Consider the following 105,000-nt stretch of genomic DNA (forward strand, 5'->3'; position numbering starts at 1 on the left):
TGGCAACAATTAGCATGCTAGCGAGAACATGTCAAAGAACAAAATATACGACTCTTTGGTGTGGAATAGCAAAATGATGAAAAAAAAAAGGCTTACGTGCTAATGTTTGCGGGCTTGAACGTACTTTTATACGCCGAGGCATAATTCTGCTAAAATAGCTGAAGAGATACAGTAGCATGCTCAAAGTTGACTCTGAGGTTTATACCAGCGAAATTAGCTCAAAAGCTAGAATGCTAACATTAGCATGCTAACGTGCTAACAGTAAGCATGCGTAACTTAGACAAATATTTGATTCTGAGCTGTATTCCTGCAAAATTAGATACAAATGATAATTCTAATATTATCCTTCTAACATGCTAACAATAAACGTGCGTCATGTACAATATTTTGACTCCAAGCTGCATATACCTGCAAAACTGTATAAAAAGATAGAATGCTATTTTTAGCATCAATCAATGAAAAACATTTTATTTATATAGTCCTTAATGACGAGTGCCGCCAAGGAGCTCACATTCACATCCCCTGATCCAAACCCACGTCCAAGCAAGGACATTTCACAAAAACCCAGATGGGGAAAAATATGCTAACATGATAACAGTACACATGGTCAGGTAAAAACAATATTTCATTTTAAGGTGTAAACGTGCAAAATTTGAGAAAAATCTGGAATGCTGACATTAACATTCTGACATGCTAGCAGTAAGCATGCGTCACCTAACATTATTTTGACTATAAGGTATGTATAAATGCAACATTAGAAACAAGGTAGAATGCTAACATTAACATGCTAACATGCTAACATTAAGCAGGAGTCACATAACAAAATATTTGATTCTGAGGTGAATATCTGCAAAATTAAATAAAAAGCTAGAATGCTACAAGTACCCTGCTAACCGTAATTATCTGTGAAGTAAAAACTTATTTGACTGAGGTGTATTCTAGCAAAAATTTGAGAAAAAGCAAGAATGCTAACAATAGCCTGCTAATGTAAGCATGCATCAAGTAACAAAATATTTGACTTTGAGGTTTATACTAGCAAGAATTTGAGAAAAAATGCTAATAATAGCCCGCTAAGGTGTTAACAGTAAGCATGCGTCAAGCAACACAGTTTTGACTCTTAAGTTTATATCTATCATGACCAGCAAAAATTTGATAAAAAGTTACAATGCTAACAATAGCCTGCTAACATGTTAACAATAAGCATGCATCAAGTAACAAAATATTTGACTCTGAGGTGTGTACCAGCAAAAAATTTGAAAAAAAGCTACAATGCTAACACTAGCCTGCTAAGGTGCTAACAGTGAGCATGCCTCAAGCAACACAATTTGAACTCTTAACTTTATACCTATAATGTTAGATAAAAACCAATATTTCTAAGATTAGCATGCTACATGCTGACAGTAAGCATGTGTCAAGTAACAAAATATTTGACTATGAGGTGTGTAGCTGTAAAATGAGATAAAAAGCTAGCATTCTAACATTAGCTTGCTACATGCTAACAGGAAGCATGTGTCAAGTAGCAATATTTTATACCCAATGGTGTACACCTGTAAAATTTGATTTGAAAAAAGCTAGTATACTAACCTTAGCATGCTACATGCTAGCAGTAAGCATGTGTCAACCAAGAAAATATTTGATTATGAGGTGTAATACCTGTAAAATGAGATAAAAAGCTAGCATTCTAACATTAGCTTGCTACATGCTAACAGTAAGCATGTGTCAACAAACAAAATATTTGATTATGAGGTGTAATACCTGTAAAATGAGATAAAAAGCTAGCATTCTAACATTAGCTTGCTACATGCTAACAGTAAGCATGTGTCAACAAACAAAATATTTGATTATGAGGTGTAATACCTGTAAAATGAGATAAAAAGCTAGTATGCTAACATTGCAACACATGCCAATACGGCCGCTTTAGTTTACTAAATTACAATTTTAAATTTCCCGGGAGTTTCGTCTTGGAAACGTCGTGCAATGATGACGTGTACGCAAGATGTCACAGGTTTTTAGGAAGTATGAGCGCTGCACACACACACAGCTAAAAGTCGTCTGCTTTAACGACATAATTACACAGTATTTTGGACATCTGTGTTGCTGAATCTTTTGCAATTTTTTCAATTAATATTGGAGAAGTCACAGTAGAAAGATGGAGGTGGGAAGCTTTAGCCTTTAGCCACACAAACACACGGTGATTCCTTGTTTAAAATTCCTGGGGGTGAAACTTTCCTATGGATCAGAGCGCGGTCAAGCAAACATGGATCCCAACCGAATGTCAACAAGCAGGTTTCGGTGAGAAAATTGTGGTTAAAAAGTCAGTTCTTACCGGAGAAAAGCTGAGCTTGTGTCGTCAGTACAGCTGCCGTCGACTTCCCCGAGACACTGCGCGTCAACACCCGGCCGTGGACGTACACTTCCGACTATCAGGTACTATTTAACTCACTAAAACACTAGCAACACAATAGAAAGATAAGAGAATTATCTTAGTAAATGTGTCTTAAAACATGAGAATCCATCCCAATCCAGTCACGTTTTTTTTTTATTTTTAGTCCGTCGCTATCAATATCCTCAAACACAAATCTTTCATCCTCGCTCAAATTAATGGGGAAATTGTCGTTTTCTCGGTCAGAATAGCACTTTTTGTTGGAGGCTCCCAAAAAAAAACAATGTGAATATGTGAGGAGCCATCAAACATGTGATGTCATCGTCTGCGACTTCCGGTACAGGCGGGGCTTTTTCAGGAAGTACCAAAAGTGGCCAACTTTATCGTGGATGTTCTCTACTAAATCCTTTCAGCAAAAATTTTGGCAATATGGGGAAATGATGAAGTATGACACATAGAATGTAGCTGCTATCCCCCTTTAAATAAGAACATCTCATTTCAGTAGGCCTTTAAACACTGTTACAAATATGTGCCAGACTGTGAACCCACACCAAACAAGTATGACAAACACATTTTGGGAGAATTTACGCACCCTAACACAACTTGAACACAGAAAAAAAAATAACTTGGATTTATATCGCGCTTTTCTAAACACTCAAAGCGCTCACAGAGAAGTGGGAACTCATCATTCATTCACACTTGGTGGTGGTAAGCTACTTAGTTACTTACATACTTACTTATTTACTGACATACTTACTTTCTAACTTACTTATTTACCTACTTACTTACTTACTTACTTATGTACTTACTTACTTACTTACATACTTACCTTTTTACTGACTTACTTACTTACTTATGTACATACTTTTTGACGTCCTTACATTACTCACTTACTTAATTACTTATACTTACCTATTTTACTTACATATTTCCTGACTTACTTACAGACAATCATTTACTTATGTACTTAGTTACTTATGTATTTACTTCCCTGTTTACTTACCTACTTACATACTTACCTATATACATACCTATTTAATTACCTGTTTACTTACTTGCTTACTGTAGAGGTTGCCCTCTAGTGGGTTCCTCAGACCACTACACACTGCCACGAGAGCCGGGGTTTCAGGGTACAACACTGTTTTATTTGCATAAATAGTGCAAGTCTTTTGCTTTCCGGCAAAATATATTTTCAGAGTCCGTGTCCCTCTCTCTCTCTGGCTCCCACTCCAACTCTCTTGTCTCGTACCCGCTGCTGCTAATAAAGGTGGTGATTAGTTAACAAGGCCCACCTGGGCCATCTGCTCACCTGTCACTGTCTTCCAGGCCGGTCCTTGCATACCATGTTATGCGGCAGGCCCGCAGGCCACGCCGCCCTCCACACTTACCTATTTACTTACTTACTTACTAACTTAGTTACTTAGTTACTTTCTTACTTAGTTACTTACTTACCTATTTGTCAACCTACTTACTTTCTTATTTACTTACCTATTTACTTACTTACTTACTAACTTAGTTACTTAGTTACTTTCTTACTTAGTTACTTACTTACCTATTTGTCTACCTACTTACTTTCTTATTTTGTGGGTTCTTCTGAGGATGTTGTAGTCGTAATGATTTGTGCAGTCCTTTGAGACATTTGTGATTTGGGGCTATATAAATAAACATTGATTGATTGATTGATTGATTATTTACTTACCAATTTACACACTGACATACTTACTTATTTACTTACATACTTACTTCCTAATTACCTAGTTACAGTTTCGACATAGTAGACTATCTTAAAGGTCAATCGTGTTGTTTGTTGTGTGGAGCGAGTGATTCTTTTTTTCACTGAAGTGTAAATAAATTGTATGATTTGCTACTGCCCCCTGCTGGTTAAATCGTATATTGCACCACAGAGAGCAGACAGCTAAAAATATTTAATAATGCTGAAAATAAACACTAAGCAGAGCAAATAAGTGTATTGCTGCATCTTGTTTGTTTTTTGGCGACATCTAGTGGCCACAATTGAAATTTGTATCAATTAGTCACTATAATAAATAGTGGGAAGAAAATGATGAGTCGGGAAGTTGACCACAGCAACTTTAGCAGTGAATGAGCACATAAATCAACTTTAGCAGTGAATGAGCACATAAATCAACTTTAGCAGTGAATGAGCACATAAATCAACTTTAGCAGTGAATGAGCACATAAATCAACTTTAGCAGTGAATGAACACATTAATCAACTTTAGCAGTGAATGAGCACATAAATCAACTTTAGCAGTGAATGAACACATAAATCAACTTTAGCAGTGAATGAGCACATAAATCAACTTTAGCAGTGAATGAGCACATAAATCAACTTTAGCAGTGAATGAGCACATAAATCAACTTTAGCAGTGAATGAGCACATAAATCAACTTTAGCAGTGAATGAGCACATAAATCAACTTTAGCAGTGAATGAGCACATAAATCAACTTTAGCAGTGAATGAGCACATAAATCAACTTTAGCAGTGAATGAGCACATAAATCAACTTTAGCAGTGAATGAGCACATAAATCAACTTTAGCAGTGAATGAGCACATAAATCAACTTTAGCAGTGAATGAACACATTAATCAACTTTAGCAGTGAATGAGCACATAAATCAACTTTAGCAGTGAATGAACACATTAATCAACTTTAGCAGTGAATGAGCACATTAATCAACTTTAGCAGTGAATGAGCACATAAATCAACTTTAGCAGTGAATGAGCACATAAATCAACTTTAGCAGTGAATGAGCACATAAATCAACTTAAGCAGTGAATGAGCACATAAATCAACTTTAGCAGTGAATGAGCACATAAATCAACTTTAGCAGTGAATGAACACATTAATCAACTTTAGCAGTGAATGAGCACATTAATCAACTTTAGCAGTGAATGAGCACATAAATCAACTTTAGCAGTGAATGAGCACATAAATCAACTTTAGCAGTGAATGAGCACATAAATCAACTTAAGCAGTGAATGAGCACATAAATCAACTTTAGCAGTGAATGAGCACATAAATCAACTTTAGCAGTGAATGAACACATAAATCAACTTTAGCAGTGAATGAGCACATAAATCAACTTTAGCAGTGAATGAGCACATAAATCAACTTAAGCAGTGAATGAGCACATAAATCAACTTTAGCAGTGAATGAGCACATAAATCAACTTTAGCAGTGAATGAACACATAAATCAACTTTAGCAGTGAATGAACACATTAATCAACTTTAGCAGTGAATGAGCACATAAATCAACTTTAGCAGTGAATGAGCACATAAATCAACTTTAGCAGTGAATGAGCACATAAATCAACTTTAGCAGTGAATGAGCACATAAATCAACTTAAGCAGTGAATGAGCACATAAATCAACTTTAGCAGTGAATGAGCACATAAATCAACTTTAGCAGTGAATGAACACATTAATCAACTTTAGCAGTGAATGAGCATATTAATCAACTTTAGCAGTGAATGAGCACATAAATCAACTTTAGCAGTGAATGAGCACATAAATCAACTTTAGCAGTGAATGAGCACATAAATCAACTTTAGCAGTGAATGAGCACATAAATCAACTTTAGCAGTGAATGAGCACATAAATCAACTTTAGCAGTGAATGAGCACATAAACCAACTTTAGCAGTGAATGAACACATTAATCAACTTTAGCAGTGAATGAGCACATAAATCAACTTTAGCAGTGAATGAACACATTAATCAACTTTAGCAGTGAATGAGCACATTAATCAACTTTAGCAGTGAATGAGCACATAAATCAACTTTAGCAGTGAATGAGCACATAAATCAACTTTAGCAGTGAATGAGCACATAAATCAACTTAAGCAGTGAATGAGCACATAAATCAACTTTAGCAGTGAATGAGCACATAAATCAACTTTAGCAGTGAATGAACACATTAATCAACTTTAGCAGTGAATGAGCACATTAATCAACTTTAGCAGTGAATGAGCACATAAATCAACTTTAGCAGTGAATGAGCACATAAATCAACTTTAGCAGTGAATGAGCACATAAATCAACTTAAGCAGTGAATGAGCACATAAATCAACTTTAGCAGTGAATGAGCACATAAATCAACTTTAGCAGTGAATGAACACATAAATCAACTTTAGCAGTGAATGAGCACATAAATCAACTTTAGCAGTGAATGAGCACATAAATCAACTTAAGCAGTGAATGAGCACATAAATCAACTTTAGCAGTGAATGAGCACATAAATCAACTTTAGCAGTGAATGAACACATAAATCAACTTTAGCAGTGAATGAACACATTAATCAACTTTAGCAGTGAATGAACACATTAATCAACTTTAGCAGTGAATGAGCACATTAATCAACTTTAGCAGTGAATGAGCACATAAATCAACTTTAGCAGTGAATGAGCACATAAATCAACTTTAGCAGTGAATGAGCACATAAATCAACTTAAGCAGTGAATGAGCACATAAATCAACTTTAGCAGTGAATGAGCACATAAATCAACTTTAGCAGTGAATGAACACATTAATCAACTTTAGCAGTGAATGAGCACATTAATCAACTTTAGCAGTGAATGAGCACATAAATCAACTTTAGCAGTGAATGAGCACATAAATCAACTTTAGCAGTGAATGAGCACATAAATCAACTTAAGCAGTGAATGAGCACATAAATCAACTTTAGCAGTGAATGAGCACATAAATCAACTTTAGCAGTGAATGAACACATAAATCAACTTTAGCAGTGAATGAGCACATAAATCAACTTTAGCAGTGAATGAGCACATAAATCAACTTAAGCAGTGAATGAGCACATAAATCAACTTTAGCAGTGAATGAGCACATAAATCAACTTTAGCAGTGAATGAACACATAAATCAACTTTAGCAGTGAATGAACACATTAATCAACTTTAGCAGTGAATGAGCACATAAATCAACTTTAGCAGTGAATGAGCACATAAATCAACTTTAGCAGTGAATGAGCACATAAATCAACTTTAGCAGTGAATGAGCACATAAATCAACTTAAGCAGTGAATGAGCACATAAATCAACTTTAGCAGTGAATGAGCACATAAATCAACTTTAGCAGTGAATGAACACATTAATCAACTTTAGCAGTGAATGAGCATATTAATCAACTTTAGCAGTGAATGAGCACATAAATCAACTTTAGCAGTGAATGAGCACATAAATCAACTTTAGCAGTGAATGAGCACATAAATCAACTTAAGCAGTGAATGAGCACATAAATCAACTTTAGCAGTGAATGAGCACATAAATCAACTTTAGCAGTGAATGAACACATAAATCAACTTAAGCAGTGAATGAGCACATAAATAAACTTTAGCATTGAATGAGCACATAAATCAACTTTAGCAGTGAATGAGCACATAAATCAACTTTAGCAGTGAATGAACACATTAATCAACTTTAGCAGTGAATGAACACATAAATCAACTTTAGCAGTGAATGAGCACATAAATCAACTTTAGCAGTGAATGAGCACATAAATCAACTTTAGCAGTGAATGAGCACATAAATCAACTTTAGCAGTGAATGAACACATTAATCAACTTTAGCAGTGAATGAGCACATAAATCAACTTTAGCAGTGAATGAGCACATAAATCAACTTTAGCAGTGAATGAGCACATAAATCAACTTTAGCAGTGAATGAGCACATTAATCAACTTTAGCAGTGAATGAGCACATAAATCAACTTTAGCAGTGAATGAGCACATAAATCAACTTAAGCAGTGAATGAGCACATAAATCAACTTTAGCAGTGAATGAGCACATAAATCAACTTTAGCAGTGAATGAACACATAAATCAACTTTAGCAGTGAATGAGCACATAAATCAACTTTAGCAGTGAATGAGCACATAAATCAACTTAAGCAGTGAATGAGCACATAAATCAACTTTAGCAGTGAATGAGCACATAAATCAACTTTAGCAGTGAATGAACACATAAATCAACTTTAGCAGTGAATGAACACATTAATCAACTTTAGCAGTGAATCAGCACATAAATCAACTTTAGCAGTGAATGAGCACATAAATCAACTTTAGCAGTGAATGAGCACATAAATCAACTTTAGCAGTGAATGAGCACATAAATCAACTTAAGCAGTGAATGAGCACATAAATCAACTTTAGCAGTGAATGAGCACATAAATCAACTTTAGCAGTGAATGAACACATTAATCAACTTTAGCAGTGAATGAGCATATTAATCAACTTTAGCAGTGAATGAGCACATAAATCAACTTTAGCAGTGAATGAGCACATAAATCAACTTTAGCAGTGAATGAGCACATAAATCAACTTAAGCAGTGAATGAGCACATAAACCAACTTTAGCAGTGAATGAGCACATAAATCAACTTTAGCAGTGAATGAACACATAAATCAACTTAAGCAGTGAATGAGCACATAAATAAACTTTAGCAGTGAATGAGCACATAAATAAACTTTAGCATTGAATGAGCACATAAATCAACTTTAGCAGTGAATGAGCACATAAATCAACTTTAGCAGTGAATGAACACATTAATCAACTTTAGCAGTGAATGAACACATAAATCAACTTTAGCAGTGAATGAGCACATAAATCAACTTTAGCAGTGAATGAACACATAAATCAACTTATGCAGTGAATGAGCACATAAATCAACTTTAGCAGTGAATGAGCACATAAATCAACTTTAGCAGTGAATGAACACATTAATCAACTTTAGCAGTGAATGAGCACATAAATCAACTTTAGCAGTGAATGAGCACATAAATCAACTTAAGCAGTGAATGAGCACATAAATCAACTTTAGCAGTGAATGAGCACATAAATCAACTTTAGCAGTGAATGAACACATAAATCAACTTAAGCAGTGAATGAGCACATAAATAAACTTTAGCAGTGAATGAGCACATAAATAAACTTTAGCATTGAATGAGCACATAAATCAACTTTAGCAGTGAATGAGCACATAAATCAACTTTAGCAGTGAATGAACACATTAATCAACTTTAGCAGTGAATGAGCACATAAATCAACTTTAGCAGTGAATGAGCACATAAATCAACTTTAGCAGTGAATGAGCACATAAATCAACTTTAGCAGTGAATGAGCACATAAATCAACTTAAGCAGTGAATGAGCACATAAATCGACTTTAGCAGTGAATGAGCACATAAATCAACTTTAGCAGTGAATGAACACATAAATCAACTTAAGCAGTGAATGAACACATAAATCAACTTTAGCAGTGAATGAGCACATAAATAAACTTTAGCAGTGAACGAGCACATATATCAACTGAAGCAGTGAATGAGCACATAAATCAACTTTAGCAGTGAATGAGCACATAAATCAACTTTAGCAGTGAATGAGCACATAAATCAACTTAAGCAGTGAATGAGCACATAAATCAACTTTAGCAGTGAATGAGCACATAAATCAACTTTAGCAGTGAATGAACACATAAATCAACTTTAGCAGTGAATGAGCACATAAATAAACTTTAGCAGTGAATGAGCATATAAATAAACTTTAGCAGTGAATGAGCACATAAATCAACTTTAGCAGTGAATGAGCACATAAATCAACTTTAGCAGTGAATGAGCACATAAATCAACTTTAGCAGTGAATGAGCACATAAATCAACTTTAGCAGTGAATGAGCACATAAATCAACTTTAGCAGTGAATGAGCACATAAATCAACTTTAGCAGTGAATGAGCACATAAATCAACTTAAGCAGTGAATGAGCACATAAATCAACTTTAGCAGTGAATGAGCACATAAATGAACTTTATCAGTGAATGAACACATAAATCAACTTTAGCAGTGAATGAGCACATAAATCAACTTCAGCAGTGAATGAGCACATAAATCAACTTTAGCAGTGAATGAGCACATAAATCAACTTAAGCAGTGAATGAGCACCTAAATCAACTTTAGCAGTGAATGAGCACATAAATCAACTTTAGCAGTGAATGAACACATAAATCAACTTAAGCAGTGAATGAGCACATAAATAAACTTTAGCAGTGAATGAGCACATAAATAAACTTTGGCAGTGAATGAACTCATTAATCAACTTTAGCAGTGAATGAGCACATAAATCAACTTTAGCAGTGAATGAGCACATAAATCAACTTTAGCAGTGAATGAACACATAAATCAACTTAAGCAGTGAATGAGCACATAAATAAACTTTAGCAGTGAATTAACACATAAATCAACTTAAGCAGTGAATGAGCACATAAATAAACTTTAGCAGTGAATGAGCACATAAATCAACTTTAGCAGTGAATGTGCACATAAATCAACTTTAGCAGTGAATGAACAAATTAATCAACTTTAGCAGTGAATGAGCACATAAATCAACTTTAGCAGTGAATGAGCACATAAATCAACTTAAGCAGTGAATGAGCACATAAATCAACTTTGGCAGTGAATGAGCACATAAATCAACTTTAGCAGTGAATGAACACATAAATCAACTTAAGCAGTGAATGAACACATAAATCAACTTATGCAGTGAATGAGCACATAAATCAACTTTAGCAGTGAATGAGCACATAAATCAACTTTAGCAGTGAATGAACACATTAATCAACTTTAGCAGTGAATGAACACATTAATCAACTTTAGCAGTGAATGAGCACATAAATCAACTTTAGCAGTGAATGAGCACATAAATCAACTTTAGCAGTGAATGAGCACATAAATCAACTTTAGCAGTGAATGAGCACATAAATCAACTTAAGCAGTGAATGAGCACATAAATCAACTTTAGCAGTGAATGAGCACATAAATCAACTTTAGCAGTGAATGAACACATAAATCAACTTTAGCAGTGAATGAGCACATTAATCAACTTTAGCAGTGAATGAGCACATAAATCAACTTTAGCAGTGAATGAGCACATTAATCAACTTTAGCAGTGAATGAGCACATAAATCAACTTTAGCAGTGAATGAGCACATAAATCAACTTTAGCAGTGAATGAACACATAAATCAACTTTAGCAGTGAATGAACACATAAATCAACTTAAGCAGTGAATGAGCACATAAATAAACTTTAGCAGTGAATGAGCACATAAATAAACTTTAGCAGTGAATGAACACATTAATCAACTTTAGCAGTGAATGAGCACATAAATCAACTTTAGCAGTGAATGAACACATTAATAAACTTTAGCAGTGAATGAGCACATAAATCAACTTTAGCAGTGAATGAACACATAAATCAACTTTAGCAGTGAATGAACACATTAATCCACTTTAGCAGTGAATGAGCACATAAATAAATGACATGCAGTTGAGAAGATGAGAGGGTGAGTAAAAGTGCATGAAAGTTCTCCTTCACTTTCCTGCTTTTCAAGCTGACCTCAGCACGGGAAAACTTACTCACTTTTTTTTGGTATTTTATAGCAAGTATGTACTTTCATTATTGACAGTTTGTACTTGACAGTTCTTCTCCTTCTTCTTGCTGTCATGTTAGCAGTCTCCTCCTTCCTTGTTGGCTTTGAGGCTGTCGCTTTGCATCAAAAAGTGTTTTTTTCCCGACAGGATGAAGGTTAGCCACTCCAGCAGCTTTAAGGACTTTTTCTCAATCCAGGCCTTTGTTCCTCGGAACACATCAGATGTTTGTTGTTGTTACAATTAAGCTCGGATACAGTCAGAGAAGTCACACCTGCTCTGTATTATATATTTGTCACCACATTTACTGTACACGTCCTTAAAGGGACACACACCACATTTACTGTACACGTCCTTAAAGGGACACACACCACATTTACTGTACATGTCCTTAAAGGGGAACATTATCACAATTTCAAAAGGGTTAAAAACAATAAAAATCAGTTCCCAGTGGCATGTTGTATTTTTTGAAGTTTTTTTCAAAATGTTACCGGTCTCCGAAAATCCCTAAATAAAGCTTTAAAGTGCTTGTTTTTCGCTATTTGCGATGAGACTATCCATTTCCCTGTGACGTCACACAGTGCTGCCAATGTAAACAAACAATGGGAATACCACAGCAAGATATAGCAACATTAGCTCGGATTCCAGCGACTTAAGCGATTCAACAGATTACGCATGTATTGAAACAGATGGTCGGAGTATGAAAGTATTGAAGAAGAAACTGAAGCTATTGAGCAAATAGCTATTGACGCTATTCATAGCCATAGCATGGCCGAATAGCTGCGTTAGCATCGCCGGTAAAATGTGCGGACCAAACCATCTGGACTTTTGCATCTTTTGACACTGGAGCAACTTTAATCCGTCGATTGGTAAGTGTTTGTTTCGCATTAAATGTGGGTGGAAGGAAACGTAATATCGTTGCAAATGCATCTGCAGGTTATCCATACATCTCTGTGCCATGTCTGCTTTAGCACCGCCGGTAAATAGCATGTTAGCATTGATTAGTGTAGCATGTTAGCATCGATTAGCTGGCAGTCAACATCAACAAAACTCACCTTTGTGATTTGGTTGACTATCGTTGCAAATGCATCTGCAGGTTATCCATACATCTCTGTGCCATGTCTGTCTTAGCACCGCCGGTCAAATGTGGAGACACTCTGGTACATTCAATGGGGGTCTGGGGGCAGACACTTTGGCATCTTGGGGCCAGTGGTGCAACTTGAATCCCTCCCTGTTAGTGTTGTTACACCCTCCGACAACACACCCACCAGGCATGATGTCTCCAAGGTTCCAAAAAATAGTCCAAAAAACGTAAAATAACAGAGCTGAGACCCGGTGTTTGTAATGTGTTGAAAATGAAAATGGTGGGTGTGTTACCTCGGTGACGTCACATTCTGACGTCATCGCCTCCAGCGCGATAAACAGAAAGGCGTTTAATTTGCCAAAATTCACCCATTTAGAGTTTGGAAATCGGTTAAAAAAATAGATGGTGATTTTTCTGCACCATCAAGGTATATATTGACGCTTACATAGGTCTGCTGATAATGTTCCCCTTCAAAGGGACACACACCCACTCAACATAATGTCACCGAGAAGACGGACAAGAAAATACTTGTACTGTAAATACTGCAAAAGAAAGTGATTTCATATTCAAAAGTTTCAAGCAGGCTGCCTGACATCCTCGCTTCTAAAAAAAATCTTCCCACAATGCAGTTCAACCTTTCTGATGTACAACTACTACTACTATTAAAGTTTTACACTTTATATTCTTACAATAGCTTTGTTTTTACAGAGAAAAAGAATATTAACAGAGCATGAAATACAATGTGTGTGTGTGTGTGTGTGTGTGTGTGTGTGTGTGTGTGTGTGTGTGTGTGTGTGTGTGTGTGTGTGTGTGTGTGTGTGTGTGTGTGTGTGTGTGTGTGTGAGTGTGTGTGTGTGGGAGTGTGTGAGTGTGTGTGTGTGTGTGTGTGTGTGTGTGTGTGTGTGTGTGTGTGTGTGTGTGTGTGTGTGTGTGTGTGTGTGTGTGTGTGTGTGTGTGTGTGTGTGTGTGTGTGTGTGTGTGTGTGTGTGTGTGTGTGTGTGTGTCCTCAGCATGCTGGTGTCTCTGCCTGCAGGCTGGACATTGGGATCTGGGAGCTGCTCTTGCTCAGGATGGACAACTGTGTCCCTCCATTCACGCCACTGCTGGCCAGCGAAGGATGTCGGTGCTTGAGGTCCACAGCAAAGTACCTGTTCACCGTCCAGCTGCGCCATTTCCTCTTCATCTCCGACTGCACCTGCAGGAACATAACTTGCATGGTCATTATTATCACCTTATAGCAGTTTGAGATCAGGGCTGTCAAAGTTCTCATTTTTCAAAATCAATACAATAAATAGATTTGTTTGTAATCTTTAGGGCTCCTTCAAGTTTGGTTCAAGGGACAGAGAAGGTTATCAGTCATAAAAATGTTAAAAATAAACAAATACAAACAATAATATATATGTGTATACATAAGTGTATATATATATAAATATTTAAGTGTTTACATATATATATATTTATATATCCATCCATCCATTTTCTTCCGCTTAGCCAAGGTCAGGTCGCGGAGGCAGCAGCCTAAGCAGAGAAGCCCAGACTTCCCTCTCCCCGGCCACTTGGTCCAGCTCCTCCCGAGGGATCCCGAGGTGTTCACAGGCCAGCCGGGAGACATAGTCTTCCCAACGTGTCCTGGGTCTTCCCTGTGGCCTCCTACTGGTCGGATGTACCCTAAACACCTCCCTAGGGCGGCAACTAAGTGGCATCCTGACCAGATGTCAGAACCACCTCATCTGGCTTCTCATAAATATATATATACTTATATATTAATATATATATATACATACATGTATATATGTCTATATATGTATATGTATATATATATATATATATATATATACAGTGGGGCAAAAAAATATTTAGTCAGCTAGCGATTGTGCAAGTTTTCCCACTTAAAATGATGACAGAGGTCTGTCATTTTCAGCTGCATTCGGGTGGAAGGTGCGTACACCCTGAACAAGTCGCCACCTCATCACAGGGCCAACACACACACACACACATATATGTATATATATATATATATATATATATATATATACCTGTGTGTGTGTATTTATAAATAAATATATATATATATATATATATATATATATATATATATATATATATATATATATATATAATATATTATTTTTGGGGGTTTTTTTTGTTTTTTTTCCTTCTTTTTCATTTCAACGTTTTAATCTCTACATTCCTGACGGAATAAATAAAGTACTATCTATCTATCTATCTATCTATCTATCTATCTATCTATCTATCTATCTATCTATTAACTTCAGGTCTCGCTGTGATATAAAGTTTTTTTTTTTTTTTTTTTTTTTCTATGCCCTTCTTGTCAAAACATTGTTTTTTAAGGCAAAAACACAAAATATGCAATATTTTCCCCCCAATAAAATCTTTAAAGTGGTATGAAGTAATTGAACTCTTAAGTATGTTAATGTTTCATTGATTTTAATTCATTATTATTTTTTAAGCAATGACAGTTTTTGGAAAATAAAAAAGTTCCACCAAACATATTGGGGGATCCCAAAGGGCCACACATTAAAGTGTTTTTTGTTTGTGTTTTGTCTGTCAGATCTGGCGCCCGACTTCATTGTACGTGTCTCGCTAACGCCTGCAAATAATGTGCGCTAACAAAGGATAGAAAACCTTTGCTGGTGTTTCTTTCTGTCATGATCATTTAATCATTACTATTAAGAGTGCTCATGATTTAAAACACTACACTCATTTAACAATGAGGCATTCTTCCTGTGTGCTTATACTGCCATCTAGTGTCTACTTATAAGCCTGTAAGCATGTGTGGTATAAACCAGTAAAACATCAATACAGTCTTAGTTTTCCAATTTTTGTTGAAATCCCGCTTTCTTTGAGCTTACAAAGATTATTGATAACACATTTAAAAAATGACAAGTTTGATTCAATGTTATTGGGGGGGAAAAAGGTCTCGGAAAACTGCAACTTTTGGCACAACTTTCTTAAAAAGCTGCTGCGATTTCAGTTGGAAATAAAAACAACAAAAGGCCGTAAAATCCTGAAGGGATTTACTGTATTATAGCAATATTTATGCAGTGCAGATATGCTGAGGACGCCACTATAACCTTGTTTATTTGATAACATATGCTGTGTATTTCATGGTAGATTATTCATGAGGAACACTGACCTGCTTTACTGTCATAAGAAACAACAAAAAGCTGAGTATAGTGTTGATGAAGAAGACTTTTACCTCTCCGTTCAGAAAGCAGTAGAGGACAGCAACCACGAAGCCCTGAAAGCAAACTCAAAATAGTTCAAAGTGAAGCCATGCAGACGTCTTCATCCTGTTTTAGTAGTGCTGGATTTTGCAGGGATTGTACACATTGCACACATTGCACACATTGTACACTTTGCACACTTTGCACACATTGCACACATTGTACACGCCATCACTTTTTCAATCCTGTAACTAAAGCAGCAGCGAGCAGTTTAATGGCCTCTGTCACTGTAAACTTTGTCATTTTAATGTCAGCTTTTTAAACAGTGAAACTAACTCTCTCACTGTTGTCATTTTAATCACAGCATTCAAATGATCAATATTGTCATTTTAATGTCAACATTCAAACAGTAAAACTTACTCTGTCACTAAAAACAAGTAACTTTTTAATTCAAATTCAAATATTTTAGTTTTGATGTCTATTAATGAGTATTTAAATTAATAAAATAACGCTGTCAATACTGGAAATTTTAATGTTAGCAAAAGTTAAACAATACAACTAATTCTGTCACTATAAATATTGTAATTTTAATACCGGCATCAAAACAAAAACATTTTTGATTATTGTCATTTTAAGGTCAGTATTTAAACAATTAAACTGCTCCTGTCACTTTAAATGTTTTTATTTTTTCATTTTCAAATGATTTCAACAAAAAAAACCTCAGTCACTGCATATAAACAACACTAACTCTGTCACTATTGTAGTTTTAATCACAGCATTCAAATGATAAATATTGTCATTTTAATGTCAACATTCAAACAGTAAAACTTACTCTCACTAAAAACAAGTAACTTTTTAATTCAAATTAAAATATTTTAGTTTTGATGTCTATTAATGAGTATTTAAATTAATAGAATAACGCTGTCAATACTGGACATTTTAATGTTAGCAAAATTAAACAATAAAACTAATTCTGTCACTATAAATATTGTAATTTTAATATCGGCATCAAAACAAAAACATTTTTGATTATTGTCATTTTAAGGTCAGTATTTAAACAATTAAACTGCTCCTGTCACTTTAAATGTTTTTATTTTTTCCCTTTCAAATGATTTCAACAAAAAAACCCTCAGTCACTGCATATAAACAACACTAACTCTGTCACTATTGTAGTTTTTAATCGCAGCATCTAAATTAAAAAAATATTGTAATTCTAATATCAGCATTTAAACAATAAAACTAACTAACTAGTAAAAATGAAAAAAATGTATATTTATAGTCATTTTAATGTCATCAATATTTAAACATTAAAAATAACTGTCAGTGTAAAAAATATATTTTTTAATTTAAGCATGAAAACCACCTCAGTCACTGGAAATATTGTAATTTCAGTGTCAACTATTAAACAATAAAGCTATTTTTTTTTACTGTAAATATTGTAGTTTTAAAGTCACCATTTAAAAAATAAAATTAACATTTTCACTATTTTATTGTTAATGCGAGCATTTAAACATTAAAATTAATTCAATCCCTTAAGTATTGTAATTTTAATGTCAGCAGCATTTAAAAAATAAAAGTAACTTTCTCACTGTAAATATTGTCATTTTATTGCCAGGATTCAAACAATAAAAGTAACTCTATTATTGTCAATATTGTCATTTTATTGGCAACTACATTTTAACAATGATACTGCACTGTCATTGTAAATATTTTCATTATAATGTCAGCATTTTAACAATAAAAATAACTTTGTCATTGTAAATATTGTCATTTTATCGTCAACACCATTTTAACCAAATGACTAACTCTGTCATTAAATATTGCAATTATATTGTCTGCATTTAAACAATAAAATACGTCTTTATAAATATTGTAGTTTGTAATCAACAGCAATTAAACAGTAAAGATAAGAATGTTAAAAAGCCTATTTATTCCAATAGCGACGTCGACGAGGCCATTCAAAAAACAGAAAAAGATTCATCATTGTTGTAGTTCATCACTGAGCGATGTTATGTTCATTGTAAAATAGCCCAAAGGTGAGAATGGCGCACCTGGAAGGATCCCAGGCCCAACTCAAACACCAGCCTCTCCTGCTTGCTGACGTTCTCGGGTAAGAAGACAAAGACAGTGTAGTGGATCCCGAAGAGAGGAATCAGCAGCAGAGTGGAACGTGCCAACCGCCTGCCCAAAAACAACAAAGGTTGCGACACCATAGAGGCTAACATTCAACATTTTCTCACTGACTTACAAGTAAATACTGGACTCATTTCCTCCGATATCTGGAGACTGCAGTTTCTGAACGAGGATGACGATGATGCCAACGAAGAGGACAAAATTGATCTGTACATAAAGAGAGAAGAAAAGATCTAAACCGTCCATATTACTTATAGTGGCTGTGAGCAGAATGGACACATTTTATTAACTATATTTTCAAACGGGGTACAACACTAATGTTAAATGTACTTTAAGTGGATGATACTTTAAAAAAATGTTTATTCTTATAGCAATACAGTCGTTAAAGTTAAGGATTTTTGTGATTTCTGATTGTTTGTGAGGGCACCAAAGGGACTTCTGTGTGTGTTTGGCAGAGCAGCCCAAACAGCAGAGTTGAGCTTGTCGTTGCTCTTTTAGTTTGTTTTTAAAGAGACAGTTCTTTCTTTTTCTCTGTTTAGCTGAACTGCACCAATTTTGTGAAGAGGAGTGGTCAGAAATTCAACCAGAAGTTTGCCAGAAGCTTGTGGATGACTACCAATATCACTTTATTGCAGTGAAACTTGCCAAGAGACGTGTAAGCAAATATTAACATTGCTGTACGTATACTTTTGACCCAGCACATTTGCTCACATTTTCAGTAGACACATAATAAACTCATACAAGAAGCAAACTTCATGAATGTTTTTAGTGAGCAACAAGTGAAGTGAAGTGAATTATATTTATATAGCGCTTTTTCTCTAGTGACTCAAAGCGCTTTACATAGTGAAACCCAATATCTAATTTACATTTAAAGCAGTGTGGGTGGCACTGGGAGCAGGTGGGTCAAGTGTCTTGCCCAAGGACACAACGGCAGGGACTAGGATGGCACAAGCGGGGATCGAACCTGCAACCCTCAAGTTGCTGGCACGGCCGCTCTACCAACCTAACTCTACCAACCTAACTCTACCAACCTAACTCTACCAACCTAACTATACCAACCTAACTCTACCAACCTAACTCTACCAACCTAACTATACCAACCTAACTCTACCAACCTAACTATACCAACCTAACTATACCAACCTAACTCTACCAACCTAACTCTACCACCCAGTATGTTTTCCAATCACTACATTACAAAAAAATAAGAGTTGTAGAAAGTATTGGAAAACATGATATTATGTCATTTACAAGCGTATATAAACTTTTGACCACCACTGTATATTAATCCCATTTTAAAAAATCCAAAAACATATTGATGTTTTTACATTTCTTATAAAATAATTAATGCAATAATTAAACGTTTTAGTGCATATAAACCAGTGTTTTTCAACCTTTTTTGAGCCAAAGCACATTTTCTGTGTTGACAAAATGTGGAGTCACACCACCAGCAGAAATCATTAAAAAAAGAAACTGGGTTGACAGTAAAAAGTTGTTGTTGCAATTGTTGGATATGACTTTAAAGCATAAGCAAGCATGCATGACTATAGCTCTTGTCTCAAAGTAGGTGTACTGTCACCACCTGTCACATCACACCCTGACTTATTTGCACTTTTTTGCTGTTTTCCTGTATATAGTGTTTTACTTCTTGTCTTGTGCTCCTATTTTGGTGGCTTTTTCTCTTTTGTTGGTATTTTCCTGTAGCAGTTTCATGTCCTCCTTTGAGCGATATTTCTACTTTGTTTTAGCAATCAAGAATATTTCAGTTGTTTTAATTCTTCTTTGTGGAGACATTGTTGATTGTCATGTTCGGATGTACTGTCACACTTGGAACGTATGATGATGCAGGATTTTGTTCTCCCAAGGATGCAAAGGACACTCCAGACAAAAACGTAAAGGTATGATGATTTAATAGAATAAAACTGACTTGGACGAAACCAAAAGAGCTAGCATGGGAGCTAGGTAACACTAAAGGGCCTTAGCATGGAAGCTAAGGCTAACACTTAGCATAGAGTCTGGAACCAGAAACATAAACGCGACTGTTGCTTACCGCAAACAAGGAACCCAGAACAAGCAATAAAAAGAGCATGCTTAAACATAGTCTCCTGATTGGACACAGGTGTGTCCCAAAAAACTGACGCAGGCGAAAATCATACGTAACTATGGTGACAAAACAAACAAGGAAGTGCAGCCAGAAACTAAATAAGTACAAAAGTAACAGAACATAATACAAAAGGAGTCAAAAATCTAAACATAATATGATCCAGGCAGCGGATTATATTATGTACTTTGTGGACGCCGACTTTGCTCCACAGTAAGTCTTTGCTGTCGTCCAGCATTCTGTTTTTGTTGACTTTGTAGCCAGTTCAGTTTTAGTTTGGTTCTGCATAGCCTTCCCTAAGCTTCAGTGCCTTTTCTTAGGGGCACTCACCTTTTTGTTTGTTTTTGATTTAAGCATTAGATACCTTTTTACCTGAACACTGCCTCCCGCTGTTTCCGACATCTACAAAGCAATGAGCTACCTGCTGCCACCTACTGATAAGGAAGAGTATTACAGGGTTACTCTGCCGATCTCTAGACAACACCCACACTCAACAACAACACAACATTTGCAGACTAGAATTACTGCTTTGCAAAAAATACCCAAATAGGCGAAATGAGATCATCTAACCACAGCACACCAGACTGTATCTCACGGCACAGTGGTTGAAAAACACATAGCAGGTGTGTGTGTGTAGGGGACGTGGGGTTTAGAGGGGTCCTCTCTGGGTCTTGTGTACGGGGGCCCAGACTTTGCTGCTTGGCCCTTGCCTTCAAGGGACTAGACAAGCATGACTTGGAGCGCAAAGTTGTATTTTTGGACATGAAAGTGTGTTTCTGTCATGACTTGTTCAGGATGCAATGAGTTAATAAAGTACCATGATGGAGGCCAGCACAGGTCCCTTGATTACCCACCAGATGGCAGCATTGTCGTTCATGTCCCAGCAGCTGAAAGTGCAACATCTCTACTGACAACACTGCATCCAGCAAGTCACATCATTCCACACAAGAAGAACTTACCCAATATCATCCAAATGAAACCTCAGCACGGCCCAGACGGTCACACACAGGGTGGGAGCTCCTGCAACACAACAACATCTCAACAATATTCTTCTGTCCACTGCAAGTGCATCGTGTGACAAGCCTCACTCACCCCAGCCCACGCCGATGTACCAGTAGAAGTATCTTCTTTCCGGGAAGAAGGTCTCCACCAGCAGAGTGAAGAGGTAGAGACCCTCGATGAAGAGCCAGAAGTAGTTGGAGAGGACGCAGTAATGGAAGAACACCAACACTGATCGACATTCCAGCTGAGAGGCCACAACACACACACACACACACCTGAGGAGATGGCCTGCTGACCTCTGCGTGTGTGTGTGTGTGTGTGTGTGTGTGTGTGTGTGTGTGTGTGTGTGTCTGCGTGTGTCTGCGTGTGTGTGCGTGCGTGCGTGTGTGTGTGTTTGTGTGTGTCTGCGTGTGTGTGTGTGTGTGTGTGTGTGTGTGTGTGTGTGTCTGCGTGTGTCTGCGTGTGTGTGCGTGCGTGCGTGTGTGTGTGTGTGTGTGTGTGTGTGTGTGTGTGTGTGTGTGTGTGTGTGTGTGTGTGTGTGTGTGTGTGTGTGTTACTCACAGTGTGTACGAAGCAGTGCTCGCTGTCCTGGGAGTATAAGACGCCATCTTTGATGAAGACAGAAATAGCTCTCAGGATGAAGGACACAAATAAGTTCATGTGGATGAAATTTCTGGTACAGTGCAGCTTCCTGTGTGGACAAAGTGGACGACTCCTAAGGACGATGGTCAAACGCTGACATGCTGGCACAGCACACAAGTCATTGTTTGATTGCCCAGGATTTTGCAAGTTTACCTCCTAGCAAAGCCAGGATTTAGTTTCATGGTCACTTTATTTGAACATAACAAAAAACTAACGAATGTTAGAAAGGTTTTACAAACCCTGTTTCCATATGAGTTGTGTTAGATGTAAATATAAACAGAATACAATGATTTGCAAATCCTTTTCAAGCCTTATTCAGTTGAATATGCTACAAAGACAACATATTTCATGTTCAAACTCATAAACATTTTTTTTGTTTGCTAATTATCATTAACTTTAGAATTTGATGCCAGCAACACGTGACAAAGAAGTTGGGAAAGGTGGCAATAAATACTGATAAAGTTGAGAAATACTCATCAAACACTTATTTGGAACATCCCACAGGTGTGCAGGCTAATTGGGAACAGGTGGGTGCCATGATTGGGTATAAAAACAGCTTCCCAAAAAATGCTCAGTCTTCCACAAGAAAGGATGGGGCGAGGTACACCCCTTTGTCCACAACTGTGTGAGCAAATAGTCAAACAGTTTAAGAACAACCTTTCTCAAAGTGACATTGCAAGAAATTTAGGGATTTCAACATCTACGCTCCATAATATCATCAAAAGGTTCAGAGAATCTGGAGAAATCACTCCACGTAAGCGGCATGGCCGGAAACCAACATTGAATGACCGTGACCTTCCATCCCTCAGACAACACTGTATCAAAAACTGACATCAATCTCTAAAGGATATCACCACATGGGCTCAGGAACACTTCAGAAAACCACTGTCACTAAATACAGTTTGTCGCTACATCTGGAAGTGCAAGTTAAAGCTCTACTATGCAAAGCGAAAGCCATTTATCAACAACATCCAGAAACGGCGCCGGCTTCTCTGGGCCCAAGATCATCTAAGATGGACTGATGCAAAGTGGAATAGTGTTATGTGGTCTGATGAGTCCACATTTCAAATTGTTTTTGGAAATATTCGACATTGTGTCATCCGGACCAAAGGGGAAGCGAACCATGCAGACTGTTATCGACGCAAAGTGTAAAAGCCAGCATGTGTGATGGTATGGGGGTGCATTAGTGCCCAAGGCATGGGTAACTTACACATCTGTGAAGGCACCATTAATCCTGAAAGGTACATACAGGTTTTGGAACAACATATGCTGCCATCTAAGCGCCGTCTTTTTCATGGACGCCCCTGCTTATTTTAGCAAGACAATGCCAAGCCACATTCAGCATGTGTTACAACAGCGTAACTTTGTAGTGAAAGAGTGCGGGTACTAGACTGGCCCGCCTGTAGTACAGACCTGTGTCCCATGGAAAATGTGTGGCACATTAATTATGTGGCGTCAAATACCACAACGGAGACTGTTGAACAACTTAAGCTGTACATCAAGCAAGAATGGGAAACTATTCCACTTCAAAAATTGTTCTCCTCAGTTCCCAACACTGGTAAAAATGCCTCTGTGCCAAGTTTTTGCAATGTGTTGCTGCCATTAAATTCTAAGGTAATGATTATATGCAACAACAACAAAATATATATATCTACCAGTTCGAACGTTAATTATCTTGTCTTTGAAGTCTATTCAATTGAATTTAAGTTGAAAAGGATTTGCAAATCATTGTATTCTGTTTTTTTTTCCCATTCAAACAATATGCCAACTTAACTGTTTTGGGGTTTTGTACTATTATCACCTTTGGTATCAGCACTGCCATTTTATGAATGGATCTGCCCTCCTCTTTTGTGTCGCGTATTGCAATGCTGACTCACCAACTGTTGTTGTTGTTGTTGTATTATCCTCGCTCTCGCTCTCATTAATCTATGTATTCATTTCCTGTTAATAACTGCTCACTTTCTACTGTTACACACTTCCTTCTCCACTTCTTCAACATGACTAAACACTTACTACTTAGTGTGGTCCAAAGCTAGCTTAGCAGTTAGCTTAGCTATTAGGATGCTTGCTACTGGCTGTGTAACATGTTTAGCATCGTCCTCCAGTGATAATATTACATGATGATGATAAGTTTTTCAACTTGTTTCAGTCGGGGTCCACCTTCATCAATTCCTGGTAAAGTGGACTGGACTACAAAAGCACCACGAAGATGCTTGGTGAGAAAGAGAGCACTACTGCTGTGATCATACTGATGATCCCCCTTGTGGGCCAAAGTCTCACCTGAACCTGCACAGGATGACCATGGCTGTGGTGAGGGACAGCAAAGACGTGCTGTAGCCAACTGTGTACAAAGCCTTCACTGACAGAAAGTGCATTTCCTGGTGAAACACAGGAAAACATCTTGGTTGACAAAGGTGGAAATAGGAAGAGAATTGTCTGCTCCTGAAAATGAACCTGGCAGCGTCTACTCGTAACATTAATACGTTTTTGAGTAACGGGTACTTGAAAGGCCCATATCCATTGCCAGAAGCGATATGCCGCATTTCCCCAGCTAGGAGCAGGTAAAATTATTATTTTACTCACCTAATTGAGTTTTTATCGTCCTGGTTTATGGTTACTTCAAAACTGATATAGTTACCATTTTGAGCAAAACAGAAACAGTAAAGTATCAGTAGAGTGGAACAACCAGTTGCCTCTACTATAGTGAAGCTAATATCATTTATTTATGATTCATGACACTTAAGGACTTCCAAAGTGTGTGGATAAATAGATATGATCAAAGTAGTATCAATCTCATGGAGATATCCGAGCCATTTTGAGAGATAACGAGGAAACCAGTCACGCGATCTGTGAAGTAACGTTACGGATCACTGCTCCCTTCCTCATCAACAACAATGCTAATCAAGCAGACTTTGAGAGGGATCAATTATGAGCCAGAACCTTATATTTTTGAGCCCGAACACAAAGAGGATGAGCAATAAGTTTTAGAAGGCAAGTGATGGATGCCGTTTTAATTAACACTGTAATCATCTGCAGCATCGCTAGTTGCTGAACATACACACTAAACATTTTAAACCATAAGAAAATAAACACTTACTGTAATATTTCCACTCTCGCTGGGATGCCGACCGACGGGACGCTCACATAATTCTGTTTGGATAAAGAATAAATCTTAATCCACAAGTAGGATTTTTTTTTTAAATTGTTCCTGGAGAAAGCGTCTTTCCGGGTCTTTTCCGCCATCTCTTAATGTGAAAGTGGACCAGCCTGTCGGACCATGGTCACCTGTGTCTACTACCAGGTGAGAGATGCATGAACTAGAATCTAGAATTTAGTATTGCAAGTTTGAGACAAAAGTAGAAGCAGACAATTGCTTATAGTGTGTCAACAATAGCATTGTTAGCTAGAATTAGATCATTGCTTCGCTAAAATAGTCCGTCTGCATTAGCGTTTAAATTAACAATATCACTCACATTTGGTGAATTTTCATGTCCAGTAAATGAAGTATTGTTGGCGCTTTCTGGATGTTTTTAAAGAGGGTGAAATGAGCGCAACAGAGGATTCTTGATCTGTTGTTAGCTATTTATTTACAATTTCGAATGCATAAAAAAAGTTTTGGTCTTACATAAGGATTGTGAGCAATTTTTACAATTTTTGCATATTTTCAGCATGAATGATCTGATAATATGATCAAAGTGCAGAAACGTTTTCTACAGTGTTGTCAATCTCTGGTAATCGCAGAAGGTATTCAGAGCGGAATATTCCAAATGGCTGACTGAAATTGTGGCATTTTGTGACGTTTAAACAGTATTTTCACACACTCTGCAGATTGTAAATACGATTGGAAATGGTTTAATGGATACAATGAAACAAAAATATGCATATAAAGTCACCTTGTTATTCCACTCCATTGGTACTTTAAAGAAAATGGCCATGTATGGACTTTTCTTCTCTTCCATAGATTACATAGCCTGTGTTTCCTCAGGCTCTTTCAGCGTTTCCCCAAGAATCTTGAGAAAAACCTCAGTAGAAGAGGACACAAAATAGCATACTAGCAATTTATGTTTTTCTGACATACATATATATATATATATATATATATATATATATATATATATATATATATATATATATATATATATATATATATACATTTCAGGCTCCAGTACTCTGGAATGCCCTCCCGGTAACAGTTCGAGATGCCACCTCAGTAGAAGCATTTAAGTCTCACCTTAAAACTCATTTGTATACTCTAACCTTTAAATAGACTCCCTTTTTAGACCAGTTGATCTGCCGTTTCTTTTATTTTTCTCCTATGTCCCACTATCCCTTGTGGAGGGGGTCCGGTCCGATCCAGTGGCCATGTACTGCTTGCCTGTGTATCGGCTGGGGACATCTCTGCGCTGCTGATCCGCCTCCACTTGGGATGGTTTCCTGCTGGCTCCGCTGTGAACAGGACTCTCGCTGCTGTGTTGGATCCGCTTTGGACTGGACTCTCGCGACTGTGTTGGATCCATTGTGGATTGAACTTTCACAGTATCATGTTAGACCCGCTCGACATCCATTGCTTTCCTCCTCTCCAAGGTTCTCATAGTCATCATTGTCACCGACGTCCCACCGGGTGTGAGTTTTCCTTGCCCTTATGTGGGCCTACCGAGGATGTCGTAGTGGTTTGTGCAGCCCTTTGAGACACTAGTGATTTAGGGCTATATAAGTAAACATTGATTGATTGATTGATATGTGTGTGTGTATATATATATATGCATACATATATACATATATTCATATGTGTGTATATATGTATGTATATATATATATATATATATATATATATATATATATATATATATATATATATATATATATATATATATATATATATATATATATATATATATATATATATATATATATATATATATATATATATATATAACTGTATATTTTGGTGGGAATTTTACCTGTGATTTTACCCTCATTTTTAGGTGCAGAAGTATGCAAGGAGTAGCAATGATGTTCTCTAGTACATTATAGAGGACCTTTGATCGCTGTAGCCCTAAACTGAACACTTTCATGTTGGTATAGTTTAAATCCATCCATCCATCCATCATCTAATCAATTGTTGTAAAGTATAATATTTTTTCAGCAGACTAATAAGCGGTTCAGTATTTACAGAGAATAATAAGATCATGTTGATGAGAAAGTCAGCTGTGTTGTTAAGTGTCATGTTGTCTTTGCCGCACACCATTGAAGGTTTGTGTGTGTACTTCATTAGTATAAACATTCTGATCAGTAATGATGTTTTCATGTCACTGAAAACATTGCCTGTATACTGAAAAAAAAAAGTTGTTTATGCTAGAATGAAGTCCCTTTGGGATGACTGCTTGTGTACAAACCGGATGAGTGTTGTTTCCTGGCTGGTCTAAACAAGCGTCGTAGTAGTGAGGGAACGTGTCCGACCATCCAAACTCAGTACAGTTTCGACTGATCGTCCCCAGTTCTGCAAACGTAACACAATCATTACTACAGATGAGTATCTTTCACATTTACACCGATACGGTACCATCTCACAATTGCTGGGAATTGATACCAGTACCCAGTACTTTGGATATTTTTGTGTGTAATAAATGTCAGTTTATTTGAGTTTTGAAAATCCACAGAAAATGTATTTAACATTTACTGAGTAAGCTGATAATGTTTTGTTCAGTTGTTGTACACTTCTGAGTCTCATTTGCAAGTATGTATTTATTTTGGTTTGTCCTTTGTGCGTTGACACAGTCAGGAAGTAGTCTTTGCCATTAAATTGAATGTACCAGACTTGTCTTTTGCTGAACCCTATAAAGTGTTTGTACTTTTACAAAAGACTTGGGAAATTGTGTTAGATGTAAATATAAACAGAATACAATGATTTGCAAATCCTTTTCAAGCCATATTCAGTTGAATATGCTACAAAGACAACATATTTCATGTTCAAACTCATAAACTTTATTTTTTGTTGTTGCAAATAATCATTAACTTTAGAATTTGATGCCAGCAACACGTGAAAAAGAAGTTGGGAAAGGTGGCAAAAAAAAATGATAAAGCTGAGGAATGCTCATCAAACACTTATTTGGAACATCCCACAGGTGTGCAGGCTAATTGGGAACAGGTGGGTGCCATGATTGGCTATAAAAACAGCTTCCCAAAAAATGCTCAGTCTTTTATAAGAATGACTGAGCAAGAAAAAAACATATGCTGCCATCTAAGTGCCATCTTTTTCATGGACGCCCCTGCTTATTTTAGCAAGACAATGCCAAGCCACATTCAGCACGTGTTACAACAGCGTGGCTTCGTAAAAAAAGAGTGTGGGTACTTTCCTGGCCCGCCTGCAGTCCAGACCTGTCTCCCATGGAAAATGTGTGGCGCATTATGAAGCGTAAAATAGGACAGCGGAGACCCCGGACTGTTGAAGGACTGAAGCTCTACATAAAACAAGAATGGGAAAGAATTCCCCTTTCAAAGCTTCCACAATTAGTTTCCTCAGTTCCCAAATGTTTATTGAGTGTTGTTGAAAGAGAAGTTGATGTAACACAGTGGTGAACATGCCCTTTCCCAACTACTTTGGCACGTGTTGCAGCCATGAAATTCTAAGTTTATGAGTTTGAACATCAAATATGTTGTCTTTGTAGCATATTCAACTGAATATGGCTTGAAAAGGATTTGCAAATCATTGTATTCTGTTTATATTTACATCTAACACAATTTCCCAACTCATATGGAAACGGGGTTTGTAAGTCTATTGTACTTATTACGCACCAGCTTTTTGAAATTCGCCATGTAAAATCGCTAAAGCAATCAGTAGCATGTATGTAAATTAGCATTAAGCTAGTGCATTTTGAAATATGGAACCTTAGCATATATGTGAATTAGCATTAAGCTAGTGCATTTTGAAATATGGAACTTTACCTTTTGAGCGTTTTCTATCAGGCGTTCTTGCTTTGTTGGCATAGAAAATTGCAACATTATTAGCTAGAGGTGGTTCACTACAAATACCAGCGTTTAAACCGGTGCTTAAAAATGTACACAAAGATATCTAAATGCTGTATTGTTGGAGTTGATGTTAACTGGTACCTGGTAGTACCAACATAGTTCAGCAGGTACCATTAAAGAAATGTAAATCATGTGCTCCTATTTCTGCCTTTTCCAATCCGCACGGGACGCAATCAAGGTTTGTTTGAATGAGAGGCAAGTACGCTGACAACCGAGCTAAAAGCCTGGATTATCAACTTGATAGCCAGCATTGCTATTGAAGTCGTCACGGATGGAACTTTACTGGCGTACTCATAGCTTAATAGTTTAGCCACAGTGGCTGGCCTCTGTTTGACCTAACCCTCATCATGACATTACTTCTAATTGTACTGTTGCCACATAAGCTACTTAAGTACATACTTAAGTACATACTCAAGTACATACTCAAGTACATACTCAAGTACATACTCAAGTACATGACATGAAAGTGATTCAGCGGCAACAAGTAGTTAGTCGTATAAACAGAAAGCCGATGTAACTCTCAAAACGTATAATAAGTACTTTAATGACTTGCACTTTGGAAAATGTTCAAAGGTCTTAAAAATGCCATAGTAGAAATGTAGACTCCTTAAAAGGAGTTGTACCTTGGTCCCTGACATAAATATCATATTTCGCTGTATTTCCTAAGAAAGGCAAAGCACTTTGAATCAGTGACTCACCAAAGTCTTCCTTGCTGGTGGCGTGAGAGAAGATGTCAGGGCAGGTGACCTGAACCACGTCCCCGATCCTGGCAGGTTGCCAACAGGTCAGGTTGTCCCACATCCACGGACACCCTGGAACACCACAAGTACGGACTCAGTACTTCTTGTTCTCACAGCGACTCAGGCTGTGTCCGGAGAGAACTGCACTACTAAGATCCCACAGAACAGCTGCAAACTACACAATTGTGTCTACTATTGCAGGTGATTTACTAATACTGCACAGTTCAGAATAACAAAAGTGTTGCGAGCCACACCATTTAAACAAGGTTGTTTGCGTGTACTACTAGATGTCACCATGGAGACACTCATTTTCCTTCACATTCATGACATCATGCTCCATCCTGCTGTGTTTTGTTATTTCGTGGAACATGCGGCACATAAGTACAATGTGCACCACCTTTTCTGCGCTATTACAAGCAGGTCCACAGACCTCAGACCTCGTCTCCCCATATTGAAGACTCTCAACACAGTGGATTGCACTTCCAACACACCTTTAGAATCCAACTTCCCTACTAAATTTAAAAATCATGGCTCAGGTCAACCTTTACCTGATCTGAACCAAAATTGATCCCCAGCAACTTTCCGCAACATCAAACAGGTTTATATGTGGTTATAGTGTATATATATATATATATATATATATATATATGTGGTTATAGTGTGTGTATATATATATATATATATATATATTTATATGTGGTTATAGTATATATATACATATATATATCTATATGTGGTTATAATGTATATATATATTTATATTTGGTTATAGTGTATGTATATATATATATTTTTTTTTTTATATGTGGTTATAGTGTATATATATATATATTTAGATGTGGTTATAATGTATATATATATTTATATGTGGTTATAAAGTATATATATATATATAAAGTATATATATATATATATAAAGTATATATATATATATGTGGTTATAGTGTACATATATTTTCTCATTCTATTTTGCACACTCTTGTAGGTCAACATGTACATAGTGTTATGTTTATAGTGTACATGCCCCCCAACCCCCATTTTTTGTATATATTGTTTTTCAAATCACCTGACAGGTATGCTGTGTATGTGTATGTACATAATTTATCAATTTTTTTACATAGTTTTTTATACATGTTACAGGTTATATATATTTTATTATTGAATGTATCGTATATGATGGATATTTAATGGACCACAATGGAAACAAGCCTTTTGGCTTTTTGTGCCATTATTTGCCTTTTCAAAGCATAAAATTGATTCAATTCTTTAAGATGTCAATAAACTTCTCAATCAATCAAAAGTCTTCTAGTGCGATCTAGATGATGGAACCCACTTTTTAGCGTGGTAGACTTACAGAAATGGTGCACTGGAATGAAATGCAGTGGTGCAAGATGTTCTTCATTATCGGAGATATCTTGATTTATTTTGGTGAGATCAGCCCCTTCAGTTATCCAGCAATTCAAAATGAAATTACTGGATAGACGATATGTTTGGTTAACAATGAATAGGATAGTGTTTTTCATTGAATAGAATAGACTAGAAGTACTTTATTGATCCCTGGGGGGAAATTCAGCACCACAGTTAGCTTACAATAGACAATAAACACTTAGGTATTTTTTACATGTGAATAATATAAATACAGTCTATTATACAGCATTATTCACATGTGAATAATATAAATACAGTCTATTATACAGCATTATTCACAGGTGAATAATATAAATACAGTCTATTATACAGCATTATTCACATGTGAATAATATAAATACAGTCTATTATACAGCATTATTCACATGTGAATACTATAAATACAGTCTATTATACAGCATTATTCACAGGTGAATAATATAAATACAGTCTATTATACAGCATTATTCACATGTGAATAATATAAATACAGTCTATTATACAGCATTATTCACATGTGAATAATATAAATACAGTCTATTATACAGCATTATTCACATGTGAATAATATAAATACAGTCTATTATACAGCATTATTCACAGGTGAATAATATAAATACAGTCTATTATACAGCATTATTCACATGTGAATAATATAAATACAGTCTATTATACAGCATTATTCACATGTGAATAATATAAATACAGTCTATTATACAGCAGCATTCACATGTGAATAATATAAATACAGTCTATTATACAGCATTATTCACATGTGAATAATATAAATACAGTCTATTATACAGCATTATTCACAGGTGAATAATATAAATACAGTCTATTATACAGCATTATTCACATGTGAATAATATAAATACAGTCTATTATACAGCATTATTCACATGTGAATATTATTAATACCGTCTATTATACAGCATTATCCACATGTGAATAATATAAATACAGTCTATTATACAGCATTATTCACATGTGAATAATATAAATACAGTCTATTATACAGCATTATTCACAGGTGAATAATATAAATACAGTCTATTATACAGCATTATTCACATGTGAATAATATAAATACAGTCTATTATACAGCATTATTCACATGTGAATAATATAAATACAGTATATTATACAGCAGCATTCACATGTGAATAATATAAATACAGTCTATTATACAGCATTATTCACATGTGAATAATATAAATACAGTCTATTATACAGCAGCATTCACATGTGAATAATATAAATACAGTCTATTATACAGCATTATTCACATGTGAATAATATAAATACAGTCTATTATACAGCATTATTCACAGGTGAATAATATAAATACAGTCTATTATACAGCATTATTCACATGTGAATAATATAAATACAGTCTATTATACAGCATTATTCACATGTGAATAATATAAATACAGTCTATTATACAGCATTATTCACATGTGAATAATATAAATACAGTCTATTATACAGCATTATTCACAGGTGAATAATATAAATACAGTCTATTATACAGCATTATTCACATGTGAATAATATAAATACAGTATAATATACAGCATTATCCACATGTGAATAATATAAATACAGTCTATTATACAGCATTATTCACATGTGAATAACATAAATACAGTCTATTATACAGCATTATTCACATGTGAATAATATAAATACAGTCTATTATACAGCATTATTCACATGTGAATAATATAAATACAGTCTATTATACAGCATTATTCACATGTGAATAATATAAATACAGTCTATTATACAGCATTATTCACATGTAAATAATATAAATACAGTCTATTATACAGCATTATTCACATGTGAATAATATAAATACAGTCTATTATACAGCATTATTCACATGTAAATAATATAAATACAGTCTATTATACAGCATTATTCACATGTGAATACTATAAATACAGTCTATTATACAGCATTATTCACATGTGAATAACATAAATACAGTCTATTATACAGCAGTATTCACATGTGAATAATATAAATACAGTCTATTATACAGCATTTTTCACATGTAAATAACATAAATACAGTCTATTATACAGCATTATTCACATGTGAATAATATAAATACAGTCTATTATACAGCATTATTCACATGTGAATAACATAAATACAGTCTATTATACAGCAGTATTCACATGTGAATAATATAAATACAGTCTATTATACAGCATTATTCACATGTAAATAACATAAATACAGTCTATTATACAGCATTATTCACATGTGAATAATATACATACATTATACATTTAAGTACAGTCAAAAAGGAGTCTGATGGCTGTCAGTATGAACATTATTATTATTTATTACATATTAACATTGTTCTCTGTTTGGATTCATTTCACTTGATCAGACTTTTTATAACTTTCCACACAACTAAACAATGTTAGTATGTATAATTTGTGCTGATATTGTGTATCTGATCAATATCAGTATCATACTCAAGGCTCCAATATTAGTACGATACTGATGTGTACCTGCTAATTGGATATTCCTTTTGGTCGATTATTTGCTTTTTAACCATTTTGAAATGAGATTAAAGAGAAATAGATAAATAAAAGTGCCACGTCCGTACTACAAAGTAAAATTCTTACCAAATTCTGAATGGTTTCCAGGGTGGTTTAAAGCCATCATTTCCAAACATTTGTCCTCCTCCCTCCTGGTGACACAGATGGAGAGGACCTGCTGACTTGGAAGCTGGAAAATAGAGAAAGCACACAAAATAGTTTCATGAAAGTGAAACTATTAAACTCCATAACATCAAGAAATAACCTCCTTGCCACCGGGTCTTGCTGTGCCAGTTGATCATTTTCAATAAACACATCACACATGAAAATACAGCCTTATAATCTCCAAATTAAAACTTTTTAACTGTATTTTTGCGCATAAGAAACTTCTCCATGTGAACTTTGCTCCAGACTTCTTAAATTGTTCAAGCTTGTCATACGTCGCTCATTCCAGCGACTGGCACATTACTGCCACAAGTGGTGGAAACGTGCATTGCTACTTCACGGCAGTTTTTTCCAAAATATAGACAAAGTATCTACTGATAACGTGAATCATTTTTTATTATTTTATTTATTTTTATTTTTTTCCCCAAGATGGCGCTGCTGTAGTGGCAGCTGTTGGCAGGAGTTCTGTGCTCTTGTGTCATCCTTTTGTGTTTCCCTCTTCTTTTCATGTCTTACTATATTTTTTTGCCTTTTGGTCCGGGACCCTTTGGGACTGTGTGACAAGGGGTGGCACTTTTGTGACCTCTGTGGTGCTTTTTTTTGTGGACTTCTGGATCTGCCTCCCGGGAGCCTTTTGGCCATGGAGACCAGCTGCTGGGTCTCTGCCACACCGGAGTCTGTTTGGAGAGACTGGAGGAGATGTGGTTGAAGAGACAGGACTGCAGAGTTTGGAGAGACTGGAGGAGATGTGGATGAAGAGACAGGACTGCAGAGTTTGGAGAGACTGGAGGAGATGTGGATGAAGAGACAGGACTGCAGAGTTTGGAGAGACTGGAGGAGATGTGGATGAAGAGACAGGACTGCAGAGTTTGGAGATACTGGAGGAGATGCGGATGAAGAGACAGGACTGCAGAATTTGGAGAGACTGGAGGAGATGTGGATGAAGAGACAGGACTGCAGAGTTTGGAGAGACTGGAGGAGATGCGGATGAAGAGACAGGACTGCAGAGTTTGGAGAGACTGGATGAGATGTGGATGAAGAGACAGGACTGCAGAGTTTGGAGAGACTGGAGGAGATGTGGATGAAGAGACAGGACTGCAGAGTTTGGAGAGACTGGAGGAGATGTGGATGAAGAGACAGGACTGGAGAGTTTGGAGAGACTGGAGGAGATGTGGATGAAGAGACAGGACTGCAGAGTTTGGAGAGACTGGAGGAGATGTGGATGAAGAGACAGGACTGGAGAGTTTGGAGAGACTGGAGGAGATGTGGATGAAGAGACAGGACTGCAGAGTTTGGAGAGACTGGAGGAGATGTGGATGAAGAGACAGGACTGCAGAGTTTGGAGAGACTGGAGGAGATGTGGATGAAGAGACAGGACTGCAGTTTGGAGAGACTGGAGGAGATGTGGATGAAGAGACAGGACTGCAGAGTTTGGAGAGACTGGAGGAGATGTGGATGAAGAGACAGGACTGCAGAGTTTGGAGAGACTGGAGGAGATGTGGATGAAGAGACAGGACTGCAGAGTTTGGAGAGACTGGAGGAGATGCGGATGAAGAGACAGGACTGCAGAGTTTGGAGAGACTGGAGGAGATGCGGATGAAGAGACAGGACTGCAGAGTTTGGAGAGACTGGAGGAGATGCGGATGAAGAGACAGGACTGCAGAGTTTGGAGAGACTGGAGGAGATGCGGATGAAGAGACAGGACTGCAGAGTTTGGAGAGACTGGAGGAGATGCGGATGAAGAGACAGGACTGCAGAGTTTGGAGGGACTGGAGGAGATGCGGATGAAGAGACAGGACTGCAGAGTTTGGAGAGACTGGAGGAGATGTGGATGAAGAGACAGGACTGCAGAGTTTGGAGAGACTGGAGGAGATGTGGATGAAGAGACAGGACTGCAGAGTTTGGAGAGACTGGAGGAGATGTGGATGAAGAGACAGGACTGCAGAGTTTGGAGAGACTGGAGGAGATGTGGATGAAGAGACAGGACTGCAGAGTTTGGAGAGACTGGAGGAGATGCGGATGAAGAGACAGGACTGCAGAGTTTGGAGAGACTGGAGGAGATGCGGATGAAGAGACAGGACTGCAGAGTTTGGAGAGACTGGAGGAGATGCGGATGAAGAGACAGGACTGCAGAGTTTGGAGAGACTGGAGGAGATGTGGATGAAGAGACAGGACTGCAGAGTTTGGAGAGACCGGAGGAGATGTGGATGAAGAGACAGGACTGCAGAGTTTGGAGAGACTGGAGGAGATGTGGATGAAGAGACATGACTGCAGAGTTTGGAGAGACTGGAGGGGATGTGGATGAAGAGACAGGACTGCAGAGTTTGGAGAGACTGGAGGAGATGTGGATGAAGAGACAGGACTGCAGAGTTTGGAGAGACTGGAGGAGATGTGGATGAAGAGACAGGACTGCAGAGTTTGGAGAGACTGGAGGAGATGTGGATGAAGAGACAGGACTGCAGAGTTCGGAGAGACTGGAGGAGATGTGGATGAAGAGACAGGACTGCAGAGTTTGGAGAGACTGGAGGAGATGTGGATGAAGAGACAGGATTGCAGAGTTTGGAGAGACCGGAGGAGATGTGGATGAAGAGACAGGACTGCAGAGTTTGGAGAGACCGGAGGAGATGTGGATGAAGAGACAGGACTGCAGAGTTTGGAGAGACTGGAGGAGATGTGGATGAAGAGACAGGACTGCAGAGTTTGGAGAGACTGGAGGAGATGTGGATGAAGAGACAGGACTGCAGAGTTTGGAGAGACTGGAGGAGATGTGGATGGAGAGACAGGATTGCAGAGTTTGGAGAGACCGGAGGAGATGTGGATGAAGAGACAGGACTGCAGAGTTTGGAGAGACCGGAGGAGATGTGGATGAAGAGACAGGACTGCAGAGTTTGGAGAGACTGGAGGAGATGTGGATGAAGAGACAGGACTGCAGAGTTTGGAGAGACTGGAGGAGATGTGGATGAAGAGACAGGACTGCAGAGTTTGGAGAGACTGGAGGAGATGTGGATGAAGAGACAGGACTGCAGAGTTTGGAGAGACTGGAGGAGATGTGGATGAAGAGACAGGACTGCAGAGTTTGGAGAGACTGGAGGAGATGTGGATGAAGAGACAGGACTGCAGAGTTTGGAGATACTGGAGGAGATGCGGATGAAGAGACAGGACTGCAGAATTTGGAGAGACTGGAGGAGATGTGGATGAAGAGACAGGACTGCAGAGTTTGGAGAGACTGGAGGAGATGCGGATGAAGAGACAGGACTGCAGAGTTTGGAGAGACTGGATGAGATGTGGATGAAGAGACAGGACTGCAGAGTTTGGAGAGACTGGAGGAGATGTGGATGAAGAGACAGGACTGCAGAGTTTGGAGAGACTGGAGGAGATGTGGATGAAGAGACAGGACTGGAGAGTTTGGAGAGACTGGAGGAGATGTGGATGAAGAGACAGGACTGCAGAGTTTGGAGAGACTGGAGGAGATGTGGATGAAGAGACAGGACTGGAGAGTTTGGAGAGACTGGAGGAGATGTGGATGAAGAGACAGGACTGCAGAGTTTGGAGAGACTGGAGGAGATGTGGATGAAGAGACAGGACTGCAGAGTTTGGAGAGACTGGAGGAGATGTGGATGAAGAGACAGGACTGCAGTTTGGAGAGACTGGAGGAGATGTGGATGAAGAGACAGGACTGCAGAGTTTGGAGAGACTGGAGGAGATGTGGATGAAGAGACAGGACTGCAGAGTTTGGAGAGACTGGAGGAGATGTGGATGAAGAGACAGGACTGCAGAGTTTGGAGAGACTGGAGGAGATGCGGATGAAGAGACAGGACTGCAGAGTTTGGAGAGACTGGAGGAGATGCGGATGAAGAGACAGGACTGCAGAGTTTGGAGAGACTGGAGGAGATGCGGATGAAGAGACAGGACTGCAGAGTTTGGAGAGACTGGAGGAGATGCGGATGAAGAGACAGGACTGCAGAGTTTGGAGAGACTGGAGGAGATGCGGATGAAGAGACAGGACTGCAGAGTTTGGAGGGACTGGAGGAGATGCGGATGAAGAGACAGGACTGCAGAGTTTGGAGAGACTGGAGGAGATGTGGATGAAGAGACAGGACTGCAGAGTTTGGAGAGACTGGAGGAGATGTGGATGAAGAGACAGGACTGCAGAGTTTGGAGAGACTGGAGGAGATGTGGATGAAGAGACAGGACTGCAGAGTTTGGAGAGACTGGAGGAGATGTGGATGAAGAGACAGGACTGCAGAGTTTGGAGAGACTGGAGGAGATGCGGATGAAGAGACAGGACTGCAGAGTTTGGAGAGACTGGAGGAGATGCGGATGAAGAGACAGGACTGCAGAGTTTGGAGAGACTGGAGGAGATGCGGATGAAGAGACAGGACTGCAGAGTTTGGAGAGACTGGAGGAGATGTGGATGAAGAGACAGGACTGCAGAGTTTGGAGAGACCGGAGGAGATGTGGATGAAGAGACAGGACTGCAGAGTTTGGAGAGACTGGAGGAGATGTGGATGAAGAGACATGACTGCAGAGTTTGGAGAGACTGGAGGGGATGTGGATGAAGAGACAGGACTGCAGAGTTTGGAGAGACTGGAGGAGATGTGGATGAAGAGACAGGACTGCAGAGTTTGGAGAGACTGGAGGAGATGTGGATGAAGAGACAGGACTGCAGAGTTTGGAGAGACTGGAGGAGATGTGGATGAAGAGACAGGACTGCAGAGTTCGGAGAGACTGGAGGAGATGTGGATGAAGAGACAGGACTGCAGAGTTTGGAGAGACTGGAGGAGATGTGGATGAAGAGACAGGATTGCAGAGTTTGGAGAGACCGGAGGAGATGTGGATGAAGAGACAGGACTGCAGAGTTTGGAGAGACCGGAGGAGATGTGGATGAAGAGACAGGACTGCAGAGTTTGGAGAGACTGGAGGAGATGTGGATGAAGAGACAGGACTGCAGAGTTTGGAGAGACTGGAGGAGATGTGGATGAAGAGACAGGACTGCAGAGTTTGGAGAGACTGGAGGAGATGTGGATGGAGAGACAGGATTGCAGAGTTTGGAGAGACCGGAGGAGATGTGGATGAAGAGACAGGACTGCAGAGTTTGGAGAGACCGGAGGAGATGTGGATGAAGAGACAGGACTGCAGAGTTTGGAGAGACTGGAGGAGATGTGGATGAAGAGACAGGACTGCAGAGTTTGGAGAGACTGGAGGAGATGTGGATGAAGAGACAGGACTGCAGAGTTTGGAGAGACTGGAGGAGATGTGGATGGAGAGACAGGATTGCAGAGTTTGGAGAGACCGGAGGAGATGTGGATGAAGAGACAGGACTGCAGAGTTTGGAGAGACCGGAGGAGATGTGGATGAAGAGACAGGACTGCAGAGTTTGGAGAGACCGGAGGAGATGTGGATGAAGAGACAGGACTGCAGAGCTGGCACTGAGCGCCGGGACGGACAAACTTTACAGTGTCTTGGCTGGGTGAGCAGGTATCGGACACCTCAGTCTCCTTGGACGTATCCTGGCTCATCCATGCAGACTGGACACTGGCCGAGAGTTGGTTGGCGGCCGAGAGAGGAGTTGGCTCTCTTAGTTGCTTTGTTGGGTCTGCTCCTGTCTCTGGCCATGCTCCCCCCACTCCAGCGGAGGATGGCGTGGAACACTGCAGAGGCTACCACAGTGGATATGTTTGTTTTACTTTTTATTCATAGCTGTATGTAGAAGTGTCTGCTTGTATCTGCTGCTTTAATGTCTTTCATGTCCTTTGTGTTCTTTGATGTCTGATGTTTCCCTTCTTACACACATGTGAGTGGGATGTGTACTATGGCTATGAGTTATTGTTTTTTCCCTTGGCCTCAGTCTGGACCCCCTCTCCAGAGGCCCATGCTTAGACCGATATTTTATTTTTATTTTATTTTAATCTTCTATTTTTTTCTCCCATCCCCCCCTTGTTTACCTGTATCTCACCTTTTTTGTAAGGGACGCTGGAAGTTGGCTGACCCGTCAGTCATCCTGTTCTGTCTCCCTGTAATGTTTGTCTGATCTTGAATGAGATTGTGCTGAACATTTTAATTTTCCTGAAGGAATAAATAAAGTACTATCTAATTTATCTAATCTAATCTAATCTAATTGACTGCTCACTGAGAACAAGAATAACTTTTATCCATCCACATTTAAGTAGTTAAAAAGCTCCTCGGTGGCAAGGCCCCGGGGGTAGATGAAATCCGCCCGGAGTTCCTTAAGGCTCTGGATGCTGTGGGGCTGTCTTGGTTGACAAGACTCTGCAGCATCGTGTGGACATCGGGGGCGGTACCTCTAGATTGGCAGACTGGGGTGGTGGTCCCTCTCTTTAAGAAGGGGGACCGGAGGGTGTGTTCCAACTATGGTGGGATCACACTCCTCAGCCTTCCCGGTAAGGTTTATTCAGGTGTACTGGAGAGGAGGCTACGTCGGATAGTCGAACCTCGGATTCAGGAGGAACAGTGTGGTTTTGGTCCTGGTCGTGGAACTGTGGACCAGCTCTATACTCTGGGCAGGGGTCTTGAGGGTGCATGGGAGTTTGCCCAACCAGTCTACATGTGCTTTGTGGACTTGGAGAAGGCATTGGACCGTGTCCCTCGGGAAGTCCTGTGGGGAGTGCTCAGAGAGTATGGGGTATCGGACTGTCTGATTGTGGCGATCCACTCCCTGTATGATCAGTGTCAGAACTTGGTCCACATTGCCGGCAGTAAGTCGGACACGTTTCCAGTGAGGGTTGGACTCCGCCAAGGCTGTCCTTTGTCACCCATTCTGTTCATAACTTTTATGGACAGAATTTCTAGGCGCAGTCAAGGCGTTGAGGGGATCCGGTTTGGTGGCTGCAGGATTAGGTCTCTGCTTTTTGCAGATGATGTGGTCCTGATGGCTTCATCTGGCCGGGATCTTCAGCTCTCACTGGATCGGTTCGCAGCTGAGTGTGAAGCGACCGGGTTGAGAATCAGCACCTCCAAGTCCGAGTCCATGGTTCTTGCCTGGAAAAGGGTGGATTGCCATCTCCATGTTGGGGAGGAGACCCTGCCCCAAGTGGAGGAGTTCAAGTACCTAGGAGTCTTGTTCACGAGTGAGGGAAGAGTGGATTGTGAGATGGACAGGCGGATCGGTGCGGCGTCTTCAGTAATGCGGACGTTGTACCGATCTGTTGTGGTGAAGAAGGAGCTGAGCCGGAAGGCAAAGCTCTCAATTTACTGTTCGATCTACGTTCCCATCCTCACCTATGGTCATGAGCTTTGGGTCATGACTGAAAGGACAAGATCACGGGTACAAGCGGCCCAAATGAGTTTCCTTTGATCATATGTTTTGTTTATTATATAATTATAATGAATACACAAAATTAAAACATTTAAAAATTAAATAAAACATAAATACAATAAAATTTAAAAAAATGCATTAATCTATCATTTTTATGACCATTTTCATGCATGTGAATCATGCACATGCACAACTTTAATTAGTCAGCTATTTCTCCGTGTCAAAATGGTGCAGGCCTTTAGAAAGTTGAAGAATGCTGAGGGAGGCAGCTGACATCTACACTGGAAACTAAACTAACTTATATTTAGACTTTGAACATTGGAGCATACCATCTGTTGTGATATGCACACACACACACACGCACACACACACACACACACACACACACACACACACACACGCACACACACACACACACACACACACACACACACACACACACACACAAAGAGCATTATTTCCCTGTGTGGGCTCAACACAATTGGGAGCAGCGGCCGCCGTGATCCCCAGGACTCCGCAGCAGGAAGTGGCATCCTGACTATCCTGACTATCCTGACTATCCTGACTATCCTGACTATCATGACTATCATGACTATCATGACTATCCTGACTATCCTGACTATCATGACTATCCTGACTATCCTGACTATCCTGACTATCATGACAATCCTGACTATCCTGACTATCATGACTATCATGACTATCATGACTATCCTGACTATCCTGACTATCATGACTATCCTGACTATCCTGACTATCATGACTATCATGACTATCATGACTATCCTGACTATCCTGACTATCATGACTATCATGACTATCCTGACTATCCTGACTATCCTGACTATCATGACAATCCTGACTATCCTGACTATCATGACTATCATGACTATCATGACTATCCTGACTATCCTGACTATCATGACTATCATGACTATCCTGACTATCCTGACTATCCTGACTATCATGACAATACTGACTATCCTGACTATCCTGACTATCATGACTATCATGACTATCCTGACTATCATGACTATCCTGACTATCCTGACTATCCTGACTATCCTGACTATCCTGACTATCCTGACTATCATGACTATCATGACTATCATGACTATCCTGACTATCCTGACTATCATGACTATCATGACTATCCTGACTATCCTGACTATCCTGACTATACTGACTATCCTGACTATCCTGACTATCCTGACTATCATGACTATCATGACTATCCTGACTATCATGACTATCCTGACTATCCTGACTATCCTGACTATCCTGACTATCATGACTATCATGACTATCCTGACTATCCTGACTATCCTGACTATCCTGACTATCATGACTATCCTGACTATCCTGACTATCCTGACTATCATGACAATACTGACTATCCTGACTATCCTGACTATCATGACTATCCTGACTATCATGACTATCATGACTATCCTGACTATCATGACTATCCTGACTATCCTGACTATCCTGACTATCCTGACTATCCTGACAGGCTCTCCCGGCCGGCGCAGCTGTGTTGTGCTATGCAGGAGTGACAAGAGTGTGAGGTGACTCCTCCATCTTTGTTGTGGCGTCACCATGGATACCTGACCACACATGACTAGTATCTACATCTGTGTTTCCCCCAGAATATCTGTTAGTTAAGGTGGTGTCTCTCCAGGTGGAAGGGGGCGTCATCCCAGACAGAACAGTGTCATGTGGCCTGTCGCCAGCATCACGTCTCCATCTCTTTGCTGCCTGGGGGGCAATAGACTACAGACTGTGGTGAAGTAGGCCGGCTTCGTCGCATGAAGAAGCCTACAATTTTTGGTTGTGTTTTGCGCTCCGTGTGCTGAATGGCAATATATGAATACACACTGCTGATTGGCTGTTAGCACTCTGCATGTAACCAATCAGATGGTTGTGTGGGTGGGACAATGCTGGGTGTTGCAGAGACCTACTGACAGAGGCAGAGGCAGAACTAAGCGGAGCAGCTTGTTAAGACTTTAGTTTAGCACCAAATGATAATATAAGTACATTTAATAAAGGCAAACACAAAAAAGGCAAGAAGAGAAGTATCCTACACTTGTGTTTTGTAAAGTAAATGTGTGGTCAAGGCGGCCTCCTTAAAAACAGAAAGCCTTGATATTGTCTGAGCTCCCTGACGTCAACAACAAACACTCGCTGGTTGAGCGTTGGAGGTTTTGCCAGGTTGGAGAACCTTGTTGATGCAGTCGTGTAAACAGAACACTGCTGGATGTTTGAGGACTAATGTTTGCTTTTGTTGGAATCCAGATGAAAAAAACCACTATAAAATCACTGAAAGTATGTCTGACTGTAAGTAAAAAGAACTTTCATGTCAGTCACTGCATGGCTTGGGCAACAAATCCTCATCCTACTGCTCAGTAGGAGATCAAATACTTATTTACCTCAATCAAAACTTGTTTGTGGACTTTGTTTCATGGGGACAGTGTGGCGCGGTTGGGAGAGTGGCCGTGCCAGCAACCTGAGGGTTCCTGGTTCAATCCCCACATTCTACCAACCTCGTCACGTCCGTTGTGTCCTTGAGCAAGTAACTTCACCCTTGCTCCTGATGGGTCGAGGTTAGGGCCTGCCATCAGTGTGTGAATGTGTGTGTGAATGGGTGAATGTGGAAGTAGTGTCAAAGCGCTTTGAGTACCTTGAAGGTAGAAAAGCGCTGTACAAGTACAACACATTCACCATTCAAATATTTTTTTTAAATGTATTTATTAATAAAAAATAAATAAAATAGGCAAAGATTATTTATGTATTTAATATTTCTATGCTTACTATGGTATATTATTTATTTATTATTTATTTTTTCACTGTTTTGTTACAGAGAAGAGGTAAATGGGATAAATTCAAGGCAGAAGATATTTATCTGTATCCTTCCCCAGGTTTGTGCCCGGAGACAATGTTGTCTCAGGAGGTCTACAGACAATTCCTTCGATGTCAATCTTGGTTTGTGCTCTGCCATGCACTGTCAAGTGTTTGGGTTAGGGTTTGGGTTTCTATACAGGACTGTCTCAGACAATTAGAATATTGTGATAAAGTCTTTTATTTTCTGTAATGCAACTATAAACATGAAAATGTCATACATTCTGGATTCATTACACATCAACTGAAATATTACAAGCCTTTTATTATTTTAATATTGCTGATTATGGCATACAGCTTAAGAAAACTGAAAAATCCTATCTCAAAAAATTGTAATATTTCCTCAGATCAAGTAAAAAACAAAGATTTATAACAGCAAAACCAAATCAAACATTTGAAAATATCAATAAATGCACTCAGTACTTGGTTTGGAATCCTTTTGCAGGGATTACTGCATCAATGCGGCGTGGCATGGAGGCAATCGGCATGTGGCATTGCTGAGGTGTTATGGATGCCCAGGATGCTTCAATAGTGGGCTTTAGCTCATTTGCATTATTGGGCCTGGTGTCTTTCAGCTTCTTCTTCACAATAACCAACACATTCTCTATGGGGTTTAGGTCAGGAGAGTCGGCAGGCCAATGGAGGACAGTAATGCCATGGTCAGTACACCAGTTACTGCTGGTTTTGGCACTGTGGGCAGGTGCCAGATCATGCTGGAAAAAGAAATCATCATCTCCATAGAGCAATACAACAGATGGAGGCATGTACACAGCTGCATTGACTCTGGACTTGATGATAAACAGTGGACCAAAACCAGCAGCTGACATGGCTCCCCAAACCATTGCTGACTGAGGGAACTTCCGTTGTCTAGAGTTCAGGAGTGGCTTGACCATGGGAATACGGCTATTGAAGCTGTATCTGGTGAAAAGCTCTATGGAGATGATGATTTCATTTTCCAACATGATCTGGCACCTGCCCACAGTGCCAAAACCAGCAGTAACTGGTGTAATGACCATGGCATTACTGTCCTCCATTGGCCTGCCAACTCCCCTGACCTAAACCCCATAGAGAATGTGTGAGTTATTGTGAAGAAGAAGCTGAAAGACACCAGACCCAATTATGCAAATGAGCTAAAGGCCGCTATTGAAGCATCCTGGGCATCCATAACACCTCAGCAATGCCACATGCCGATTGCCTCCATGCCACGCCGCATTGATGCAGTAATCCCTGCAAAAAGATTCCCAACCAAGTACTGAGTGCATTTATTGACATTTTCAAATGTTTGATTTGGTTTTGCTGTTATAAATCTTTGTTTTTTACTTGGTCTGAGGAGATATTACAATTTTTTGAGATAGGATTTTTGAGTTTTCTTAAGCTGTATGCCATAATCAGCAATATTAAAATAATAAAAGGCTTGCAATATTTCAGTTGATGTGTAATGAATCCAGAATGTATGACATTTTCATGTTTTTAGTTTCATTACAGAAAATAAAGGACTTTATCACAATATTCTAATTTTCTGAGACAGTCCTGTATCCAAACCGATGTGTGCCTTTCCAAGTCATGTCCCACCGACTGTGGACTCCAATTAGGCTGTAGGAACATCTCAAGGACTATCAGTTGAACTGACTTTTGAGCTTTACAGCAAAGGCTGTGAATACTAATGTGAATGGGATTTCTTAGTTTTTTATTTTTAATACATTTGCCAAATTTCCTCAAAACACTTTTCACATTGTCAGTATGGGGTGTTGTTGGTAGAATTTTGAGGACAAAAAGCGAATACTTTCCGGACGCGCTGCACAGTACATGTAACACCAGCACACTTGACACATATACTGTACATCTATACGTACAGTATTGACCATACACAGTCACGGTGATGTCTGTGACCTAATTAGATGTGAAACAAACGATGACAGATATGATTCAATTAGTGACAGAACATTAGACAGCAAAGGAGACTGCTTGGTGATTAGTCTCGAAACGTTCAACACTTTCCTCCTTTACACCTCAATAAAATAATCAATAAAAACAGTTGAACTACAATACACTACAAGTGCACTACTACAAGTACTACAACAACAAGATACTACAAGTACACACTCCTACAGGTACTATACAGTAAATACATAACAACAGCAGGTACACTACTGTAATTACTACAACTACAATAAACTACAAGTACACTACGACAAGAATTATGACAACAACAAACTACAAGCTCACAACTATAAGTACTACTACTACTACAATTACTACAACTATAACATTCCAACTTAAAGAGGAACACTACTACGTGAAAACTGCAAGTAAGCTACTTCAAATACTACAAGAAACTATAAGTACACCACGACAGGCGCTAAAACGACCGGAAACTACAACCCGACGACCGCAAGTACTACAAGTACACAAAATGACAAGTAGACTACTTCAAGTTCAAGAAACAACATGTACACAACTACAAGTACACAACTGCAATGAAACTACAAGAACATTACTACAAGCAAAAGCAAGTACACTACGACAATTACTACAAATGTAACGTACTAAAGGTACACTACTAATAGTGCTATAACTACAGAGAAAGTAACTACAAGTCCACTACTGCAAGTACTACAATTACAAGAAACTAATGTATGTCAATAACTATTGTCTAAATGTACACACACACACACACACACACACACACACACACATATATATATATATATATATACACACACATATATATATATATTTATATACATATATATATATATCGAACACGTATACATTTACTGTATATACACATACATACATACATATATATATATATATACTGTATATATATGTGTATATATATATATATATATATATATATATACATATATATATATATATATATATATATATATACATATATATATATATATATATATATATATATACATACATATATATATATATATATATATATATATATATATATATATATATATATATATATATATATGTTTATACCAAAATGGATACATGGATGATACAGCAGAGGATTGAGAGAATGTCATGTGATCAGATGAAACCAAAATAGAACTTTTTGGTATAAACTCAACTGGTGGTGTTTGGAGGAAGAAGAATACTGAGTTGCATCCCACGAACACCATACCTACTGTGAAGCATGGGGGTGGAAACATCATGCTTTGGGGCTGTTTTTCTGCTAAGGGGACAGGACGATTGATCCGTGTTAAGGAAAGAATGAATGGGGCCATGTATCCTGAGATTTGGAGCCAAAACCTCCTTCCATCAGTGAGAGCTTTGAATGCTTGACCAAATACTTATTTTCCACCATCATTTACAAATAAATTCTTTAAAATTCCTACAGTGTGATTTCCTGGATTTTTTTTCCACATTCTGTCTCTCACAGTTGAAGTGTACCTATGATGAAAATGACAGACCTCTGTCATCATTTTATGTGGGAGAACTTGCACAATCGCTGGCTGACTAAATACTTTTTTGCCCCACTGTATATATATATATATATATATATATATATGTATATATATATATATATATATATATATATATATATTTATGCATATATACATATATATATATATATATATATATATATATAAACATGGTTGTATTTGTTTATAACTTCCAGTTCTAATACTTCAGCTATACAACTGTTTGAGTACTGCACCCTCATAATGTAGTAAAAGTTGTAGTAATCCTGCAACTAGACATGTATAGGCGAGTATGACAATAATAACAATTCATCATCAAAATAAAAGGAATAATAAAGTTCTTACCTGTATGAAGAGGAGTAAGGAGGTGAGGAACATCAGGCTGAAGTGAGCAGGCAACATTTTGGGATTCTTTTCCGGTAGTTTCCTTCTCGGCATGACGAGGACTAAGGTCAGCTCACCTCGGGATCTGAACCAGACCGGAAATTGTGGAAGAAAGAAAAAACCTTAGGTTGAAGCTGAAAATGTTTACAGTCTATAATTTCTACTCTGACATCTTCCCAAAGTCTCATTGATTGATCGGATGACAAAAACAAGACACCAAGTCAATGAGGAACAAGAACAAAAAGACAGGATCAGAATGTGTGATGAGGAACAACAAATCCAGTTGGTATTAGCTACCAGAGCCCGAGGAACAGTTAAGCTAGTAAAAACTAGGAAGTACAATGTCAACATGAAAGCTGCAACAACAAAAAATATTAAACGCTGGAGTTGTTCCAGCAGACTAAAGTAGCAAATCAGAACCAGAACCTTGAAAACCAAACACAATAAGAACAGAGGTTAGGTGCAAATAGGAATACAAGTAAAGATAAGTTAAGATGTAAAATAGATGTAAGAACTGTAAAACATCAAAGTAGAGCAGTTCAGCTCAAATGTGGATCGGTTCACTTTGTTGCATTCCAAATAGTAACGGCATTTGGTTTTTAGGAGAACCAAAACTTTCAAGACAACTGAACCATTTAGGAGAACCATAAACTGACAGAGAACCAAAGTCTTCAGGTGAACTACATTTTTTATGCGAGCTTAACTCTTCATGAGAACTTAAACTTTCAGAAGAACCAAAGTGTCTTTTGGAAAACCAAACCCATTAGGAGAACCAAACCGTTTAAGAGAACAAACCCTTCAGAAAAAACACACACTTTAAGAGAACCAAACTCTTCAGGTCAACCAGTCTATCCCAAATAGTGGGGTGGGCCCCCCATGGGGGGAACGGTGCGATGCCGGGGGGTTCTTGTGTAGACAAATGGTACTATTTATAGTCAAGGTGGAGAGTGGGGGGGCAAAATATTTTCTTCTTCTCAGGCGGGGGCATAACAGACAATTATTGAAAAGCACTGCTTTGAAACAACCAAACATTTTAGGACAAACAAACCCTTCAAGACAGCTAAACCATTTTGGAGAACCAAACCCCTACAGAGAACCAAACTCTTCAGGAGAACTAAATTCTTTATGAGAGCCTAACTCGTCATGGGAACAAAAAACTTCAGAAGAACCAAACTCTCTTTTGGAAAACCAAACCCTTTCAAAAAACCAAACCCTTTCAGGAGAACATAAACCTTTAGGGGAACTGAGCTTTTCAAGACAACCATACATTTTAGGAGAACCAGACTCTTTGGAAAAACCAAACTCTTTAGGAGAACCAAACTCTTTAGGAAAATCAAACTTTTTAGAATAAAAAAACAACTGTTAAGGATAACAAAACTTTTTAGGAGAACAAAACTATTCAGTAGAACCAAACTTTTTAGTAGAACAAAACTATTTAGAAGAACAAAACTTTTCAGGAGAACCAAACTCTTCAGGAGAACATGAATCTTTAGGGGAACTGAGCTCTTTAGGAGAACCAAACTCTTTAGAAGAACAAAACTTTTCAGGAGATCAAAACTCTTTAGGAGAACAAAACTTTTTCGGAAAACAAAACTCTTTAGGAGAACCAAACCCTTCTGGAGAACATATACTTTTGGACAACCAAACTCTTTAAGACAACTAAACTCTTTAGGAGATCCAAACTCTTTAGGAGAACCAAACATTTTCGGATAATCAAACATTTTAGAAAAACTAAACTATTTAGGAGAACAAAACATTTATGCAAACAAAACTTTTTGGGAGAACCAAACTTTTTAGGTTAACAAAACTTTTTAGGTAAACAAAACTTTTTGGGAGAACCAAAGTCTTTTGGAGAACCATACATTTTAGGAGAATCAAACATTTTAGGAAAACGAAAGTCTTTAGGAGAACAAAACTCTTTAGAAGGACCAAACTTTTAGGAGAAAACCTCTTTTTAGGACAACCAAACTTTTTAGGACAAAAAACTCTTGAGGAATACCAAATACTTCAGGTGAACATAAACCTTTAGGAGAACTGAATCCTTTAAGACAACCATACATTTCAGGAGAACCAAACTCTTTAGGAGAACCAAACTCTTTAGGAGAATCCAACATTTTATTAAAAAAAAAACTTACTCTTTAGGAAAACAAAACTTTTTGGGGGAACAAAACTCTTTAAGACAACCAAACTTTTTAGGAGAACAAAACTTGTGTGCAAACAAAACTCTTTAGGAGAACCAAACTTTTTAGGTAAACAAAACTTTTTGGGAGAACCAAACTCTTTTGGAGAACCAAACATTTTAGGAGAACCAAAATCTTTAGGATAACAAAACTCTTTAGGAGGACCAACATTTTTAGGAGAAAAAAGTCTTCAGGAGGACCAAACTTTTTAAGAGAACAAAACTATTTAGAAGAACTTATCTCTGTAGGAGAACCATACTTTTTAGAATAACCAAACTCCTTACGAGAACCAAATGTTTGAGGAGAACAAAACTCTGTAGGAGAACCAAACTTTTTAGCAGAACCAAACGTTTTAGATAAACAAACTTTTTGGGAGTTCCAAACTCTTTTGGAGAACCATACTTTTTTAGGAGAACCAAACTCTTTAGGATAACAAAACACTTTAGGAGGACCAAACTTTTTCGAAGAAAAAAGTCTTTAGGACCACCAAACTTTTGAGGAGAACAAAACATGTATGCAAACAAAACTCTTTAGGAGAACCAAACTTTTAAGGTAAACAAAACGTTTTGGGTGAACCAAACTCTTTTGGAGAACCATACATTTTAGGAGAACAAAACTCTTTAGGAGAACAAACCTCTTTAGGAGTACCAAACTTTTTTTGGAGGACAAAACTCTTTAGGACAACCAAACTTTTGAGGAGAACAAAATAAGTATGCAAACAAAACTCTTTAGAAGAACCAAACTTTTTAGGTAAACAAATCTTTTTGGGAAGACCAAACTCTTTTGAAGAACCATGCATTTTAGTAGAACAAAACTCTTTAGGAGAAAAAACTCTTTAGGAGGACCAAACTTTTTAAGAGAACAAAACTACTTAGGAGAACTTAACTCTTTAGGAGAACCACACTTTTTAGAATAACCAAACTCCTTATAAGAACCAAACTTTTGAGGAGAACAAAACTCTGTAAGAGAACTAAACTGTTTTGGAGAACCAAACATTTTAAGAGAACAAAACTCTTTGGGAGGACTAAACTTTTTAAGAGAACAAAACTATTTAGAAGAACTTAACTCTGTAGGAGAACCATACTTATTAGAATAACCAAACTCCTTACGAGAACCAAACGTTTGAGGAGAACAAAACTCTGTAGGAGAGCCAAACTTTTTAGCAGAACCAAACATTTTAGATAAACAAAACTTTTTGGGAGTTCCAAACTCTTTTGGAGAACCATACATTTTAGAGAACAAAACTCTTTAGGAGGACTAAACTTTTTCGGAGAAAAAAACTCTTTAGGAGGACCAGACTTTTTAAGTGAACAAAACTATTTAGAAGAACCAAAATCTTTAGGAGAACAAAACTCTTAAGAAGAACAAAACTCTTTAGGAGGACTAAACTTTTTAGGAGGACCAGACTTTTTAAGTGAACAAAACTATTTAGAAGAACCAAACTCTTTAGGAGAACCATACTTTTGAGGCAAACAAAACTTTGTAGGAGAACCAAACTCTTTAGCAGAACCAAACGTTTTAGAAGAACACAACTCTTTAGGAGAACCTCACTTTTTAGGAGTACAACACATTCCAACAGCAAGAATCCCCTTTTGATCTTTTCACTTGTACTACTTCCACCATGAAGGACAAGGATTGTATCTTGGAACATGTGAAAGTATCACCTTCCTAATACTGCAGAACATAAGTACTTCATGTGTGAGTGACTTTAGTATTAGTTTGGGTAAAAGTACTGACATAACCTGGTTCGTACCCTGAGACCTGTTCACTCAAGAACGTAGCAAGACCGTCATACAGTCCCAGCTAGTACTGTAGTATCAGTCTAGTAGTGTAGTACTGCAGTACTGTGCTTTGTACTTCCTAGCCAATGTTGACGTGGCAAGACCTTCATACAGTCCCAGCTAGTACTGTAGTATCAGTCTAGTAGTGTAGTACTGCAGTACTGTGCTTTGTACTTCCTAGCCAATGTTGACGTGGCAAGACCTTCATACAGCCCCAGCTAGTACTGTAGTATCAGTCTAGTAGTGTAGTACTGCAGTACTGTGCTTTGTACTTCCTAGCCAATGTTGACCACCAGAAAAGGCCTGGAGTGTTGCGAGTAAAACCAACACAGCAAAAGTCTTCAGGCTTTGTCCCCCCAGGGAGACTTTGGCAGCTTTGGCCTGCCAAGAACAAGCTCCTCCCACATTGCCGTTGTCAACAGCAACAGCTGAGAGAACTGCTGAGTTCAGATTTGAACCTCAGGGATCCAAGTAGGCCCTTTCTGCCCCTTCAAATAGAATCTTTAAAAACCCACAAAGTACTGTACTTCTATTTACTACAGTATGATTATTGAATATGCATCAAACATAAATGTCCAGATATGGTGACTTATTGGGAAATTTAAAAAATCCCAGGATTTTCCTCCAAATCCCGACTTTTAAAGCGTGCTTGCATTTGTGTTGCTATGGCAACGGATGCCTGTATTACAATGAACGCGCTTTAATTAATGCCAGGTAACCTTGACAACGACCATTTTCATAAAACACTAAAGACAATCCAAACCACAAACTAGCAAGCAGTCACATAGTATTGCAAATTTATCCCTAGCTCCTTCCTGCTCCAGCACAGATAAAAACGTTTTGGCAAATTTCCCCAAATATTCACACTGTCTGAGTTCTTTCAGCAAGGTTAGCAAACTAATGTTTTAATTCCCTTTTGTATTTGTTATTTTGGACTTTAAAAAAAGTTTCCCATGAATCTATTTTTGTTCAAAATATTAGGAGTGTCCCAGTCCGTCTGATATCGGCACAAAACAGTATCGGATTATATTGCTTTTCATCTGGCAAGTCCGATACAAGCAGTCCTGCAGCGTGTTTGCTTGTGCAAAACTGGACATCCGGTTATGTCCTCCAATGAACGCGTAAAGTTGGTATTTTCTCCTCTTCTAGTCATTTACAAAAAGGTAAATAATGGTAGGCTATAGGCCACTGGGAGCTAGCAGCTACGCAACAGCTAAGCACACAGTAGCACACAAGCTAGACACACGCCATAATAATTGAGCAATATTGCAGTCTAAAACAGCACATCTGTCAATATAAACAAGTATCAAATAATTCTTGTTGCATGTTATTTGCATATAGCAAGTCTCTGAGGCAGACGTGTGTTGGGAAAAATCCAGTAACAAACGTGTCCGCATCATTGTTGTCACGGCTGGTCGCACCAGGCTATGTTCTTCTGTGGGTTTTTGGTGAATCAATCAATCAAAGTTTATTTATATAGCCTTAGATCACCAGTGTCTCAAAGGGCTGCACAAGCCACAACATCAACAATCCCAGTTCCTGTCTTTGGCTTTTATTTTGGTGTCTTCCTGTCGTTTTTTTGTGACCGCTTCACACGTCTTTCCCGGAGCATTTCCCCTCACCTGTTTTGGGTTTGTTAAGTTGAGTGTGAGCCACCATTCTTGGCCGGAACATAGTTTGTTGATGCTACTATTCTAGATTCTCTGGTGATCCTTATGGAGGCTTAATGCAAGTTCACTCCTACTGTGCGGACGCCATCAGCTCCACATTCCCCTGCAAGTGTTTGGCATTTTCTTTTGTTTCGTCACAGCCTGTTTAGTCGGAGCACTTCTCCGTTTTTTTTATTCGTTTTACGAATGAATTCCCCTTTGTTACCTCACTCGCCATCCTCCTCAATCTGCATCCCCAAAATCACCACAACTGTGTCGTGACCTTAATTTACCTAACTCCTTACCACTCCACTTCAACTTAAAGACAGCATAAGTGCATTCCATAGTGTAAATAACACAGAAGTTATTGTTTTTTTTCATACGCTTTGAGTACCTTGAAGGTAGAAAAGCGCTATACAAGTACAACCCATTTATTTATCATTTATTTATACTTACCATTGTTCTCTGTTTAACCAATATCCCTTGATTAAGCCTTTTCTTTGATTGATTGATTGATACTTTTATTAGTAGATTGCACAGTTCAGTAGATATTTTGTACAATTGGCCACTAAATGGTAACCCCCCAATAAGTTTTTCAACTTGTTTAAGTCGGGTCCACGTGAATCAACACATGGTAACATTGTTATGAATTCTATTCTACTATTCTAACATTCCACCTCGCAGGATAATCAAAGTATAAATGATTTGTGCTAATATATCATATCAGATCAATATCAGTATCGGCCAACACTCACAATGGTATTGTATCAAAACAAACTAATACCAAATAAAATTCTCCTTAGGGCCCCAATTTAGCAAGAGGGGTCCCTGTGCATGTACATTTATTAACATGCCTCAGTAAGCATCATAAGTACTTATCCCAGTGACGTGCAGGGAACTAAACAGCAGGTGAGGCATACATACTTCTTCTTCTTCTTTTTTATTACTTCAATTGATGTGTGCGGCTCTAGTCATTGTTGATCTAGGTTGCACATTAGAGTCACAGGAACAAAAGGAAGTTATTCGCTTTCATAAAAACGTTATCATAATGATATTATGATATAATAAATAGGTCCAAAAAGTATTTGATAAAGTTGTTATTAAATACTTTTTGGTCCCATTTGCTTTTAACAAAATAAATCAAGTATTGTGAGTGTATATTAACTTTCTGTGTTTGTATGTGAAGCAGCAATAGTTATCCTCCATGAAAACATACTTAGTATGATCACATTCGTTTTGTCTTAAAGTCCAGTTTAGAGAAGTATTCCATCTTGGATACAGTATATAATCCTCCATATAGGCAAGTATTCCATCTTGGATACAGTATATAATCCTCCATATAGGCAAGTATTTCATCTTGGATACAGTATATAATCCTGCATATAGGCAAGTATTCCATCTTGGATACAGTATATAATCCTGCATATTGGCAAGTATTCCATCTTGGATACAGTATATAATCCTGCATATTGGCAAGTATTCCATCTTGGATACAGTATATAATCCTGCATATAGGCAAGTATTCCATCTTGGATACAGTATATAATCCTCCATATTGGCAAGTATTCCATCTTGGATACAGTATATAATCCTCCATATAGGCAAGTATTCCATCTTGGATACAGTATATAATCCTCCATATAGGCAAGTATTCCATCTTGGATACAGTATATAATCCTGCATATAGGCAAGTATTCCATCTTGGATACAGTATATAATCCTGCATATTGGCAAGTATTCCATCTTGGATACAGTATATAATCCTGCATATAGGCAAGTATTCCATCTTGGATACAGTATATAATCCTGCATATAGGCAAGTATTCCATCTTGGATACAGTATATAATCCTCCATATAGGCAAGTATTCCATCTTGGATACAGTATATAATCCTCCATATAGGCAAGTATTCCATCTTGGATACAGTATATAATCCTCCATATAGGCAAGTATTCCATCTTGGATACAGTATATAATCCTGCATATAGGCAAGTATTTCATCTTGGATACAGTATATAATCCTGCATATAGGCAAGTATTCCATCTTGGATACAGTATATAATCCTCCATATAGGCAAGTATTCCATCTTGGATACAGTATATAATCCTCCATATAGGCAAGTATTCCATCTTGGATACAGTATATAATCCTCCATATAGGCAAGTATTCCATCTTGGATACAGTATATAATCCTCCATGTTGGCACAAACATTCATTTCATTCCAAGAAATTAAACAATATTTTTGCATCTGACAAAAAACATCCACAAATGCTGTCTTATTCTAATAAAAATGCCATCTTTGTTATAAATACAGTTTAAAAAAATGCTGTCTTCCGCTGCAGAGACCTGTGTCTGCTAGCTTGAGCTCCCCCACTTCTGTGTGTGGCCAGTCAGAGTACTGCTGAGGCATTCAACTGCAAGTTGACAATGTATCGCCCCCTACCTTGAGGCAGCGGTACATGCTGCCTCATGGCCTGCCTTTTCCCCGTGGCAACAAGCATGCGCCCCCTCGCACACACAAGCCCAATACACACTGTGTGTTGCTGTGGAGGCACAGCCTGTGTCTGCCTCACTTCTCATCTGCTGCGTTGTTTTGATCAGGAAACGTGGAATATTTGTCAAAATATACAGGAACCACACCAAAATCACATAGAAAGCATAAAACAAAAGAGAAATATTCAAACTTATTTTATCTTATTACTTTGTTTAGGAACATCTCATGGTTAAGCCACCTGGTGGCAGGTGAGGCACTGTCTCACCTGCCTCCCCTGACAGCTCGTCTCTGACTTATCCATAATTACACTTTCTACATGTACACTCACTATTTTATCCTCTTAATCACAGCTTTTCCATGATTTATACTTCTGCACACATTCCAGGAAGAGGCAGAATGAGGGAGGAAAAAGAAGCGTGGGAGGTTCATGACGACTACAATGTTCATGTTTTCCACAGCAACATTCTAATAAAATTGAATGAAAACATGATGTTTCTTTAGGTTCTTTTTGTCCAAAGTTCTCACTTTTTTTAGAATTTTCTTCTACGTCCACAATGTTAGAATATTCTACTTTTATTGATACTTTTTACATTGAGTCCAGGCCAAAAGTTTGCACACACCTTCTCGTTTCAAGGCGTTTCCTTTCTTTTCATGACTATTTACATTGTAGATTGTCACTGAGGCTTCAAAACTATGACACCTGTGAAGTGAAAACCCTCTTGAAGCTCATGGAGAGAATGCCAAGAGTGTGCAAAACAGTAATCAGAGCAAAGGGTGGCTATTTTGAAGAAACTAAGAGTATAAAACATGTTTTCAGTTATTTCACCTTTTTTTTGTTAAGTACTTAACTCCACATGTAATTTACTGTTATATTTGTATTCCCATTGTCGCTTTTTATCTGTATTCTTACTGTAGTATTTTTCTCTTTTGTTTCCATTTACACACCCAATATTTACTTTTTACTTTTTAAATTCGATCTCGATTCTGTACACTGCTGCTGGAATTTTAATTTTCCTGAGGGAACTTTCCTGAAGGAATCAATAAAGTACTATTTATCTATCTATCTATCTATCTATCTATCTATCTATCTATCTATCTATCTATCTATCTATCTATCTATCTATCTATCTATCTATCTATCTATCTATCTATCTATCTATCTATCTATCTATTTATCTATCTATCTATCTATCTATCTATGTGTTCATTGATAGTTTTGATGCCTTCATTGACAATCTACAATGTAAATAGTCATGAAAAAAAGGAAAACTAATGAATGAGAAGTTGTATCCAAAAGTTTGTCCTGTACTGTACATTTTATAAATTGTTTTCCTAATTATTTGTGTATTATTTCCGTGTTGTTAAAAACCTATGTTAAAGTTAGGGAACATTGAAAGTAGTCCTGCTCCGGTCAAAGTATAGAAAAATGGCAACAACTTATGGAATGTTTACATTGAAATCCAATTTTATAGTCAATATTTCATCATAAATCCCACTAAAAGAGTAATATTGGTGTACATTGAAATGATTTTGTTCCATAAAAGAAGTCCACTAAGGTATTTTGAAAGGCTCTCTAAAAGGAATAACTCTACTTTGTGTTCCAGGTGACAAAGTGTGTTATTATTACCTATTTTATTTATTTGCTTTTTTTTCTTATATTTTTATTCTTCTTTTTATTTAATTGTATTTTGACACCCAACAAAACTCCCCACTTTGGACACCTTTGTCTTATAGCTAAAGATCTTTGTTTTTCCGACCATTGAGACGAAGAAAGTGAGCGTGAAGGACAGTGCTGAGAATTAATGAAATAAATCATTAAAAAAACATGATGGAGCATGAGCAGTTTTAATATCTGGAAGGTTGTTTTTTTTAACCCCCCCCCCCCCCCCCATCCCCTCTCTCTTTCTTTCTCTCTCTCTCTCTCTTTCTTTACTCTATTTTTCCTTTCTTCTTCTGTAGCAGCATAGACTTGCTTCTCTGTAAACTGATGTTATTTGAGATCACAAATAAATACTTTAACTTTCTCTGGAGATTTCTTTATTGGATAGGAAAAATTCCGAAAGGGCAGTCGGCGCGCAGGTTGTTGAAATAACATCTAAACATGTAGCCATGAAAATATCGAGAAGCTGCTGATGGTGTGTTAGAAGTCTGTTCTCCAAGGTAAATGCTTTATAGTAATATTACATGACTTCATAAAACTACTGTCCTGTATAAATACACAAAAAAGTACTTGTATAAAAACAATTGTTTTGTGTTTATGCAACATTTCTTAACTTAAACTTTTTTTTTCTTTTTAAAAGGCATATTATGTGTTAAAATGTTTGTGTTTTCCAGGAACTGCCCTGACACAGATAATAGGTATGGAAACATACAGTATTAGAGAAAAAAATGGACATATTTAATAAGTTATATCCAGAAGATGTTTGTAATATAGTAGTTGATAAAGGTAATAGTAAATAAATAGAATGCAGGTCAATGTTACATGTGTGTATGTATGTATGTATGTATGTATGTATGTATGTATGTATGTATGTATGTATGTATGTATGTATGTATGGATGGATGTATGGATGTATGTATGTATGTATGTATGTATGTATGTATGTATGTATGTATGTATGTATGTATGTATGTATGGATGTATGGATGTATGGTAAATGGGTTGTACTTGTATAGCGCTTTTCTAACCCTTTTTAAGGAGCCCAAAGCGCTTTGACACTATTTCCACATTCACACACACATTCACACACTGATGGAGGGAGCTGCCATGCAAGGCGCTAACCAGCACCCATCAGGAGCAAGGGTGAAGTGTCTTGCTCAGGACACAACGGATGTGACTAGGATGATAGAAGGTGGGGATTGAACCAGGAACCCTCAGGTTACTGAAACAGCCACTCTACCAACTTCACCACGCTGTATGTGTGTATGTATTATATGTATATACTATATGTGTGTTTATGTTTACAAATATTTTTGTAAATGTATATATATATAGATACATATACATATGTATACACACATATATGTATATATGTGGGTGTATGTATATATATAAATATATACATATATTTGTGTGTATATATGTGTGTATGTGTATATATATATATACCGTATGTATGTATGTGGGTGTATGTATATTTATATATTAATATATTTGTGTGTGTATAGATATATACATATATATGTGTATATATATATACATATATATATATATATATGTATATATATATATATATTTATATATATATATATATATATATATATATATATATATGTGTATATATATATACATATATATATATATATATGTATGTATATATATATATATATATATATATATATATATATATATATATATATATATATATATGATAAGCATAGGTAAACACCTCATCTCTGTAGTATGATTATCTGAATATCTATATATACGAAGTTCAGTGAAGTGACTTATATTTATATAGCGCGTTTCTCTCTCGAGGCTCAAAGTGATTGACATAGTGAAACCTATTATCCACTTTTATGCTACACTTAAACTCTTATGGGTGGCACTGGGAGCAAAGGTGAGCTGTCTTGCCCGAGGACACAATGACAGTGACTTGGATAGCAGGAGCTGGACTCGAACCTGGAACCCTCAAGTTGCTGGCCCATTCATTTATCACTCCTGTATTTATGTCTGCATTCTCATTTAATCTATTCATTCATCCAAATAACTATATTGACTTTTGTTTTGAATTACTTGTCTGTCCTTGTCTGTTATAACTGCATTATTAATGTCAATTATTCATCACAAATCAAATATTTTCATAGCTAGAGCACACCAAAAAAAAAATCCTTACGATCCTCCGAATACATTCTCCTTGAACACGGTTCAAGCCCTCCAGACATGAGAAAACACCCACACAAGCACTTGTTTATTCCAACATAGCAAGGCTGCCCGAGGTCTAGCCAAGCAGAGTCCACGAGACTGAACAGTGCGCCCACATTTCTTGTCTCTCATCCAGCGCTTAAACTATTTGATATTTCTAGCTCAACTCTAGCCTGTTTGCTTGAAAAACGCTTAATTGGGGGCAAAAATACAGAGAATATGCTTTTTAAAAATCAGTTGTACTGTTTGTTTCTTGGGAAAGAGGTCATGTTCAAGGACAAGTAGTTATGTCATTTTGTGACATCATTGCAAAAAAGTAGAAAATAATGGTTTGTGTTTATTGGGGGCCCGGCAGGTGTATCAATTAATCTCTTCTGCAGTACAAGTTTTTCAAGGTCCGATCTGTGTCACAAAACCAATAGAAACTATATTCCTGTCCCTAACATTCCCATTGAAATAAAAGTATTGTTCCGACTATAAAGCGCACTTAAAATCCTTTCATTTTCTCAAAACTCGACAGGGCGCCTTATAACCCGCTGCACCTGATGTACAAAATCATTTTGGTTGTGCTTACCGACCTCAAAGCTATTTTATTTGGCACATGGTGAAATGATAAGTGTGAGCAGTAGATGGCAGTCACACATAAGAGGTATGTGATATGATATATGACGACAATATAACATACATCCATAAACGTGGACGCATATGCAAAAGTGCTTGATTGATTGATTATTGAGACTTTTAGATTGCACAGTTAAGTACATATTTTATTATTAGATTGCACAGTTCAGTACATATTTTATTATTAGATTGCACAGTTCAGTACATATTTTATTAGTAGATTGCACAGTACAGTACATATTCCGTACAATTGACCACTAAATGGTAACACCCCAATAAGTTTTCAACTTGTTTAAGTCGGGGTCCACCTTCATCAATTCATGGTGCGCCTTTTGTATGAAAATAGACCTGACTAGACTTGCTCATAGGCAGTGTGCCTCAGAATCTGGTGTAGTTTTGTCGTAGTTGTTGCAATGACAATAAAGACCTACCTCCCCTGTGGTCCAGAAAATACGGTAATTGTCATCTTCCTTTTTTGACATTCAAAATGATAATTGTACAATTCCCTAAAATTCAATTTTTTTTTTTGTCATTCTACATTTTTTGCTAGTATTTTCAGGTCACCTTCATCCCATCACAGTTTCCAGACAGGTGATCTCCTCTCGTCACAAATATATTATTTGCTGGGGGAAGTTTGGTGGCAGTTAGTTGATGAGTCATTGAGGCCATCATCATCATTTCATCACTGATCCACATTTCTGACACGCCTTCCTCACAAAGGTTGAAAGGCAAAGTTGGGACTCCAAAGTGAGATCAGAACCATTCCCGGTGGATGCTTGAGCTCCAAATGGAGTCGGAGGATGAGGGGAGGAATGAAGCCTTACACACATGATGACATTGTCGGGAGACTATTTTGGGATGGAATAGGAGGAGCTTATGAAAGAAAAGTGGAGGCGAATGAAACGCATCACATCCCTTTTTTTGTCCTCGTTATGCTCCGTTTTTGCCATTTGAGGTGGAAGTGAAGTAAGAAGAGGAGCTGCTGCTTACAGACCCAGGACATGTTTATGCAAAGCACATGTACAGTACTAAAAGCACATGTACAGTACTAAAAGCACATGTACAGTACTGAAAGCACATGTACAGTACTGAAAGAACATGTACAGTACTAAAAGCACATGTGCAGTACTAAAAGCACATGTACAGTACTGAAAGAACATGTACAGTACTGAAAGAACATGTACAGTACTGAAAGAACATGTACAGTACTGAAAGAACATGTACAGTACTAAAAGCACATGTGCAGTACTAAAAGCACATGTACAGTACTGAAAGCACATGTACAGTACTGAAAGCACATGTACAGTACTAAAAGCACATGTACAGTACTAAAAGCACATGTACAGTACTAAAAGCACATGTACAGTACTGAAAGCACATGTACAGTACTGAAAGAACATGTACAGTACTAAAAGCACATGTGCAGTACTAAAAGCACATGTACAGTACTGAAAGCACATGTACAGTACTGAAAGCACATGTACAGTACTAAAAGCACATGTACAGTACTAAAAGCACATGTGCAGTACTAAAAGCACATGTACAGTACTAAAAGCACATGTACAGTACTGAAAGCACATGTACAGTACTGAAAGAACATGTACAGTACTAAAAGCACATGTGCAGTACTGAAAGCACATGTACAGTACTGAAAGCACATGTACAGTACTAAAAGCACATGTACAGTACTAAAAGCACATGTGCAGTACTAAAAGCACATGTACAGTACTGAAAGCACATGTACAGTACTAAACGCACATGTACAGTACTAAAAGCACATGTACAGTACTGAAAGCACATGTACAGTACTAAACGTACATGTACAGTACTAAAAGCACATGTACAGTACTGAAAGCACATGTACAAAACTAAAAGCACATGTACAGTACTAAAAGTACATGTACAGTACACAAAGCACATGTACAGTACAAAAAGCACATGTACAGTACTAAAAGTACATGTACAGTACTAAAAACACATGTACAGTACTAAAAGCACATGTACAAAACTAAAAGCACATGTACAGTACTGAAAGCCCATGTACAGTACTAAAAGTACATGTACAGTACTGAAAGCACATGTACAGTACTAAAAGCACATGTACAGTACAAAAAGCACATGTACAGTACTGAAAGCACATGTACAGTACTAAAAGCACATATACAGTACTAAAAGCACATGTACAGTACTAAAAGCACATGTACAGTACTAAAAGTACATGTACAGTACTGAAAGCACATGTACAGTACTAAAAGCACATGTACAGTACAAAAAGCACATGTACAGTACTGAAAGCACATGTACAGTACTAAAAGCACATATACAGTACTAAAAGCACATGTACAGTACTAAAAGCACATGTACAGTACTAAAAGTACATGTACAGTACTGAAAGCACATGTACAGTACTAAAAGCACATGTACAGTACAAAAAGCACATGTACAGTACTAAAAGCACATGTACAGTACTGAAAGCACATGTACAGTACTAAAAGCACATATACAGTACTAAAAGCACATGTACAGTACTAAAAGCACATGTACAGTACTAAAAGCACATGTACAGTACTGAAAGCACATGTACAGTACTAAAAGCACATGTACAGAACTGAAAGCACATGTACAGTACTGAAAGCACATGTACAGTACTAAAAGCACATGTACAGTACTAAAAGCACATGTACAGTACTGAAAGCACATGTACAGTACTGAAAGCCCATGTACAGTACTAAAAGTACATGTACAGTACTGAAAGCACATGTACAGTACTAAAAGCACATGTACAGTACTGAAAGCACATGTACAGTACTAAAAGCACATGTACAGTACTAAACGCACATGTACAGTACTAAAAGCACATGTACAGTACTGAAAGCACATGTACAGTACTAAAAGCATATGTACAGTACTAAACGCACATGTACAGTACTAAAAGCACATGTAGAGAACTGAAAGCATATGTACAGTACTGAAAGCACATGTACAGTACTAAAAGCACATGTACAGTACTGAAAGCACATGTACAGTACTAAAAGCACATGTACAGTACTAAAAGCACATGTACAGTACTGAAAGCACATGTAGAGAACTGAAAGCACATGTACAGTACTGAAAGCACATGTACAGTACTAAAAGCACATGTACAGAACTGAAAGCACATGTACAGTACTGAAAGCACATGTACAGTACTAAAAGCACATGTACAGTACTAAAAGCACATGTACAGTACTGAAAGCACATGTACAGTACTGAAAGCCCATGTACAGTACTAAAAGTACATGTACAGTACTGAAAGCACATGTACAGTACTAAAAGCACATGTACAGTACTGAAAGCACATGTACAGTACTAAAAGCACATGTACAGTACTAAACGCACATGTACAGTACTAAAAGCACATGTACAGTACTGAAAGCACATGTACAGTACTAAAAGCATATGTACAGTACTAAACGCACATGTACAGTACTAAAAGCACATGTAGAGAACTGAAAGCACATGTACAGTACTGAAAGCACATGTACAGTACTAAAAGCACATGTACAGTACTGAAAGCACATGTACAGTACTAAAAGCACATGTACAGTACTAAAAGCACATGTACAGTACTGAAAGCACATGTACAGTACTGAAAGCACATGTACAGTACTAAAAGCACATGTACAGTACTGAAAGCACATGTACAGTACTAAAAGCACATGTACAGTACTAAAAGCACATGTACAGTACTGAAAGCACATGTACAGTACTGAAAGCACATGTACAGTACTAAAAGCACATGTACAGTACTAAACGCACATGTACAGTACTAAAAGCACATGTACAGTACTAAAAGCACATGTACAGTACTAAAAGCACATGTACAGTACTAAAAGCACATGTACAGTACTGAAAGCACATGTACAGTACTGAAAGCACATGTACAGTACTAAAAGCACATGTACAGTACTGAAAGAGACTACAGTATGAACCATGTTGTTGAATAGCAACATTGAAACAGCAGTGAGCTTAAATAACAGCTTTTAAACTGCTATACATTTTAAACCATTTATACGTTTTGCTGAAGTCGAGATTGTGTTTTTCTAGCGATATCACGGTGATCTCGGGCAGTCCCAGAAGACCAAGCTTGGCTGCAAAGCAGAGTAAGAGTTGGAGGGACGGAGAAGCCAGCAGAAAGGTCATATTTGATGAGAAATGTGCATGGTTTTGGCCGTGTTGTTTGGCACAAATTTTACTGGGTTTTTGTTTTGTTTGGTTGCAAACGTATGTATTTAACACATTTAAAGTGTTATTTAACACATCTAATGTGTTATGTTTTAACCCATCTAAAGTGTTACGTATTTAACACATTTAAAGTGTTGTGTATTTAACACATTTAAAGTGTTATTTAACACATCTAATGTGTTATGTATTTAACACATTTAAAGTGTTATGTATTTAACACATTTAAAGTGTTATGTATTTAACACATTTAAAGTGTTATTTATTTAACACATTTAAAGTGTCGTGTATTTAACACATCTAAAGTGATATTTATTCAACACAATTAAAGTGCTATGTATTTAAAGTGTTAAACACATAACACAGATACAACTTTTTCACTTCCGATACAATACCAATATTAGTAGGTTAAGTATTGACCGATACTGATATTGATCCAATATGATATCAGCACTAATCATACATTCTTTGTTATTTTGTTGTATGGAATGTTAAAAAAAGTTCAGGTGAAGTTAGTCAAACTGAGAACAAAGCAGGTATAAAAAACACATTAACCTATTTTCTATTAACCCCGTCTGGAGTGGACTTATGCCGTCTTTAAGTTGCAGTGGAGTGGTAATAGTGGTCACAATTATTCATTAAGGCAACACTAAATTGGCCCGAGTGTGTGAATGTTGTTTGTCTGTCTGTGTTGGCCCAGTGATGAGATGGCGACTTGTCCAGTGTGTGACCCGCCTTCCGCCCGAATGAAGCTGAAATAGGTTCCAGCAACCCCCGTGACACCAAAAGCTGCAAGCGGTAGAAAATGGATGGATGGATAATTGATTAAGTTCAGGTCATGATGCAGTAAGTTGAATGACGCGGACACGTTTGTTACTGGATACTTTCTAATATGTTTCTACCTTGGAGATTTTGTCTGTGTAAGTAATAAGTAACTATAAATATTTGATACCTTTTTATATTGACAAATGTGCTGTTTCAGAATGTCTAGCTTGTGGGCTATTGTTTGCTTAGCTGTTGTGTAGCTGCTAGCTCCGAGTAGCTTCTGGTCTAAAACAGACCTAATCAACTGATTAACATTCGGCCCACCAAACCTTTTCATTTGGTCTGCTAAAAATAACTGAAATAGGTTTGATGAAAGCATTAAAACTACGGTTGGTCATGTACGCAGTACTCTCTCCACACCACAGGGGGCAACAGCGAGGCATATGTGTCACAATGAAGCAGCAGTGGGGTGAGTAGAAGAAGACTACTCAATCAACACTGGAAAAAAAATCTAAATAAATTGCAAAAATCGGACTTTAAACGACGACAGGAAAACAAACTATGAATGTTTTGCCCCAAGCAAGTACTCCAGTCATTGTTTCCTGGGGGACATTTTAGGCGACGGACACATTGGTCCAGACAAGCGGCAACAATGGTCGAAATCTACACGCGTAAGCTTCATCGTTAAAATCTATGTCATTCAATCAATCAATCAATCAATCGTTTACTTATATAGCCCTAAATCACTAGTGTCTCAATTAGATATTGTGTATAAATATATTTAGTAAAAAGATTGTCATAAACGTTACTTAATTCATAAAAGAAATAATACAAAAGAAAACACATTTTTATGCATATGTAAATTTAGTCATTCAAGTTCTTCTTTCCTTCATGGATCTAAACTTTACCGCTGCCGATATTTTTTTTCTATATTTTTATTGTAATATTTTCAGAATTTGTTCGTTCTATTTTGGCCAAAGTAACAACAAAGAAAACAATCTGAAGTCGTCTTCATTTTTTTGTTTTAATGCCATGATTTGAATAGTCCGGCCATCATGTGCACAGATTTTCCTCCACGCGGCCCCCGAGCTAATCTGAGTTTGACACACTCTGTTCTGTTTTATTCATGTAAAATAAACAATGGACATTATTTTTGTGAAATACACAATGGACGCTATTTTATGTCAATATTTTCAGTCTTATAATCCTAAATGAAAAAATGAAATAAAGAAACAAAACTGAGGAGGGAAAATAACTCAAAATAAGGAACATCTATCCGCAACATTTCTGGAGCTTCTGTTTCTTCATACTGTTAACTAGCTGCACACGCCAGGGCAAAATAATGACTTTATAGACAGTGCAGTGTGAAAGTCGATGTGTTTACTTTGTAATTAAGTAAACTTAGTCTAAAGGAACCCGAAGATGTACTTTCTGATGAAACTTCCACATTTCGACGCCCAGAACCCTTGGGTTCTTGTTACCCTCTTCATTATGTTGTTGAATATCCTTGGCCTTTTGTAGATGACTAAAATAGTGAAGTGAATTATATTTTGTATAACGCTTTTCTCAAGTGACTCAAAGCACTTTTACATAGTGAAAGCCAATATGTGAGTTCCATTTCAAGCAGTGTGGGTGGCACTGGGAGCAGGTGGGCAAAGTGTCTTGCCCAAGGACACAACGGCAGTGACTGGGATGGCAGAAGCGGGGATCGAACCTGGAACCCACAATAACCTATAACGACAACGGGAAAAAGACAGTTTTTCACATTTGCTAAAAATGAAAAAAACTAAGAAATCCCATGAAGCTCCAAAGCAAGTTGAGGCACATCTTGTTCCAACCGATCATCCTTGAGAGGACTTTACATCTCGACTGAAGTCCAGCTGTGGTAAACAGACTGAAGGGGCACGCATGTCGATACAGGAGGTTCCACACCACCCAGCACAAACACAGAATGAAGTAACTGATATGTTTACCAAAAGGCTTTTCAAAATTGGGCTAATGGACATTTACATAGCTTTTTCTAATTATAAATGTTCAATAATAAAACTAAAACAAATACAGTACTGGCCAAAAGTTTGGACACCCCTTCTCATTTCAATGTGTTTTCTTTGGAGATGTCCGATAATGGCTTTTTTCCCGATATCCAATATTGTCCAACTCTTAATTCCCGATTACGATATCAACTGATACCGATACATAAAGTCCTGGAAGAAAACACCAACCGAGTGTGATATTTAGAGGTTAACTCACTTTGCATTAGTAAAGCAGGACTGACTATAAAATATAAACACGTTTAAACATTAAAACTACTTGAAAATGAGGATCTTAAAGAGGTACAGACTGGAAAGTGTGTGATATGCACAACAGTGACGAGCTGGCAGGGGAGGCAAGTGAGGCAGTGCCTCACCTGCCACCAGGTGGCTTAACCATGAGATGTTACAAAACAAAGTAATAAAATAGGTTGTAATATTTTTCTTGTGGTTTATGTTTTCTATGTGATTTTGGTGTGGTTCCTGTATATTTTGATCATTTTCATGGTCAAAATCGCGGAAATTCCATGTTTCCTGATCAAAACAACGCAGCAGATGAGAAGTGAGGCAGACACAGGCGGTGCCTCCACGGCTACACACAGTGTGTATTGGGCGTGTGCGTGCGAGGAGACGCATGCTTGTTGCCACGTGGAAAAGGCAGGTCTTGAGGCAGCATGTACCTCTGCCTCAAGGTAGGGGGCGATACATTGTCAACTTGCAGTTGAATGCCTCAGCAGTACTCTGACTGGCCACACACAGAAGTGGGGGCGCTCAAGCTAGCAGACACAGGTCTCTGCAGCGCAAGCCAGCATTTTTTAAAACTGTATTTATAACAAAGATGGCATTTTTATTAGAATAAGCCAGTATTTGTGGGTGTTTTTTGTCAGATGCAAAAATATTGTTTAATTTCTTGGAATGAAATGAATGTTTGTGCCAACATGGAGGATTATATACTGTATCCAAGATGGAATACTTGCCAATATGCAGGATTATATACTGTATCCAAGATGGAATACTTGCCAATATGCAGGATTATATACTGTATCCAAGATGGAATACTTGCCTATATGGAGGATTATATACTGTATCCAAGATGGAATACTTGCCTATATGCAGGATTATATACTGTATCCAAGATGGAATACTTGCCTATATGGAGGATTATATACTGTATCCAAGATGGAATACTTGCCAATATGCAGGATTATATACTGTATCCAAGATGGAATACTTGCCAATATGGAGGATTATATACTGTATCCAAGATGGAATACTTGCCAATATGCAGGATTATATACTGTATCCAAGATGGAATACTTGCCTATATGCAGGATTATATACTGTATCCAAGATGGAATACTTGCCAATATGCAGGATTATATACTGTATCCAAGATGGAATACTTGCCTATATGGAGGATTATATACTGTATCCAAGATGGAATACTTGCCTATATGGAGGATTATATACTGTATCCAAGATGGAATACTTCTCTAAACTGGACTTTAAGACAAAACGAATGTGATCATACTAAGTATGTTTTCATGGAGGATAACTATTGCTGCTTCACATACAAACACAGAAAGTTAATATACACTCACAATACTTGATTTATTTTGTTAAAAGCAAATGGGACCAAAAAGTATTTAATAACAACTTTATCAAATACTTTTTGGACCTATTTATTATATCATAATATCATTATGATAACGTTTTTATGAAAGCGAATAACTTCCTTTTGTTCCTGTGACTCTAATGTGCAACCTAGATCAACAATGACTAGAGCCGCACACATCAATTGAAGTAATAAAAAAGAAGAAGAAGAAGTATGTATGCCTCACCTGCTGTTTAGTTCCCTGCACGTCACTGATGTACAATATAGGCAAACGATGCTGGGGGGGGAGGGGGTCACCCTTTCCTCCAATCAGACATGCTGCACCATCCCGCCATGATCTGCATGCTTCTCCCGCGTGACGTGCAAAATAATAACAGGACAGCTTCATTTCCTCACCATGTTGTCATCAACAAAACTCCCGCTCTGCTCCCCTGGACGCCGATGATGACCAGCAAGGTTTGTCTTCCTGCGGGGAAAAGACCTCCTGAGCACCAAACTCCCAAAAACAAATCAGATTTGAAAAGAAAAAAAATGTCATCCAAGGGAAAAGAGCCAAGAAATATGTTGTTGCTGCTGCAGTGTTGGCTGAATGTTTGTCCTCAAAGTGCACACACAGGATTGACGCTGGCTTAGCATCAAGTCTCTCTCTCTCTCTCTCTCTCTCTCTCTCTCTCTCTCTCTCTCTCTGTGTCCCTCTCCCGCTCCCCCCCCACACACACACACACACACACACACACACACACACCATGGAACTGAAATCCAATTGTGGGCGAGCGACGTGCGGAGGATGCTTGAGGAGAGGTAGTGGGCGTATGAGGGAGGAGATGTAGATGACATGAGCTGCAATCTCCATGTTTATTTGTCTTGAAGCCATATCAGCACCTTGGACAGCAACCTTCCATCTCAGACAGTTCTCTTCAAAATGTGCAAAAATTCAGTAGGATGTCATATTTGCTACAAAGAAGAAGATAATAAGATGAGATACCACAGAACATGAATGGAATTATTTTAAAATGTTTGATTTTACATTCAAAAACGTGCAACTATACAGTATGTATATACATTAAACCTGTGTGTGTGTGTGTGTGTGTGTGTGTGTGTGTGTGTGTGTGTGTGTGTGTGTGTGTGTGTGTGTGTGTGTGTGTGTGTGTGTGTGTGTGTGTGTGTGTGTGTGTGTGTTCTGGCTTAATGGGGACATCGCTCTGTTTACAGCAGGCCTGGGCAATTATTTTGACTCAGGGGTCCAAATTTAGAGAACAAAATGTGCCTGGGGGCCGGTATATCTGTTTTTACGAAAACTAACACAAAACCTCACACTAAAGTCTGACTGATTGCTAAAAATGTTGTGACAGACCGCCTTAAAAACAAAATGGAATTTTTATTTTTCCAATGAATGATAAAACTCTGAATATTGAGAACTAGGGCTGTAACGGTACACAACAATGTTGGTTCTGTACGTACCTCAGTTTAGAGGTCACGGTTTGGTTCAATTTCAGTACAGTAAGAAAACAACAAAATATAATTTTTTGGGTTATTTATTTACCAAATTTGTAAACAATGGCTTTATCCTTTTAACATTGGGAACATTATAATAATTCTGCCCACGTTAATCCACATTAAACTGCCTCAAGTCGTTGCTTTGATTAAATAAAATGACAAAACCTTTCTTCTACATATAAAAAGTGCAACGTTAAACAGTTTTAAGTCAACAAATCATGCTTAATTTATTACAGCATTTGGGAAGCCTGTAGTTGATTTTTTATTATGTAAATGTTATATTTTTGTCAACATGTGATAGCAGAGACCCTGCCATTCAAAACACACACACACACACACACACACACACACACCGCAAAATGAGCTAACGTTGCGCTAAAAGCTAATTAGCCTTCACCTCAAGCCAGAACTGTGATCGAGCTGAGCTCCAGTTTAAGTTTCTAGAATGTCAACAAGCTCATAGTGATGTTAGTAGTAGTTGACTGGGAGGTGTTTATTATCATCTGGGAAGACTACGCTGCCTTATGCTCACCTGCTAAACACCTATCTGCTCGACGCTGAAGCACTGACTACATGCGCTCTGAATACACACTGCTGATTGGTTGTTACCGCTATATATGTAACCAATCAGATGGTTGTGTGGGCGGGACAATGCTGGGTGCAGAGACAGAGGCAGAAGAAGCAAAGCAGCTTGTTAAGACTTTAGCTTAGAAACTCACTCAGTACACCCCCGTACCAAACTGAAACCCCCGTACCAAAACGGTTCAATACAAATACACGTACCGTTACATTCCCTACTGAGAACATATGAACATCACACCCCCTCTCAATCCTCATATTTTACAATCAAGCCAAATGCAACAAAAATGCAACAAAAAAAGCGAAAGATGAACGTCCATCCTTCCATCCATTTTTGTTAACTGTTTTGTCGAGAAACATTCCAAAATCTAATTGTATTCATACTCATATTTACATATTTCTAACCTATGTTATGCATTTTCAAGCATAAAAATGGATGAGTGAACTAGAAATATCAGTAGCATTGGCTACTAGGTGAGACTAAAGCAATCACAGGTATTCAGTATCGTGGCCACTGATTGGCTTAGCTTCTATCATAATTGTAATAAAAAAAACATATTTAGTGATTGTTATATTATGATCCTTGGCTATGAAAATCCTTCCATCCATCCATTTTCTACCGCTTATTCCCTTTGGGGCTGCGGGGGGCGCTGGTGCCTATCTCAGCTACAATCGGGCGGAAGGCGGTGTACACCCTGGACAAGTCGCCACCTCATCGCTGGGCTATGAAAATATTTAATTTATAATTATTTCTTCTTCTTAATTGTTCCTGCTGTTATTTTAACAACTGACCTAAGAGGGTTTTGTTGTTATTTTGTTTAAAGTAAAATCAGTTACTGTACATTAAAAAAAACGGGACCATTTTTATTTTTGCAGAAAATACTTGGCGACTGCCATTTTGTTTTTTCGTCTTTACCACAAGTTTTTACAGTACATTACTGTAAATGCAAAAAAACGATACCACTTTTATTTTTACAGTAAAATTCTGGTGAATGAGTTGTCGTTTATTTCACAGTAAAATCTGCCGCTGTTGTTACTGTACATTACTGTAAATGGGAAAAACTGTATAAGGTCACTCATTTGCTTCATGAATAGGTCAGAAATAGATCTGGTAAATGAACTAAAAATAAAACTGTTAGAGTTGTATTGACCACTAGACCAGACTAAACCAGTCAGAGCCAGTTATTCAGTATCTTGGCCTCTGATTGGCTCAGCCTCAGACAGCATTTATTTTGGATAAAACCAGAGACTATGTGGGTTTTATTATTTCATATCTCAAGAGCACTCATAATATTAAAAACATGTATTTAGACGGTTCTGAACAGGTTATTTTATGCTGTATAGCTATGAAAATATTTGATTTCTGATAAATTATTCCTACTTTGTGGTCCCAGTCAGGACTGGAAGTAATGAACACGATAAAGCAGGGTTTCCTCTGCTCTAATAACTTGCTTTTGTTTGCTGTATGCGTATTTCACCTTCATTTATGCACGCAAAACTCTAATTATTCTCTATTAAATGTGTTTGGTGTTCATATTTTGGGGTCTGAAATGGATTTACATTATTTATGAAGATAACTTAGAAAAAGTGAGGTAGTACAATATTTAATCAGGACATTTCAGGCTTGAGAGAAGTAATAAATAGAGTGGATGGAGAGATAGTGTTTTGCGTACTTTGTGTAGCTCAGAGCGTGAATATGCCAGAAAATACAACCCCACAAGGGACAAGCGGTAGAAAATGGATGGATGGTCATTGAATGTTTGAGCAGAGAACATTTGCAGTCGTCTCCTCGCTCAGCAATTCTCATCCCATGTCGGAATCCCAAATGACTCCCGGCATCCACCCGGCATCCACCCGGCATCCACCCGGCATCCACCCAGCATCCACCCGGCATCCACCCGGCATCCACCCGGCATCCACCCGGTCTCCACCCGGCATCCACCCGGCATCCACCCAGCATCCACCCGGCATCCACCCGGCATCCACCCGGTCTCCACCCGGCATCCACCCGGCATCCACCCGGCATCCACCCGGTCTCCACCTGGCATCCACCCGGCATCCACCCGGCATCCACCCGGCATCCACCCGGCATCCACCCGGCATCCACCCGGTCTCCACCCGGCATCCACCCGGCATCCACCCGCCCTCTCCTCCAGACGCTGCTGTTGCCATGGCGACCCACGCTGCAGCCCACCATTATGCTTTGAGAAATGAAAACATCAATCATTGAGTCATGACAGCAGTCCCAGGACTAAAAACCCTCATTTCCACAAGGATTTCAGAACGAAAAAAGCTGCAAATGATTCCTTTTCCTTTCTTTTCCTTCAAAACCACACTGAGAGAACTCATCTGCAGATTTTACAGGAAACAAAAAAAGAAATACCGCCAGCATAAAGTTTACAATAGTTTTTTTCTCGAATTACTGTAAACTGAAAAAGTCACAACTATTATTTTTACAGCAAAATTCTGGAAACTGAGCTTTTTTTTTTCATTGTGAAATCTCTGGTCATTGATTTTAAAATGTTTTACTGTAAATTAAAAAAAAGTGTAGAACTTTCATTTTTATTGTGCAATTTTCTAGCATGAAATCGACAGAATTATACACAATTTTACTGAATTTTCTGAAAGTGCACTGCTGTAAACGTTAAAGCGCTACAACTGAGCTTCTTTTTATTTTTAAAATCTCTTGTTATTGATTTTACTAATTATTATTGTAAATAAAAAAAAGATAGGATTTTCATTTTTACAGTGAAATTTTGTACCATAAAAATCTACAGAATTATACAGATTTCTCCTCACAGTACTTTACTGTAAATGTTAAAGCGCTACAATGTTTATTTGTGTGGTAAAATTCTGGCAACTGAGCTTTTTTTTTATTGTGAAATCTCTGGTCATTGATTTTACAAAGTATTACTGTAGAATAAAAAGGATAGAACTTTCATTTTTACTGTGAAATGTTCTACCATAAAACCTCCAGAATTATACAGAAATGTACTGAACTTTCTGAAAGTGAATTGCTGTAAAAATCAAAGCACTACAATTTTTATTTGTTAGGTAAAATTCTGGCAACTGACCTTTTTTTATTATTGTGAATTTCTGGTTATTTATTTTGCAATTCATTACTGTAAATAAAAAAAGGATATAACTTTCATGTTTACAGTGAAATTTTCTACCATAAAATCTACAGAATTTTTCAGAATTTTTCTTTTGGCAACTGAGCAGCCCCAGGTGTGTTTTTTTTGTTTTTTTTGTGAAATATACGGTCTTTGTTTTGAGCGTGCACTACTGTACAAGGAAACATATTACCATTTTTATTTTTACAGCTAAATTCTGGTGTTTCAGCTGCCCATTTTATACCGTAAAATCCACTTTTTTTTTCTTTTTACAGTGCGTTATTGTAAATGTTAAAATGATACAACCTTTAATTCTACGGTAAAATCAGTCAGTGTTTGTTTTATTTCTGTCAAATCTACAGTTGTTCTTTTACAGTGTATTACTGTAAATGTATAAATGCTACAATTACTTTTTTTATAGTACCATGAAATTGACGGTCATTTTTGTTTTTACTGTAAATGGAAAAATGTAAACACTTTTGTTTTTACAGCAAAATTCCGGTGTTTTCCGTTGCCATTTTTTACCGTAAAATCTACAGTTAAAAAAAAAGAAATGACAGTGTATTACTGTAAATATATAAATGCTACAATTACCGACAAGCCAGGAATTAATTTTTACTATAAAATCGAAGGTGGTTATTTTTACGGTGCACTAAAAAACTGTACTGCTTTTATTTTTACAGTAAGATTGTGGTGACTGAGCTGCCTGTATTTTATTGTAAAATCTCCAGGCATTTTTACAGTGCTTCACTGTAAAAACTACCACTTTTTTTTACAGTAAAATTCTGACATCCAAGCAGCCAGGTTTTTTTTTCTGCTATAAAATCTACAGTCATTCTTTTACAGTGCATTACTGTAAATGTAAAAACGCTAAAACTTTTACTCTTTAGGTGAAATTCTAGAAACTGAGCTGCCAGGTTTTTGTTTTTTTACCATGAAATCGACAGTTGTTTTTGTTTTTACAGTGCATTACTGTAAATGGAAAAATGCTATCACTATTGTTTTTACAGCAAAATTTTCCTGTTTCAGCTGCCATTTTTTTTTACTGTAAAATGTACTTTTTTTTTCTTTTTTTTTCTTTGCAGTGCATTACTGTAAATGTAAAAATGCTACAATTACCGACAAGCCAGGAATTCGTTTTTACACAAAACTCGATGGTGGTTGTTTTTATGGTGCACTAAAAAACTGTACTGCTTTTATTTTTACAGTAAGATTCTGGTGACTGAGCTACCAGTTTTATGGTTTTTTTACTGTAAAATTTCGGTCATTTTTACAGTGCATTACTGTAAATGAAAAAACCTACACCACTTTTTTTTTTTTACCTAAAAATTCTGGTGACTGAACTGCTTTTGTTTTATTGTGAAATCTTCAGGGGTTTTTACAGTGCATTACTTTAAATGGTAAAAAAACTACCTGCAATGAGGTGGCGACTTGTCCGGGGTGTACACTGCCTTCCGCCCAATTGTAGCTGAGATAGACACCAGCGCCCCCGGCGACCCTAAAGGGAATAAGAGGTAGAAAATGGATGGATGGATGGATGGGTAAAAACTACCACTTTTGTTTGTACAGTAAAATGTACTGATTTTTTTTTTTTACAGTGAAATTCTCGTCTTTGCATTAAGACTCGATTAAAAGTGGATTTGCGAGCCAAGTGGTACAACATTTTTTTAAATGTTTCTCCAGTATTGCTGTCTTTGTTGATTTTCCATCCTGCTAATTGTGTGCATGACTGAATGAACACAAGCCACTAATCAAAGATGTCTTCGGACTGCGGCCTGGTCTAAGAGGGACAGGATTCTATCTGACGAGGTCTTCAGGTCCAGGAGAGTTTTCTTGGAACCCGAGAAGATTAGCTTGGAAATGTCTCAGCGTGTCTTTAAGCACCTCCATGTTTCTTTGGAGTCCTCGCTACAGTTCCCCCGATCAATGGCGCTCTCCACATGGGGTCTCGGTCTACACCTCCTTCGGCGATCCTCGTTCCTCCGTTGCCATGGAGACGCCAGGGAGCTTGTCAGCAGCTTCCTGTCTGTTCCACGAGCACGCAAGTGTTCAATTAGGAGAGTGTTTCTTAACTCTAGGGGAAAATATGTGGCTTTCCCGGCCGTTGTAATACACTTTTCCACCACTTGTGGCAGCAAACAGAAGAAGTCTGCAGCCCAAGTCATAAAAAACTTTCTGAAGCGCAAAAATTATGACTTGAGTGGTGAAGCTGTATTTTTTATTTGCACTTAAATTTTATTGACGGTTTATTTAAAAACCTTACATTTACTTGGAATGTATTTATTTATTGTTTAACATTTTTTTACATACAGTCCAGAAATACAATTAAAAACATGTCAAAATTTAATTTTTTTCCCCAAACAGGAAACTTACAAAAATTACATGTGAAAAAAAACACATGCATCAGTCAAATAAATATTGATTGATTGATATTGACATGAAGTCACATTCAAGTGCACTCCCGAGTGTCCCCAACAGGGTGCAGCAATACGCAGAAGCAGACAAAAGGCTCATCAATTATTGTCAGAATAATTGTATGGAAGTTATCACAAAACTTTGTGTTACATTGACTAAGCTGTCTTTCAACCTAACAAGAAAAAAGCTTGTAAAACTTTGTAGGATGGGAAGCAACATGAAAGTGTTCTGTTTCTTTCATGTATTGTAATCAACAGAAAGATATGCTCTTGACCCAAGAACTGCAAAGTGAAGAGGGAGCAGGACCTGACTCCCCTACAGGGATCTCTTCTTTGAATTGTTTTACGACCTTTTCTTGGAACGGTTCTGTAACCAAAGGCGATGACTGTTTACGACCCCCCCCCCCCCCCCTTAGAAACAGCTGTTGCCACGTGATCAGGGAAAGTCCAAATATAAGAGAAGGCGTACAATCTTTCGCCAGAGCGTGATGGAGACTGTACGAGAGTACAGCCCAGACATGCTCGCCTCAATTAAGCCACATTTAATTATGTTTCTGTTGAATTCCTTGCTTCTTGTCTCGTTTAATAGATGTCGTCAGTGTTTGAACCTGACAATTATCTACTTTGCAAATCACTTTCCAATCGGAGTTCAATTTTAGATAATTTTTTTTTTAATGTACTTTAGGAAACCACCCTATACTTCCTGAAACGTCATAGAACAACGTATTTATACGTATTTATCTCTCACTATTTATTTTATTAACTATTTTATCATCTATATTTTTTATTTCGTTTTTAATATATTTTTATTTTCATGTTGATGTTTATTTTTGTTTGTTTTCTTATTTTAGAACTCTGCGAGTATCTCAGACTAAACATTGTTCGCTTTTTGTCAGGGTTTTTTTGTGGAAGGTTTGTCCAAAAGGATCTCGAGCAAGACTTTGTCAGAAAGAAGCTGTTAGAAAACATCGAGGCGGCGCTTCACCTCACAGTCGCTTCCTCCCGCAATGAAATTAGCATCTTTATCAGACGGCAATCACCGTCATTACGCTGTCACCGCCATCCTTTATGACTGACAGGATGTTGATCTGCCGCCGTCCGCTGCTCCATCACACCGAAGGACTGAAGATAGTTTTATCATTTTGTCGTGTGAAATGTTAGAAAAGGTTGGACCGAGTAAAATTAGTCAAACAGAGGACACAAACACTAAAGTAAATTATTATTTACTTATGCTGTCTTTAAATTGAAGTGGAGTGGTCACAATAATGGATGAAGTTAAGCTCATGACCAGGAAGTTGAATGATGCGGACACGTTTGTTACTAAATCTTTTCTGGAATATCTAACTTAGATGCAACCATTCATTTCATAATTCTTTATGTTGACGAATGTCATGTTTCGGACTATAATGATGTTCACCTAGGACACAATGTCTAGCTTGTGTGCTATTGTGCGCTTAGCTGTCGTGTAGCTGCCCCCTCTTAGCATGGTTTCTTAACCTTTTTGACTTAGGGGCCCAATTTTTCCACTACAGAGGGCCCCGCTGCCCACTCATATCTGAACACTCAATTAGTCATCTCTCTCTGGATTTTGAACACTACAGTAATAAAATTAATGACAAATATTCATCAAAAATGTAATTTATAGAATATATAATAAAAAAATTAATATAAAATTACATCAATTTAAAATGTAATAGAAATTACATAAATATTACATACAAATAAATTACAAAAGGCAATATGTCATTAATAAAACAAATAAATACCATTAATAGTAAAGGATAAATACAAATTCATTAAATCTAAATAAATGTAATAATACATCATTTATATGTTTCCTAAAGAAACTAACAGTCTTTTATCATTTATAAGTTTCTTTAGAAAAATTATCATTAAATTAAAGTGCAAATGAAAACTCAGCTTTACCACTTTAGTCATAATTTTTGCGCTTCAGAAACTTCTCTTTGACTTTTTTTGACTTCTTCTGTTTGTTTGACATGGTCATTATCCCTGAAAGTGGTGGAAAAGTGTGTTACAACCGAGTACTGCTGCGGCCCATAGGGACCACAGCTGAGGAACAAATATCTTTTGGCGGCCCCTCGAGGCCCAACAATGGGCCCTATGGTTAAGAAACACCACCCTCCAGCCTAGCTGGTTTACCTTCTGTAAATGACGTGACTAAAATACAAATATTATACATATATATTTTTATATATATATATATATATATATATATATATATATATATATATATATATATATATATACATGTTTTTTTTTGTTTTATTTTATTTTATTTTACAGTCTAAAAAAAAGTAGGGTTGTGACTGTACGCCATCATGTTGGTTCAATATGCTATCTAAGGTACAGCCTGGGCTGCACAAAGTATTCACTTCAGTGAACTACTTCTACCAGATATAGTAGGCCTTAGGTCATCATAAATGTACAGTTGAATGTAAAAAAATTGATATTTTGACACTGTTGAAATGTCAGATTCACTTCTGCTTGTGTCGTATTTGTGTCCGCGCCGTTATTGAAGTTAGTGGTGGGATTTAAGATTTCTGTCAGCTTCTGTGTTGGTTTCCAGCCACAGGAAGAAGAGACGGTAGGCAAAGTGCGAGTAGAAATGTATTTGGTGACAGAAATAGTGCAGCGGGGGAGTGCACAGGAAGCATAAGGAAAGCTATGCAGCATGAAGGCAGAGAATATACTCCTATGGTGTATAGCAGGGGGGTCCAAACCTTCTGCCCTGGGGGCCGCATTGGGTTATTAAAATGTGGTTAATGGCTGAAGTAGTAAAGTAACTCGAGTCCTCTACCAGAGGCCTCGGAGTATGAGGGTTATAATCCACATGTGAATAAGGCTGTATAATAGACTGTATTTATATTATTCACATGTGAATAATGCTGTATAATAGACTGTATTTATATTATTCACATGTGAATAATGCTGTATAATAGACTGTATTTATATTATTCACCTTTGAATAATGCTGTATAATAGACTGTATTTATATTATTCACATGTGAATAATGCTGTATAATAGACTGTATTTATATTATTCACATGTGAATAATGCTGTATAATAGACTGTATTTATATTATTCACATGTGAATAATGCTGTATAATAGACTGTATTTATATTATTCACATGTGAATAATGCTGTATAATAGACTGTATTTATATTATTCACATGTGAATAATGCTGTATAATAGACTGTATTTATGTTATTCACGTGAAAAAAATACCTAAGTGTTTATTGTCTATTGTGAGCAAACTGTGATGCTGAAATTCCCCCAGGGATCAATAAAGTATTTTCTATTCTATTCTATACTATTCATATTTCTATGACATATTTGAAATGAAATGTTTTCCATTTACTGGAGAAAAAACTGCAAATTTGAGCAGATGACCAGAACTCTGAAAGGAAGAATATCTGAAACAGAAATGTAGCCTCATGTTATGTTATTACTGGAAAGTGTAAATATACTAACTACCTCATTCCAGGCTGAGTTTGATGCTCCCACCACATGTTAGTTGTTTCTTTTCCTCCAGGAAGTCGACGTTGCTAAATGTCAGCCAGGTGGGCAGAGATGCAGAAAGCTGCAATTTGAGCAATTACAGTAATCACATTACGGTAATGATGGTGGACGCTCGCGGTTCATTCCTCATCGGAATGGAGCAAAAGGCAGCAAAGTACCGCCGTGCATGAAGTGTGCAGGACCAGCAAATGGAGCGTCCAGGACCAGCAAATGGAGCGTCCAGGACCAGCAAATGGAGCGTCCAGGACCAGCAAATGGAGCGTCCAGGACCAGCAAATGGAGCGTCCAGGACCAGCAAAAATGATCTCGCCCTCAACTCGATACTGCAACATTGCAGCTGCTGCCTGGATATTATTTAGATATGATGTATGGATTTTGTCATAATGTCACTGGGATAATGAACAAGACAAGTCTATAATTGCATCGACCACTAGAGGAATGTCATTGGGATGAAAGGATCCTTTATTGATTATAAAAAGCCGTATTTAAAAGGCGATCAAGCGGTGTGAACACAAATAAGTGGAGTCCTGATTAAATGTTCATGGATCGGTCTGCAGGGCTTCACGGTGGCAGAGGGGTTAGTGCGTCTGCCTCACAATACGAAGTTCCTGCAGTCCTGGGTTCAAATCCAGGCTCTGGATCTTTCTGTGTGGAGTTTGCATGTTCTTCCCGTGAATGCGTGGGTTCCCTCCGGGTACTCCGGCTTCCTCCCACTTCCAAAGACATGCACCTGGGGATAGGCCCCTCCCACCTCCAAAGACATGCACCTGGGGATAGGCCCCTCCCACCTCCAAAGACATGCACCTGGGGATAGGCCCCTCCCACCTCCAAAGACATGCACCTGGGGATAGGCCCCTCCCACCTCCAAAGACATGCACCTGGGGATAGGCCCCTCCCACCTCCAAAGACATGCACCTGGGGATAGGTTGATTGGCAACACTAAATGGTCCCTAGTGTGTGAATGTGAGTGTGAATGTTGTCTGTCTATCTGTGTTGGCCCTGTGATGAGGTGGCGACTTGTCCAGGGTGTACCTTGCCTTCCGCCCGATTGTAGCTGAGATAGGCACCAGCTCCCCCCGCGACCCTGAAAGGGAATAAGCGGTAGAAAATGGATGGATGGATGGATCGGTCTGCAAATCCACGATCTTGTCATCGTGGTGGCGTCAGCCTGGAGGTGTGTAAGATGATATCTTCAGCTCGCTTGTGGAAATGTCAGCTGATGCATGTTAACTCGCCGCCATTTCAATAAACAACACCAGGGAGGATCAAAAGGCGAGTCTTATTTCAAGTCCAAAAGTCAACTTCCTGTGGGCTGAAAGTTGCTGCTGTGACCTTCTTGTTTAGTTTTACTGCAGAACCACGTGGATCTTTGCTAACAGAGTTGTTGGTATGGCAGCCTGGGGCCAATGATGGACCGTAGGGAAATAGATCAGGCAGGAGACATTGAAACATTCTACCTGCATGTCCTTGGAAACTCACCTTGAAATAAAAGTTGTATTTGCAAATTGAGACGACGTCGCTGTCGAACCTTGGAAGACACGAGGGAAATGTTGGATGAACGTTGTCATGCTATTTCAACTTTATATTTGTGTTGGAGAAATTAATAAATGTTGTCCTTAGTGGCCTAGTGGTTAGAGTGTCCGCCCTGAGATGGCTAGGTTGTGAGTTCCAACCCCAGCCGAGTCATACCAAAGACTATAAAAATGGGAGCCATTACCTCCCTGCTTGGCACTCAGCATCAAGACTTGGAATTGGGGGTTAAATCACCAAAAATGATTCCCGGGCGCTGCACCACTGCTGCTGCTCACTGCTCCCCTCACCTCCCAGGGGGTGAACAAGGTCAACTGCAGAGGAAAAATTTCACCACACCTAGTGTGTGTGTGTGTGTGTGTGTGTGTGTGTGTGTGTGTGTGTGTGTGTGTGTGTGTGTGTGTGTGTGTGTGTGTGTGTGTGTGTGTGTGTGTGTGTGTGTGTGTGACAATCATTGCTACTTTAGCTTGAACTCAAAAGCATGATGTTTCATTGTTGTGGTTGTGTTGTAGAATATTGGTTGGAAAATGACCACATTTCAATGTTCAGATCAACATCAGGATTAAATGTCAAAAAACATGTTGTTTCAACATTATGTTTGCGTTTAAAAATATTAGAATCGATTCTCGATTCCAAACGATTCTCAATTCAAAATCTAGACTACCTCGAATGCCAGTTCTATGTTTGACTACATTCATCCATGAAATAGATGAACAAACCTGATCCCATTCTATATTACTGTATTTTCTGGACCATAGGGCGCACCGGATTATGAGGCACACTGCCAATTAGCGAGTCTATTCAGGTCTATTTTAATACAAAAGACGCACCGGATTATACAGCGCATTAAAGGAGTCAGATTATTATTATTTTTTAAATTCTAAAGTAAATAACTAATAACTAAAGTTCCTTGGGTGAATAAAGTAAAGTCACTACACCAGTATGTTTTAGCGCTTTCATGGCAAGTTGACTTGCCATGAGTAAAGTAGTGTAAAGTAAGAACTTTACACTACTTTATATTAGAAATGGCAACAGGGAAGGTGGAGAAAAAAAAGAATCATATCGACAAAGTTGTCGACACGGACTACAAAGGCGGACGCAAATTTTCAGGACTTATGCAGTTCCCAAATACAGATCAGCAGGTACCAGAAAGTAAGAAAAGTTTCTTTTGCATGATATTGCGAAACAAAACGCCAGATAATGTTTTACCTTATACCAGTGCTTCTCAAATATTTTGCCCCCCCCCCCCCCCCCCATGATTATAAATAGCATAATTTGTCTGTAAAATAGCTCTGCATAACATTGTAAGATTATTAACATTAAAGGAAAAAACACACCCGTCTTTTCTCGTCTCCCACCGCGGTTACAGTGAAGTGATACAGTGGCTTCATTGTTTTCTGGTACGGCAAAAAAACATGTTCCCCGATGTCACATCATATTGCAGTCTACATGTATCTCTTATGTGTGACTGCCATCATATTGCAGTCTACATGTATCTCTTATGTGTGACTGCCATCATATTGCAGTCGACACGTATCTCTTATGTGTGACTGCCATCATATTGCAGTCGACACGTATCTCTTATGTGTGACTGCCATCATATTAGAGTGGACACGTATCTCTTATGTGTGACTGCCATCATATTGCAGTCTACACGTATCTCTTATGTGTGACTGCCATCATATTGCAGTCTACATGTATCTCTTATGTGTGACTGCCATCTACTGGTCACACTTATCATTACACATGTACAAAATAAAATAGCTTCGTGGTCGGTAAGCACAACCAAAATGATTCTGTACATGAGCCGCACCGGAATTTCAGGCGCACTGTCGAGTTTTGAGAAAATTAAAGTATTTTAAGTGCAGGACTTCAGAGAAAACTGGTTTTGTTTAATAAAAAAAAAACAGGACCGATTGAGAAAAAAATAATAATTAAAAAAAAAAAGTTTTAAATAATTAAAAAATAATTAAAATAATTAAATCGATTTGTGGTTGTTTTTAATCCATTAAGAATCTTTACAAATAAGAATCACGATTAACCTGAAAATCCCAGTTTTTTTCCTTTTGTTTTGACCCCCGTAGTAAATCAGCAGGACTTGAAATACTTGCCAGGCCTTCCTGAGTGTTCTTGGTGTAAATAACAACAGCTGACAAGGTCAAAGTGATGTAAAAAAAAAAAAAAAAAAAACTCCCAGAAGTCTGCTGGCAAGGCGGACGCCGATGTTGAAATGGACATCAGACGCGTGCCTGCAAACACGTCGCTCGCCCGGGAGAGAAAGGAGGAGATGATGGAAGACGAGGGGAAAAGGGCAGAAAGAGGAGTTGACGCACGCCTTCATCGACGCTTCAAAAATGGAACTTTTGGAACTAATTCTGCGTTTAAAACTCTTTGAGTCTTCATCTCCAAGTCTGTACTTCTTCCTGTGTCTAAAATACCCATCAAAGTATTTGCTGTCATCATCACAGTACGTCTTGTACTCCAAATATTACATACTTTTGTGTTTTAGCAACATCTTGTACTCCAAATATTACATACTTTTGTGTTTTAGCAACATCTTGTACTCCAAATATTACATACTTTTGTGTTTTAGCAACATCTTGTACTCCAAATATTACATACTTTTGTGTTTTAGCAACATCTTGTACTCCAAATATTACATACTTTTGTGTTTTAGCAACATCTTGTACTCCAAATATTACATACTTTTGTGTTTTAGCAACATCTTGTACTCCAAATATTACATACTTTTGTGTTTTAGCAACATATTGTACTCCAAATATTACATACTTTTGTGTTTTAGCAACATCTTCTACTCCAAATATTACATACTTTTGTGTTTTAGCAACATCTTGTACTCCAAATATTACATACTTTTGTGTTTTAGCAACATCTTGTACTCCAAATATTACATACTTTTGTGTTTTAGCAACATCTTGTACTCCAAATATTACATACTTTTGTGTTTTAGCAACATCTTGTACTCCAAATATTACATACTTTTGTGTTTTAGCAACATCTTCTACTCCAAATATTACATACTTTTGTGTTTTAGCAACATCTTGTACTCCAAATATTACATACTTTTGTGTTTTTAGCAACATGGCAGCAGGAACAGGAGGTTCTGAGTGGAAAAAAACCCCACAGGACTTGGCTCAAACATATGAGCTGACCAGTGGGGATATTTTTGCACACGCACGCACGCACGCACGCACGCACACACACACACACACACACACACACACACACACACACACACACACACACACACACACACACACACACACACACACACACACACACACACACACACACACACACACACACACACACACACACACACACACACACACACACACACACACACACACACACACACACACACACACACACACACACACACACACACACACGCAGTCCCCTTCAGTGCCTCCGGTTCACTCGTCACTATGGCAACCGTCTCCCTTACTAGAGGTCCACTTCAATATTTAAGATAACTATTTATTTTCTTTTTTTTTTAACTGTCATCTGTGCTCACGACTTCTCACAAAACCAAGAAATGGTATTCCGTAAGCTTTTTAGTTTTTGCAAATACAGTAGGAAGGGGATTGGTTTGACCTGACTCATTAAACGTATTCACTTTAGCCTCTAGATGGCAGTAGAGTGTTGAATGTCTTAACGTGTGTTTGGTGGCGATTCCAACTTTGGCCACAGCGTCTGTTGTTATGTGGAGTGGCGCTTTCTATCATTTTCAGCAGACTGCAGTACTCTTCCTTTCATGTGCGATCCAGCCCAAATGTTATGCTGTGATATCACACAGCGTAGAGAATATCAGGTTGCGAGCCTACTTGGCGTAGCGAACATCACAGTGAACTTCTACCAAAATGTCCAATCTTCCCCGCTAGCATGAGCGCAAAGAAAGTGAGTGTGAAGGACAGTGCTGAGAAGAAGAAGTGGATGATATCCATTGAATTAAAGAAATAAATCATTGTAAAATTAGGACAGACTTGGTGAAGCGGTTGGAGCGTACGTAGCATTGCTGGTCCGCAAACAGTGCGAAGCAAAGTCGATAAGGGTGTTATAATAATATCAAAACAACGGACATTTATCCATGAAAATATTGAAAGAACGCATTACTGTTATATGGCTAACTACACGTATTTTTACCGTGCACATACACTTTGATAAAATGAATATTGTCATGCCCGTTTGAGTGTAGAATCTTACTGACATCTTGTGGCGATAGGAAATTACTACGCTGGATTTGTTTAGGCAGTTCCGGGTGGACGATTTCAGGAAGTCATTTCATGAGCCAAATGAGAAGCAGACAAGTTGTGTTAGCTCCTACAAGTCTTGGAAAAGATGCGTCTGTAAGTAAACTGTTTAACTTGTTTCAAGTTAAAGTAGCAATGATAGTCACACACACACACACACTAGGTGTGGTGAAATGTGTTCTCTGCGTTTGACCCATCACCCTTGAGGTGAGGGGAGCAGTGAGCAGCAGCGGTGGCCACGCCCAGGAATCATTTTTGGTGATTGAACCCCCAATTCCAAGCCTTGATGCTGAGTGGCAAGCAGGGAGGACACAGCTCCCATTTTTATAGTCTTTCTCTTATTGGATATTAGTCCATTTATGTGATTTATTTTGTATTCCTTATTTGGTTCTACTACCGCACCTTAAGTTGGAGTCCTTCATCTCGTTATATGCCAATAAAATGACAATGAAGTCCATTTTATTCTATTCTAAAACTCAATATTAAAATGGAAAGTGGTTTAATTTGATAGTAGGATGTTTATGAAAAAAACAATTATTGTTTTACTGGATGTTCCGAGGACTTCAAAATGGTTGACAATCATATATTTCCATCCATCCATCCATTTATTTTCTACCGCTTGTCAAGTTCGGGGTCGCGGGGGTTTGCTGGAGCCTATCTCAGCTACATTCTGACGGAAGGCAGGTCGGAAGGCGGGGTACACCCTGGACAAGTCGCCTCCTCATCGCAGGTTCCACACTCATTGAGCTAAATTGAATCCTGTCTCTGTTTAATTCCTTGCTTCTTGTCTGTTTAATAAATGTCATCGGGGTGACCGTTCTATTCGGAGTCAATTCTTGATTCTCGATCCGAGATTCAAACCGATTTCTGGCACATTAATATTTATGATGAAACTTTTACAAAACCGTTTTGAGGTTAGAAAATCTCCTTCTGGTTGCATGGAGATGAACTAAAAAGGTATATTTAGAAAAACTATTATTTTAAAACAACACTATTTACATGTACATATTTATTTATTTTATTTATTAATCAATATAGAATCGGGGTGAATAAGAATCACAATTCGAATGTGAATCTATTTTTTGTGCAGCTATAATGTCGTTTTAAAGTCACACACCGACGGTCATCCCCCACACTCTCATCAAGATCCCAGGACCCGTTTCCATGGAGACCTCATCCAAATGGGTAGATGAAGGACAACCCCCGTCCCTTCCTGACAAAAGAATATGTGCTGCTGGATCAGAGGAGAAGACGTTAGGGGACGGATGTCTCCTTTTCAGGGACGGCCACCTGATATTTATTTATTTCAATTTGAAAAAAAATCACACTTCAACAATAAATTAGAGACGGTCAATCTAAAAATGGACAGCCGCTTAGTGAATTTTTATTACTTATTACGGACAGGAGTTTTTTTCCTTCAATATGGAGAAGCTGCTTGACGGAGGACCAGCATAAAGGAGAAACCATTCATCCATTTTCTTCTGCTTATCTAAGGTTGGGTTGCGGGGGCAGCAGCCTAAGCAGGGAAGCCCTCACTTCCCTCTCCAGCCACTCCGTCCATGTCCTCCCAAGGGATCCCAAGGCCGGGAGACATAGTCTTCCCAACGTGTCCTGGGTCTTCCCCGTGGCCTCCTACCGGTTGGACGTGGCCTAAACACCTCCCTAGGGAGGCGTTCGGGTGGCATCCTGACCAGATGCCCGAACCACCTCATCTGGCTCCTCTCCATGTGGAGGAGCAGCGGCTTTACTTTGAGTTCCTCCCGATGGCAGAGCTTCTCACCCTATCTCTAAGGGAGAGACCCGCCACCCGGCGGAGGAAACTCATTTGGGCCGCTTGTACCCGTGATCTAATCCTTTCGGTCATGACCCAAAGCTCATGACCATAGGTGAGGATGGGAATGTAGATCAACCGGTAAATTGAGAGCTTTGCCTTCCGGCTCAGCTCCTTCTTCACCACAACGGATCGGTACAACGTCCGCATTACTGAAGACGCCGCACCGATCCGCCTGTCCATTTCACCATCCACTCTTCCCTCACTCGTGAACAAGACTCCTAGGTACTTGAATTCCTCCACTTGGGGCAGGGTCTCCTCCCCAACCCGGAGATGGACTTCCACCCTTTTCCGGGAGAGAAACATGGACTCGGACTTGGAGGTGCTGATTCTCATCCCGGTCGCTTCACACTCGGCTGCGAACCGATCCAGTGAGAGCTGAAGATCCCGGTCAGATGAAGCCATCAGGACCACATCATCTGCAAAAAGCAGAGACCTAATCCTGCAGCCACCAAACCGGAACCCTCAATGCCTTGACTGCACCTAGAAATTCTGTCCATAAAAGTTCTGAACAGAATGGGTGACAAAGGACAGCCTTGGCAGAGTCCAACCCTCACTGGAAACGTGTCCGACTTACTGCCAGCAATGTGGACCAAGCTCTGACACTGATCATACAGGAAGTGGAGCGCCACAATCAGACAGTCCCATACCCCATAGTTATTACATTACTTCATAAAACTACTGTAGTAACATGTTAGTACTACATTCTCTCATATTATTTTTCATACAATATTTCTTCTCTTTGAAAGGACGGTTACATGTTAAAATGCTGCTGTTTAGAGGGGGCAAATGCAAGTTTTTTAAAGTACTATCCGCGTCACAGAACCAATAATACTCTGAATACACTGAAAGTGGGGCAGCACGGTGGCACAGGAGTAGTCTCGAGTTCAATCCGGGCTCGGGATCTTTCTGTGTGCAGTTTGCATGATCTCCCTGTGACTGCGTGGGTTCCCTCCGCGTACTCCAGCTTCCTCCCACCTCCAAAGACATGCACCTGGGGATAGGCCCCTCCCACCTCCAAAGACATGCACCTGGGGATAGGCCCCTCCCACCTCCAAAGACATGTATCTGGGGATAGGCCCCTCCCACCTCCAAAGACATGCACCTGGGGATAGGCCCCTCCCACCTCCAAAGACATGTATCTGGGGATAGGCCCCTCCCACCTCCAAAGACATGCACCTGGGGATAGGTTGATTGGCAACACTAAATGGTCCCTAGTGTGTGAATGTTGTCTGTCTATCTGTGTTGGTCCTAAGATGATCGAGGTGGCGACTTGTCCAGGGTGTATACCGCCTTCTGCCCGAATGCAGCTGAGATAGGCTCCAACTAACTATATTCTTCGAGCAGAACCAAGGCCAAAGCCGGTCATTTCTAAGCCGTTCCATTATGCTGAGACGTGGGAAAATATCCCAAATCACGTACTCTGCGTAGGTCCCCACTTTGCGTGAAGCGTGTGTATAAATAAGAGAGCACGGCCCGCAGTATGACGGTGGTCAAGCGGAGTGGGATGCACCAAGTTCCGTGTCACTGCCATCAAGCGCGTTGTGGAAATGCAGGCTGGCAGGAGGTCAGCGGGCAGATGGCCAAACAAACAAGACAATCTGTGGGGGGGTTGGATTAACAGGACTGTCTAGATTCATTTGAGAAGTCAGTAAAAGCACATCAGGGAGAATGAAAAGTGAGCGCAGGAGCTCCCACTAGGAGGCACAAAGGACAAATCCACCCCATCATTGCTGGAAATATGACAAGTTTTGATGAGTACGTTATTCCAAAAAAGTGCCGTTCCCCTTTAAGAGTGACGATGCAGACAACATGACAGCTGATCTTGCATCTGTCATGACCGCTCTCATATTGACTAACTTCTGGCAGAACACAATTTTGTATTTGTTTTTTATCTTTGACTGAGAGATATATGGAATATAGTCGATGTATTGTGAGTTTGTCTCCGTGCGATGTAGAAAATGACTACTGTGGCTGCTTTTAGCTGCTGGCATTACACTGCAGGCTCGTCTCACTCTTTCTTGTCTCTCCTTCTCACAGAGACATAAAACAAGCGCACCTTCTTACATACCTCACATACTGTCCCGCTTGCACACGCCCTCGAGAAGCAGAGAGGTAGCGGCATTGGGTAATGTTAACTGTGATGCGAGTGTAATACGAGAGAGGGAAGGTGCGAATCTGGTAACAAATGAAGAATTAATTCCAAAGAAAAACAGCTTGGGGTTCGTCATCTGGCGGTGGTTTGGCTTCAAGCGGGAAGTTGTCGAACAGACAACTGTAATATGTCAACTATGCGGCAAAAGCGTTGCTCCAAAAAGTAGCAGCACTACTAATTTGTAGAATCATTTGAAAAGTCAACCCGCTAGAGAATAAGGAGGGCTTGAAACTCTGCATGTCAACATCTCCAGCCGGTGACACACCCCAAAAAAACGCCAAAGCAACCAGCACTGACCAAATTGAGCCTGGCGTCTTCCATTTCCACATCAACACCGTATTAAAAAAATTGTCACAACCAAAGGAGATAACGTCCGCAGGAACCTACCACATAGTAAAGTACATACACTATTTGATTTCCTATTATGCAGCTCATTTTATTTGACACTTATTGAAATATCTTGTGTGACATCATGCACAAAAGTGCACTTTATTTTTTTCTTAACTACTGTAGTGGCGTTCTCTACAAAAAGTGCACTAGAATTTAGTGTTGTTGCACAAAAGTGCACTAATAGCTTGTTTTAAAATGTCTGACAATATATACACGTGCGTTTGTGTATACAGTATATATATATATATATATATATATACACACACACACACACATATATATAGGTGTGTGTATATATATTTATATATACACACACACACGTTATATATACACATCTTTTTTTCAAAATTGATTCTTATGAAAAAAAAAGTGTGCGTGTATATGTGTATGTGTATATATATATATATATATATATATACACACACACACACACACATTTTTTTTTCATAAGAATCAATTTTGAAAAAAGATGTTTTGGCCACCTCCATGCAATCAGAAGAAGCTTTTCGAACCTGTAACCTCCTTTGAACAAGTTTCATTAAAATAATTTTACCAAATAATTCATTGCGAGAATCAATTTCGAGTCGAATGGTCACCCTGGGAATCGGAATCAAATCGAATAGTTATGTGCCAAAAGAGTCACACTCCTCGCTCAGTCAATAATCCAAAGGTGAGTAGTTGGCGCCCCCTGGTGCCTCAGCACTGTTAAGAGTTTGGTGACCCTGCAAATATAATTGTATTAATATAAATAATGGATCTGAGTCCCACAACCATCATTTTTAACTGAGTAAAAAAAATCAATTTATTGTGGTTAAAAAAATAAAAAAAAACATTTGAGTGTTATTCAAGTTATATTTATGTTGACAATGCAACAACATCAACAAACAAGATAAAATATATTTTTTTTAGTGGGCAAAACAACATTGTTCTTATTTGTGATTCCTCTCCTGAGATCCCTAACCAACATGTGAAGCTTCTCCGATAGCGCCACCTGGTGGAAAGAAAGACCCAATCAGTCTTTTTGCGCTGAAAAATTACAGTAACGTGTGTGTGTGTGTGTGTGTGTGTGTGTGTGTGTGTTCTGGCAATGCTGACTTAATGGGGACATAGCTCTGTTTACACAGTCACCTTTAGGGGACCTCTGACAGTATGGGGACAAAACACAGGTCCCCTAAAGGGAAACCTTTTTAAATGATAGTCAGATCCATTCTGAAGATGCCAAGTGATTTTTAAGCTTTGGCTCATAAAACATGTTTACTGGTTAGTTTGAGTGGGAGACATTTGCACATTTGCATCATGTCATATTTAATTTGAACTATTTTAATTTGAAATTTTTTAAATGGTCTTCAGTAGTCACGTACAAATTTGTGTGAATTATGCTAAATTATTGAAATTTGGTCCCCAATAACCACATTAACTCTTTTCCCCCAGGGTCCCCAGTAAGTATGAACAGCACATGACTTCATCAATCCAGAGATTTAAAGACGTGTATGAGCTAACTGGCCAGTGGACATTTTACACCTTTTTTGTTAGGCCTCCACAACCTGGAGAAAGGCTGGTCCCCACAAGTCATGAACAACAACTTGATCCCCATTCCTAATGATAACCTGCCTGTCTGTCTGTGTGTGTGTGTGTGTGTGTGGTGTGTGTGTGTGTGTGTGTGTGTGTGTCACACTCACTGTGTAAGAGTCAGGCTCTTGCAGCCGCTTATGTCGAGGGTGCAACTCCTGCAGGGACTTTTGGACTTGTTCCTTGGATTGTGCAGTGCTGCTCAGAGGTTGTGTAACCTACCAAGTGTGTGAGACACGGATCATTTCAGACACCAATTTTTTTTAACAAACTTGTGTTGTTTGGAAAAAAAAATGTGAAAAACACATTCACTGGCTGTCATGTCGGTTTTGTCCAATCAGAAGGCTGGAAAAGTAACCCCAGCTGACTTCCTACCTGTGTTAAATGTACAATGAGGTGTATATTATATTTGAATTAGTTTTATTTTACATGAAGTACATTGATACACTTTTCAAAAGGGACAAAAAAATGAGAAATCTGAAATTATTCACTTCTAATACAAAAGAAGCATATTGCAGATACTTTTATTAATTTGTAGTTTGAATTTGAGAAAAGATCCACTTAAATGACTCAAAAAGAGAAAAACAATGGTAAGGACAAAAAATGAAAAAAAAAAACGCTGACCTATGTATTATCAACCATTAGGGCTGAACTAAGTGGAGTGGTAAATGTTTTTGGCGACACCTTGTGGCCACAAAAATTCATTAAATTGAGCTCATGTGACAGTCTGCTGAATGATGCGGACACGTTTGTTACTGGGTCATTTCTAATAGACTTCTGCCTTGATGTATGTGTAAGTAGTATGCAGCTACAATTGATATTTGTTTGGGTTTACAAATGTGAGTTTTAGACTGCAAAATTGTCCAATCTAGCAGTGTCTAGCTTCTGTGCTATTGAGTACTTAGCTGTTGTGCAGCAAACCATGTTTGCCTTTCCTAAATGGCCTTAGGATATTTACTGTAGATAATACCTGGCTGTCCAACTTTACACAAGTCAAAGCGCTGCAGGACGACTAGGGCCAGACATTTTAGATCAGGGGCCAAGGTAAAAAGGTGCCAAAGGGCGCTGGGCCAAAGACAAACATTTTAAGCGTGAAGCACAAATAGACAAAAAAGTTGATATATTTAGTACCAATAGCAAAGGTAAATGGCAACGAGTTAGCAAACTAGTTTTTCAATTGATTGAAACTTTTATTAGTAGATTGCACAGTACAGTACATATTCCCTACAATTGACCACTAAATAGTAACACTCCAATACGTTTTTCAACTTGTTTAAGTCGGGGTCCACGTTAATCAATTCATGTTACAAATATATACTATCAACATAATACAGTCATCACACAAGTTAATCATCATAGTATATACATTGAATTATTTACATTATTTACAATCCGGGGGGTGGAGTTAGGTTTGGTTGATATCAGTACTTCAGTCAACAATGATATCATGTGAGAGAAGTGGACATTGAAACAGTGTCTGTGTGACTTAGTAGGATATGTACAGCCAGCAGAGAACATAGTCAGTTCACATAGCATAAGGTTTGATTATTTACAATCCGGGCAGGTGGGATGTGGTGGGGGGAGGGTGTTAGTCTCGGGTTGAAGTTGTCTGCAGGTGTTGTTTTAGTGCCCTTTTGAAGGAGGATAGAGATGCACTTACTTTTATACCTGTTGGGAGTGCATTCCACATTGATGTGGCATAGAAAGAGAATGAATTAAGACCTTTGTTAGATCCCAATCTGCTTTTTTGTTGATAACGAACTAATATGCTATATCAATATTGGATCGGGACACCCCTATTATATATACGTAGATAAAATACAGAAGCACACGCACACACACAAATACATATATACATATATATATATATATATATATATGGATGCAAAAATGTGCCATGTTATTGAATAACAATAATGTTGAATATTCAATAACATGGCAAATTCTTGCATCCAGCACACCTTACAACAGTGGTAATAAAAGATGCAACCTATGCTTAAAAGAGAAACTGTTTATTATATATCATCCAGACCTGTCATCCCTCAACAAGCGCAGTGAAATCATTTCAACATGCCCCACAGACGGAAACACCTGCTAGGTAACCCATGAGCCAATCACCACACCCTACACCTGCCTGTACCCACCCACTCTGTGCCCTATATAAACCATTGTATGTGAATGCTTCCATTAAAATCTCCTGATGATTGAGGGAACCCCTCATGAAACAGTTCTGTAGAGAGGAAGTAGTCTTGTGATTTTTCCCACACCTACATACACACACATACATACATATGTCAGAGTTATTTGGTGACGAACCCCAAGATGCAGAAATGGAGGCAGGCATTGAATGGGAAAACATGGTTTTAATTTAAAATACTACAACTACAACAAACAAAGGGTACAAACAAAAAGCACGCACGTGGGCGGATATAACAAACTAAGGGCTATGAACAAACAAATCGGAAGCAGGGAACAAAAAACAGTAAGCTACAAACATTTACCAAATATAGCTTACCGCTACGCTGCAATCACAGGACCAGTAGGAATGACAAGTAGAAAATGACATTGACACGACAATACAAATGATCCCGCCCTGACTGGAGGAACAAAGCAGGTAAATTAGGAGCTGGCTGATTGACATCAGGTGTGACCAGATGCCAATCAGCCGCAGCTGAGTGAAAACAGGACATAGGGAGACAGACAGGAAGCCGAACCAAAATAAGAGCACTAGACAGGAACTAAAGACAGGAGATACTAAACACAGAGGAAACAAACAAATGCAGAGGAAAAAACTAAAACGTAGTCAAACTGTCAGAGGAAAGCCTGACACATATTTATATACATATATATATATATACATATATATACATATATACATATACATATATATATACACATATATATACACATATATATACATATATACATATACATATATATATACACATATATATACATATACACATATATATATATATATATATATATATATATATATATATATATATATATATATATATATATATATATATATATATATATATATATATATATATATATATATATATATATATATATATACACAACGAGGTATTTGTCATTTGTTGGTATTTTACTTGGTAAAATGTTTGATCCACATGCTGTGCATGTTATTATTTTTACAATTGTAACGTGCTGTATTTATTACAGTTTTCACTGTGAATTTGAAGGGAAAGGAAGCCTTCAAATAAATCATTTCAGGAAAGCCATTGTGTCTGTGCTATTTGGAGGGAGTTACACTTTCTAACCTCACTAATGCCTTGCGTCGTCTATATTAGATATATAACAACCGGCGGGCGGCTGTGGCTTTGATAAAACGGTTTGGGTGTATGACCACTTTAGTGATGCGGTTGCGGATGATATAATTGCCTATCCGCGCATCTGTAATATATATATATATATATATATATATATATATATATATATATATATATATATATATACATATATTTATACATACATACGTACATACATACAAACACACACACTTATTTTCTTAAAAGAATACATTTTGGAAAAAAAATGTTTTGGCCATCTGCAAGCAAACAGAATGATCTTTTCTAACCTGTAAGCTCTTTTGAAAAAGTTTCATTGAAATGATTTTTGCCAAATAATACATTTATTACATTTTGAAATCTACTTTGTTTTTCTTTTGGTATTTTTGAAGTGGAAGTTTTGATTTTACGGCATTTTATTGATGCCACTTCATAGCTTGCCGTCATTTGTACGGCCATTTTTTTTGACGGCATATTACACGCACCTGCCCTTTTGTAAACATTTCCTGGCGAAGACAGGTGACCTCAGCTGGCGTGACGGTGAGAGGCGTGTCACAGGCGCCCAGAGGATGGCAGATCACAGGACGGCCGGCCTCGGGCGGAGACTCCAGTGCCAGACACAGCAGGTCCAGAAAAGGATGTCCTGCCCAAGTGAAAATGTATCGTCTTTATCGTCCATAACAGAAAAAATGCTTGGATTGGACCAAAAGTTGTTTCATTTGAAGATGATTGGCAGTGAAGAACTAGGTGAGTACCCACCCCACACCAAATACATTAAAGTCAGACATTTTTAGGAATTATTTTAGTAATCAATCAAGTAATTCAATAAAACACACTTTCTAGCCTTAATCTTTCTTTTAGGGAAAATAGTTGAAATAAATCAAACTTTATTTATATAGCCCCTAATCACAACGACAAGAAAAAAACTCAACCCAATGGAAACCATGAGAAACAGAGTAGTCCACCCCTGGTCCTGACTTGAAACAGATAGTTTCTACTCAGTGGTTCTCAAATGGGGTACTAGAAGGTATGCCAAGGGGTACGTGAGATTTTTCTAAAATATTCTAAAAATAGCAACAATTGAAAAATCCTTTATAAATATATTTATTGAATAATACTTCAACAAAATATGCATGTAAGGTCATAAAGTGTGAAAAGAAATGCAAAAATACAATATTCAGTGTTGACAGCTAGATTTTTTGTGGACATGATCCATAAATATTGATGTTAAAGATGTATGAAGAAATGTTTAGAAGTAAGTTGATGAATCCAGATGGATCTCTATTACAATCCCCAAAGAAGGCACTTTAAGCTGCTGATTAGAAATATTTATTTATAATTGAATCACTTGTTTATTTTTCAACAAGTTTTTAGTTATTTATATATATGTATTGTTTTCCAAATAGTTGAAGAAAGACCACTACAAATATTTTGCACAGTTATACAATTTAATAAATCAGAAAGTGATGACATAGTGCTGTATTTTACTTCTTTATCTCTTTTTTTTCAACCATAAATGCTTTGCACTGATTAGGGGGTACTTGAATTAAAAAAATGTTCACATGGGGTACATGACTGAAAAATGGTTTAGAACCACTGGCCTAGTGGTTAGAGTGTCCGCCCTGACATGGGTAGGTTGGGAGTTCAAACCCCGGCCGAGTCATACCAAAGACTAAAAAAAACCTCGCTGCTTGGCACTCAGCATCAAGGGTTGGAAGTTGGGGTTAAATCACCAAAAATTATTCCCGAGCGTGGCCACAGCTGCTGCTCACTGCTCCCCTCACCTCCCAGGGGGTGATCAAGGGTGATGGGTCAAATGCAGAGGATACTTTCGCCACACCAAGTGTGTGTGTGACAATCATTGCTACTTTAACTTTAACTCAGTGCCTCCTTCGTGGAAACTGATAACCTCTCTACATGGGATGGGGGGGCAGATAAGATAAGCGGCAAATCAACTAGTCTTAAAAAGGGGGGTGTATTTTAAAGGGTCAGATGTATAAATTTGTTTTAAAGGTCGAACTTAAATGCTTCAGCTGAACAAGGATTTTTCTAATTGCCTTTAGTGTAACGTTGAAATTCCACTTATACCATGGTATAAGTGGAATAATAATAATAATAATAATAATAATAATAATAATAATAATAATGGATTAGATTTATATCGCGCTTTTTATCTGCCAGTTTCTGCATCCCACAGAGATTCTTCTTTTGTGTTTCTGCACCTGTGGTTCCCACAAAAGGTTTCAACATTGTCTGTCTACACTGTCTGCTCTCATTTTCTCGCACATTTGACCCTCTGATCTTCTGTGTACCTACACTCTGTCCTCCTCCTGTCCAGGCCTGCTCTGTGTGAGAGTGTGTGTGTGTGTGTGTGTGTGTGTGTGTGTGTGTGTGTGTGTGTGTGTGTGTGTGTGTGTGTGTGTGTGTGTGTGTATGTGTGTGTGTGTGTGTATGTGTGTGTGGTACACAGAACATCAATTTCCACACTTCTATTAGCCCCGGGTTCAGCGGACCCAGACATCTTATATGTAATAGAAATGTGTAGGGGGGATGTATGGTGTGTGGTCATTAAATATGTATTCTGATATATGTTCTTTACAGAAAAAGAGCCAAATTCACTGAGTCTCAGTTTGAAAAATTATTAAATTTTTCTTTTAATAAAAAATTACAACAGGTCCCACGTTGAAATAAAAATATATCAATATGGCCGCCGCATACTTTGACTTTTAAGCATGGTAAAAAATGTTTGGACAGCCCTGAACTAAAGTATGAAAAGTATTGATATTTTGATTTGAGAATCTATATTCGAGCTTTCAGTATCGATCCGCTATCTATCCGATGACTAATTCTAATGCCAAGGTTATATTAATGATGACTCAGCTTGTAACAAATAGTTCACACAACAAGTGACTGTTCTTACCGTCGGCGTCACTCAGCCTGTAGACTGCTTTCCTTCCTGGGACCGTGCTCTTCTCCGGATCCTCGCTGATCTTCATCCTTGGCTTGCCTTGTACCTCCACGAGCTTCCACACAAAACACAACGTAAACCCCACAGAACCACAACCACTCAGGCTGTTTTTCTTTGAAGCACCTTGTACACACAACCCAGCGAGGGCTGTTTGGTGCAGGTGACCAGATGCGTTCCAACACCGACCACGTCGATTTCGTTCTCCTGAGGGATGAGCACGTGAGGAGCGAGGACAGATACGAGGGACGAAGAAGGAAACGTTTGTCACCTTGGTGTTGAGTTCCACCATGGTTTGCTCTGAGATGTTGTTGCTCCCAACAATGGTCAGCGAGTCGAAGGCCGAGATGGAGAAACTAGAGAACGTAAAGATTTGATAATAATAACAACATCTACAGTTTGGGGGGGGAGAAATGAGCACGCTGGCACCTCACTCACTGCTCACTGCAGAGTCTCAGGACACTTCGGACCACCAGCGATTGCTTGCAGAGATCCCCGCTGTCCAATCGAACTCCCAGCGGTCTGTAGCCCAGTTCACACAGCGACAACGCCACGGCACAGAAGTTCAACAGACCACTGCTGAAGCAAAAAAACCACCACAACTTAAACTAAGACCTTTATTTATTTGAGTTGTCTGTTGCTTATTAAATGTCGATGCCTGACATTCCATTGGTAAGACATTAACTTTTACAATTACCAGGGGACACTGTAGCTGTCAATCACTGGCAGGAAATTCTGGGGGTAGGCGATGGCGTAAGACAGGAATGCCGCCAACTCCCCTTCGTGGATCTTCTCAGGGTCCGCCCCCAGAAGCTTACACACTCGACTCAGCCAACTCTTGGTGAGCGAGATTAAGTCTACCGGGTCACGGTTCCCGTTCACAGCGACAAGAGTCTGATTGGTAATGAAAATTTGCAGATTACTGACGGGGCATGTGTGAACTATGGATGAAATTGGAACCATTTGACCCACTGGAACAATGGAACCACTGAAAACATTGGAAAGGCTAGACCACTGGAATCACTGGAATCATTTGAACCACTGGAATTACTGAAACTATAGTAACCATTGGAAACGCTAGACCACTGGAATCAGTGGAACCATTGTAACCACCGCAACTACTGGAACTATAGTAACCATTGGAAATGCTAGACCACTGGAACCATTGTAACCACTGCAACTACTGAAACTATAGTAACCACTGGAACCATTGAAACTAGAGTAACAATTGTAATCACTGAAACCATTGTAAACATTGGAACCATTTGAACCGCTAGAACTATTGAAACCATTGAAGACATTGGAACCGTTGGAATTACTTGAAACACTGGTACTACACGAATCCCTAAAACCATTGTAAACACTAACTACTGAGATCTCTGGAACCATTATAAAAATTTTAACTACTAGAATTATTGGAACCACCGGAATCATTGAAAACATTAAAATTGCTGGAACCATTGGAATGACTTGAATAAATGGAACCATATGAATCCCTGCAACCATTGTAAACACTTTAATTACTCAGATCTCTGGAACCATTGTAACAATTTGAACTACTAGAACCATTGGAACTGGAACTTTGGAATCACTGGAACCACTGGAAATATTGGAACCCTTGAAATCACTGGAGATACTGAAACCATTGGAAACATGGTATTAATAACAACATTGGAACCATTAGAATCACCAAAACCATTGGAAACACTGGAATCAATGAAACCACTGGAAACACTGAAACAATGTAACTGACCGAAGCATTGGAATACTTGCAACCACTTGGACCAATAGAACAACTGGACCTATTGGAACCACTGGAGTCACTGGAACCATTGGCGTCACTAACACATTTGGAATTATTGAAACCACTGGAACCATGGAATAACTGAAAACTTTGGAACCATTAGAATCACCAAAACCTTTGTAAACACTGGACAACTGAAACCATTGGAATCATTGAAACTATTAGAACCATTGTAATAACTGGAAACAATGGAACAGCTGGAACTATTGGAATCACTGAAACCACTGGAACTAATGAAATTACTGGAAAGATCAAACCATTGGAACTAATGAAGCCACTGGGACAACTGGAGCCAGTGGCTCCATTGGAACCTATGCAACCACTGGGACTAACTGAACAACTGAACTTATTGGAATCACTGAAACCAATTAAATCACTGGAGAGATCGAACCATTAGAACCATTGGAATGTGGTGTAAAAAAATCTACGCCAAACAAAAAAAACTACGCCAAACAAATCCAGCATGAGAATCGCTTGATGATGGGATGGGCCAAAAGACACCTACAACTATTACTACTGCTACTAGTAGTACTACCACACATTCTACTACTAATAGTACCACTACTACTAATAAAAAAGCACAGGAGTCAAACTAAAATGCTGCGGGTCAAACCTAACCTGAGAATAATGTGCATCCCACTAGTGTGGCCAACCACTGGTCATACGTCGCTAAACATAATAGTATTAGATTTATATATTTTATTACTGGAAGATCTTTGCTAGAAGATCTTACATGAGTCAGGAGTTTGACCCAACACAATCAACACCGTGGGCCCAGAAAGGTTTGGGACCACTGCTCAAAATGACAAAGAAAGTGTTGTGTCATGCGGTCCTTTAAAAGCCCGTAAGTCCTGGACTTGAGAGGCTCAGCTCTCCCTTGGTCTGGTACAGAGACTGCATTCCAACAACTGATCCTTTCGATCTCACTCTCCAGCCTTCCATCGCTCAAGAACAAGTTGGCGGGATACTTCAACACCACCGCCTGTGTCAAGGCCTTGCTTCCACATTCCGGCTAAGAAACACAACGCTGATTGTCACAGCTGGATGAGGACATCGGGACCGTATCATCCATATAACAAGAATCAGATCCTGCAGACACCCTCAACAACATGGCTGTGTCTACAAATTCTGTCCATGGACTTGTTCTAGCAGCATTACATCAGCGGATTAGACCGCAGATACTCACTTGGGGCAGGGCCTCCTCCAGAGACGTGAAAGAGGTGACGTACGAGTGAGCCATAGTCCCTGAAACTGGGACCCCAAACAGCAAACCAGCCTGAACATTACTGGTCATATCAAAGCCTGAAAGACAGGATCATGGCAGAGTGGTAGTAGAAGTGCAGCAGTAGTAAAGTACAAAGTACACCAAGAGTACGGCCTTGGCTAGCAGGCAACAATCACCTCCAATATAAGAGTATCTGGACGCCGTCAGCCCTCCATCTGGCCCCTGAGCCCTTCTGAGACCCATCTCCAGAAGTTTCCTCTTGTGGCCAGTTGCCAGGCGGAAGCGGGCAGCGTTACTGCAAACTAAACTACAAGAACCAAACATTCTGTTTTATTAAAAAAAAAAGTTCAAATAAAAACCGACTGGCTTTTGTGTTGACCATTTGTGTCCACTTTTCATGTTCATGCAACTGCAATTATATATAATATCATTATTGTTAGAGCTCTCCCGATACGACTTTTTCCACTTGCAATACGATACCTATATTGTACATTTGAGTATTAGCCTGTACGCATATTAATTAGATACAACATCAGCAATAAAATCATATTACATACTTTCATTTTGCAGTGAGGGATGTCAGAAGAGTAAGTCGATTGATGCAAACACCTTTGTTGTAATACCTAACTTTCACAGTATCATGTTAGACCCGCTCGACATCCATTGCTTTCCTCCTCTCTAAGGTTCTCATAATCATTATTGTCACAGACGTCCCACTGGATCATTATTGTCACCGATGTCCCACTGGGTGTGAGTTTTCCTTGCCCGTATGTGGGCCTACCGAGGATGTCGTGGTGGTTTGTGCAGCCCTTTGAGACACTAGTGATTTAGGGCTATATAAGTAAACGTTGATTGATTGATTGATTGATAATTATTTGATACTTGTTTGCATTGACAAATGTGCTGTTTTAGACCGCAATATTCTTCAATCAAGCACACTTATTACATACGTCTAGCTTGTCTGCTATTGTCTGCTTAGCTGTTGTGTATCTGCTTGCTCCGAGTAGCCTAGCATGTTTACCTTTTGTAAATGACTTTACTAAAATGGAAAAGAAGACCAACCTTGTGTGTTTTATTTAACAGAGAGAGAAAGAGGGGGGGTAGGGAGCAAGAGAGATAAATAGATAAATGGATAGAGTCAGAGAGAAAAAGAGAAATAGATAGATCAATAGAGAGATAGATACATGATAGAGAGAGATATTAATAGATAAACAGAGAGAGAGACAGAGTCAGAGAGAGAGAGAGAGAGAAGGAGAGATAGAGAGATAGAGAGATAGAGATAGAGAGATAGAGAGATAGAAAGAAAGAGATAGATAGATAGATAGATAGATAGATAGATAGATAGATAGATAGATAGATAGATAGATGGATAGATGGATAGATAGATATACATAAAGAGAGAGAGAGAGAGAGAGAGAAGGAGAGATAGAGAGATAGAGAGATAGAGATAGAGAGATAGAGAGATAGAAAGAAAGAGATAGATAGATAGATAGATAGATAGATAGATAGATAGATAGATAGATAGATAGATAGATAGATAGATAGATGGATAGATGGATAGATAGATATACATAAAGAGAGAGAGAGAGAGAGAGAGACTATAAATATACAGCCAATACATTCATACAGTATGTGTACATATTATATGGATATATAATTAATATAATTGGATATTAAGAGAATGTGAAAGTTTGACTTCTACATTGTTTACTTCCGTGAGAACCTCCTTAAACTTTTGGAATCAATCAAAAATATCAAGCAGCTAAAGTGTGCCAAAAAAGAATGTGTGGAGAGTGTTTTGCATTTTTCCCAATCATGTTTTGTAACGGATGAAAGTATATTGATTTTTTTGGGGGGGGGGAATGAATGTTTTTTTTATAATATCCACAAAGTTCAGTGACATTTGGTGTTAGTTGGATTTTTTATTTATATTTTTATTTTTGTGCACCATGACTAGGGTAGGTTGTTTGCAACAGCATTTTGTCAGTTGAATAAGAGATCAAATCAATCCAATGTATTCCACTTGTGTTGTTCTGCATAAGATCATACGTAAGACGTCACCTGGCGTAGTTGACCAGACAAAGCAGACTGGTCTCCAACAACTGAACCACAATCAGCGGACCAGTAACTTCCATCAGAGGCTCCTGCAAACAACACAGTTCAGACCCTTCAAGCCTCCACGGGCCCACCACAACCCTGATCCCCTTACCCGGGCAAAGACCACCGTGCCCTCTGGGACGGCGCGCAGCGTGACGCCCGAACAGTCCAGACCTCGCAGGAACTGGAAGAAGGCCGGGTCGGTGGCTGGCGGCAAGACGGAACGCAGGAAGTCCACGTCTACGTTGACCAAGCACACAAGGAAAAGGACCTCGAACGTGTCACGTGCAAACATTTCAGGGTAAATCTAACAAGCGTGGAACAAATGTGACCACGTGTTGTTGCTGGAATGTGGGGACGTTGGAGCAGCTCCTCCATTTGTAGGCCAGGTATAAACACACTTATAATAAAAGTAAAAGACTTCCCTTTTCCCAGCCACTTATTCCAGATCTTCTTGGGGGATCCCGAGGTGGACAAAAAACACATTATACAAAAAAATTCAAAATACATGAATACAAATGTGAAGTGGATTACAATTATCTAGCGCTTTTCTTTAGAGACTCAAAGCCCTTTATACAGTGAAACCCAGTATCAACATCTTTAAGTTACATTTAAACCAATGTGACACTGATAAAGTGGGGGAGAACGAACCTGGAACCCTCAAGTTGCTGGCACAGCCACTCTACCAACTGAGCCAGGCTGCCCCAAACTATTTTTTTTCTTGAATTCAGTAATGTTTCTCACTTTCTTTGATAGAGTTTTCACTCGCAACTTTCTTTGGCCCCACAGAATACGAAAATCAGTGCACAATAGTCACTGAAAACCAAATCATATGCAGTGTAAGTTGTGTTTGTTTTGTTTTCCTGGGTTTACAGTTGGTTCCTGTTTTGCTCGCTTACCTTCTCACATCACCTGTTTTGGGTCCACTGTTCTGTTTCTAAAAAACGGTTTCTGAATGACAATCTGGGCACACCTGCACCATTTCTATTACTTTGTCAGCAATTAATTGTAATTGTTGCGTGTACAGTAGTATGTATATATACATACACACAAATATATATGACATATATATACACATGTATATACGTATACACATATATTCACTAGAGATGCGCGCTTTGGGGTCTCATCCGCGGAGTCTGCGGATAAACCCCGGGTCGGGCGGGTGACATAACGAAAAAATAGATTTTAATTAGATTCGGGCGGGTGGCGGTTGAACCATCCGGAAATATTTGATATACATGGTTCTGGAATCAGTATCCTTTACCATTCAAAGAGCCACTTAAGACCCGTGTCACAAAGCGAAGAAGACAATAGGAGACGCTATTATTCTCTAGAATGACTGCTGGCAGTCACCCAGTTAATAAGTATTAGGGCGTGCTATGAAGCCATTGGCTTTGTCGCCTTCTACAACATGTACCATCTGCTTGTCAGTCCAGCATCATGTTGTGTGTGGTTTCCGCGGCAACACGCACACAACTGCAAGGCATACTGGGTGACACAGAGTACACTAATGGTTGTGATATAAACAACTTTAACACTCTTACTAATATGCGCCACGCTGTGAAGCCACACCAAACAAGA

General features: G+C 38.4%; 2 protein-coding genes across 4 annotated transcripts in view; both read right to left on the reverse strand.

Moving 5' to 3' along the window:
- Positions 1–13,665: 13,665 nt before the first annotated feature.
- LOC133540381 (pituitary adenylate cyclase-activating polypeptide type I receptor-like) lies at positions 13,666–69,762 on the reverse strand. The gene is made up of 14 exons (XM_061882919.1): positions 69,511–69,762; positions 47,853–47,986; positions 33,810–33,912; positions 29,710–29,823; positions 27,379–27,482; positions 24,263–24,360; positions 21,902–22,031; positions 21,431–21,584; positions 21,298–21,358; positions 21,156–21,225; positions 18,353–18,444; positions 18,156–18,285; positions 16,137–16,178; positions 13,666–14,111 (listed from the first exon to the last, which is right to left on the reverse strand). Exons 2-14 carry the CDS (start codon positions 47,943–47,945, stop codon positions 13,923–13,925), a joined length of 1,380 nt encoding a protein of 459 aa, XP_061738903.1. The 5' UTR covers positions 47,946–47,986; positions 69,511–69,762; the 3' UTR covers positions 13,666–13,922.
- Positions 69,763–91,214: 21,452 nt separating this feature from the next.
- naprt (nicotinate phosphoribosyltransferase) overlaps positions 91,215–105,000 on the reverse strand; it is an 18,000-nt gene continuing 4,214 nt past the window's right edge. Inside the window, exons 2-13 of one of the 3 annotated variants that reach the window (XM_061882921.1) lie at positions 103,529–103,656; positions 103,381–103,463; positions 101,496–101,626; positions 101,281–101,396; positions 98,988–99,184; positions 98,729–98,866; positions 98,562–98,646; positions 98,417–98,497; positions 98,246–98,348; positions 95,811–95,968; positions 92,122–92,229; positions 91,215–91,433 (exon numbers count right to left, since the gene is read on the reverse strand). In XM_061882921.1, the coding sequence (XP_061738905.1) occupies positions 91,320–91,433; positions 92,122–92,229; positions 95,811–95,968; positions 98,246–98,348; positions 98,417–98,497; positions 98,562–98,646; positions 98,729–98,866; positions 98,988–99,184; positions 101,281–101,396; positions 101,496–101,626; positions 103,381–103,463; positions 103,529–103,656 (1,442 nt within the window). In that variant the 3' untranslated portion in view covers positions 91,215–91,319. Of the gene's footprint in view, positions 91,434–92,121; positions 92,230–92,267; positions 93,680–95,810; positions 95,969–98,245; positions 98,349–98,416; positions 98,498–98,561; positions 98,647–98,728; positions 98,870–98,987; positions 99,185–101,280; positions 101,397–101,495; positions 101,627–103,380; positions 103,464–103,528; positions 103,657–105,000 lie in introns of those variants that run through there. The other 2 variants (XM_061882920.1, XM_061882922.1) reach the window with 2 other exon arrangements.

The sequence above is a fragment of the Nerophis ophidion genome, linkage group LG22 (genome assembly GCF_033978795.1).
Source record: "Nerophis ophidion isolate RoL-2023_Sa linkage group LG22, RoL_Noph_v1.0, whole genome shotgun sequence".
NCBI classification, from domain to species: Eukaryota; Metazoa; Chordata; class Actinopteri; order Syngnathiformes; family Syngnathidae; genus Nerophis; species Nerophis ophidion.

Excerpts from the sequence above, each read along its gene's own strand:
- LOC133540381 (XM_061882919.1), bottom strand. The coding sequence starts at position 47,945 with ATGCCGAGAAGGAAACTACCGGAAAAGAATCCCAAAATGTTGCCTGCT. Across the intron at positions 27,483-29,709 it reads CACCAGCAAGGAAGACTTTG|AACTGGGGACGATCAGTCGA; the intron begins GTGAGTCACTGA and ends TTACGTTTGCAG. Across the intron at positions 18,445-21,155 it reads CTGTGCTGGCCTCCATCATG|ATCAATTTTGTCCTCTTCGT; the intron begins GTACTTTATTAA and ends CTTTATGTACAG.